This window comes from Anomalospiza imberbis, chromosome 5, assembly GCF_031753505.1.
Source record: "Anomalospiza imberbis isolate Cuckoo-Finch-1a 21T00152 chromosome 5, ASM3175350v1, whole genome shotgun sequence".
In the NCBI taxonomy this organism is placed as follows: domain Eukaryota; kingdom Metazoa; phylum Chordata; class Aves; order Passeriformes; family Viduidae; genus Anomalospiza; species Anomalospiza imberbis.
Window position 1 is genome coordinate 61242769 of NC_089685.1, and position 106033 is coordinate 61348801.

The window sequence follows — 106033 nt, forward strand, 5'->3', positions numbered from 1 at the left end:
TAAAGAGGAGGCTAAGAAGAGACCTCATTGCTCTGTACAACACATGACAAGAGGTTGTAGTGAGGTCGGGGCTGGTGTCCTACTGTGCCTGCAGTGAGAGAACTAGAGGAAATGGCCTTAAGCTGAGACGGGAGATGTTTTCCCCCGTTAGGGAGGTCAGGCTCTGGAACAGGCTGCTCACGGAGGTGATGGGGGCGTTCCCAGCCCTGGGGGTGTTCAAGCAGCATCTAGATTTGGCGCTGGGTGATGTGGCTTAGGGCTTACAGCGGCAGTGTTGGGTGGACATTTGGACTGGACGATCTCAGACGTCTCTTCCAACCCTGATGATCCCATGATTATACGAAGCTCACAACCCTGCCCCTCTTTCCTCCTCCTCCACACACACATGCTGCCAGCGGCGGCCAACAGGTGCTTCTTTCTCACACACTCTTAGGCCATAGGTAAGAAATGGAGACGCCGGCACGCCGCCCAGACCAGAAGGAAGGTGTAACGGCAGGCACACCTCCAAGCGCTCCAGCCCCGCGGCTCTCCCCCGGGCCCTGCCCGGCGCCGCCCCACGCGGGGGCGGGCCCCGAGCGGGCCCGAGCTGTGGCGGCGGAGGGCGGGCGGGAGGCGGCCGCTCCCGCTCCAAGATGGCGGCGCAGAGGAGGAGTCTGCTGCAGAGTGTGAGTGGCATCTTCCCCCCCTCCGTGCACACGCGCCCCCCAGGTGGGTGCGAGGGAGTCCCCGGGCCTCCTCCTCACCGCTCCCCGCGCTGCCGTGTGGGGAGGGGGCGGTCCCCCCGCCGTGGGGCGGTGGGTTGCTGCTCTTCCGCCCCCTGTGCCGCCTCAGGGCAGGGGGTCCCGGAGTGCGGGGGTCCCTGCGTGGTCAGCGACCCGCACGCTGCGCTGACCGGCCGCTCTGCAGCGCACGGTGGGCGACAGGTGGCTGGGGGGGCCGTGCCAGTGCTGCGGGCTCCGGGAGTGCCCCGCTGTGTGAGGGGGCAGCTGGCTCTGCAGGCCTGGCTGGAGATGGCGGCCCCAGGGATGTCTCTCTGATTGCCGGCTGCAGCGTCAGGCCCCGGTCCCTTGTCCTGGTTGAGTAGTCCTGGGAGAATCCAGAGCTTTCCCTGCACTCCCGTGCCAGGAGTGCGGGAGGATCTGATTCACCATAGGAATATCTAAGCTAGCGCTGTGCTGTGCTCTATGGAGTGCAAAAGTTGCGTGCAAATTTCGCATCTGGTTTCTTGTTAACAAGAGCCAGAGTACAGCCAGAGCTCAGCTTCAGAGGGAAGGGATGTGGTAAGTGATGCTGTTCTGCAGCAGGGAAATGTGGAGTTGTTGGCTGTGCAATTAGTTTGCAAAGGGAGAAGGGTTGAGAAGAGGGTGTGAGTAGACTGGTGACCTGTACTGGACCACGATCTTCACTTCAGCCTGCTTGGGGTTTACACGGTCTCTTTCCTCTTCCTGCCAGGAACAGCAGCCCAGTTGGACAGATGACTTACCATCCTGCCATCTCTCTGGGGTGGGCTCAGCTCCAAACCGTTCCTACAGTGCAGATGGCAAGGGGACAGAGGGTCACCCCTTGGAAGATAACTGGTTAAAATTCAGGTAAGTGGGTTGCACCTGGGACACTGACTCCTGCTGGCACAAGTGCAAGTAGAAGAGGTATTTAATTTGTCGCACAGGACATGGAAGAAGAGGGTGGGGCCTGAGCATGCAAAAGGTGTCTGGGGAAACTTGCTGCTTGTATCTGTGTCTTACAGAGATCTGTGACCTCTTTGCTTCTGCCCTCTTGGCAGGAGTGAGAACAACTGCTACCTCTATGGTGTCTTCAATGGTTATGATGGCAACCGAGTCACCAACTTCGTGGGTCAGAGGCTCTCTGCAGAACTTCTGCTGGGCCAGCTCCATGCAGATCACAGTGATGCTGACGTGCGTCGAGTTCTGCTGCAGGTAAAGACGCTTTGAGTGGGAGCAGCTCCTGCTTCTTGCATTACCCTCCTCCTCTTTGCCATCAGGGGAGCAGCATCTGGTTTCTGTGGGGGTTGGAAACATCTGGTGGTTGCAGTTGCACTCATCCTGAGCATCTGTAGTGCTTTGTTTCGTTCCTGCCTCATCCCATCTGTCCCCTGGCTCTGTTAGCACAGTGCTGAGAGCTCTCCAGGAAGCTGCAGCCAGTCTTCCCTGGACGTGTAGGAACAAGTCAGCCTGTGAAGATGACAGTGAGTGAAGGGGAGAAGTTAATGTGTGGGGAGATGGATTTGTGAGTGCACTTTCTTTAGTGACAGGATCAACACACAAGATCAGATAGGTCTCTGACATTGCTGTGAATGTAATTTTTATGGTGTTGTCTTCTGTTTTGAGTTGTTGCAGATTGTTTTTACAAGTTGTTAACTAGTTGTGCTGAAACAATTGTGTTTCAATGTGCTGTAGTGGTCCTTGAAAGTCTGTATGTAAAATGATCATCCACTTTTATGAGCTGGTCTTAGAGAAGTGAGGAGGAGTAGCCACAAAGTCTGTAGGCATCGGATAAGTGCTTTGTTTCTCTTTATGGCCTTTTTTAGGCTTTTGATGTGGTGGAAAGAAGTTTCCTGGAGTCCATTGATGATGCCTTAGCAGAGAAGGCCAGCCTGCAGTCTCAGCTACCAGAGGTAATGTAACCTTAAGAACAGAGCTTGCTGGAAGTCCCACCTTCCAGCTTGCTGGATGAGGTTTGGGCATATTAGTCAGTTTGATCCAAGGGAAGCTGTAAATGAAAGTTACTTCTCTGTGGTTCTCTTCTGGAAGCTTGCATGAAGTGAAGCCAGTGCCTTGGTTCATTTCCCAAGCTCCCACTGCTTGTACTGGCACTGCTTAGACCGACATTGGTTATCTGAGTAAGGAACTGAGTGTATCGCAGAGAGGAGTTCGGCCTGTACATGTGGCTCTTCCAGGACAAAGCCATGCAGATGAGAGGAAAGGCCTCAAATTTGCATGGTGTCTGGGCAAGTATGCGCTCTGTTCTTCAAGTGTACTGGACTGTCCTCTCCAGAATTATGTCAAAGCTGTGTCATTCACTAGGATTGATCAGAAAATGTTATGTCTTGTACAGGCATGACACAAGGCTAAGGCATATCAAGATGAGTAGCCTCCCTGCAGAATTTTTATTCCTGCTGTGATTTCTGTGTTGTGGACTGTGTGTTTAAGCTTCCCCCTAATTTTGGCTTCCAGGGTGTCCCTCACCACCAGCTCCCTTCTCAGTACCAGAAGATTGTGGAGAGATTGAAGGTTGTAGAGCAGGAGATCTCTGGAGGAGCCATGGCTATTGTGGCTGTCGTTCTCAACAACAAACTCTACATTGCCAATGTGGGTGAGTTGGTTTTTGTCAGTGGCTCAGTCTCAGCATTCCTGAGGGTGGCAGGGGTTCTAGGAAGTAAAAGACATTTGAATGTGGAGGACAGTTTCTTTGGTCTGTGGCCAAGCAGCAATATGCTTGCTGCTTACACAAGCACTTGAAATCAGCCTGGCTCTTCATCTCTGCAGATGCTGGCTGGTGTGGTGTGGATGGCCAAAGAACGGAGGGAACACAAGTTGAGAGGAGTAGTGCAGGTTCACTGTGAAATAGAGAACCTTCTTGGGAGGTAGCGGCTCAGGTCTGGATGGAGAGCTGCCTAGCAGGCCGGTACTATGCTGCTAGCAAGGCTGCTTTTTGGAGATCATGATGAGACAGTACATGAGCCTTTCTCTTCTTTTCTGTCTCTGTTCCCATCTCTGTTCCTTTTCCCATTGGATATGTTCTCCGTGTTAACGGCAGAGCTATCTGGTGCCTCATCTTGCTGCTTCCACTGCAGGTACCAATCGGGCACTGCTATGCAAGTCCACAGTGGATGGGCTGCAGGTGACTCAGCTCAACGTGGACCACACGACAGAGAATGAAGATGAACTTTTTCGCTTCTCTCAGCTGGGTGAGTATTTGGGTTTCATGTTCTTAGCCGAGAATATCGCATGACTGTTTATCTGGGGCACCAAGAGTGACTCAAGCCACAGGAAGAATAAATAACTACAAAAGAAGCTTACTATGTTTTCAGATGACAAGTTCAGTGCCTTCTTTTTGTGCCTTTCTAGCCATTCTGGGGTTACAGGGTGAGTAAGCTCATCTCACTGACCCAGCAGAAAACTACGCTTTTGTTTCAAGTTTTGAGTGTTAGTTTTGTGTCCAGCTGCCAAAGTGGCATTGATTTGCCCTCCAGCTGTTGCTGTAGTCTATAGGAAGGCAGAAGTGGAAACACAGAGCCAGAGGCTAGAAGTGAAGCAGACAATGTATGATGACTCCTGTGGAGGCAAACAACAGTTATGCTGCTTTAAGTTCTGTATTATGCCTCACCCTCAGGATGGTACATTTCAATTTGCCTTTGTACAAGCTGCTGCTGGAAAAAAGCAGCTTCACTTCAGACAGAGCCAGGCCAAGCACTGGCATTTACTTTCTCTCACATCAGTAACTACAGAGCTCTTAATGCTGACATTTTGCTTTAGGCAATTTCTCTTTTCCTTTACAGTGTTTGACATGTTTGCTTTCTTGGTCTAGAGCTAACCCAGACCACTTGTGTGATTGCCAGTACCAAATTCTTCTTATTGAGATACTTGGCTCCTATACTTTTTATTTAGGTAGATCTAAGGTGACATTCTTCATTAGATTCACCTGGCAGATATATGCTTATTGGGTGAGGCTGTTGATGTGGTAATTTCTGCTACTAGGTCTTGTTTTATTCTATTTCTTTTTCATTCCCACTTCTACTCCTGCTGTGAAACAGAACACTGAATACAAGAATCCAGGGAAAGAGACTTTTTGAGTGTTTTTACTACCAAAAATGCAGAATTTAGCTGCAGTCCATAGGAGAACAGGGATCTGTTAGATGTACCAACCTTACCTTGGCGCAGCACTGGTGCTCCTGTCTACAGTCCCAGCAGAAGGAAGATCCTGTGGAACAAGACAGTGTGCACAGGCTGTTTTGGGGGCCCAAGGGAGGTTGTTTTAGGCTAGGTTGAAGCACAGTGATAAGATGTAGTGGGGATAATATTTGTCATGATGGTGCCTGTGCCACCCCTGCCTTGGGGGAGAAGTCTTGTGATTTTGTGGTTCTTCAGCTGGCACATCACAGCTTGTTCAGTACCCTGGGAGAGTTGCTGTGGTTTAGACATGACTTCTGTTGGCGTCCTGTGAGCCTCCCTGTGTTTGTGTCTGTCAGTGGCGTGTACCTCCCTGCCAGGAGCTGGCAAATGAGCCAGGCCATGTTGATGAGTCAGCTGTGGTCTGCAGCAGATGGAGGACTTGTGTCCTACTGCTGGGGTAGGTGTGGAGCCATCTGTGCAGCAAGGCTTAGCTTGACTCAAAGGAAGAATTTCAGCTGGACCCCTGCCTTCACCTTGTACTGAGGACTGTCATCCCTAGATAAAATCTTAATGTTTTCCAGCTGATAGCTCTAGGTATAATGAGGAAAGGGAGGTTGCCAGAACAGACCAGGTAAGTGGATCATCTGCTCCAAGTCCTGCCTCAAACAGTAGCAGCACTCAGATGGTCCCTGTTAGAACCTTCTTCCAGATGCAATTACTTCCTAGGCCCTATATCACCATATTTATTTAAATAAATAAATACTTGCTTGATCATTGTTCTTATTTTAGGAGTAGCCCACATCAATTTGAGCACTTGAGCAAAATCAGTGCCTCTTGTAGACAGTTCTCCTTTTCTCAGAGTCACAGCATGGGTAAGGTTGGGAAGGACCACAGTGGATCATCTGGTCCAAGCTCCTGCTCAAGGAGGGTCATCCCTGAGCATATTGTACAGATTCTTGAATATCTTCAGTGAGGGAGACTCCACAGCCTCTCTCTGCAGTCTTCTGTATTTGTGAAATTGCCATGTGGCGCTTAGGAGCAGGGGTCAGTTACAGGTGGAAGAAAAAGCAGAATCCTTCACATATGTTTTCCTCATTCCTGCTTTCTCCTCCCGTCATGCAGTCCAGAGCTGGCAGGCGCAGATGTTCCCCCGCCTTTTTGGCAAATGCCTGTGCAGCCAGGCCAGCTGTGCTGGTGGCTTTGGACCAGGATGTGGACTCTGTCTCAGGGCCAGCTGTTGCAGAGTATGCCTCTTGGGCTGTGTGGGTCTCCCTTCTCCTCTCTCCTTCCCAGCTTGGAACTAATGAAAAGGTGTCCCTTCAAACACAGATATTCCTTTTCTCCCTGTTTAGCTCCTGATCATTCTTCAGTGTCTCATTTTGTCTTACAGTTCTGTGTAACTGTGGATATTTCTTTTCTCAGAGGAAGTTCTGCAAGTTTCACAAAGTTAATGAAGCATTTTTGGTTTTCAATCTGACAGGCTTGGATGCAGGGAAAATAAAACAAGTGGGAACTATTCGTGGGCAGGAAAGCACTCGGCGCATTGGAGATTACAAAGTCAAGTACGGCTATACTGATATTGAACTGCTCAGGTCAGAAAAACTCAGCTGTGGGCTTTCAAGCCCTCCTTTTCTTCTTGATCACTCCATTCTCACCTACTCTGTCACCATTAAATGCTAAATTACTGTCTCTTTCCAGTGCTGCTAAATCTAAGCCCATCATAGCAGAGCCTGAAATCCACGGGGGGCACTCGCTGGATGGCGTGACGGGCTTCTTGGTGCTCATGTCCGAAGGGCTCTACAAAGCGCTGGAGGCAGCTCATGGGCCTGGGCAGGCCAACCAGGTGAGCCTGCTTACAAAGGAAACATTCCCATGGGTATTGACTCACTCCAGCGGTGTCAGCTGCTCTCATACAGGCTGTCCTCCTCAACTGTGCTGTCACTGCTGGCCGGGCTGAATGCCTGTGCCACCTCATTCCAGTCTAATAATAAGGGAGTTGCTTTGCCAAGCCAGTTCTTCTGGGCAGCTGCCTGTCCCTTAGGAGTAGCCCATTAAAGGGAGTGAGATGACTCAAGGCACAAAGGCATGTTATCAGCAGGTAAGTATCACAGTCAGAAGAGTTGCCGTAAAAACTCATAAAAACTTAGATCAGATGGCAGGAAAACATTTCCTCCAAAATCTCCTAGAAATGTTTCCTCTGGTGATTTTTTTTTCCCCTTCTCTGCTCAGGAAATTGCAGCCATGATAGCCACAGAGTTTGCCAAGCAGACGTCTCTGGATGCTGTGGCACAAGCAGTGGTGGACCGGGTTAAGCGCATTCACTGTGACACTTTTGCCAGTGGTGGGGAGCGGTCCAAGTTCTGTCCCCGTCACGAAGACATGACACTGCTTGTGAGGAATTTTGGGTACCCCCTGGGTGAGATGAGCCAGCCCACGCTGACACCAACGCAAGGTGTGTTGGGGAGAGAATGAAACAAAATGGGGTGATGAAGATAAGATCTCTTGATTGATCCAGCACTCACACTGGGAGAGAAGGTAGTTGGTGTAGAAGGAGTTTTCTTATTAAACAAGATTATTAGCTTTTGAGATGTGGAATCTGTGACAATTTGACAGGATACAGTACAGCATCAAGGGCACTTTGATACAAATTCTTGGGGTATTTTGCTACTGTGCTGCACCCCCAGTTGCTCACGTCTGAACTGCATTTTATAACTTCTGTTTTCTCCCTTCTCAGGAGGCCGTGTTTACCCAGTCTCTGTGCCATATTCCAGCTCCCAAAGCACAAGCAAGACAAGTGTCACGCTGTCTCTTGTCATGCCTTCTCAAGGCCAGATGGTCAATGGTGCCCACAGCAGCTCAACTCTGGATGAAGCCACTCCCACCCTCACTAAGTAAAGTCCTGCTCTCTTGCTACCCAGAGTTTTCCCTGCACCTCACGCTGTATAAAGTGGTTGAAGAGCAGAGACAGCTGTCAATTACCTGTCAGTCAATCCCTTATCTGGAGTGTGCTCCCCCCCACTTACAGTATTGACAGCCAGCATAATGTGTTAGCTGGAAAGCGATTGTGTGAGGAGTGGGAATGAGTGAAGCAACAGCTCTGAAGCCAGCTCTGGCAACATGCCTTGGGAGCAGCATCTGCTGCTGTTTGTGGAGGGCATTCTGGCAGTGAGCAGCCCTTCTCTTTGGACCTTGTGTCCCAAGTGTGTTGGGTGCTGCACAGAGGGAGTGTGGGTGCCCTTCATTGCAGCAAGGAAGAGGGATTATGCAGGTCACCTGTAAGGCTCTTGTAGAGGCTGCACTGCTGAAGTTGATTTGCTTACAGGCACAGCCAAGGGGGAAAAAAGTGGATAAAGGTTAGAATTGGGTCCTCTTTGGATCCACTCTGCAGGGTCGTACTAGTTAGTAGCTGTGGTTTAGGTTGAGCCCTGGGCACAGCATGGTGTGTACACGCTGCACAGTGAAGAAGCGCTGTGGGTATTGTGCTCTGTAGCTCCAGAAACAATGAGGCTGACGCACTAGAGCTGCTTTGGCTGCAGCACAGGTCATGCAAGAATAGCTTTCCTCGCTGCCAGACTCTTCCCGTAAAGCTCATACTGTTCTGGGTATGGGGAGGCCAACAGAGTGCATGCCTGTTTTTTTCTGCTTCCTCTCTGTTCCTCAGATGCCTGGTTGTACTTGAGGCCTTCCAGTTAATGTGAATCAGATACCTTTGGTGTCTGTCAACGCCAATCATTTCTCAACACTTTGAGTGCTCTCATAGAGCAAGTGACTGCAACTTTTTACCTGTCTGCTAGGACAGCCTGATCTGTGGAGAAACTGGTGCTTGTTCTGGTGCTTTTCTTGTCCAGTGCATCAGGTGGAGTAGAATAAAGATGTTTATGTTCTCTCTTTTTCCCTCCTTAGCCAAAGCCCAACTGTGACGCTGCAGTCGACCAATACTCACACGCAGAGCAGCAGCTCGAGTTCAGATGGAGGTCTCTTCCGCTCCCGACCCACCCACTCGCTCCAGCCAGATGAGGATGGGCGTGTGGAGCCCTACGTGGATTTTGCAGAGTTTTACCGGCTTTGGAACATGGACCATGGCGAGCAGGGAGCACTGACTGTGTCCTAACTTGTGTCTGCCTCCTGCGGACACCTTGTGCTCGTCTGTGTGAGCAAAGACTGAGGCAAGGGTGAGAGTGTTCCACTGAGGGCTGCGTTCTGCCCAGAGCTAACTCCTATCCAGGATGTGCTGCGCACTGAGCAGGGGATCCTGTGCACTACACACTTGCTGCCTGTGCCATGCTCCCAATCCTGCCCAGCCCTGGGAAGCCCTGTGAATAGGGGAAGGGGTCTTGAATGCAGCCCTCACTGCAGGTTTCTGCAAATAAAGGTGCGGAGCGGGCTCCTTGTGGATCCTGCAGGAGTCGGGCCCGTACGAAGGCTGCGTGTGTGCGCGTGTGTAGGTGTACACGTGTGTGCCTGCGAGTGTGTGTGTGTGCTGTCATAATGTTTCCACAACTCAGTTCATAATGCTGTGATTCCAGTGTTCAACTCCATAGAAGATACCTCTATTTTGCAGAATAAATAACTTATAGCTACAGTCATTGGCACCCGTGTGGCTTGCTCTCTTCCTTATAATGTCGTGTGTGGGTGTGACAGCTCCTCCTGGTGAAACCTTCTGTTCCTCCTGAACAGAAGCTTGCACCTTGCAGGAGGAAAGCTGTTGAAAAAGTGGCCTGAAGCTTTGCAGGTGACTTAAAAGCATAAGCTCTTTGTTTACTTACTTGCTGAGCTTTGGCACTGAATTGTGGCTTAGAGTCAAACCATAAATACACGTTATTGTTTTTTGTAGATAAAATACACGTTTTTTCCTTTAACGTAGGCCATCTGAAAAGGTGTAGAGGGCAGGTGGAGTTTGTAATGAAGTTTCCCTGTACAGGCACCTGGTAGTGCACAGCTGGAAGTCGCAGCTCTCGTGGTGCCTTGAAGATGCAGATGGGCACCCTCGTGTCAGAGCGGGGAGCTGTGCAGTGACGAGAGGAGGGGTCCTGCTGGCTGCACACCGGCGTGGGCGCACGCCTGGACCTGCTGGCCGAGGCGTCGGGATCACCGCAATCCTCCTCTTCAGTTCAGATTTCTGACGGCAGGCGGCAAGCGAGGCTCTTCCCTCCCGGCTCCAGCCGTCCCCTCAAGCCTCCCTCGCTCCCTGCGAGCCTTTCCCCAGCAAACACGGGAGGCCTCGGGGGTGACCCGCAGCGCCTGGTGCCTCTGGGGCGTTGCGATGAGGCACCAGGCAAAGCCAGGAGAGGGCTGGAGGGGATCAGAGGAGAAGGGGCAAGAGGCAGAACTGCCCGGGGTTCTTTCCTGCGTTTATATTTGCATCCAGGCTTCTCACTTTAGGAAGAAGGAGAATGAGAGGGGATTAGGACGATGCAGCACGGGGTGCTGTAATTAAGGCCAGTGTGTAGCCAAGCCCTGATGTATGGTGTGCGGGTTTGAGGCACTTGTGGCATGCCAGCCTGGAAAGTAGGAGAGGAGGATTTATCCCTTTGGCTAAATTAAGTAGCACTGAGTGCTCAGAGGCAAGACCTGAGTTCACTGAGATATATGTGGGCAGGATCAGAGTGGTGAGAAATGCCGATTTTCTCGGAAGGCACAGCAGGGATCCCTTGCGTGGGTGGGTGGGTGGCTCTCCGCCTGTGCCTCCTCCGGGTCCTCTGGCACGGCTTTGCCCTGCAGGGTTCCGTGTGCTGCCGGACTACCTGCAGAAGCTTGTGTTTCCCTGCCTCCTCGTAGTTCCCAGGAAGAATGGGTGTGCTGAACGTGCCAGCACAGGCACCTCCCGTTGAGACTCTTCCAGCCCTGCCAGGGAGGTGACGTTCAGTGGCGTGGAGGCAAAGGCAGCAGAATTGCGGGAGGTTTGGTGACTTGTCCCCAGTGCTGAACATCACAGGGGCTGGCAGTCCCTCAACCCTGTCCCCTGCTCCTGCCTCTGCCCTGCAAGGAGCAGAGAGTTCAGATATCTGAGCCCAGCCTGGCCTTGCTGTCCAGGGCTGCTCCAAAATGTCATTTGACCTGGGGGTCCCATCCTCCAGATGGTTGTGTGGCTATTTAACAGGATAGTGTGATCCTGGATTAAAATGCAGTTGAAAAGGTTTTGTCCTATTCTAAGTTCCCTAACCTGGCACAGATCTCAATAGCTGTATAAACAAGTTTTTCTTGCTTATTCCCCCATCCCATTATCTCTGGTATTTGTGAACTTATACCGAGAACTGTTCCAATGGGAAATATTCCAACAAGTGCATGCTCCAGATAAAAGTTTAAGAATTGCCAACACACTTATATAAAGCAGATCATGCAAAACAAATGGATCCTTAGGCATCATTACCAGTTTAGGAAGTACAAAAAAGTAAAGTGGGTAGGAGCGGATGGATCACACTAAGCTGTGCCTGAACAGCCACTGGGAAAAAGATGAGGAAGGTAGGTTTTCTGTGCATGCTCTGTAAGCCATGGCTTAGGAGTCCAGGTCAAAGGAACAGACTGGACATTGTGTACACGGGCAAGAGGCTCATGAGCCAATATCAGTATGTAATATTGTCCCCAGGGAACGAGGGGAAGGTGCAGGTTGTAACAACAGTAGAAAAACCTCCTCTCCCCTGTCCCTTTAAAATGAAGGAGTGGCTGGAAGAGGACAGACCCAGATCGACCTCTAGAAACAAGAGCAGGGGCCTTTTTGCATTGCAGTGAAATTCAAAACCACTAGAAATGTAAAGACCTAGACAGAGAAAAACAGTGCAGCTATGCTTCACAGGACTGCTGGAGAGAAGCTAGCAAATTAAGATCTGAATAAGCAGGATAAGTGTGTCTTAAAGGCAGCTAATATTATTTTTAAAAGCTATCCCCCTGCAGGACAAGGGTCAAAATGAGAAGTTCTATCCCTAGAATGGGAGTAGCAGGAATGCTTTGCATGTCCCTGAGCTCTGGTCACTGGCTGAGGGTCATTGGAGGTGCTCAGGCCAGTGAGACAAGCCTTTGGATGCCACCTAAAACTGAGGTTCTCAACATCTCCGTGGCTAAAGGATCACCAGGGAGTTATTTATTTTAAGCTCTCCATTAGCTGAACAGCACACCCATTTATAACAAAATCTTTAAATAGCAGAGAATTGCTAGGAAGGGTCATGGCCAGCAGTTAATGCTCAGCTCCATTACATGGCCTGTGGGTAAATCACACAAGGCTTGGGTTTTCTTCAGCAGCCAAGGCATCAGCGGAAGCAAAGACAGGCTGGTTTTTTCCCATTCACTTTGTTGCTTTTGTCACACCTGAACTTTCCAATAAAGAAGAGGCATATGGTGAACGAGTGCCACTTGATACCACCAATGCTCCCTGGATCACTCAAGGGTAATGCAGCATCCTCAACCAGAGTCCCTGCTCCCTCAGCCACCATGCTCAGAAGAGGAAGGAATGTGTTCCTCTCCCCTCTCCTCTTTTTTTCCCCCCACCAAATTAAGACTTTTAGTGGTAGGAGATCTAAGAGTTTGTGGCACCACTGAAAAAATGCCACAATTGGCCTGGCGTCTTCTCAGGGTGGAGATGGCCATAGCTGAAGGGTGAATCTGCCTAAAAGACATAAATATCATTTAATTTGATAGATAATAGATAGTTGTTTATACAAAATAATCTGATTTTTCCTTCTTCAGAATGTCTGAGGAAGTGCTTTAGAGTAAACCTGTGCAGTTCATTACTCAAGTGACTCACCTTTCTCCAGTGAAGAGCATCACTGGCACCCTAAAACGTCCATGCCCTTAATGTGAGTTGTAAACCACCAGGGACAGGTTAGGTATTTTAAATCCTATAGCTTTTTCTGTAAGCATAGGAATGCTATTTAGAGCATTCTGGCAAAAATTCAGCATGAGTACTTATATTCTGCCAACTCCAATCCCCTCCTGGAGTTTCAAATGGATACGATATTTATCTTCACTTTCCATCTTAACTATTGTGTGTTGTCACTGTAGGTTGCTAAACAACTGCTGCCTCATCGGTGGCTGTATTTTGCTGGCAAATAAAGTGAGCCCCATGTGCGTATGAACCATAAAGCTATTTGGAGCCCTTGCATAAGAACCCCAAGATACGTGTAAGCTGTTAATATTTATTATGTGGAGCTGAGAACATCACTGAAGATGGAGGGATTACAGTAACTGAGTTCAGACTGTTGAACAGCCAGACAGAATGAAAGAGAAAACAGATGCCCTGAAGGAATAAGAGCAAAATGCATGAGGAATTTTCTGCATGCAGGATTAGACTCCAGTGGAGCATGGAAAAAAAAAGGCTGGAAATGCTCCAGAGAGCCAGGGCAGATAGGAGAGAGGCAGCACTACAGCTTCTTGCTTGAGGTGAATCTTCCGCTCTATGTTTCCCCCAAGCAGACATCAGTTCACCCATGGGCTCGCTGGGGTGCAGACGGCAGGAGCCCTGTGAGAAGGGACAAGGTGTTTCCAAGGCACCTGAAAGAGGATTCAGTCTTCTGGGATGTGCAATGCTTGGCCATTGGCCCTCTCGCTGCTAGGTGTTTCAAGAGTCTTCTAAGCTGCTTTTTCTTTTTGTCTCATCTCTCAAAAACAGCATGACCTAGAAACTCTGCATTTCTTCTGCTAGTTTTGCCTGAGCTGGGCAAAGACTTTTTCTCTTCCTTACGAAAAACAATTGATGGTGGAGAACAACACCAGGCCCTTTCTGCAGAGCAAGGTCCTTAGTGAATCAGCTGCTTTGATGTCCAAAGGATTGGTAACAAGGAAAGTCAAGACTCAGAGAGCGAGAGGTTCTGGAAGGGCAGACAACCCCACACCTCCCACTTCAGAATTTACAGAAATGCTTCTGCACAAAACCCTTGTGGTTACTACAGCACTAAGGTGGCCATCAGCCACCAAAATATCTTGGGAAGTCACTGTGGTTTGTTTCCAAAAGCAGCCACAAGCCCAGCCATCCAAAACTGAGGCTCCTTGAGGTAGCTGGGCATTTCCAGACACACAGCTCAGAGAGTTCCCAACCAAAGTGAAAATGGGCAAAGGCGGCAACCTCCAACCTCTGATGAGAGTTGGTTGCTTTTGGTGAGAGCTGGTTGGAAACTTCAGGACTCCTTTTAGAGTAGTGGGATCAAAACTGAGCTATTAGTGGTTTCATGCCTCACAGATTTGGAAAGTCCCTCACTCCAGCGGCTCCAGCTGGCATGGAAGCACAACAGGTAACTGCTCTTGTTCACCTGTGCGCTCCAGGCTCCGACTGCCCGTGTTGGAGCCGGAGCCCCTTGACGCCTGTCTTGGCTGCAAACCTGCTCAGCAAAATGGCCAAAGCCCCGGTGCACCCTTGGCCTCTGAGGCAGCCAGGCAGGGTTGTACAGCTAGGGAGAGGTTTATCCCATGCACACGGGGAATGTACAAGGGGAGGGGAGAGCCCCAGGGCCTTGTCTCCATCCAATACCCAGACCTGCTGTGTGAGAGCCACTGTGCCAGGAAAGGGATACCTCTGTGCCTAGTTTTACGCAAAGTAGAGCAGACTGTCTGGGTCACCCAGTGTAGCCTTGGCTAAAGGTGTGGCATGGGTGCTGCTGCAGGGTGGGTGTGAGGGCAGAAACAGAAACTCATCTTTGAATGGACTTGCCAGGCGCTGCTTGTTGGTTCAGCGTGGAGAATGGCCCCTGTCCTGCAGACATTTCTTTTGTAAGAGAGGGCTCATCCCTCTCTTTGAACCAAGAAACATACAGAGAACCAGCTTCAGAGCTCTTCTCTAAAACACTTACAGCTCTTAAATGCAAATGAGAGTCAGGCACTAAGGCAAAATAGGTTTTGATATGAATTCTTTATCCAGGTAGTTCAATAATTTACTGAACTCCCCACCCGTTAATCCCAATGCATTCTGGAGGCAAGTCTGCTTTTTCTTATTGTTCCTGTCATTAGCTCTTCCAGGATTTCTCAGCTGCTGCATTAAGGAATAACCAAAATAGCTCCACAAGGGACTTCTTGGAGATCTGAAAGCTTGAAATAACAACAACAAAATAACAACAACAACAACAAAACAAAAAAAAAAAAAAAAAGAAAAAGAAAGAAAGGAAAAAAAAAGGCTAGAAAAGGTAAGGAGACAAAACCAACATGCAGTCCATAAAAGCTTTCAGAGAAGAGATAAGAGCAACAAAACATAGAATGGCTTATTGCTTGCTAAAGGTGTGATGGGAATATGAAAAGCACTTTTGCAAATGTCTGGAGGGGGAAAGAAATTAGAGAAGTGTAACCATTAGTAAATGAGTATGTGAGTGTATTATTCATGGTTGCAAATATCTGAACTGCAAAAGTGTGACATTTTTGTTTCTGTCTGCCTTTAGTGGCAAATTTAAAAATTTTGGATAGCAAGGATGTAATTAAGACCTAATAAAGCAGCTTGTGCCTGCTGCAGCAAGCAAGGAACGTGGCAGCCTCCCTCCCAAACTCCAAAGGGCTGTTCACCTGCATGAAGTGACTCTGTGTTTGCAGAACTGCAGGTCAATTTAGCATGAAAAAATCCCAAAGAGATACAGCACTTAGGCAGAAATAAGGTACAATATTCAATGATTTAGCTGAGGCACATATTAGTTGGTGCTCTTCACCATGGGACTTCATTTTTGGTAAGTCACCGAGGTCCTGCAGCTGTTTGGCTCCGAGGGGCCCTTGCTGTGATCTCCTTGACCGCCGGCAGTGTCTCTTGGAGGGGTGCAAGAGGACTATGCCATGCCTGGAAGCAAGGTGGGTGGCTGAACGTGCCTGCAGTTTGGAGCTGCCATTGCCAACCCCACCACGAAGCTGCTGTTAATTGTTATGCTTGGCACCTCCAGACAGCCTGGCTACATCTGGTCGGCCGCCTGCCAAGCATGCGAGCGGACGCGTCGTTCAGGGGAGACACGTTGTCGTGCTAATGGTCTTATGTGGAGTTTTAAGTGGGCTGGGGACCTGAGGCTCTCCAAGCAAGAGAAGCGTTTCACTCTTCTCTAATTAGACCAATTTCTTGAGCTGGAGCATTGGAGCAGGGCTGTGATTCCTGGAGAAATAGATGGCCCCGTGGGCTGTTTGCCAAACTGGCTGCGGACTTAGTAGGATGCTCCATTCAGGGAAGCTGGGAGTCACGTTGGTGCTCTGAGCCTTTTGCTCCAGCCTCTCCCACTCTTCACTACCAGATGGACACATGCTGGTTTTGTTGTCCTCAGGGCAGTCAAACCCCATGACACAAATCAAAACATGTGGCGAACATGGCAGTGCTGGGGTTGATGGTTGGACTCGATCTTGGAGGTATTTTCCAGCCTAAACGATTATATGACTCTGTGACAGGGGAAACGCGTGAGGTCCAAGGGTTAGTAAGGTTCGGCATCCACTGGGAAAGCCAATTTGGTGCCCAGTCGCACAGAAATGAGGGTGGTTTCCAGAAGTAGAGCAGCCACAGCTAGTGGAGATCAAGGCATGAGTGAAGATTATGTTGTGACAAACTTTGCTTGAGAGGTGGCTGGTGCTTATTGAACCACAGGTGGGTGGCAGCTTTGACAGGAAATTTCAGCAGAGGATATCAGTTCTTCTGTTTCTGAAAAAGAGAATGAAAATTGACAAGGCTATAAATACAGCTATGCGAAAGCGCACTGCCTGGAGGACCTGGGCTGCAATGATAAATGACTGCTGAGTGCTATTTAGGGCGCAGAGGCCTAAGGAAGTGCCAGCAAACTAAATATCCAGTCAAGCCTTGGCATCTTCACTAATGAGTTCAAAGGAGGATGGCAAAGGGCTCCAGGCTCCCAACTTATCCAGTGCTGATGAAGTCCCTGTGGTGGAAAATAGCTCTGAGAGGCATGAACTGCAGCCGTGTTGCTGCAGAAACACTCCCAGGCAGCAGTGCTGGGGTTGTGACGGCCTCATTAGAAGGCATGTTCACCAAACCATGTTAAGCAGATCATCTGGCATGGGCACGTGGCAGGGAGGTAGCACAAAAGGGGGCTCTGGCACATGGACTCGGTGGGGACAACCTACTGACACATTTGGAAAATATAATGGGCATCAAAACCAAAAGGGTTTGGTGCAACACACCATGTCAAACAACCTCCAGAGAGAAAGCCCCGTGGAGCTGGGATGGCCAAGCATCCTGATCTGCTGATTTCTCCATGCCCACTTCAGTGCCTCCATTTATTTTTGCTATCATGATCAAAAAAACCAAATCACAAGAGAGTTTTCAAATTGGAATAATTCCCTGGCTGAACACCAATAAAATTCTGACTTTTTATTCCTGCCTGGTATGTAAACACATTTCAAAGGGCTTCAGCAGCAGAGGAGGAGGAATCTCTAATCTGAGCCAGCTCCTGTGAGCTGGGAGCAGTGGCCATGCTCCCTGTGCACCAGCTATTCTGTGGGAAGGCGTCACCCCTGATCTCTGGGGAAGAAGGGAAGGAAGTAGCTCCAGAGTTTGGTGTTTGAACTTGCGTTGGACTGCTGACATTGCAGCTCTGTCACTGGTGGGCTGAACTCTGCAGTGCCCCATCCTCCAGCCTACCCCAGGCTGCCCTTTGGCTCTTTTGGAGAAGCCAGAGGAAACCAGGTCGAGGAGCTCATCTGGATTAAAAAATAACCCAGGGGAAAAAAGAAATTAAAAAAAAAAAAAAAAAAAAAAAGATTTTTTCAGCCAGACCAGTTCCCCAGCTGGGCTTGGCGAGTGGACTCACGTGCAGCTGAGCTGCTAGCGGCACTGGGTTTTGGAGTCATTCCCACCGTGGGGGTTGTGCTGTGGATGGCAACTGCAGAAGTGCAGGGGCCTGGGAAACATCAGCAAGATGCAGCAAACCCTGCTCAGCCTTGCTGAGCTGGTACCTCGCAGGGACCACGCACATGAGGGGGCAGAGAGAGATACACATCTCTGAGCACTGGGGAAACTGGAGAGGAGCCAGCACAGGTAGTGGCAAGGTGATGATGTGGGCAAAACTAGGTTTTGCTACCCTGAGGGTAGGAAAGGGCTGAAGAGTGGGTAGAGAGGGATAGTGCTGGCACAGAAAGCTGAGGAAGGACTGAGTGTCTGTGCTGTGCTGCTTGTCCTGGTCCTGGCCACTTGTAGTGTTGGCCAAGGTGCCCTGAGCTTCCTCCCATCAAACAGCTCCCAGAGCTGGCTCTCACCAACACACAGGGAGGGCTGCAACGTGCTAACACAGACTTGGGAGGCTGAGGACTACAAAATGGATTTAGTCCCCTTGCAATGGCTGAGATCTGAGAAAAGATTTGCAAACCTTTCCATCAGTGGCAGAAACCCCAGTTTCCACAGAGCTAAGGACAGGGCTCCCCAGTCTTCTGAACTCAGTTCCCATGTGCTGGTGGTGTCTGTTTGCAGAGATGTACAGCAGTGTCTTGCTCATCCCCAGCTCCCTCGCTCTCCTCTCGAATCCCCAAATACCTCTAGTTTATCACTCCAGCAGCAGTGGCATTCCCACAGGGGAGCAGGAGCCATCGTTGGCTAACCGAGGCATGTCAGAGAGACACTCCTGCTCCCCCTTGTTCCGGTTACACTGAGCACACAGGCTGGTTGGAAATGAGAGAAACCAGGGGAGATCAGCCCCCTGAGGAGTGTATCCTCCCCACAGCTCCCAGGGAGGATCCCCAACAGGGATAGAGTCAATTCTCCATTATCTGCAGCACAGGGAAGGCAGCTGGGGCTCATGAAGAGCTGGCAGGAAGATGGAGGAGCTGAAGGGATACAGCAGAGTTTGCACTGTGTTTACTCAACGTGTCTAAAACACAAGGCCAAACAATTTCATTATGACCTGTCTGATGTGCAGCATTTAGACCACGGTGACTGCTGCTAGAGGGAGACCAGACACCCCCAGAAAGGCACCAGGACAAACCCCCTGCACTTTCTCCTACACCGGTGCAAAAGGCCAGACAGCCTTGCAGGAGCAGCACTGCCGCGCACAAAAGCATGGTGCAAAAGCACGAGGACGCAAGTGTCAGCAAAAGGAAACTGTGCTTGGAGCAGAGCTGCTCTCGGCTGCTTTGCAGGAGCCTGAGCCTTCGTGTGTGTCCTGCCCTGAAACTCCACAGCTTGTTCCGAAACACCTGTGATGTGCCATGCCTGGCCACTGCACTGAGCAGATTACCTGAAGGCAGGAGAGGGTGATCAGCCTGAGGGGGTATGTGGGTGGCATGAAGTCGTCGAAAAACATCGCCATGACCGACAACAGTGACACAGATCTTGCTAACTTAACTAAGCCCCTACATTAATTCATTGATCCATCATGCCTTGATTAGAGATTGGCTAGAAGATGTTTGTTTTAGATTATACACGGAAACTCCTGTGCTTCTGAGGAAGCTCTGCTCTGTATCATGCCCAGGTGTACAAACACATGAATTATACACGGAAACTCCTGTGCTTCTGAGGAAGCTCTGCTCTGTATCATGCCCAGGTGTTCAAACACATGAATTAGATTACTTAATATTCTTGTGTTTGGAGAAAATAATACCAGCTTCTTTCCATTTGTGTTCTGTTCTTCCAACCTCTGAGGTGCCTCAGGTAGCCTATCCAAGTGGTTCTTCGCAACTCCTAGGGCACAGAGCTCCCAGAAAAGCAAAAGGGGCTCAGCAGAGGTGATACAGCCAACAGACATCATCTCCTCACCCTTCTCTCCACCTCATCAGCTTTCCCCATCCCACTGACACTAAATGCAATTTCACCAGGCCTGAGCTTGTTCTGTCCTCAAGGCATCTGTGGTATTTTGGACACATACATGTTCTTCCTGCCCTCCAGCTCCCGAGACCCATCTAAAGGGCTGAGGAGGGGGCTGCAGCTGCCACCAAGCAGCAGCTCCCACAGCTGCTACTTGGCCCCGGGTGGGCAAGAGCTTCCCCTCAGCACCAGCACATCTACTCAGCCTCGGCTGTGAGCAATGAGCTTCCTGCACACAGTCTGGCAGCCCTGGGGAACTCAAACTGAAACTGAACCACAGAACATCATTCTGCATCCCCACCAATTGCAAGGGCTGGGGAAGACCTTTTTAAATAGAGTCCACCGATCCCTCTTCTAGTCTGGAGGAAAGCTCCAGCAACATCTAAAAGCTGCCTGCTTTCACGTGCAAGGATTGTTCACTACAGGAAAAACAGGTTTAAATAAGTAAAAAGAAAAATAAAAGAGCACTTGAAAGGGAAATAGTTCTGCAAATTGAGACCCAAAGAATCCCGGAGGTATTTGATGCTTGAACAGCTGAATGAGATGCCATTCTGCAAGGCAAAGCATTCAGACCCATTTATTTATTTAAATTGGCATGGAGATGCTGCTCAAATTTGCTGCCTGCAGCCATCCATCAGCCAGGATCCAGCAGGCAGACAAAAGCACCTCAGGCACAGGGGGATACAGAGCCCCCCTCACCCACTGCCTTCCTCAGAAGGGATTTCTTCCGTGAGGTGGGCATGGCAGCGAGGGTGGGTGAAGCAGGGGGCAGCTTATCCTCCAGACCCCAGGAATGCACCACCCTCCATTCCAGCCATGGTTTTACAAGTCAGATGCAATTGCATGGGTGGTTCTTTGGAGACCCATGGGGATGGGACCATCCTTCGCTCCCCCCAGGCTGTGACACTTCTCATATCTCATCAGATGCTGTAGAAACAGCCCAGCAGGAAGGAAAGCAATAATTCCCAGAGTAGTTTGGCCCTTGGCCAACAGTGTGTAAACACAGCAGGAAAACCCAGCTCTGGGGCACCTGTGAGATGGGGCAGCCTGTGGCAAGATTCCCCAAATGAATTTGGGAGTGGGAGTTAGCAAAAGGCAGGAGCAGCCTGTCAAACCAGTCCTCAGAGGTGTTACAGTGCCGGTAACACCTGCACCTGCCTGGACAAGTCAGCAGGCTCCGGGGTGGGATGCAGACCCCATGCTGCGATCTGAAACTCAGGCTGATGGTCCAAACACATTGCTGTCTACTTAGAGGGAGGGCCCACAACTTGTATTTCTGCTTTTTCCACCCTGTGGTAAGCAGGGACAGAGAAGTTTTAGCCCTGGCATGGGAGAAGAGCCGAGGGAAGAAGTCACTAACTCTTCTGAGTGTTGTCATTGCTCAAGCACAAGGCCCCTCGCAAGGCAGGAGGGCTCCCAACACCAACCCACAGATGGAAAAGGTGCTGGTTTTGAGGGGTGGGTCCTCCAAACACAGGACCCACTTTGGAGGTACCTTCTAGCCCCTCTCCTGCTGCATGGCCCAAACAGAACTGCTGCAGCTGTTGAGGACAAGTGGCTGTCAGGGCAGGAAGCAGCAGGAAATGGGAATTCATTGCATGAGGTTTGAAAAGTCCACATAGGACCACACCAGACCATTTTTGGCCACCAGCCTCTTCCTGGCCCCTCATGGCTCAGGATATATAAAACACTCCATGGGTTACTGCAGCCTGTCAGGAATAACTCTCAAAAAATCAGGCAGCTGGGAAAAGGGGAATTTTGTTTCCCATTACCAGCAGGGCCTGAGCTCAGCTGCAGTCAGAGAAGAGGTGTGTTGGTTGAAGCTGGAATAAAGGTGAGCTAAACCAAATCCAGGCTTTGTTTAACTGTGTTATATTCCTCTCTTCAGGGCTCTGCTGACATTATACATTGTTTTCCAGACTAGTTCCAGACATCTTCTGTGGGGACGTTCCGTATGGTTTTCCAGATGAAGAGTTGTGATAAAAACCGGACCTATTATGTTGCAGGGTGCTTCCTCTTCACCCTCACATGTTCCAGGAATGGGATTTATTTGGGATATTTACAGCTGTGAAGGAATGGCACCTGGGTAAACATCTCATGAATAAAAAAAGGAACCCTCCACAATTAAAATGCAGCTAAAGAAAACATGTGAAACCCAAGATATAGAACAAATCCCAGCTTGAATCATCTGGTTCCAAGACCTGCGAGGAGCCCATTGAGCTTGAGCTAATATCTATTCACAACATGCAAGAAGCAAAGACAAATAGGGGTGGCCTGGAGCTAAAGTTACACGGGCACTGCATCCGGAGATGGCACCAGCCCCCTGTTCTGCTCTGACAGCGGTCAAGGCACCGACCCTGCTCTCCCTGTATGTGCCTCTCTGGTGCTGGCACCATGCTGTCCTCACACCTCAAAGCCCTTCTCCAGGCATGACAGGAACACCACAAATGGGAGCACACAGCCCTCTGCAAACTCAGGAGCTTTTTGGCAACAAGACCTCGCGCTTGGAAAACTCCTCGGTGTACTCCAGGCCCTGTGGCAGCCCGGCAGTGCCGGTGTGTGATGCACCCAGAGGGCAAGAGGTTGGGTGAAGTACCTTCTGTCATCCTGACCCCCAGCTCATCCCCACCAGGAGCTGTCTGCTGACATGACAGCTCCTGGCCAGGTATTTGTCCCACAGGAACTTGTCTGAGAGGTACATGTAGCAGCCTCCTTCGCGTGCCTCCCATGGAGGTGCCCCAAGCACAGCAATTGATTGTGACACCACACCCAGGAGGCGAGATGAAGCCAGCCCTGTGTAGCACTTTGGAGCATGCAAACCTACCAAAGCCTCCTTTGCAGCCCTAAGTGACCCACAGGGATCAGCTGGCAGCTGCACCCTGACATAAACCACTGCTTCCTCTGTCTCCCCTGGCTGGGACAGCGCTGATGCTGGCCAACCCCCCCACGTGAAGCTCTGCTTGCACTGGCACAGGCAGCATGAGCTGGGCAAGCGAAGGCTGGCCATGAAACAGCTGTGGTTAACCTGAGCCATTTTGGCAAAACAGGTCATTGGCTGACCCAGTAATTTTGAAAGTGCCCAGGAGGAAGCCAAGCCTGCTCGTGAGGAGGCTGGTGGTGACAGCAAGTCGGGCTCAGTTACCTTTTAACCCTGCTCAGCTGCAGGCAGCTCAGATGCAATCAGATCTGTCAGTGTCATTTCCTTTCCAGGTCTCGTTTTGCTTTCCGAATTTTGTGTTTCTGGGCAGTTGGGAATCTGCCCTGACTTGGAAGATGAGCAAGTCTCCATTGAGGGCTCTGTGGGGTCACAAGCCCCCGTGCAGGCAGGCACTGTGGGTCTCTGAGAGCGTGCCAGGCCAGGCAGAGTGTGCAGCTCGCGGCAGCACAGCCACATTAGCCCTGCAATAAACCATCACCCCGAGCAGGGTTTAATGGTTCAGCCAGATTAATGAGCCTGGGAGAGCTGAGCCGGTTCACGCCTCACACGTGTGGTTCACTCAGCGCAGCCCAGGAGAACACTATGATTAAGCCAATGCAGCCAAAATTTGCCAGCTAAGAGACTGCAGGGTCAGAGTAGTCCTGCTGGTGGTGGCTCCGTTGGCTTTCCTGCCTGTGCCTGCCACCCCTCCCAAGACAGTTTAAACAGTTTTCTCTGGGATGCTTTGAAGAAGCCTCTGTATCTCACAAGTAATTCAGGAAAGAGCAATAAAATGAGATGTAGATAGGACAGGCACACAACGGGGTGAGCAAATGGCCCATGTGTTGTAGTTGCCAGTTCCAGACACAGACAACAGTCCCCTCCTTGGGGGTCCCCTTTGAAAGGAAAAGCAACTATCGGATTTCCAGGATGTCACTCTGCTCTGTGTCCCCATCTTCTCCAAGGGTGGATGAGCTGTGGGTCGATATGACCGAGGTGCAAGCAGGGGTGAGGCAAGCAGCCTGCCAGCACAGTGTGGGGCAGGCTGAGGTCTCCCTCATGCCCGGATTGTTGCCCCCCACGGGGCTGCCCTGGCTGCTCACTACTTGTGAGGGATGTCTTATGAGTCTTAAGGGATGTCTTATGGGTGCTGTAAGCACCTTCTGGTAGCTGCGTCTATCTCCCCTGTACCCATGGTGAAGGAGCAATACCTTTGAGACAGCCCCGCCTAACCCTGATAACTCCTCTCCACAATGTTATCAAAGGCCTTATCAATGCATGCAGCTGGCACTGGTTGCAATAAAATTGGTTTTGAGCCTGTTTTCTTTACAGTTACCCATCTGGATATGCTTGAATCAGCCACAGGGGCTGGGAAAATCAATCTGGCCCCAGTCAAAAACCCATTCAGCCAGCAGCAGTTTACTGGTTGCATTTGGCTGCAAGTCCCATGGTGCCTTTGCCTGTGCTGGAGGTTGGAAGGGGGAAGGTGAGGGGAGCTGTTGTGCTCCCAGGGGAGGTTGGCTGCAATGTGAGCCAGCCTTACCCGGCATGGGGCTTATCAGAGACTGCAGGACTTCTGGCCCTACCCTCACCTCCTTCCCAAATCCACTTGCCATGTCTCTGCAGGTCTGGGTGGCTTAAAGTCCAGCCTGTGACTTTTTGATAAATGTGATCACAACAAGACATGAAAAGATGCTGGAAAAGATGCCAAATCTAGTAAGCCTCAGAACAACATCAAGGCCTAAGAGGGGAGGGCAAGGAAAAGAAGAAGGGATGCCTGGACTGGCGCCTCGCCTGAGATCTTCAAGGCAAAGATGTGCTTTCAGGAAGGCAGTGGTGGAAACCACACCATGGGGAATGTTTCAAAGCTATCTCAGAAAACATTGTCTCAGGAGCAATTCTGCAAGTGTATGGGGATGGCTATGGCTTAATGTGTTTCTCCTGTCTCTGATTTATGGGAAGAAAAGTCACAATTCAGAGGTGTTGGGGCCATCCCCAAGCAACAGGCAGACAGAGAAAATCCACGGGTTGAGGGGAGCCCATCTGGTCCTGGCCAACTCCCATAGAAAAGGCCCAGCGAGCGTCCCCTCCTGGGTGCCCCAAGATAAATCTCTCCTGCTGCTGCTGGTGAACACTTTAGGTCCCCACAGCATGCACAGAAGAGTTAACTGCTGCTTCACCATGCCACAGGGAGCTTCCTGCGGTTTCTCTCACTGTTTTCCATCCATGTCTTCACCACTATCTCACTCGTGCTGCCCAGGCAGCCCTTGGCACCCCTCTGGCTGCAAGCTGAGCACAACTGCTCGCTCAGCCAGCGGCTGTGCAGCCAAACGGCTGAGCTGCAGGTACAGGTGAGAGTTCCGCTATGGCTTGGACTTCACGTCACGGAGAGGATGTGGGCTCTGGGATGTGCCCATGTCCAGTCTGACAGAACCTTCCCCCATTTTCCCAAGTTTCCTCCTTCAGCCCAGAAGGTACTGACTGCATTAATCACTGAGATCATCACCAGGCTCTGGGTCAGAGGCACATGCCACTACAGTGCTGTGGCACTGGGGCTTTTCCTTCTCTGTGGGCGTTGGATATGGGCAGCATCAGACACACTGGGGGGCACCCCAGAAGCTGATGGAGGTGAAGATTTGTCTGGAATGAATGCAAACAGCAAAGTAAAACTCCTCTAGATTACAGCCACCAGATGAAAAACACCCCAGCATGCCCTTTTCCTTCCCGCCCTTGCTGGTAAAGTGACACTGACACACATCTCAGTATGCCCAAGCCCATGGCTGGTGCTGCACTGGATGGGCCTTTGAAAGAAAGCATTTATCGACAAATCCCTGTCTTGGCTGTGGTTACTGCCTGGGACAATGCTGGGAGGGAACATGCGTAGAGATACTGTGACCTGTGAGTAACTTGACATGTAGGTGCTGGAATTCAGGTCTGGAAGAGGCACTGCAGTGAGGATTAAGGATAGCAAGGCTGGAGAGAGCATGCAATGGTCTTGTCTTCCCTCTTGGCACCTCCATGGGGCCAGGACTTCCTTTTCTGATGGCACAGCTCCATTTTAGAGGATTTGGAAACTATACCCAAGTGGCAAATGGGAAAACTCCCTTTGCCTCTGCATTCCCCATGGTACTTTTCAGCTCTCCTTTGGGAGCTCCCAGCAGACCAGAACTGCACCAAGGGGGGATAAGAAGAGCACGTGAGATGGGGAGGCAGCAGGCCTAGGGAAGCACAGAGGTGGGTCAGTTCAACCTGAGCCTGGTTTAGTGAGGAGGAACACAGAGTGAATGTCTGCAAAATTGCGAACTGGGGACTGGAGAAGGGTGACAGGTGATGGCTGTGGGTGCTGTGTGTGGAGAGAGAAGTGCAGTTCACTTTTCTCCAGTTTTTTTTTTTTTTTCCCTCATGTTGTGATAATTATGTTTGTAAAAGCAAATTAACAATCAAGTGTGAAGAGCAAAACTCAGCCTTGGGAAGGAGGGAAGGAGCAAACTGCCTCCCTCCAAGAGGGCATCTGCCTCTCCTTGAATGCAGTGACAGCTCCCTGTATCCCCATGGCTCCCAGCCATTCCTTTGGGGTACACATGGCTTCCAACATGTTCACAGAATCCTTCCACACCCTGTTGTTGCATCATTCACAGAGATGTGTTCCTTTTGACTTCACCTTCACCTTTGCTTTGTCCTGCACACTGGAGGAAAAAAAAAATCCTCTAGCTTATCTGGTTTCGAGAGCCAAATAGTGATTACCTGTTGGCTCATGTGTCCATCACTGGGAGAGCTGGCAGTTACTGACCCCCTGTACTTCAGAGGGTGCAGGCTAACCCAAGCTCAAGCAGTAAAAAGAGCTTGAGAATTGACAGTGGACAACATTATCCTTTTCTGTTTGCTGTTGCTCCTGAGGGGAAGACACCAGAAAACACCCAGCCAGGCAGAATTTCTTCCACAAGAAGGGTTTGCTGTCATACTCAGAGCAGGTGATTCAGAACAGGAGCATGCAGTGACATTAGGATTCTCAGTGCCCTGAGCTGCTTATATTTGATTGCTGTTAAAAACCTCCTCTGCCTTGCCCTTGCTGCAGAGATGCCTCTGAAGCCACTTTCTTCTTCTGTTTTTCACGGTGAAGCTTTTTATCAAACTCATGTTGAAACATATTCAGTTGCTGCCAAACCAAATTTTTGCTTCACCTTTCCGACAAGCCACCACTGACTTGGTGTTACTTGGATTTCCGTTGTTGTTAGAGGCAGTGGGGGAAGCTCTGATACATCAAGCGATCTGAAACTCTACCACAAAATACGGCTCCATGCTAAGGATTTTGCAGGCAGGAGAGGCATTAGCAGGTACATGTGGTGTGAACTGGGCCTATCAGGATGCCAGTTGCAGCAAACACTCTGTCTCCATGCCCACTGCCCTCCTTTGCCCTCCCAGCTGCAGAAAGACTGGATTTTTCATGCTGCCCAGAATTGTTCTGTAGTAGGAGATGAGGATGAAACGCAATCTCTTTGCCTTTAAGATTGCAAACTGAAAAATAGCCCCATGCTATTTGCATTTCAGCAAATAATCAAAGGAGCAAGGCTGCCAGAAACCCCTAAATGAGAGCAAACAGTCCTTATCTGGCAAAGTTTTATGTTACTTAACAACAGTGCAAGTTTAAGGGCATTTGTTTGTTTCTGTTGCACACAAGGCATCTTTTCTGGGTGGATCCTGCTCTTAGGGTTCGTCCCTGAGTATTTGTACCAGCACTTGTTCAACTTCACTCTTGCTCAACTACAGCCTGATTGCTAGAAACGGTGGTTGCCAGTGACTGTAATTTTCTTCGGATACAAGGCCTCAGAGTACTCAAGGAGGAGATAAATATCATTGTCTCAGGCCGTTTGCATTGTGACTGATAGAAATGTCACTTTGTTGTTTCCCTCCCTGCCACCAGCAGTGCAAAGTGAACAAGGGCATCGGATTTCAAGTCTGGCTGGCTCAAAGGAGAACTTTGTTTGCAGAGTCTAGCTCCAAAGGGCATTAAAAGGACTCTAATTCCAAAGGGGAGGGGGGGAAAGACGTGACCTTTTGGTGATCTTCTGGAGAAAGGGCGACAGTGAAAGTTTGGCTCTGCCACCATTAACTCTGCTCTGTAACTCAGTGCGAAGGAGTTAACCAAATGTCAGTGACTTGCACACAGAGACCAAGAATCACTTATCAGCATTAACCACAGGGTGAAGAAAAGTTGCCTAATAGCAACTGAGTACATTCCCTTGGGTGCAAACCAGGTTCACCCAGAAAAGATGGAGAAGGGCCTGCAAAAGGCAGGGGATGGAAACATCCCCTGCCTTTGGCTGGCAGGTTGGAGCTACCAGCTCCGCTGGGTTTGTAAAGCCCAGCATATGCCTGACACCCTGCCTAGAGGGTCTTGCCCACACCAGCCACTTTTGGCACTACCCAAGAGGAAGAAAATAGGGCATCTCACAGATCATGGCCACCAAAATATAACTATGGCCACCATATAGAACAATATTTTTCTTCAAAGCCTTGTACCTGGCAAGGCAGAAGCATGGAGTGGGGAGGCGCAAATCGTCACAGGAGTGAGAGCACCACCTTGGCTTCAGCTGCAAACACAAAAGTCTCAGTTAGTAAACAGGCTCAGCTGTGGCTGGGTGGTGTTCTATCTTGCTGCTTCCATCAGAATTCATTTGCATGAAGACGTTGGGATTTTTAGACCATTTAAGGTTAACTCATTGCAATATTTTAATCGGCTGCTTTCCCCGGAGGAGCAGCCGGCGGGGATTAGGGAGCGTGGAGAGCAGAAGTCGCTCTGCCAGTGGCAGGATGATCATCTCTGCTACATTCGTGCCTGGGGTTGCTGCATGCCCAGGACATCCCTGCAGTGTGCTCAGCTGCTTCCCGGCCTTACCAGCCCCACACATCAACCTGAGTTCAATCCCTCTTTTTTGCTCTGGAGAAGGGCTGGAAGCATCACATGCCATGCCAGAAATGGTGTTTGGATGCCGTGCAGCCTACAGGCACACATGAGCATTCTCTTCCTTCCTCTCTTCCCTCCTCTCTTTTGGCTCATCATGGAGCTCATCTGAATTGTTTTGCTGTAAAATTCCTTCCTTGCTGCTGGTGCTGGGTTGGGTTGAAATTGGCCAGTGGATTCAAACCGTATTGTGGGCGGCTGATAGACAGGCAGATAGACAACATGATTGTGAGAGCTTCATTTCTGTAAGGAATCGGGCTAAAAATGACTCCTTATCCCAAGGGAGCTTGTCCAGCATGTCTCAAACCGAAGTACGCAAAACAGGGAGAAAACGCTCCACAGACAGCAATGGTTACAGTGCTAATTCAAGATCCACAGTCAGTTTTCTACCCTACCACAACCTCTCTGTTTGGCCTCCAGCAAATCACGTAACTTTTCTAATCCTCTGTTTCTTTTATGTAAAACAGTGCCAAAGGATTGGGGTTTTACCTTTAGGAGAAGGGATGATGACTGAGTAAATTAGAAATCATGAGGTGCTTGGATACTACCTCTAAGACTACAGCCTCACCCTGGTGCCATCAAAGCTGATAATACCGTTAGTAAAAATATATAAAACCCCCAGCTTCTGTGTCTGGACCTGCAAACCCAGAACCACACATTCTGGCTTTGGAAACCAGGTCCCCCTTTAGAGGAGGTACAGATGCAGTTGCACTGGTGTGGAGGAGATACCAGCATGCTGCTGCATCTGGCAGTGTAGTGGCACATGCTGAAACAACAGCCTTCTGCATCAGTCTGCTCTGGGGTTAGCTCAGGAAAGAAGAGCAAAATCTTGTCTTTCCTCACACAAAGATTCAGAGGCGAAGCTAAAATCCCACATTCCCCTTCACATTGTTGCATAGTGTAGCAGAGGGGCAGACACCTCAGGGAGGCTGCAGGAGCCTGTCTCTCTAGTTAGGAGTACTGAGCATGGCAAACGCTGTCACAAGACCGAGGAGCTGTGGTACTGCAGGTGCCTCTCTGTGCACAGGATGTTATTCTACCTCTAGGTTTGTGGTCTGATGCTCTTGAACATTTGCAATCTCTGGGTCAGCCCATAAGCCTTCAGTTTTATCACATTAACATGGAAAAGTGTTAGCTGTCTTCACATCACCCCAGGGGTAATATCTGCAGCAAGGGGATAATGTTTTATGAGGAAAGGAGGTCTGAAATAGTGATGTTTTCTTCCCTTTAGTGCCAACCATCCCTTCTGTGATGGGTGTTCACTGGCTGGGGGAAATGAATTGGTGATGGCTGCCCATCCCTAACAGGATTTATATTCCCAGAGCTGAAATCACCCACACATGCAAGGCTAATGCTGTCACTTGCCAGCCATCTCAAAAAAACCAAAACCAAACAAAAAAAACAAAACAAAAAAAAAACCAAACCAAAACAAAACAAAAAAAAAGCAGTCATGGACTCAATGCAATGAATCATGGCTGTCAAATTCTTCCTAGGGATGTAGAAGCTCAGGACTCCCTTCAAGCCCACTTCTCTGCTAAGGACCCATGACTGTCTTGAAGAACATAGTCTTGTCAGAGAGCAACTTCATCCTGGACTCACAGAGATGGGGGTGCTGTTGTCTTCCCAGTGTGTTCCCACTAATATGATATTACTGTCATCGAGGTGGAGCCTTTCAGTGTTCTCAAGGACTTGTGCTGGTGCGGTGTTGTGTCTGCCACAAAATGACCTCTCTCATGTCATGAGAACTTCCCTTGCTGTATCGTTGTCTTCCTCCTATGTCCTCATTCCTTTCCCTCAATACTTCTACAAGACTCTAGAGGCACTTCCTGAATCCAGCTGACCTCGGGCTGTCTTTACTCATCCTTCTAGCTGAGTTTGCATCAGGGAAAATTCCCCTTCAGTTATGCTTTCTCTTTGCCTGAGACAGTTCTCTATCTTAGCCTTAAAACTCAAAATTAGGGTGACCCTTTCCCATGGAAACCCTCTCTGGTGCTGGCCAGGCAGCAGATCAGAGCCTAGGGCACTCTTGTGCCACAAGTGCTCAGAAGAGGCGGTGGCAATTTGACAGGGCCACTTCTCACCTTCTCCCCAGCGAGCTGCCCAGTGTGCCCATACGATAAATAGCAAGCTGGAGAGGTGGTGGCACCGAGGCTTTGTTTGTAATGTGCTGCTTTTCCAAATTCCCATGAAATGTCGAGGAAGGGTGTACTCTAATTCTGCTTCCTTTGACCTTTTGCTCGCTCTTGGCCGCAAGGAGTGAGGTCCCATGGTTGTGTTTCAGCATGTTTGTAGCGGTGCTGTTCAGTCAGGGGAGAGGGGGTGGTGATATTACGGTTTGGCTTGGCTTTGTTTTCCTTTCCGAAGATGAGCCCAACGTGCAAGAAGACAGGGAAAAGTTGAATTGAGAAAAGATAGCTTTTGCGGTTAGGGTGCACGACCGGGAGTCAGCAGATGCAGCTTCTATTTCTGGCACCGCAGCAAAACTTCCTGATGTCGCTGGGCAAGGCAGCTCACGCATCCCCACCTCGCCTCCCTCCCTCCCGCCAAGCAGCGAGTGCTCCCGCCCTCGCCGGCCCCCCGGGGCGCGGGGAGAGATGCTGAGGGGGCGGCTCTGCCGCGGGGCTGCGGGCGGCACGGCGGCTCTGCCTCGGCCCCGCGGCATCCTCGGGGGCACCGCCTGGCCCGGCACTCGCTACCGCAGCCCGCTCGAGAACGCGGCCCCGGCCCTGCGCGCCCCGCCGGCCCCCGTCCGCGGGGCTCCTTTGTGCGGGGGGCGGGGGCGGCCGCGCCGTGCCCCGGGGGGCGGGCGGCCCGCGGCGGCGGCCCGGGGGGGCGGGCGGGCGCGCCGGGGGAGGAGACAGGCGGTGAGGGCGGCACAAAAGGGGCTGCTGCAGCCCTGCCCGCTGCTGCCGGCGGGGCTCGGCTCGCCGCGGCTCTGCAGCGCAGCGCATCCTTTCCCGCGGCCGGGAGGAGGTGCCGGGCCGTTCCGCGGCGGAGAAGGAGAAGGCGGAGGAAGGCGGCGGGGGGCTGCGGGCTCCGGGCTCGCCTCTCGCCTCGCCGCGGCCGGCGCCGAGCCATGCCGGGGGGCGGCGGGCGGGCTGGGGGCGAGCGGCAGCCTCGCCCCGCCGGGGGCCCGGCGGGCACCGACACTGCGCCGGCCGGGGGTGAGTGAGCGAGCGGGCAGCGGGGCTGGGGCGGCGGGCAGAGCACGCCCCGGGGCTGCAGGCAGCGGCGGCGGGACCCCCATCGGTCCGCCCCCCCGCCGCTGTCGCCACCTGCAAGTTGTGCCTCGGCCCGGGGGTGCGGCGTCATCCCCTGCGAACGCTGCCGGAGAGGCTTCCCCCACCGAGCCCCCACCTTCGCGCTCCTTATTTATTAATGCTATATTTTTATTCTCTTCTCTTCCCCCCCCCCCCCCCCCCCCCCATAATCCCGGCATCCCCTGCTAGGGAGCATTGGCTGTGGGGAGGAGGGAGGTGATGCTGCCAGCCCCCTGCCCGCAGCGGAGGGCTCGCCGGGGATGGAGGCACCCTCCCTCCGGCCGGGGCACTGCAGCGGAGGCCCATCTGCTGCCCGGGCTCGGCTTGCGAAGAGGGCACGGGCTGGGGATGCGTGCCAAGCCTGCAGCAAGCGAGAAGGAGTAACAGGAGTGCGTGCGTGGGAGGGAAAACATCCATACAAATAAATGTGTATCGTCAAACGTCCCCTGTGCCCTGCCCTGTGTCCGTGTCAGATGGCTGCAGTTCCCCTTTTCGGGGCTGGCCGCAGTGGGACGCGGGCACCCAAGTTCTCCCCGCTCGTGCGAGGCTCGGGTTGTTTGTGGGCTGGATTAGCTGTATGTCCTGCCGGAGTGACACAGGCTGGTGAACCTCAGTCCTTGCGAGAGTTTTGCTCCCTGGGCGAGCGTGACAGGGTTGGTGGGGAGCACAGCATCTGCTGCAGCTCTAGAGTCCCTCAGGCAGCTCAGTAAGGGTGGGAGCGTGGCGCGGGATGGAGAGAGGCTTCTCTCAGTGCCTCAGCTCGTGGTTTTCCTTCGGGGATTTCCACATGCTCTGTTTCCTCGAGCCGCGCCTGGGTCGCACGGGAGCCCTGCCTATTTCCCAGAAATTATGCTGGGGTCTTGCATTTCTCCTTTGCACCCTAGGGCAGAGCTAGGGTGGAGCTGGGGTCAGGAGCGTGCCTGCCCTGTCTCCAGAACATCGTGTGGGTGCTGAGCGCCTCTCCTCCTATAGAATAGCCCTCCAGTTAATTCTAAATCTCTCTTCTTGAGTGGGAAGTTCAAGCCTGTGAAAACATTCGGTGGCACCCCTGCTAACAAATATGACTTGAGTCACCAGGAACCCCCAAGCCTGTGCAAACTGAATTTCAAATTCCTGTATGCTCTTGCACCTGTTACTCACCTTGGCAGGCTGTGAGTCAGCAGGAACTCTTCAAGTTCCTTCCCCAAAGGGTGTCTCTTGTGCTCTGTGGGTCCCTCGTGCAGCAGTGGTATTTAAGTCCAGCTGGCACCTGTGATTTAGGAAGCACTTGCAAGTTCCTGTTGCTGCAGCCTGGCTGCTGCCAGCTTCTCAGAGAAGGGCAGAAATCAAGCAGGATCTACTGTTCACTGCTTGACCCTCAGGCAATGGAGAGACATGTCTGAGGGGAGGAAGAACTATGGGTGCCCCTACATTCCAGCAAACCTCCAGTTTCTAAAGCCCTCCTAAACACAGCTGTAGCACCTGTGCTTGTTTCAGCCCCAGTAGCAGTGCTGGGATCGCGTCCTCCAAGCTAGAGTGGGAGAGGAGCAGTCCTTTGAGCTATTCTGAGGAGGGAGTCTCCAGCTTGCCTGTAGCACTATAAAACAAGCATTGAATGAAAACCATTGCAAACTGCAGGAGAGGAGGGAAGCTGTGGCTCTTCTACTGCATGTCATAAAAGTCCCTCAAAGATTTATAGCTCCTCTGTACTCTCAGGTGATTTTGCAGTAGGGGCAAGAAATCCTCTGCAAGGTATAGCATTCCTCCCTTTGAGGACTCAGTCTACCTGCATAGCTTGTTTATTAATGCCCTGGATATGGCAATTATATCCTTAAGAGAGGGGATGGATTCTGGCTAGCTGCAGGTGTGTTTTCTTGCCCATTTACTAATTTGGTGGCCCAACTGCTCCTTTTTGTCTAGTATACTTTTGGTCCTAGGTGCTGCTGTAGCTCACCTCCATTGGAGGTGTCCTCCACACTCTTGTTTCCAAAGTGGTTTTGGTGGCTGAGTTGCCTGCCTGCTTTCCTTCCTCCCTGAAAATGCTGGTAGGATTGGAAAAAAGTTGCCTGTGTGGCACGCAGGGATTGTCTTAGCAAGGAGGTCAAAAAGAGTGGGTGGAAAATAGTGTACTTGCAGGAATGCTAGCTTCAGTGGATGCTCACAACTATGAACTTACCTGGAGCACTTGTGCCCAACATGAGACAGAGATACCCGGTCTGGAGGCTTGCTGGGGCTGCATGGTGAGCACAGAGCCCACTGAGCCTCAGCCAGGCACATGGCAGGCACAGACACACTCGGTGTGTTTGCCTGAGGAGCGTACCTGTGAGGTTTGTGTACTTGTGGGCTTCCTGTGTGCCTTGTGTTTACCTTTCTCCTCCTTCTCCCACGCACATCTGGCTAAGTGCAATGTGACACTGGGCCCTGCCAACGCGCATCTGGCTAAGTGCAGTGTGACACTGGGCCCTGCCAGATTGGTGTAACATGCTTACTGCATGCCTTTGAGGGATGCTTGTGTGACAAACGTGGGTGGCTGTTTGCTGGGTGTGTGTAGCAATGCACACGGGTCCTGCTGGATGCACTTAATGTGGAACACAGGCACTTGTGCTGATTTTTATGGTTGCAATAAATGTAGAGCATGTAAGCAGTCATGGGTATGGCAGTTGTTAAGGGAAGTGCACATAGATGTTGTTGTGCATATTCAGTATGTGAAGGGCACCTTAGGCTAGACAAGTTTCTCTTTGTCCCTCCCTTGCTTTGACCCGTCAGCAAGCAGAGATAAACTCAGTCCCGTGGAAGAGTTTACAGCTGAGTTTTCAGTTTGCTGTGTCTAAGCTTCCTCTTCTCTTGAGAACGGCATCTTTAAGGTGCACCTGTTATCTCAAATTGACACCCCTACACCCCCCAGCCTCTGTGCTGGATCATAAAGGTGGAGGAAGGAAGTGTGGGAGTTTGGTGATGGATAGATGGGGCAAGCTGGGCCAGCATTCCTTCCTAACGGCTGATTAGGTTTTCGGTGGGGTTAGTTGCTCTAAAATGAGCCCTTTGTACATTGTTGCAGTCTGTGACCCAATCAGTGGGATGTAGCTGGAGGAGGTGGTGCTAACGAAGACTGGTACAGCTGTCAGTAACTCTGGCAGAGAGGAGGGCGTACTGACTGGCACAAGAGATGTCTGCATGACTTTAGGTCAGTGGAGGTGCCTCAAAGGGCTGGTTCATGTTACCAACCCTGGCTACAGAAGCAGAAAAGTGTGGGTAGTTGTACCCACGTGTTTTCTGCTACTGTCACCCATCTGTTCTGCACATAGGGTCAGGCCGCACTTACTAGCACAAAATGCCATCAGGACACTACAATGAAACATTACAGTGGGATCTGAGATTTGGGGAAGGTAGGCACGTGGGGCAGTGCAATCTAGGGGGATGTGGGGAGAGTCTTAGGAGTGCCTGCTGTTCCCAATCCTGGCTGTTCTTGGAAAGGTGGTGACATATCTGCAGTGCACACGTGAACCGTGCTGTCGAGTCAGTGATGCAGGCTGGCCTTGAGGAGCCATGACAGAGCTGTCTGGAGGGGCCAAGCCTGGCAGTTCTGGGTCGGGTTTGGGGTGCTTTGATAGCATTAGGTGAGTGTCTTGCAAGGACTGGGCTGTGCCACAGCAGCAGTGCTGGGTGGGGTGCCAGGACCAGCTGCTTGTGCCAGGGCAGAGTTGCTGTCACAGAGCTGGTGAGGTCCCCCTTCTCCAGGGAAAGGTGAAGAGAAATGCTGTGTGCTGGAGCAGTGGTGTAGGATTTACAAAAGCACTCTATGCCTGCATCCCTATGGAATAAACTCTGGCTGCATATCTGAGGAAGGCAGAAACATGATTTGTTCACCTATTTTTTCTGACTTCTTTGTGTTCTTTGGCATGCAGACCCTTTGCTTCCCAAAGTTGTTCCTGAAGTACAACAGGTACCTCCTGCTCTTCAGACCTCTGAACACCTGTAGCAGGGTGGGTGTATTTTTGTGCTCAAAAACTTGCTCAGTAGAGCCGATAGGTGAAAGGGAGTGCAGCACTGCGCTTTGAGGTTTCAACAGGCAGGCTGAGGGAAGAAGTAGCATGAAGGGAGCTGGCTGCCTTACTAACGGCAAGGGTTTGTTCTAGAGTTGTGATTTTGGAAGTGATTATTACCTGTTTTAGGACAGCAAGAGTTATGTGAGCTGCTCGCTGTTGAGGCCTTGGCCTTTTGTACGGAGATAACCCCCTGTCTGAATAGGCAGCTTGATGACCTCAGCTAAGGTTCCTTGTTTCCCCACCAAGGGGAGTGCCCAGGTCTGTATCTAAATAGGCTTTTTTCAAAACATCAGTTGTGGCTGTGTGGTATGGCCACACTGAGCATTGCCAGAAGTCTTCTTCAGCCTGTAATGCACACATTGCAAGAGGAGAGGTGGATGTGGCTGACCAGAAGAGAGAAAAGCAAAAGGGACTTCTACTCTTTCTGAGGATCATCTCTGTCTTGCATTTTGACAGAATTTCTCTCCAAGGACCTTGAAGCAACCTATTAAGCTTCTTTTAATTAGGTAAGCCCTTACCCAGAGTAGAAAAGTCTCTCACACTTCCAGCGCGGTGAAACTGAGGCATGGAGCAAGGCTGTGCTGTGCCCAGTGGCAAACGCAGGGGCTTGTCAGGAGAGCAGCAACCAAAGCGCCGCGCTTCCTGTACTTTCTTTGCTGCTGGCTGTCTTGGAAATCCTGGAGAACAGCTGGGAGTAGGTGCTTAGCCAGAGGTTATTGATAACTTTCTAGTCACTGCTTGGGTTCTGCAGCCCTTTTCACCATAGATATTGCCTCCTTCTGTAATCCCAGCTCCCTGTTGCCTTTCCCTCAGGGAGTCGTTCTCCCCTCGGTGTGTAAATCTATACAGGTTGGGCTAGGGTTAGCGGGCAGACTCAAACTGGGGTAATTTTTATCTTGGGATATTGCTGCATGTCTCTTGCAGGAGGGCAAAGCTGCAGCAGGCAGGCTTGGAGCACAGCTGAGAGACCGATGCAGATCAGCCCCGCTGCATGGCAGCTCGCAGGTGACACCTGTGAACTAAGCGTGGGTATCCCTGGCTTGGTGTGCAGATACGGAGCTGGACAGAAAGCCAGGGAGACAGCATGGCAAAGAGTCCTGAAAGGGAGTCTCTCTCCTAGATGCTGAGCCCTTTAAGCAGGGGAAGGTGGGCTAGAGCCCTGAGATTTTAAGCTGGTTGTGCTGAGGCTGAAGAAAGGGCTGCAGTAGTGCTTTCAGTTCTTTCTTCCTCTAAAACAGACACTTCTAGCTGGGCAGTCGGGAGAAGGAGGAGGATGGAGGCCTGTGCAGGCTGAGCACATTGGGCACAGATCTTGGAGGCTGTAGCAGCTAGGAAAGGTAGGGTTTTGGAAGAAGGATTTGGCTGTAGGGGCTGAGAGTGCATGGTGCTCACTGTGTGTGAGGAAGTTGTGTTTTTCTGGAGCTTGTGGTGTGAGGGCTGGCTCTGAGGCAGAGCAAAGGGCAGGGTAAATGAGGAGAGCAGTGCCCTGGAGTGATCAGCGTGATCTGCACTTTGCTGCTTAATGACCCCATTTCCAAGGGAAACTTTGGAAGCCCTGATATTCAGGGAAGCAGGATCTCCCGAAGGCAGAAGACTGGGGCAGCAGAACTGACTGTATTTCTCTCTGCTTTCAGCTCAGCCTTCCTTATTATTTGTGTTAGCAAAACTCTTCTTTCTTTACCACTCCAGAGCTTTTTTTTTTTTTTGTTCCTTTTTCTCCTTCCCACCTGCCCCAGCAGTTCTTTTGTCCCTGCCTCACTGTGCCAATGCTGTCCAGCTGCAGCTTTTGCCAGCTAATCCGATCCATGGAGGCAAGACCTACTGAGCAGCCTTGCTTGAAGGGGACACGATTTTCTACATTTGCTCCTGGGGCATGTGAGGTCTCTGGAGAAGAGGTGGATTAAAGGAGCTGCTGTTTCCCCATCAGCCCTGTGTCCCCAAATACCTCCTCTCCTGCTGTTGCTTGGTGCAGGCCTGGCTGTGAGCAAGTGGCCAACGTGCTATTGGCACAAAGCCTCTGTGGCCCCAGAATCCCTATCCAGCAGCAACTTCTGGAGGAAGGGTTGACCACACCTGCATTCAGCTTGGCCGGGGGTACGATGGGATTGCTTTTGCATAATTTAGCAGTCTCTTGAATTATTTATAGTGCACTTGTGCTCTGCAACAAAGTCTTCTCGCTTCCCATGAGCACTGGGGGGGAGGGAAGGGGAGTTTGTCAGGCATCCAGAGTCTACCACTTAGTGATGAGGAAGTGCTGTGGGCTTCCTTTCTGCCTGTGTTTGTTTGCATATGGCTCTGTGCAGCTGAACTGCCCTGAAAATGCAGTTTTGGCTTCTGTATCACTCAAGTGTGTGATACTGCTGAGCATCTCTGTGGCTTGAGATTGAGCAAGAGGTTCTCTAGTTCAGAGCCTTGTCTTTGCAGTAAAGAGACTCTGTCAAGCTGGAGACAATGAATCCAGTGCTTGAATTTGGTCCCTCACTCAACTACAGTGCTGGAATCTTCTGGACTGTTATCTAAAATATTTAGATCCTTGAAAGCATTTTTCTTCTTTCAAAGGCCCTTCTTGTCTTGCCAAAGTGTTTTTTAGATTTGTCATGACACAGTCCATTGGACTTTGCACAAGATCATCGGGACCTGAGCACTAGGTAGACCAGGTGGTTGAGTAGCAAACCGTGCAGCTGAAATTCCCATCACTTTTCAGTGATTACACCCTGAAGAGAAGCTGACTGGGGCAGTTTGTTGCAGTCTCTTGCAGCAGTGGAACATCATGAAGATGAGCTGGGTAGCCCAGCTATGTATGAGCTTAATGCCCTTTGTGCCTCTGCCTCACTGTGGCAGGTTGCTGCACCACACAGGTGGGCTGTACTGCTTCTGCCCTGCTTGTCCTGTTGACCTCAACATGACCACAGCTCCCCTCCTGCACTGCATGTCCTGCTTGCTCATAACCAATTTTCATAATGTGTTTACACAAAAATTCTGTCTTTCTCCTTTCCTTCCTTTTTTGACCTGTTTGTGGCAGCTGACTTCTCAGAAACACAGTTCCATACAAATGTTTGTGTTACTGAAGACCTGAAAGGAGAGGAAGAGGGCTGAGGGTGGAGAAAGAAAGAAACTTGGCCTGTAATCAAGTGATTGTGGTAGTAAACTGCTGTCTGTTGTGCAGTTGAGCAGAAATGCTCAGCTTCCCTGTTTTTATTTGCATGGTGTTCACTTGTGGCTTTTGTGTTTGGGGCAAAGTTGCACAGGTCATCGCTGTATGTTCCCTGGACAAACTGTGCTGTCCCGTCTTGCCCTGCCCTGGTTCTCGGTCTCATCAGCCTGAAAAGAACCCATTCTTTCATCAGATGGTTTTACCCCTTGTCAGGGGCATCACCATCTGGCTAAATACAAAATTCTTTCTCATCCTTCTCAAGAACTAAGGCAACCTAAAGGAAGAATGTGAAGACAAATGATCCCCAAATCTGTGTGATGTCCAAAATCCTTGGCATTTAATCTTGCTGATGAGGACAAACTTTCTCCTTCTTTCCCCATAGACCTGCTTCTAGTTCTTTCTGCTTGGATTAATCTGGAGATCAGGGTACTGCTTTGCTTCGTGAAAGGGAATGTTTGTGCAGAAGTAGTAAACATATTGTTGAGACCCAGGCCTGCTGCAATGCCTGTAAACAAGGTCCAGTTGTCTGTGGGAGGCAGAAGAGAGATTTATGTGACCCTGAGTTAAGTGCATTAGGAAGCTTTTGATTTCATTCTAGGAAACTGCCCCTTTTCGTGGTACCATATGCCAGTTATCGGCATAGAGCTGTGACTGCAGAATTGATTCGTGGGGATTTAATCCAAGGGGCTGCAATGCTGCAGTCGGAAGGATAATATTAGCAGGAGGTTGTCTCTGCAAGCCAGAGCCCCTGAGCTATGCCCTTTGTCCACCCCAGAGGTGGGAGTCTGGGCTGACTTATTCCTGCCTCGGGGCAAGGCACTGAAGAGCTCTCTGCCTATCAGCCCTTTCTTTCCGAAAATAATAACAAAGTGGAGTGGCAGCGGGGGATCCCGGCAGCACTGTGTCGAGGTCTTGCCTGAGTCTTGAAAGAGGAAATGAAGAACAAAGGCAGAAGAGACAAATAAATAAGGGTCTGTTCGTGGTCCAAGAAAAATTCCCATGGGCTTGTGTAACATTCTCGGGAAGATGTGACACTCCCTGGGCTGGAGTTAGTTTTTGAGAAATGAAAGGAAAGAGGGGGGAAAGGCGAGAGAGTAAGCAGCGGGGGTTGGGGAAGGGGAGGAGAGAAGGAGGGAGAGACATCCTAGAGAAACCTTTCTGCATGGAGTCAGGTTTCTCCGTTTGTTCCTGGTGAAGAGGGGTTAATGCTCTTTGCATGGGATTGGCTGGTCACCAGACATTCAGAGTAGAGGGGGATCCGGGGGCTGCCAAGCAGGACCCCTGTGGCCTGAAAAGGAGGGGAGGAGGGGAAGGAAGAGGCTCTTCCAAACAGTAATAGATCGGCTACTGTGGGAAAGTGAGCACCCTGCCAAACCCCAAGTAGTTGGTGACGGATGGGGGAGGAAAGAGGGTGGGGATGGAGGGCCAGCTCTTCTCCTGGCCACTAAGATCTTGCTGCTATTCCATGGCCTCTCTTTATTTATTGTCTTCCTGGGGTTTAATTATTCTGTTCCTTGATCCATCTTGGAGAGCTTTTATCCTGGGGATGCACAAACAACTGCCACCCGCTTCAAAAATAGCTGGAGTTAACGTGGTTTCTCTGTGGTTTCTCCTGCCTGCGTGGATCTGTGCGCTTCACCCATCACCATGGCATCAAGTGTTTCTTGCCTTTTCCCTCTTCTAAGTGCCTTGCTCTGGGCTCACAGGGCAGACACTTCACCTTCCTCTGGGCTCTTCAACCTTCATCTCCCTGTTGCTTGGGCTGTCACACAGTCCCTGCTTTCCTTTGCACAAGGTTTGCGTGCCCAATTTGGCGTGTCTGCCACGTGCTCTTCACCCATGGACCTGCAGGTCTGAGGATAATCTGGACTGTTCATCTTGGAGCTGTTCTCAGGATCTGTGGCTTGTACTCCACTTGCTTGACCTGCATGGAGTGCCTGCCAGGATCTGCATTGAAAGCAGTTGCCTGCTGCTGCTGATTCTTCCACTTCCTTCCTTGAGATGTGCTCCTTCTCTGATGCTGCTGGGAAGAATTAGTGAGCTCATGGTGGTTGAATGGGGGCCTTGTTGGAGATTTGGTAAGATGAACAGCACCTACAGTTCTGTAATTTTGAGAGTCTGAGGATGTATCTACATCTGTGTTTTGATCAGAAGTGAACTGGTGAAATAATTTAGAAAGTTTCTGCTGGTCATCTGCTTGTTCCCATGCCTAGATGTTTCCTTCAAGTTTATTTTTAACCCAGTTAGATCTGCTGCTGATATGGCTGTAAAAGCAGACTTTCATCTGATTGACAACTTGCATTCATACAACTGACAACTGAGGGATGGGTAAGCTGTGATGGTGGTGAGTGAGGGGGGAGAACCTCTGACACAACAGCCTGTGTTATCACATGCCTCACTTGAAGTCTCTGAAAGCATGATTTGGCTTTGGCCTGTCCCTCTTTGCAAGGCACCAAAACTAGCAGGGAGACCTTGCATACTTGTTTGATTACCCCATGGTCTGTCTGAAGACATAAATTGCTTTTTTTGCATAGTGTTGTCCCTTTTCCCTTTCCTGTTCTTTGTGATGGAGTATTCCTTCCCTGTAAGACACCAGAAGACCTAACCAGCTCTGTTTTGCAGTGAGTGACTGCTGTGCAGTTGGAGCAGTGAGCAGCAGCAGTCCTGTGTTTGTCTGGGAGAAGGGCCTCGCATCCTGGGTGAGTGCAGTGAGCAGTGCCTCGCTCGCCCTCTGATGTGTGGAGAGGCCCAGCCTTGGAGCCAAGGGTGACGCAAGCTCCAAGGCCATCACAGCAGACTTTGTGGAACCAGATGTTTTGAGGAGGCAATAAGCAGGGTTGAGGAAGAGTCCTTCCAGGATATCAGGCATAAGTGAGAGAAAGAGATGCTGCTTCTCCTATAGTGGAAAGAGCACTCAGACTAGTGATGCTAAGAAATTGAAGGTACAACTTCTGAGAGCCTCTGAAGGATTAGAGTGTGCAGAAGCATTTCTGAAGCAGTGGAAATTCCTATGGTGAGACTGGATTTAGCTGGAGAGAGATTAGCTACAAGGGAGCCCAGCATATCTGAAGGATACCGAGAAGAATATTTGATTGATTGCAGCAGAGTTGGAAATCCAGCTTAGTTTCCTTTAACATGCAGTACTGCACCCTTGTGACGTCCAAGTATTTCTTGGATAAAACTGAATTGGTGTCTTGTAGGCCATTACTGGATTTCACTAGAGTTTTCTAGTCTCTTTCTGAGGTCTTCTTTTAAACCAGGGGTTGGAGAGTTACATAATTATGCTGCTGTTAGTAATATGGTAGCTACAGTAAGAACAGTCTGTTTTAGTGGAGGGTGTTATAATGGACTCTGAAGGTGTTCAGATGTTGGTCTGTGATGCTAACTTCTGGAAGATCAGTCTTGAGACAAAATCCTGTCAACAAACACCGCTTTATCTCCAGGTCCTATGTGTTCTGTGTGGAGGGTTAAGAGCTGCTTTGTCCCACAGTGTGCGGCTGTCTTGCTGCGATTGGAGGTGTAGCATCTGAAATAACCAAGGCTTAGTGCACTGATGAGCAGGACAAGACACTTGAGAGAACAGCGGAAACAATGAAAGTCCATGGGAAGAGTCGATTCTGAAGATACTGTGCTTGCAGAGGTGAAGAGGTGAGCAGCCACAGCACTTAAAAAGCTGGAGGCTTTGTGCTGCATCCATCTTAGTTTCTGTGTGCAGCACATAGAAGCTGCTGGTGTGGAGCACTTGGGTCTCCTAGAGGAATGCATAAAAGAGATACTTGGTTTGTTTGTTTTTTGACTGTAGATGCTGCAGGTCTGTTGAGACTTAGCAAGGTCTTGTACACAATCTGGAGGCTTGTGGTTGATATGTACATACATCATGTGCCTTTCTTCCCTGGGAAGGGGAAGGCAATGCCTTTCTTTGTGCTGTGCTGTCACCCTTCCCTGGCCAACCTCAAACCTTAGTTTTGTGTAGATTCACCGTTAGCTATCTTTTTTCCTCAGTCTGGTTTTCTTTCTGACTTGGTGAGACCTATTACTGGTGCGTGGATGGCAGCTCTGGGAGGCAAGTGGGAATCATGGTGGCACGCTGTTGAGTGGTTACCTTACCACTCTTCTTACCTGTCTGCAGAAATGGAGGGAAGGTGCTTAGGATAGAGCCTTGCTGTCCCTTAGCCTGACCTTGCCTGGAGAGAGACCGTGCTGGATGGCTCCATCCAGCTGTTTGGGCTGGCACCAAGTCAGTGGCACCTTGTGGTCAGTTGCCTCAAGGCTGCAAAGGAAACGCGGAGTGTGAGGTATTGCTGTTTTGCATTTGTGCTGTGGGCAGCAGATCTTGATGAAGGACACAGAAGACTGTTATATTCTGTCCTTGGAACTTGCAGGGAAGCTGATACGGACCTGCTTACATGGAAACCACCTTGTGCTGTGACTGCCACAGCTTCTCACTGGCGTCCTTGTAGCTTGCAGTCCCTGAAAACACCGTGGCATCTTTCATGTGAGAGATGCTGAGCCCTAGTTACCTTCTGGTACATCCTGCTACTCTCAGATTTTCCTGCAGTGTAGGATAATCTCCTTTTCCTACCCTTAAGCAAAGTGCAGTCCTGCTATCCCTGAGCTTGTTTTAGTTGTTGACAAATACTAAGTTTTATGGTTTCTCCTTCTGTGGATGTTGGCAGGACAAAAGTAACTTGAGATGTTTAGAGGTATTGTGGCTCTGATGCCTGCTTGGTTCCTGTACTTGAGGATGGCATGTAGACCTAGTACTCCAGAAATGTGGAGCCTGTTCTATTTGTCTCTAACTGGAGCAGAGAGAGTTGGGCCCTCTGTGTGGAGTGGGGGGGTGGAAGTCATACTGGGTTTTTAATCTGCCATGTGAAAGTGACTCTAATTTGAATTGCTGCTTTGTGTTGAAGTGTCTGAGTGATCTGCAAATATGTTACTGCATGGGTGTTATGGGATAACTTTAGGCAGAGGAGATGAGCATTTTGGTATCAGGGGAAAACCAGAAGCTTCTGCTCTGACTTGTTCTCCACAGTTATATTTTCCCTGTAACCATAGGAGAGGTCTAATGAGTCTTGAGTCCCATGCCCTAACAAGATGGGGTAACAAGCCTGTATCCTGTTGTGTGGCCTCTTGCCAGTATTCTCCAGAAGAGAACATTGGGGCTGGTGAACTGCCAGCTCTTATCGGTGCATATCTTTCTCTCTGGATTCTTGAAAAATAAGTATATTATTTCAGGATGGTATAAATCAGCTGGTCACTAAAATGGTAACAGGTGCCTGGGGATAACTCATGTGCATAACACTTCTAGCTTTTCTCCTTTTCTGAAAGCACTTCCCCTGCATGGTAGAGACAGAACTTCAAGCAAGGAAATATCAAAGGAATCCCTTGCAAAAAGAAGCTTTCAGCTTGTCTCTCCAGGACTGTGTATTGTGAAGCGGTCTATAACTGTGCACTTCCTAAAGAGCTTTGTCTTAATGGAGCTGACTGTCCATACTACTTCAGGCTTTTTCTTCTACTTGAACATTAAAGCTTTTCTTGCTGCTGACAGCAACTTGATCACTCTCCCAGAGATCAAGTTTACTTTTCTCCCCCTTCCTCAGTCAAAATTTTCAGAAGGGAACTACCTCTTCTTGCTGTTTTCTGTGTTCCTGGTCACTGATGGTTGCTTTGTGTTGGAGCAGCTGGGCTCTTCTGTGACAAACTGAGATATCTCCCTGACTGGTACCTCCTTTCTCATTTCCACCACATGTAAATGTTTTGGATGGGGAGGATGGAGAATCCTCCCTTGCTGGCCTTTATCTCCAGCTTGTCTCTCTAGCTGCCACCAGACATGTCTTTCACTGCAGGGCTGATCAGAGGATATGGGAAGGGATACATGACTTATAGTGTCTTGGCTCACCCAAGGGTGCATGAGTGTTCTCCACTCCCTGGTAGAAGAATCCCTGGCATGTGAGAATGAAGGTGGTTCCCTGGGAAGAGATTTTGAAAAGGACACACCTTGCTTCTTTGCTTCCCCTCTTCCAGGAGGGGTTAGGAAGTGGGTTTGTGTTCCCACTCCCTAACAAAACCAACCGAGCAGTGAAAATTGCCTCCTGGGCCGTGTCAGCAGCGGAACAGCAGAGGGTACTGCAGGGCCAGCTGGCTTGGCAGAGCAGCTGGGGAGGGCTGTGCACACCAGCCCGGCGCAGGAACCGAGGCAGCGCAGCCCTGCCCAGGGCTCGTTGTGCCCGTGGCTGAAGAGCTGCTGAGCCTGACAGATACTGATGTATGATAATGTCAAGTGAGGAAAATATGCTTTGCTTCCTAAAACCATGCGTCCTGCTATGTTGACACGGCGGCGTGCTACATCTCAGAAAGCAGAGCAGTTTGTTGAATGCCAAGAGTTAAGGCTTTTTGTCTGGGAATTTACTGCGGCATGCAGAGCATCACAGCCATCTGAGAAGATGATGTGCCTTGTGTTCCTTCAGCACTTGCCTTCAGCCCTGGGCTGGCTCAGAGGAAGCTGGCTGCCCTGCATTTGTGTGTCCTGTAGGAACTGGAGTGAAACCAGCATTACCTGGCACTCATTGGGATTGCTGTATTGGAGCAGGTCAGCTGTTCATCTTGCCCTGGTTTCAGCATCTGAAAGAGCAGCCTGATGTCTGGAAGTAATGCCTCAGAGAAGTCACAGGACACCTGACTGGAGAAAGCTGTACTCAATTACCAGTGAGGGACACTTTTCTACTGACCCCCAGTCACTCAGCTAATTTAGTGGGGGTTTGGCTTCCTTGTGCTCTTCTCTTCCCTACACTTCAAGACAGACTAAAAACTGGTGATGTGCAAAGAAAAGGCACTGAATATTCCTCTGTTTTACAAGTGATCTTGCTGCTTCTGCAAGACATTAACAGAGCCTCAAGAAAGCAAGCATGGATAGAAAGAGATGCTCATGGCATTTTCTGCAGCCCCTTGTTTTGCCCTTGTGAAGAAAGCTTGACAGCAAGCCCCAAGATGATGTTTTATGACTTTTAACAGAAGAATATCAGCCTCTTAATGTCTGGGCCACTACAAACGTGATGTCCAGAGCCAGCACCCTGCCGCTGACTTGTGTTGTGGCAAAGTATATTAAAACCCCTACTAAACATTAACAAATAGAAATGAGCTCTCTTTCTTTTTTCCTTGTTTATTTTTCTTTCAATTTTTTCCCCTTCCATGGCCATGCTGTAACTTTTCCACCAGCTTCAGGCTTGTAGTCCTTCAGTCAGAGCTTAATCCAGGACTCCTTGCCCTGCCACTTGAGCACTGGGGACAATGTCAGTGGATGGTGACTTCCTCCACTAAAAATGTGACTGCCAAGTGTCCAGAAATGCTGTTGCTGAGCTGTAAGGTACAACTGTGGACAGCCGTTCTACCAAAGTCCATGCCAGAGCCATCTGTGGAAAACCAGATATGTTTTCCTTTGGGCAGTTGCCATCTGTCTAAATGCTTTTCACTTTACTATTAAATTCTCCTCAAGTTAATCAGTAAACACACTTTGCTGTATTTTACCTAATACCCTCTGAAGTGGCAGGCGCTGGTTGGGTTCTTCTTCCACACCTGCCCACGTGTCAGGGTGGTGGTGTGGAGCAGCTTCGCCATGACCCCCAGGAGCAGGGACTGTCTCCAGTGAAGGTATTGCTGGCACCACTATGTGACAGGTGGAACCTTTATAAGTGATGGTGCCTCTCAGGAACTTTGGCCCTGGAAGGGAGACTGCGCCAGGGAGAGAACTGCCAGAATGGAGCATGTGGAGGGGGCAAAGTGGTATGTGTCACATGCGTGGGGATCTCTGCCTCTTTGTCTGTCACTGCAGGAAGGGTGTCATGCTCCAGGACAGCCTCTGCCTTGAAAACTGCTTTTGGATGACCTTTCTCCCATGCCCACTTCTGCCTCAACTTGCCTTTCCCTAAACAGCAGGTGGTGAACACCTTTTCTACTTTTCCTTGGTGAAGCACTGTGTGAGATGAGTTTTTTCTTGTATTTTTTTTCTTTTTATTTTGGTCCTTTTTCTGAATTGTAGTCTTCAATAACTTCTCTGCCTGACAGCAGCTCTATGTTCCCTGCCTGGGCTGGAGGAGGGGAGGTGGTGGATAGGAGGATGAAGGCAATGTTTCATGTTGTTTGGAGGGAAGGGCTCTGCACCACTGGCTTCTTCCTGGCCTGACGTGGATCCATCATGATGGCACAGTATTACCGGCAGAGACAGCTAGGCATTTATTTTTGTCACCTTGATCCAGATGCAGAAAAACCTCAGCATCTGGTACACAGAAAGTGAAAACAAACGGCAACATATGGAGATACAGTGGACTTGAGAATCACAGGTAGGAGAAGAGTAAATGTGACAGGATCTTAATTTTATTTTTGTTTCCCTGTCCTCCTTGTGAACTTGGGTAGTATTTCCTAAGAACAAGGGTGTTTTTTTAGGGTGTGTGTTGTACAAACACTGTAAAGATCTGGAGAGCGTAGGCTGCCACTGGCAGTCTGACTAATGATCTTGGTCCTTTAAAACTGCCTCTCTTGCAGTGGTCATGTTTCAACCATGCTCCCCCCACCAAGTCTCTCACCCTTCCTGCTCTTTTCATTTTCTCCCAACCCTCTGGTGATGCACCTCTGGGGAGGCTTACATTCATTTAATTTCCATCGGTGAACAGGGGCAAATCTGCCAAGTGCAGTGAGTTCACTAGATCATGAATTCCTGTTATTCTGGATTTCCTGTCTTTCTTTCCCATTGCCAGTGCCTTTCTTACTTTTGTGGATTTGTAAGACTGATCTAGCAGAGGTTCAGCTTGATGTAACCCAGCTGAAGCAAAAGGCCCACTGAAGACGGCAGGGGGTGGGGGTGTAGTTCTTGGAGTCAAGTCTCTAAAGATGCATGCTGAGTTTGGACCAGCATTCCTGCCTTCCCCAACCTGTTTTTCTATCAGTGCACCTCAGTACTATTGAATGTGACTTTCCTTTTCGTGGCTCTTCCACAGGATGAAGATGAGACGCCATAAACTCTTTCTGACTCTCTGCATGGCTGGTCTCTGCCTCATCTCCTTCTTGCACTTCCTCAAGGCCCTTTCCTATGTCACCTTCCCCAGGGAGCTGGCTTCGCTTAGTCCCAACCTCGTCTCCAGCTTCTTCTGGAACAATGCCCCCGTCACGCCTCAGGTCAGCCCTGAGCCAGGGGGTGCGGAGTTCCTCCGCACACCCCTGTACTCCCACTCCCCCTTGCTCCAGCCCCTGTCTCCCAGCAGAGCCAGCGAAGAGCTGCACAAGGTTGAGTTCGTGCTGCCAGAAGACTCAACGGAATACTTTGTCCGTACCAAAGCCGGTGGCATTTGCTTTAAACCAGGCACCAAGGTGTTGGAGAAGCCACTCATGGGAGGTCGGCAGGAGGAGCGAGCGGATGGCGCAGCCTCGGGGCGGCCGGCTCGGAAGCCACTGAGCGCCAGCGGAACCAAGCGGCGCAAGTGGGTGGAATGCGTGTGTCTGCCGGGCTGGCATGGCCCCAGCTGTGGGGTCCCCACCGTGGTCCAGTACTCCAACCTGCCCACCAAAGACCGCCTCGTGCCACGGGAGATCCCCCGGCGGGTAATCAATGCCATCAACGTCAACCACGAGTTTGACCTGCTGGATGTCCGCTTCCATGAGCTGGGAGACGTGGTGGATGCTTTCGTGGTGTGCGAGTCCAACTTCACAGCCTATGGAGAGCCGCGGCCACTCAAGTTCCGCGAGATGCTCCTCAACGGCTCCTTTGACTACATCCGCCACAAGGTGCTCTACGTTTTCCTGGACCACTTCCCCCCTGGTGGCCGCCAGGACGGCTGGATTGCTGATGATTACCTGCGTACCTTCCTCACCCGGGATGGCATCTCTCGCCTCCGCAACCTGCGCCCGGACGACGTCTTCATCATTGACGATGCTGATGAGATCCCGGCCCGTGATGGCGTGCTCTTCCTCAAGCTCTACGACGGCTGGACGGAGCCCTTCGCCTTTCACATGCGCAAGTCGCTCTATGGCTTCTTCTGGAAGCAACCGGGCACCTTGGAGGTGGTCTCGGGCTGCACCATGGGGATGCTCCAGGCTGTCTATGCTACCGACGGGATACGTTTGCGACGCCGTGAGTACTACACCATGCCTGGGTTTCGGCAGTATGAGAACAGCACAGGACACATCCTGGTGCAGTGGTCATTGGGCAGCCCACTCCACTTTGCTGGCTGGCACTGCTCCTGGTGTTTCACCCCAGAGGGGATCTACTTCAAACTGGTGTCAGCCCAGAATGGGGACTTTCCCCGCTGGGGTGACTACGAGGATAAACGAGACCTCAATTATATCCGGGAGCTGATTCGGACTGGGGGCTGGTTTGATGGTACTATGCAGGAGTATCCCCCTGCTGACCCCAAGGAGCAGATGTACGCTCCCAAGTACCTGCTCAAGAACTACCAGCGGTTCCGCTACTTGTTGGAGAACCCCTACCGAAAGGCGGAGGGTGCTGGATGAGGCCGCCGAGGCTCAGGCTCGGGTGGGAAAGAAATCAGAACTTCACAACAAAGGGAAAGAGTCGGGTGTTTTTGTCTGTTCCTTTTCTTCTATTGTTTCCTTTGTTTATGGGCAGGGTGTGCTGTTTTTCTGGGGTCTCTGCCCTCCCTCACTTCCTGTTCTTCTTCCCTTCATCGCAGGGTGATGCTTGGGAACCCAAATTCCTCAGTCACATGAAGGGAGACATGGACAGGAGGAAGAAAGATGTTGAGGACCTGCTCTGTAGTAGCATAAAGGCTTCATGGCATCTTCTGAGCCTCTCCTGCTGGCTGGAGAGAATCTCTGCAGCCAGCTGGCAGATTTTCCTCTGGGGGAGGCTGAGAGGGTCCCATGGGGAGGGAGGGCAGCTGTTCCCATCCACCCTCATCCTTTGTGGATTGGAGCAAGCATAGATGCAAGCCTGGGCTATTCAGTGAGCGTGTGAGTCAGCAGGCACAAACTCTTGTGAGTGGTTGTGTGTGCAGATGTGTGTCACTGGCATTTTTTGGATGAGTGAATGTGCAAAAGCATCTCGGTATGCTTTTTTTTTTTTTGTACTGTATATTCAAAGGGTATTTTGGGGAAGGGAAATTCTTTGCTTCCAAGGTGTCCTTCTCAATATGCAGTCCCTTGCACAGGCTTTAATGCATTCTGTCCTGGGCTGGATCTTGCCCCAGTACCCTACCAATCCTGGAGCAGATAGGAAGCAGACGGGAAAGCTGGGTTTGAGGGGGTTTTTTTCTGCTGATTTTTACTCCTGCTCCCACAACACTGCATGGACTTGACCTACAGAAGTACATGCTTCTGTTGGAGATGGGATAAGCTGCAGGGGACTCAGTCAGATGGTGGGAGTGTATGTTTGCAAGTGCATGGTTGCCTGTGTGCATGAGTGCTCACATGCATGGGTTTGGTGTGCACTTGGGTGTTTATTACCAGTATTGATGGGGGGAGGAGGACATAGTGGGGCTTGGCTGTTTGTGCTTGCAGAAAGTGGTGGGATCCAGAAGCTGTGATCTCAGTGTTGGCATGGATTACTTCTTGGGCAATTCATAGGAGAGGACCAGGGGTAGCATCGGCTCTGCATAGCAGTGCTACACTTGCGGGACTGTTGCAAGCCTCTCTGGCTGCCTCTAGAGCCCTGCAGGCTGTGCCTGTAGTAGGGCTGCTGCTTACATGTGCTGGCTACTCCTTCTTACCATGGGGTAATAAAAGGGAGAAGAGGAAGGGCAAAATTCTGATTGTTGTGGGCAAACAAAGCCTGTCAATGCACAGAATCCATCTGTCTGACCTTAGGGTGTAAGGGGCTCATGAAGAAACAAGCAATGGGCAGATTCTTCCTGGGGCCAAGAGACTGTTTGGGGACCACAGTACAGTCCACAATGTGTGCAGCCTACATCCGCAGCCTGGGCCATGCAGACAAGACCATGGAGAGGAGAAGGGATTTAGGAGTCTGCTAGCTTCAGCTGGTTGGGCTGATGTCTGCTCAGGCACGGGCAGTGAGGATCTGGCCTGCTGTTGTATTGGATTGTTCAGCTCACTGAGGAGGCAGATTGTTGTCTCCACCCTTACCACCACCCTTCCTTAGCAGATGGCTTGACAGGGTGCCCAGAGCCTGGGTCGTAGTGGGCAGAGGGTGAAAATCATAATGAACTTGCTCTCTTAGCCTTGCAGTGGAAAGACTGACTCATGTTCCAAGCAGAAATCATGGAGGAGGATAAAGAGGAAGGCGTTGGCACAAAGAAGTGCGGCCCTTCTGGCCAGCTGTTCTAAAGCAGGAGGGCTTTCATTGCCCTTAACTCCATCAGGGTTCCATGGTCCTGTGTTGCCCAGCACATGCCACCCTTGCGCTTAATTCCCACCTATGCCTCTCTCTTTTTTTCCTTCCTAGTCCCCTTTCTAGAGAAGAGAAAATTGTCAACAAAAATAACTTGCTTGCCTAATAAGGCAGAGACTGGAATAAAAAGAAGATTAATGTCTTTATCTAATCAAATGGAGATACAGTTCACCTTAGCTGCTTCCACATGTTGTATGCCATAATGCCTGCTCAGAAGAACTGAAGGGAACCAATTTTTTGTTATTATTTTTGATTTCTTTAACATCACCATTCTGAGTTCTGTTATGTCTTCCCCACAGTTAGAGAAGCATCTTTGGGAACTGGGTGGACAGACAAACTTTGCTAGGCAGAATGCTCTTCCGAAGACCCAAAGGGAAGTTGTGGCTTTTTTAAGTCCAGACTTATTGATGTAGCAGAAGGAACTCCTGTCACAGCCATGGGCTGAGCTACTGTGTGGAGGCCTTAGGTGTAGAGAGATGATAGAGAAACGGGGTCCCAGCTGAGAAAGGAGGAGCCTGTATCGAGCAAGATGAAAGCCATAGCACTGAGGATGCAGCACGGGGAGAAAATGCTTTCCCCAGGAACAGGTGTGCAGGAGGAGAGCAGGTGTGTTAGCTTGTGCAATGCAGCAGCAGCACAGCATGGGAGGAAGAAGCCATTTCTCATTTTTACTCTGAGGAAGGAGCCTAAGGTCTGCTCTTGGACTTTTGGGCTTTGCTTTGTCTCAGTGATGATAACACAAGGTCAGTGCCAGGCTTTGCTGGAGGCAGAGGAGAGAAAGACAAGCCAGTCTTTTGCTTTGGCAGCACCAGAGCCCCAGTTCATCAGGAGCTGAAGTTCATGTGTGCTAGGGTTGTACCTCCTTATCTCCCACAGTGGGAGCAGCCTTTCCTCTGATATCAGCCCTTCCCATGCATGGCCATCCTTGGGGATTTTTAGTGCACAGCAGTCACATTTTCAGTGTTGAGGTGTGGCCCTTGTCTCTTGGGAGTTTGACAGACCCACAGCTGCAGTATCTGCTTCTCCCATTCCTGAACTACAACCTGTTGCCTTCTCTCCTCCATTATTTGCTCCACCATTCTCCTCTTTTTCCTCTGATTTGTCTCTCCCTTCTGCTCCCTTGGGCTGGCGAAGAAGGTGTTGCTGGAAAAGGAATGCTGTGGCTCTTCTGCAGAACTCCTGCCCTGCCTGCCTCCTGGACTTACTTCCTTATTTTTAAGAAATTAAATTGAAACCAGACTTCTGTTGTACTTGGAGGAAGGGGCTTTACAGATGAAATGCATTCTTTATTGTTTCTCTTTCTCAAGAATTGTTTAAGCGTTTTTTGATTTAAGGCCAAACCAGTCAATGTTTGTCTAATTTGTCTGGCTACCCCTGTGTTTATTATCCTTAGGGAGCTAGAGTGCTTGTCATTAAAAATCTTCCTTCTTGTCCCTGGAGGGAACAGACACTACTAAGCTGGCTTTCACGCAGTGATTTTCCAAGGTGGTGGCTTACCCTCTGCTCAGCCTTGCCTGTGCTGCCTGCTGGGACCTCTGCAGCCAGCTGCAGGTGGGACAGCCACCCCTCCAGGCAGCTGCCACAAGAGGGAAGTCAAAAGTATGTGCGTGTGTGAGGTGGTGAGAGAGGCAAAGCAGGAGGCAGGTTTGTGTCAGATCCTTGTTTCCCAGTGCTGGACTCTGAGGTGAGCACTGAAGCTCCTTCATCTTACCTGAACCAGGCTCTGAGATTTGAGAAGGGAAAGACCAAGAACCTTGTCCTGGAACTGGGATCAGACTATAAGAGCCTGATGTCTGTGGGTTGTTGCAGCCCATGGGGGCTGTGGGCAGTGAATCCTGCTGTCTCTCTTGGACCAAACTGTCCAGTGGGCGGAGAGAATACATCACCGGCCTTTTCCTGCAGCCCTCTTCAGCCTTGTGCTTTCTCATTCCCAAAACCTTTTTTGCCTTCAAATTGTCAAAAAGTGGGGCCAGGATATAGGCGACGCAGTGTGTGGCACACCCAAGCCTTGCACTTCTTTCTGTCTGTCTTTGTGCTTCCCACCTAGAAAGAGATTGTGTGCCTATGCATGGCTTTGGACTGGAGAATGCCTCTTTTGCCCCAAGTGAAAGGAAGGACTTGGGCTTTGGTGCACCTGCAGCAGGTGAGCTTGCTAAAGCAGAGGGAATAGGGCAAGTTAGAAGTATTTGCCCATCTGGGGCTAATGCCACAGCCAAGTGACAGAAAAGACACGGTGACTTTGTGCCTGTGGTTGATATGGAGGGTGACATGCTCAAGCCCACTGTTGCTGTTGCTTTCTCTGATCTCCGTGTCCTGCTGAGGTGTTGTGGTTGTGCTGCCCAGGCCGACCTACTCTGTGTCTCTGTGACAGCTGAACAAGGAAACAGAGCTGGCATGGAGGGAGAGTGTCAGAGCAGAATGCGTGCTCATTCCCCTCTGCCTGCCTTGCTGTTTGCTTGTGGGATGGTGTCTCTTCCCCTCCTCAGTATCCCTGGGGCTGTGTCCCTGTGTCCCAGCTCCTGCTGGCGATCTCTGTGGCTGCTATGCCTCTGCACTGTGAAGACACGTGTCCAGGGTCGCTCCTGGTTCCGTTAGTGAACACTGGTGATGAAGAGGGAAGGGACGGCTCGTCCTGGCTTCACTGACCTCTAACCTTGGTGAGAAAGGAGGGAAGTGAGTGGGAGAATGGCTCCTGTATCCCTCCATCATTGTGTTCTCCCTACCCTCCCTAATCCCCTCCTTTCTGATTTCTGAGACATTGGACAAACTCACTCCTGTTATGGAAAGGGAAGGGGAGGTGGAGGGTAATGGAGTGGCAGGAGGGGCTCAGATCCAGCATTGAGAAAGAAGAACTGTTTCTAATGCAATACACTGACATTTTAAAGCTTTGGGCACTACAGGTAATGGATGAAGAAGGGATCTGAAATACTCTAAGAATTCAAACCACTGTTTTTTCCTGCCTGTGTGGATGATGATGCAGAATCATCCTGGAGGTGGTCCAGCAGCACTTCTGAGCCTGGGGTCCACCTGGACCTACTGGTAGTGTTGCTCCTGGAAGGGCTCCAGGACACCCTGCTTTGGAAAAAGAATGTGTGGACTTGCCAAAAAATAAAAAGGAAAGAAAAAATAAGAGCATCTGCAAAGCTCCTTTCAACTCTGTAATTTATAAACAGCAAGTAATAATGAACTTTTTGTAAGGATAAATCAAATGTACATTCTGAAATCATTTTCTCTGTAAATGGTTGGATTTCATTTCACCCTTAAAGGGATGCTTAAAAGGAGGAGATAATAATAAAAATTTAAAAAAATTTACAAAGTATGAAAGGAAACCAAGATGTGTGTGACAGCTTTTATTTCTGATTGCCTGGCCAAGGGGGCTGCTGGAAAATGGAGTGAGGGAGCTTCTTATTTTGTCAGAACACTGTTCCCAAGAAGGAAGATGGAAGGGGAGCCTAGCTGGTCTGGGGACTGATTCCTGATTTTGTAGGCCCCTGTCAGACCTAATCTGCATGTTAGGTGAGTATGAACATGTAAAGGCACATGAGTGGGGAATGATGGCTGCTACGTGCTCCCAGAAGAGCTGGTGGACATGGGAACCAGCATCATCTCATAAAATGGTCCCTTGACACCATCTTTGCTCCTTTGGATGCATCCATTTTTCCAAGTAAAGCCCTGGAAACCCCGGAGCCCTAAATTAAACCTGCCCACTGCAGAAATGCCTCTCTGGTAGCTGACTTCTGGCACAGTGCATGAGAGAACATGACCTCCTTGTTTTGGTTTATTTTTAAACCTGTCTGTTGTAGTTTTGGCTGTTCCCATTACTTGGTATCAAAGCCTGGTCCTGCTCTGAACCCTCCTAACCATCTGGCCTCTGCAGTGCTTTTGGCAAGGGCCTTTTGCAAGCTCATGTGCCACCTACAGCTACTTAATTTTTTTACCTTTTAAAGTGTCTTAATGCTTCAGGTTCATTCCTGACTCCATTTAGAGATAGTAACTGTAAGCATCATAGGTTATTTTCCTCATAATTATTAGCTCCAGTGAATTCCCTCATCTTTCTTTCATCCATACTAGTCTAATGTTCTCAATTCTCCTTTTGTGGAAGGGTCTCATCAAACGAGAGGCTTGTGCTGTGCATTGCTGAATGCAATTCTGCTGTTTCCGTCTCTGGAACAAAGGGCATGAAAGAAACCTGCCACTCAAAATTAGCAATTAAAATTTTCTATTTGGAATTTTTAGCATTCTTAGTGATCACTGTATTTTTGTGCTTGAACAGGGGATAATCTAAAAATAGTTGATGACCAGCATGCTTGAAATTTCAATTTTTCAAGAGGTGAAGTATAAGTCTGTAAGCACAGACCAATGGCAACTTAGTGAGACAGTTTAAGAAATGAGAGTTGACTAGGTCAAAGGTTTTCCCACGTTATTTTTCTTGCCTCTAACACAAAATCCCTACTGACATTTATATTATTTTAAAAAGTAACATAAATGGCATTTCTTTTTGTTTCTTGTGAGGTTTTAAAAGACCTTTTTCCCTGGAAAGCATGAGCTTCTGCTGCAGGAGCGTCAAGTGCCTCTGTGAGCAAGAGGGGTTGACTCTTGGACCAAACCGGTCTGGGGTGGAGATTGTCATTTGCAGGAGCAGTGGGGAGCATGTGGCCTCACCACAAGCCCCATTTACCATGTCAGAGGGTCCCTCAACACACCAATGCAGCATGCATCCTGGGTATGGGTACAGAGCCTTAAGCACTATATGGAATCAGGAGCCTGCAAGGCATCTGATGCCAAGCAATCCTGCGTGTTTTGCAGCATTTCAGTACCCCAGCAGGTGTTAGATGGGGTGATGCATCCTGGAGGAGCTCTGGCGTGACCTGCCGGGAAGTCGGTGGTTTCTCCCAAGCTCTTGCTCTTTGTCATGGATGTCTGGTGCTCATCCTGGGTACTGTGCAACACTGCTCAGTGGGGAGGCTGCGAGCGACCCTCTGGCTCACAGAGGGGCTGGCTCCAGCTGATTCCTTATTGATGCATATCAGGCTAGCTGATAAAGGGATTGATATGCTGTTTCCAAACACCAGGCTGCTTGGAAACAAAGTGACTTCATTATAAACTTAAGATGCCTTTCAGAAAGCTGGAAGGGGGATACCAGACCCCATTTTCCCAGCTGTTTGTTTGTGTTGCTGGGATACATGTGTTCCCTGTGTAAGGACGTGTTTTAATGTGCTGCTTAGCAGGGACAGTTAATTTTTAAGTATTAATCCAATTTTATATTATGCTCTAAATCTTGCCGCTTTAGCGGCTCAGCTGGGGAAACAGAGGTCTCAGCTGGCTGGCAGGCAGCCCGTGGAGCAGCCAGGGAGAGTCACCCCAGCCCCAGAGAACGTCACCAACAAATGGCTTCATGCTCACGTGCCCACAGCTGCAGGCACTGGCTGCCCTGCTTTCCAGAGCACTGCCACGGAGAGGATTTGGCCATGGCGGAAGGGAGGCATGTTCTGCTTCCTGGCAGTGGTGTGCGTTCCTGAGGCTCCTGGGCGCGCCAAAGGCAAACCTTCACCTGGGAGTGAGCAGGGCTTTGAGCTGTCACTGCAAAACTGTCCCATCTAGAGAAGGGGCTCCAGATCACTGAAGTGAGAAGCTGACATAAGGAATATAATCCATGGATGCTTGGTTGAGGAGCCTGGCTTGGGGCCAGGCTGCTGCAAGCTCTGCCTTTGAAGCTGCAGCAGGGACAGGCATATCAGCAAAAAGGTAAAGGAGCAGCCCTCTTCAGCTATTGTTTGGGACTTTACTGTAAGCATCTCTGAGATCCCCAGACATGAACCTTTACATGGAACTAAGGAGCATCTGGCAATCCCAACATTTTCAGCATTTCTGTGTGTGCTTATTTTTTTAAGCAAAATGAGAAGTGAAAATACTCCTTACTGTCTTTTAAAATATGTTTCAGCCATATACGAATACAAATCTTTCAAGGCCATATCTCTCCTCACTCTGCCAAATGAAACACAATATAAAACTCCATTGTTTTACTCTTGTGTTTCCTGTGCCTTATGGCTTGAACCATGGATCCTCTTGGCTGAAGTCCATCTCAGTAACGATTTAATTTGGGAACACACTTCACCTTTCTAAAAATAAGGAAAACTGAGAAGAAGAGCAAATAAGCTGTGCTGAATGAAGATCTAAAATTACTTCTTCAGGATCTGAAATTAAAGAAAATATGTTATCCAAGGAATGCATAAAATAAAATAACATAAGCCTGCCTCTATGCAGCAAACTCTTTCCTGGCATTTTAGCCCTGTTCTACAGTCTGGACTTCTTCCAAAGAGAGAGCAACAAATCATCAGGTTTTCCCCCTCAGACACTTACTAAGAACCAGGCATACACACAAAAATAAAAGAATGTAGAAAACATCTACCCACTTCTTTTTGCTTCACAGTGTTTTTAAAGCATTTGTCTCAAACTGTTACCCAGAAGTGAATGTCAGACCATGGCAAAACCAAAACTAGGTAAATGGGACAAAAATAAATCTAAGGGCCTGTGACTTAAGGGGAAAGGTGTGCAATTGGTGCCTTTGCTTGGAAAAAGAAGAGAAGCAGCAGAATACAGCAGAATACAGCAGCCATGCCCTTCTCAGGTGGTCTATACATACATGGGACCAAACCATACCTGATGCTGGAGTCCAGGATACCCTTACACAAACCAAAATCCCATGTTCACGCCGAGAGGGCCTCATCCCAGCACACAGCAGGCAAAGGAGCACAAGAAAGCCTGAGGTCAGCATGTGCAGCTCAGCTCAGGCAGGTGGTACCATCAGCTGCAAGCCCTCTGCTCTCTGCCGACACTTCCCCTGCAGAAAACAGGCTGTCGTAGGGATGCAAGATTGCAAGGACAACAGCACTCACAAAAGCAGGGTCTCCGAATGGCTCTGTAAAGCTCCTGCAGCATGCAGCTGATGCAAAGTGAAAAATGGGGTGAGGGAGGCTGGGGGATGGAATCTTACCAGTCGGGGAATAATGCGAAAAGTCTTCAACAAACCCCAGCCATGGAGAAATTTGTTTGAAGAAACATGAGTTATGCTGGGAATGAAGGTGGGCACAGACCAATTGTAAAAGTACTACAGAAGAAATTTCAATGTGTTAGGTAATAAAGCTGAGCCTCCTCAGTGACTGTCAGTGCAGCCCCTCACAGGGACAGCAGCTCTGCTTCACACAGGAGAGCACTCGCTGCTGGTGGTATTTGCAGCCCCCTGCACTGCAGGGATGGAAGTCCAGCGGTCTGAAAAGCCCCACTTCAGCTGCAGCGAGGCTGGGACCTTTCCCTTCTTCCCCCTGTCAAAAACATACCCTGAACGTGGCTTCCCAGATCAGATACTTACTGTCCCTACTAAAATGTGGGTCTCTGCTCTAAATCAGGAATGCTTCTTGAAAAGTGGCTGTGTACCAGTGGTCTCTCCTCCCTCGCCACCTGTCTTCCCACATGCACTCAACATCAAAGCTGCTGGGTGCTTCAGCACGTGTGCTACCCTTGGGCCTCCACCCCTCCTGGCTTGTCACAGCTGGAGACCAGGATCTCAAATGCCATTAATCCTTGTGACTGCTCAAGAAAAGTAAAGAAACAGAGCTGCAATTAAAGAGAGAGCTGTTGAACAGGGCTGAGACTACCAAAAGGCCTCCTATGAGGTCCATTTAGTAGAAGATACTAAAGATTTTAAGCTCAAGCTCAGATACCATTGGTGGGTCACTATCCATCATCCCCCTCACATTTTAGAACTGCTTTCTGGCTCCGCTAAGAGACCAGCCTTCTGCTTCCAAGCACAGTTTGTTTCCCATCCCTGCACAGCCCCTCCAAGATGCCATTTGTAGCTCTGAGGCTCACATTCACCTCCATGCTGCCCAGGGAGGGTTTGCTGGCTGGTGATGGGCAGCACAGGGATGTCTCCATGGCTGGGAATGGTTCTGCCCTTGCAGAATGGGTGGTGGGAAGCCCTGGGCATGGCCCGTGGCTCCCAGGAGCAGAGGCTGCAAGCCGGGCTCAGGGGCACCCATTTGCTGTTTTTAGCGACCACCAAAGCCTGTGGCAGTGGCTGCTTGCGTGGGAGGACTGGCTGCAAGCATGAGAAGACCAGCAGAGCAGTGGCGGCTCTGGAGACCCCCGAGGAGGCAGCGGACAGGAGGGGATGCCTTAGTCTTATTCCAGGTAACAGCACGGGTTACTGTGCCCTGTCACACATGCTGCCTTTGAAATTTCAAGCTCGCTCGGCCATTTCGAGAAACAAAGGTTGTTATTGTTCTCCTGGAGCACAGCAAAGGTCTGCTCCCTCCTCTCTGCCTGCACCTGGCCCTGTCAGGGCAAGTAAATTCCCTTTCATACAGGGATACAGGCTAGAATCACAGAGGAACCCCATTCCCAGTGAGTCCATGGGCAACAGGCTTCTGCAGGCAGCGGGGCCCATGGGGCCCTCAGGGCAGCACAAGTCTTTGGGGTGCTGCGTGCAGCGGGTCAGCAGAGTTTGGGAAACCCTGGAGACGAGGGATCACACTTCACTGTCTCAAGGCAGAGTTCAAATGTACAGCCCCCGGCATGGCACCAGGGGTGGGGCACTGGCAGGCAGCTGGAGTGGGTCAGTCATGTGCTGCTCGGCCCTGGCGCTCACCCTCCTCTTTGCAAGAGAGAAGGGGCAGGTTGAGGCCCCTGCCCACACAATGCAGGCGCGGGCAGCGCCGATGGGGCAGCGGGCACAGCGAGTGACGTCCCCGCAAGGGCTGGGGCACTTGGAGACGGTGCACAGTGTGGGTGGAGGAGCTCTCAACACGCACACGCAGCTGCTGGCGAGAGGCCCGGGAGCTGGCAGCCAGCCTGGGGGGGAAAGAACGGAGAGAAACACCAAAACAGGCACAACCCAAGGGGGCCGGGCTGGGGAGGGGGCGCTTATGGAGGTGGCAGTCCTTGGCTGCCGTGGCAGGAGGGCAGCAGGGAAGTCCATCGCTGCTCGGCCTGACCCGGCAGATCCCATTGACAGTGCTCCAGCGGTTTGCCACATGCGGCCGCTCAAGTTTTGGTCCAGACTTGGGAGTTTTGGGGACTGGGCTCATCAGCACACCTGCCCCAGGGGTGACAGAGCCCACTTGTGAGAAGGAAACTATTTCTGAGGATTAACAACCTAAGGAGGAGGCAGGAAGCCGGGAGGAAGGGTCAAAGATCGATTTTCATTCTGGCAGCAGGTAAAGAGTGGGAATGCTGCCTCCGAGGTCTTGGATAGCCCAGTATAGGAACTGATGATCTGGAAACAAAGATGAGCAATATACCAAACATTTTTAAAAGTCGACTCAAAGCTGTTGACTCTTGAGGAGATCAAAAAGGACTGAGTAAAATGCAAATGTGGCAAATGGGGAACACCACATATTTGCCAAGGATCAACTGGGTACGTGCAAGGTCAGAAGAGGGAAAACAAATTGCACATAAGAATTACAAAGCTCCAGATGTTCTCTAGCAACCCAAGAAATAATATGTATGTCACACAAAACCTGGCTCTGAGAGTAGCTGTAAGTTAAAAAAAAAGCATACACAAAATATTAGCATGCAGAAGGAAGAAGGAGGGAATAATATGGAAAATATGATAATGCTATTATGTAAATGACTAGCGCGGCCTCTCTGGGAATACTGTCTGCAGTTCAAGTAAGCCCTTCTCAGAAAGGGCTGATTAGGGGCATGGCAAATTCACTCACAGAGAGATCAAAACGATTGGGGTTGTTTATCTCAGAAAGGAAATGAGCAAGAGGAGATTGGCACAGAGTGAGCCAGTCCAGAGCTTCTGTTTTTCTTCCTGTTCAGCTCTATCACTGTCATATCTGGTGTCGCTGAGAATTGTGTGAAGTGATGTGGCTCTCCTCTGTTACACACCATTTGCTCTTTCTCTCACCCTCCCCTCCAGGGGAGGCACAGCACATTATGTTTTATATTTAGGTGGGACCTGGGGAGGAGGGGATGGCTAAGGAGAAATAGATATGTCCCAGAGACACCTCACAGTACAGCAGGTGAGAATGGAAAAGTGGGATTTACACCTGGACAGTGGAGCAAAAGGTTCTGGCTTTGGGAGTCTTCTTCCATCATCTCAGGCAGACCCCAGAGAGGCTGCCAGCTCCTGCCCTTCTCCTAGAGCCTTGAGGCTTCCAGACCAAGCACTGATCTCTGGGGGTTCCTTGGAGATAAAGATAAGGAGCTTGAATTTGATCAGTTAGTCTGTAAAAAGCACTGTAAGAAGTCAGAAGAACCTTGAGATGCAGCACTGATCCACTGCTCTCTTCCAGGGGAGGGTCAGGTTGGACATTAGGGGAAATTCCTTTGCAGAAAGGGCAATGAGACATTAGGGATGGGCTGCCGGGGGGGTGCTGGAGTCACCGTCCCCGGAGGTGTTTAAGGAAAGACTGGACGTGGCACTCAGTGCCATGATGTGGTTGACAAGGTGTTATTCAGTCAGAGCCTGGACTCCATGACCTCAGAGGTCTTCTCCAAATTAATGGAATCCGTGATTCCATGACCGTGGCGCACGGCAGACACGCTGCCTTTCGGGGCCGGCAGCCCAGCGCGCTGCGCTGCAGCACACGGAGCCGCACACGGAGCCCTGGGCTGTCGGGGGCCCTTCCCGGCCGGGAGCGTCCCGGGCTGCCGGGGGCCCTTCCCGGCCGGGAGCGTCCCGGGCTGCCGGGGGCCCTTCCCGGCCGGGAGCGTCCCGGGCTGCCGGGGGCCCTTCCCGGCCGGGAGCGTCCCGGGCTGCCGGGGGCCCTTCCCGGCCGGGAGCGTCCCGGGCTGCCGGGGGCCCTTCCCGGCCGGGAGCGTCCCGGGCTGCCGGGGTGGGACGGGCGCGGGCAGCTCCCCTCCCGGCCGCCAGGGGGCGGCAGCGCCGCGCCGCCGCCGCCTCAGGCCCGCGCGGCCGCTGCCATTGGCGGGCGCGGGCCGCGGCCCGGAAGCGGAAGCGCGGCGCTGCCGAGTGACCCCGGGAGCGGCTCCGGAGCGGCCCCGCGCGCAGCCCGGTGAGAGCGGGGCGGCCGCGCTCCTCCCGCGGGGCTGCAGCGGCCCCCGCGCCCCGGCCCGGCCCGGCCGTTACCCCGCGCCGTTGGACAGGCGGACACGGCACCGAGCGGGGCCCGCCGCGGAGCGGCAGGCGGCGGCCGGCGGGTCTCTCGGGAAGGGAGAAGCTGACCCGGATCCCGCCCTCGGTCACTCCTCTGCAGGTCGCTCGCCCGCGCCCCACACCTGTCCCCCATGGCCCCGTGGTCCCGGGAGGCGGTGCTGACTCTGTACCGGGCTCTGCTGCGCCGCGGCCGCGGCCTGCGCTACACCGACCGGGATTTCTACCTCGCCTCCATCCGCCGCGAGTTCCGCCGGAACCAGCGGCTGCAGCGGCTGGAGGACAAGGAGAGGCAGCTGGAGAAGGGACAGGCTTTCCTGCAGAGCAGGCTCGGGGGCCTGGTTTAGAGATTCCCTGTAGCTCCCACCGGTCTCACGTACCTCCCTCCTCTTTCCAAAACCCCCTCGCCAGCCTGAAGAGATGATTAACACTCACTACCCACCACTTCCTTGAAGAAGTCCTGAAGGTGCTTCCACAGGCACACCAAGAGGGCTCTCCTGTTCTCTCCAGAAATGCATTAGGTCACAGGTAGGTCATTTACAATGATAAAACTGCGTTCTTCATGCTGCTGTTACAGTGAGCTTTGCGAGAGTGCAGGGTTTTTTCTGCTTGGGGATGACAAATGAATGCATTCTTGGTTCATCCAGGCAGGAACATTCCCGCTGGCTTGGCTTTAGAAAAAACAAATGGCAGTTTTAAACCACCCCAATCAGGCAGGCAGGCTCACAGCCTTGGACACTGCTTCAGAAAACAGATTTAATGTCACAGTGCGGGAGTTTCTTGGTGTTCTCATACAGGTTCACTGGGGATCCCCCTGTGGCTACAGTGATGGCAAAGTGTGTTTTTCAGGATCATAGAATCATTCAGGTTGGAAAAGGCCTCTGAGATCACTGAGTCCTATCTTTGACTGATGACCACCTCGTAACTAGAACATGGCACTGCCTGTCACGTCCAAGTTAAACACCCCCAGGGATGGTGACTCCATCCCCTCTCTGGGCAGCCCATTCCAATGTCTAATCACTCATTCTGTGAGGAAATTCCTCCTGCTGTCCAGCCTGAGCCTTTGCTGGCACAGCTTGAGGCCATGTAGGCCTGAGAGACTCTTTAAATTTAAATCTCAAGGTCAGGTTAAATGGAAATTTGAGGACACGAAAGTATATATGTAAGACAATATTCATGTCAGTGTTTTACATTATTTGTCTGCGAGTCAAACCCACCAGCCTCGAGGGCAGGAATAAACATCAAATGAAGGCAAGGGAGCCGTTCCTTTTATGCTGTGTTGCAGTCTCTGCTGTTGATTCTTGGGTGTCTTTGAAGTATCTGGGATTGGACACTGGTCAGAAATTAATCTGTGAATGGAAACTCTGAGACTGCCTGTCAGTTCTTGGGGAAGATTCCACTTTGTGCCAGACAGTTGACCAACCCTGTATTGCCTTGCCTGTGAGCAAAATCACACTTGTTACATTAGAAATTACAAAATAAATTGGATGTGCTTTGCTTGAGAAGCACAAATTATAAGAAAAATACCTGAATAGTTAGAGGGTTTTCCTTAATACGCAGGATTTTATTGCAAAATACTGCAGAAGTAAATTCTATTTCCTGTCGTTAAACCTATTCAATTATTAGAAACCTCACATCAAATTTGGATGTGTTCCCTCAGGCACTGGGTGTTTCTTGGTCAGTACTGTCCTGGCACTGCTGGGAACAAGCAGCTCTTTGAGGGAACATAATTAGAGAGGGTGCAGGGTTGGGTGGTCCCTTCCTGTGGTAAAACCCGGGAGCAGCAGCGGGTGTGAGGCGTGGGAGAAGGGGGTGAACCGTCAGGGCCGCGCGTTTTGTCCCACTGTGTAACGCTCCCGCTGCTTGCAGGTGAGATGGCAGGCGCTGGGCAGCGCAAAGGGAAGAAGGATGACAACGGCATCGGCACCGCCATCGACTTTGTGCTGGCCAACGCGCGGCTGGTGCTGGGCGTGGGGGGCGCCGCCATGCTGGGCATCGCCACGCTGGCCGTCAAGCGGGTGAGTGACTGAGTGACTGAGTGCCACGGCTGGCACCGCGCACGGCTCCGGAGCGGGGTGCTGGCAGTGGCCGGGGTAAAACGCAAGCGTTGGGCCCTCGGTGACACGAACTCTTCCCGGCTTAGATGTACGACCGGGCAATCAGTGCTCCCAGCAGCCCCACTCGCTTGAGCCAGTCGGGAAAGAGAAGCTGGGAAGAGCCAAACTGGCTGGGCTCCTCCTCACGCCTGCTGACCCAGGACACGAAGACCAGCCTCAGCCGCTCCCTGCAGACCCTTCCCACTGATCCTTCAGCTGCAGACACTGGTAAGAGGCATGGTCATCCTCCTGCATCAGAGAGTCATCCAGGTCTATAAACCCTGTATTCATTTAAAGGAATGCAGGGGAAGGAAATACCCTGTCTGGCCTGGGATTTTTATGTTTTTCTTTTAAGCAGGTCCACTGGTAACTTAAGAATCAGAGCTGACATTGGGAACTAGTCAGTAATGGTCATCTATCTGCACTCTTCATTCCTCTCATGATTTCATGGTGTTAAGCTTTATTCTCCCTCATTTTTGCTCTTTCAATCTGAATATCTAATTTTTCCTGCTAGAAAGCTATTCCATTCATTTCAAGCACTCTGCTGCCTTTCTTTGGGTCATTCCAGTTTGCTTGCATCTTTATAAGGGGGAAGTACTCGAGCTGGGAATGAGTAGCAAGTTATAACAGTATTTCCTGTATTATTGCTACCATTTTCCAAATAATTTCTGGATCGACGTTTCCCTGTTTAGTACTGCTTATCACTGTGTTTGTCTTCAGTAGTCTATAGAAAATGTCCTATAGTTTTCTTTCTGGTGGGATATTCAGTAATTTAGAATCCAGCCTTGTTTTGTTACGTGTGGTTGGTTCTTTGTTCTCAACGGTTTTACTTTCTATTCCTGGTCACTAGGAGATTTACACTTGGAGATTTAATCTAAAAATCAGAATCAAGCTATTAACTTGATTTCCAGATTATTTTAAAGGAAGTTATCTTTGGGATGGCCATAGGTTTTCTGCTGAGAAAACAGTAAAAACTAGACAGCTGTGTTAAATGAGGTTTAGATAATTTGGTTGGTGTCCCCAAGCATATGGGCTGAGTAATAAAAACAATGATGATGGTGTCTTAAATTCTTCAATTAGAAGTAAATTAAAACTCAGTAAAGAAAAATAATTTTTTTCATAAATAGGCAATGAAATCCAGTTCCCTATGGTTTAGTGCATTATTTCCTTTATACAAAAAAAGCTCAAATCTGTCCAAAAGAACCCAGTGGGACAAGAGACAGCAGCTGCTGAGGCTGGGATAGATGGCTTTGTGGACAGCTTGGTCATTCATTCCTCCTGTGCTGTGTGGCCACATCATCAAACAAATCTGCAACAGCCAATTGCTTTAATGGGGCCACTGACTTTGGGATTTCTCCTGCACCTCGTAGGTATCACAGCCCTTCCAAACTTCTCTTAGATCTGTAATTCCCCTTTAATTCTCATTGTTAACTTCTGAAACTCTTCGTCCGCGTTCAGAGAAATCTGAAACGGACAGGAAGCATTGATTTATTTCTTTGGGAAACCAGTCAGGAAAAAAGGGACTCAGAGAATCTCTGCAGGTCAGACATTGTTTAGTAAGGCAGATAGCAATGTAAACCTTGTGTTGTTGCATTGTGCCTCTGAGTGGGCTCTCTGGTCTTTTTCCAATGAAGATTTCAGAGGGGTATTGCTGGAGCTATGATGGCCTGAGCTGGGATGGCCCCAGGATCTGTCAGCTCATCATCCTAATTACTGTACTGATCAGACTCCCAACAACTATTTCATTTCCAGGTGGCACAGTCTTCTCTGATCTCATATGCTAGTCAGGACTGGGTTTTGCTGGCAATTTTTAATAATCTGTTTCAATGTTAAAAACTCAAAGAGATCATGGTGGTTGTTCAAAAGTGCTTTATTCACTGATCTGGCATCACACGGAAAGCTTTTGAACTGGTAACAGCACTGAATTTTTGATGAAATTGAGCTGAGATACTGCCCACGTAGCCATTAAAATTACATCCTTCTACACAATATTAGTCTGGTCAAATTTCAATTCTAGTAACTTGTTTACATCTGTTTTGATGCTCTTAGTAGTACATTTTGAAGTTCCTCGGCACGCCCCTTTGGTGTGGTAGCTGCGTAAAGCCTGCAAAATGTCTGCCAAGGGCTTTTTGAGAGCTGGGAGACCGCAGTTCCGCGCTGCAGATTCTGTTCTGCGGAACGCTTCACAGCAAAATCAGCTGCAACCTCAACAGTTTTCCTTCTGTCTTGCAGACTTCTTCCGACCCACAAAGCCCAAGCCGTCTGCCAAGAGGAGTCAGGTGGAGTTGAAGAAGTCCCGCCTTCGCCTGTCCCTGCAGGAGAAGCTGTTCGCCTACTACCGGCGGCGGGTGGCGATCCCGGCGGACGAGCAGGCGCGGGCCAAGCAGGCGGCCGTGGATATCTGCGCGGAGCTGCGCAGCTTCCTGCGCGCCAAGCTGCCGGACATGCCCCTGAGGGACATGTACCTCAGCGGCAGCCTCTACGATGACCTGCAGGTAACTCCTGGGACCATCACGGCTCCTTGTTCAGGAGGCTGACCACGCAGGGCCGTTTCAGGCTTCCCTGATGGTGCTGCTAGCGCAGCACAGCATTCCTCAGTAATAAGGCCCCTGGTGTTGCCTTTCCCACTGTGGAGCCAGGCGTTGGTTTCCACAGTGCTGTTGGAACAGGCATGACCAGGCTGCTCTGTCATTCTCTGCAAAACCTTTGCTTTTTGCTGGTTAATTTCTCCAAAATATCTCAGTCCTTCTTTGTTTCCCCTCTGTCTCTTCTTTTAGTTGTGTTTTTCTTGCTGTTTCTCTGTTACAAGTCTCTTTCCTCTCCATCCCTCTGTAACCATCCAAATACATTCCCTTAGAACTCCCATGTATTCATGTAGGTCTTTCCTACCCTTTATTTATTTTTTTTTTTAATGCATGACAGACCTGGATTGGACAGCAGTCCCTGCTGCAATATCTCCCTGATGGCAAGATGCCCATGGCTATAGTGAGTGATTCAGAGGCACACTTCTTTGTTTGAGTCAGAGCTCTGGAATGGAGCATGGAATGTCCAGTGAAACTTAGACCTGGGGTCTTAATCACATTGATGAAAAGGGATCTTTAACGACCTTTTTCCAAACAATGTGGCAGACCAGGTGAGGGCAGTGTACCTAGCTGTAGCATTGGATTATTAAACCATGGCAACGGAAGCTTGTCAAGAAACTTAATACTCTGCCTCCTGTTTAAATTGTCATGTGGTGTTGCTGTGCCCTAGGCCAGCTGCAGCTCACAACCAAGGAGCAGACTTAAAGCAACATGAGGCAGAATGATTCATCTATATGCAGTCCACGTCAGGTCTCTAAATAGTACATACCACGTAAGCACTATGGCTATACCTTGGAATTATCCCACTGATGGCTGGAAATAGTCCTTCAGAATGCCTTTTAACAAAGGGAGGCTGGGAATCCCACACAGAGAGGAGAGCAAGACAGCTGAATCCTTATTCCAGGTTCCTTTGGACAGAAGGCTACCTAAAGGTGGTGAATGAAATTAATGTGGAGAGAGAAAGCTTATTCTTACTGACTTTTCTCTCTTGTGAAAGGTAGTGACAGCTGACCACATCCAGCTCATTGTACCTCTCATGCTGGAGCAGAACCTGTGGTCGTGTATCCCCGGGGAGGACACTATCATGAACATTCCTGGCTTCTACTTGGTGCGTCGAGAAAACCCAGAGTACTTTCCTCGTGGGAGCAGCTACTGGGACCGCTGTGTGGTGGGAGGTTACCTTTCCCCCAAAACTGTAGCAGACACCTTTGAAAAGGTTGTAGCTGGGTCCATCAACTGGCCAGCAATTGGGAGTCTCTTGGACTATGTGATCCGTCCCGCGGCTCCCCCAGCAGATTTGACACTGGAAGTCCAGTATGATGCAGATCGGCATCTTTTTATTGACTTTCTACCATCCCTGACACTGGGGGACATCGTCCTCGTTGCCAAACCTCACCGACTGGCCCAGAACGACAACTTGTGGCGATTGAGCCTGCGGCCAGCGGAAACGGCTCGCCTCCGCGCCCTGGACCAGGGGGATTCTGGCTGCCGCTGCTTGTGCCTCAAGATCTTCAAAGCAGTGTGCAAGTTAAACCCGGCTCTGGGACACCTCACTGCCAGCCAGCTCACCAATGTCATCCTGCACCTCTCCCAGGAGGAGTCCGACTGGTCCCAGGACGTGCTGGCTGATCGCTTCTTGCAGGCGCTGAAGGGGCTGATCCGCTACTTGGAGGCAGGTGTCCTCCCTAGTGCCCTGAACCCCAAGGTGAACTTGTTTTCAGAGCTCACCCCTGAAGAAGTGGATGAGTTGGGCTACACCCTCTACAGCTCTCTGTCGGAGCCAGAGGTCTTGCTGCAGACATAATGGGGCCTTACCTAGGGAAGTGTTGATAGGGTTTAGCCAATGCAGACTTTGATTACTGCAAGTTATGTCTCCTCCACTTCTCCCCATCTCCCCCTCCCTTTTTCTCTCTTCACCCCTCCCCCTTTTGGTTCATTAGTAATTCCTGCTGTGGAGTTGGTGCTTCCACTGAATTTCTTGGTGCTACTGGTCCATTTCCACCATCTCTGCCCCAACAGGTACCCATTGGCTAGGGAAGAGAGGCTAAAACTGCAGCTCTGAGATCTTCACATAAATTCTGCTGAGTTTTAAGTGTCTACCAAAAAATAAATTAAACTATGCACTTCTTTCTTCTGTAGTACACTTACTGCAGCAAACCCTTTTTGGTCTGAAGAAGGTGGAACTGGGCTGGTAAATCCAGTGATGATTTTAGCAGACTTGCACAGAGGTGGTTTAATTTCCTCCAGTGTTTCTTTTTCTCTGCTGTCCTACACTGTCTCACTTTCCTTTCTTTTTGTCCTTTTGGCCCAGTCATGCGGGGCAGACTGAGTGAGATATTTTGCATAGGGTTCTTTTTGTATTTCTGAGTGGATAATGATTACACTGGCAATATTTAGGGCTGTAGAGCTTGAAATTGGAGAATTCCCACAGCTCCTGCTCCCATGGAGCCTTCTCATCCTTTGTAAGCTGGGTTCAGGATTAAGGGCCAAAATCTGTCCAGTCTGCTGCAACACAATGTCCTGTACAGGCAATTCTTGTTAAAGCTATCACAGGGGAGGAAGGTACCTTTGTGGTCTGGCTGTGTGATGAGCAGAGCTCGCTGTTCCTGCCTAGCCAGATCTGCTGGGAATGGCCTTGGGAGTGGAAAACAAGGCAGCTCTTCAGTTGTCTCTGGCCTAGAGGAAGAGAGGGTGATTAGAGGGGAAGGGTGGGAGACACACATGGGAATGGGGATTTTTTTTTTCATCTTTCCCCCGAGAGCTTATGGCTGTTTTGGTTTGCTGGAGGTGGAAACAAGACTGCATGCCTCAAAGGGCTTTGGAATAAGCACACACAAGCCAGATTCTCACCAGCTCTAAAGGCTGTGAAGGTGGCAGGACTGAACTGGCAAGTCATCAGCAAGGTTCTGTCCCATACGCTGGTATTAGGGTACATATACAAAGCTGGCATTTAGGGATATATTAGCTTTGCCATCTGCTCTGTGTGTTTTAGTCTCCTCCCCACAACTGAGGCTGTCCATCCCCTTCCTCATTCCTATGTGTTGACTTTCCAGTGCTCCCATTTTACAAATACTCTTAGAAAGCTGGTGAGGGCACACCTTCCCATTGTGTCTGTTTGGACCTGTTGGCAGTGCAGTTCTGCTCACTCCTGTCTATGGCTGCTCTCAGGCTGTAGACTCTTTATACTCTGCATTAAGCCACCTGCTGTCTTCAAAAAGTGGGAGAGAAGGTGTCCCCCGGGTCTGGAGCTCTGTTTGTATCTCAGAGGACCAGCGTAACTATTGTTTCAGAAACATATTTGCCTTTTCCCTGCTTTAGGAGCTTTTTTCCCCCTTGCTGTCCAGCCTCCTTAGCCAGTGGAGAGGAGTACTGTAGCAGCAGAGTTTGGAGGGAGCAGGAATCCTTTTTTCCTTTTCTCCTCCCTTCCTCTCAGGACTTCCCCCATTTTTGACAGAGAAGTTTCAAGGTGAATTTCAGGAGTGGAACCACGGAGGGAAGTCTTTCACCCTGGGTTTTTTTTAGAGGCAGTGCTGGTGAGGCGAGGGAGGGAGCATCTTTCTCGGACAATCCGTCCCATTTTAGCCAGTGTGTCAGATAGCATTCTGTATACAGTGATAACACAACATGGCATTGCAAATTATTTAATCCTTAGGGTACTGGTATTTTCTAGACTGCCAGATGTGTACTTTGGAGTTTGTGTGTGTATATAAAGTCCATAGTCTATCAAGGGTTAACAGGACTCCCATTTGTATGACTTTGTGTTTTGTAAGTTTTGCAGCAGTCAGTGTTGTTCAACTGTTGATTGCTCTTCACTCCGGTTCCCAGATTTTTTCCCCTCTTCCTTCCCTTGCCCCCCACTGCCTTTCTGATGTCAGCCTTCCTACCCTAAAAGCAGGCAGATGAGACTTGGAGCCTATAGGCTATTGGGGGAATTTCCCTTGTTTTTAATTACTTGAAGGTCAAAAAAAATATTAAAATATCTGGGTTGTCAGGAGTTCCCCCAAAGCTCATTTCTTCAGTGTGATCTCACCTGACTTGGTGCTGACTCCATTCATGGAGTTGTGTGGTCTTTGCATTTTAACAGCAGTGTGGTTGGAAATTATTAAAACTCTAGATACAAAAAAAAGAAAAAAAAGCAAGATATGACTTGAGAACAGTTGTCACATGCATATCTGTATATATCATTTTTTACATGAATGCTTTCACTTCTTCCTGACAACCTAATGAATTAATATTTTATGGCCATTTTTTGCTGCTATCGAGCTCAATTTGTGTATCAAATGGAGACTGAAGCTGCCTTTTTGCCTTTTTTGTAGACTCTGCTCCACTTCACTTGCATAAACCACCTCCATCGTTTCTTCCCTTCAGTTTTGCCCTCCTCTGAGCTGGCCATGAGCCTGTTCTCAGGAGGCAAATTATCACTTCCTACAGGCAGCCACCACAGCAGGCAATGGCTGCCCTGGCAGTGGCAGTCTTGACAAAGGCCAAAGATGTGATGGGTCACAGGGACACTGCAACTAGGAATATTTTAAGAGCAGGGTCAGGTATAAGAGGCAACAGAAGCAGGGAAGAAAGTGTAGAGTAAGTATGCAGGAAATTTCCAGTAATGCTGTGCCCAGCCTGTGGGTCAAACAGAATGTTGCAGAGTCTTTCAAACTGGCACCTTTCAGTATTAAATGCGGTACATGTGTTGATGTACAGCCTGGAGGGCTGGCTTACCTACAGGTAGGCTACTTCCTGGTCAAATCTGTAGCACAGAGCAGAAGAACCTAAAGCTGAATGTGAAAAGGGCAGCTCCTGGCCACCTTCCTGGCAGAGCAGCTCAGACAGATTGATTGTAAGAGGCCCAGGGCATGCGTTGGGCTGGTGGCTGCCTCAGCTCCAAGAATGTTTCCATGTGTTCTGCTGTAGCTTAGCTCACACAAGCTTCCCATGAGGTTGTCATCTTATTCCCTGTAACCACAGGGTGAGGACCAACTTGCTCAGCTGTGGGTTTCACTGCTGCTGAGCTCCACTGCTAATCTTTCAAGTCAGATAGATTTCTTTTCCCGTGTTTAAAAGCAATTATGGAAACAAGAGGCTGCTTTCTGCCCCCTGGCAAGCTGCCATCAGGGCCCTCATTCTTAGCATGTGGGCACACAGTGAGAAGTGAAGAGATGATGCCTCATCTCTCCCAGGCCTGGAGGCTGTGGATTTGCAAAGGGGAAAGTCCAAGTGCATGATCTGTGACAAAGTGTGTGGAATTCTGAAATAAAATTACTTTCCACAGTAACCTGGTTGTCTCTGGCATGTTTATAAACAAAGGAACACCTCTCTATGCTTTCATCTCGGTGCATCACCTTCATGCTGATATAATTCTGCACCACACCAGTGCTTGGGGACTGACTTGCCCCTTGCTGATTCACTTGCTTTCCCTTTGCAGCTCTGGGCACTCAGCACTTTGCAGCTTGTCTCGAGGGAGCAATCAGCTCCAGCGTCCTGGCTCCTGGCAGCTTGCACGCCAGTCACAAGATGATGTGTAATTGTGGCGCTGAGCCTCTCATCCTCTCTCCGACAGTCTGCGTGCCCGGACGGGCACCTGCTTTTCATGTGGCTCCCCAGACTTCAGAGGCTTCCGTGCCTCTGGAATATTAAACTTTCCTGTGTGGGCTCTCCCACCCTTGTTCAGTCACACCTTGTTTTTTGTGTGCTGGGCCTCTCCCCTCCCATGTACACTCCTCTCTTATCCAGGCATCAGCCTTGAGGCAGCAAGGAAGCTGCTTTGCCAGGGGCCTGTGTCTGCTGTGGTGAAGTTCTTTACAGTAAGACCCAGTTTTATGTGCCTGCTTGGGAAGGTGAAGGGGAAATGTTGGATGTCAAATAACGTGTGAAGTCATGCTGCTTTTGATGGGTCCCAGGCTTCTCAATTCTTGGAAGACATACTACAGTGGCAACATTGTCCTGTAAGACTTGTCTTAATGAGGACTCTGTAATTAACTATTTTAGAGGGTATTTTATGATACAAAGGAAGTCTACATCTCCAACTTTTTTTTTCTATTATCCCTTGACTGCGTTGCTCTGTTTTTTTTTTCCTTTAATCCGTTCTGTGGTTGAAACAGATCAGATGAGATCAAACACATTTCATGCCATACAGTCTTACAGGAGCAGCTAAAATAAGCTGCTCTGTGAAATCTGTGACAGGTATTACCCCCTCAAGTTAAAGCCCCTGGAATGCCTAGAGCCTGCAATACATGGTTAATAGATGCAGCAGTTTGCACCTTTACATAAAAGCTGTCCTGGCATGAATAGGGAGGAAAGATCAAAAGATAAGTGTCTGTTTAATGTAAAGAAGAAATAATTGAGGGGAGTGATGATAATTATTGCAAGTATGGAAAAAGTTGCTATAAAGAAGAAAAGCACAAGTAGTTCTCCAGGCTGCAAAGACTTAGAATCTCTTTCGTTCTTAGCCTAAGGAACAAACAGATTAGGAGGAAAGTGAATTTTGGAATAAGCAAAATATTTTTGCCTACTTTGTTATATAACCACAGCCCTGTCCTGGATATTAATGTAGCTGAGTTTACATTTTACTTGTTTATTTTTGCATCTCTTAATTTTAAAAATAAATACATAAATTCTAGCCTATTTTGTATCTAAAACTGGGGAAGAAAGGATGACTGAACCCCAAGTTTGAGATTATCATGCTAAACTGTTGAACTGCATTAATAATGTTTCTTTTCTTGTTCCCAAATACTTAGTTGCTTCCATGGTTTTTTAAGGTTTATTTTAATAATCTAAACTTTAGAAAAGCTGCAGACAGCTGCTGCTTTTTAAATTTAGTCTCAGAAAAAAAAAAAAAGAAGCAACTCTTCCAACTTTTCGTTTCACAGAAAAAAGGAGAAGCCTCTTCCAAATGAGGAATTTTTCTTCCAGGTAAGATATGTTTGCTCACTAGCTGCACTATTCAATGGCTCCAGCATGGCTCACTGAATCTGGGACTGGATCTTGAAATGTGGGGCTTTGCCCACAGATGCAGCAAGGAAGAAATGGGAGATTCTATGTACTACCAGTGAAACCCAGTATTGGCTTCCGGCCCTGGGAGAACTGGTGCCGTCCAGACAATCAGGGAAGTGTTTGAGATATCTGGATTTTATCTTCTTTATCCTTGTCAGGCTGAGTTTACTACCTGAGTTTATGATCTAAAGGATTCAAGAAATATCCTTCCCCTCCCTTTTATTATTTTTTTTCTCTCTCTCTTTTTTTTTTTTTTTTGATAAGATTCAACACCTTCTTAGAATAGATTTCATGTCCCTTACACAATTAAGGATAAAATTTTTACTAGCATACTTTGAGAAGAGCAGCATTACTCACAAGTCAAGGACCCAGCAATGTGCTGGTGAACAGGCTATTATTCCTTTCTTTACAGTATGTGATCCTGTGGAATAATCCTGCAAGCAATAAGGCAAAAAAGGGTGGTAGGACCAATGGGTAAGGCAGGGAAGATCTGAAATCATTCTGTAGATAGGAAACGTTCTTGTTGTTTTACAAAAAGCAAAGAGAGTGGGACACCGAGTTTGGCTCAAGGAACTCAACCTTCTCATGATCTTAAGCTTTCCTAAGTACTCGTGCAGAAATCAGTTCTGAACCAAATCACATTAAACACACTAAAAGTCAGATTGATTTTTATTTTGCTGCCCTGGTTCAATTTCCCTGGCTCCTGTAGCTAAGTAGCTCTTTGATCTGTCTATTAACACTCAGTGTTAAGCTTCTCAGGGGAAATATATATATATATAAATTCTAACCACATTCTTCATGAAAAGCCTTCTCCATACAAATAAAGGACAAAAGTTGCTCACTTGTGTTACTTGTTTTGTTTAGGATTTTCTTTTGTTAGGCAACAATTCCCTGGCTTCAGTGCAATTCCACCTTTCCCCTTCCTCTCTCTGCGGTGGAATTGTCACTGTTCTACAGAAGCACAGGAGTGATTCTGTCCCATAAGAAATCCCACTACAATGATCCCAGTCCTACAACCCTCTTGTCTCATTGTGCTCAGTATTGCAAAGGACAGGCCTCAGAGGCAACCGACACGAGGGCACAGATGGCAAATGTTGGACTGTGTTGGCTCTTTACCTCGCCCACAATGGGCATTACTTGAAAACTCATAGGGCCCTGGTGGGCTCCTTACCTCCCTTGAAAGGCAAGAAGCAATTGTTCCTGGAAACAGTATGGCAGAATGACATTTTTGCCTTCAGATTCTTGAATTTATTTAGCACAGGGGACCTTGGAGACAGTAAGTAGCAGCACTTATATGGATAATAAGATGTGAATCATATTTAGCTGCTGCTTGTTTGCAGTGCTGTCAGAGGTGCGCTGGAGCCAAGGCAGTACAAGGCACAGCAGTCCCAGAGGCTGCAGAGCTGCAGCTCCCACGGTGCTTGTTAGAGAGCACGCTGGCAGGGGCCCAGCTCCCTGGCACTCACAGGGAGGCTGCTTTCTGCTGAGGCAAGGACGTGAACCAAGGCACAAACCTTCTCTTTTCCAAATCACTGCTTGTGGTTGTGAGAAAGACAGCAGAAAGCACTTAGTCCTGGTGCCTTTTCTTGAACAAGGAGCAGTGAGCTTATGTTTTGGACTAGGAATCTTTCTCCTCTCTTTTTTTTCCCCCCTATGTAAAACAAGATAATGAATGAAGAATGATGCTTCTTCAGTCCATCACTTTGCACTGCCAAGGAGGATGTTTGGTGTCACCAGCAGACTGGTGACTCCCAAGCTTTGTGCCCTGGGACTGACTTACCCTTTTGTGAGTCTCCCCTGCCTAGGCGAGACCTGTATTTCTGATAAGTGCTCAGCATCCAAATGTGTCTTACTGAGACTGCATGACTGAGGTGAATGGCTCAAATGTTACCTTCCTGAATAGCACCAGCATTGCCTCAAACCCAGAGCTGTCTCCTCTTGAAGCCAGAACACGGCCCCAAGAGTCTCACCCTCTGAGTGCCAGAAGAGCAGGCCAGCTGTTCCTCCCCAACAGAGCTGGGCTGCTCTGGCTGGCTCCTGACAGACCTGGGTTTAGTCTCAAACCAGTTCTCTCAGCAGTCAAGCACAGAAACCTCCTCCCAATAAGAGAACTGCAAACCTCCCTCACCAGGCACCACAGCAATGGCAGTAAGAGGGCAGGTGGGTTGAGAAGCCACAGCACCTACTCAATACAGTACTTTGGCTCCAAAGTCTTCTTTGGGGACTATTATCCAGCCTGCCTATGGCCAGTCCACCTGTAACACACCTGAGGAAGCTCTACTGAGGACACCCGTCTGTCCAAGTACAAGTTCAGGGAGCAGAATAGACTCAAAGTCTTCTGAAAGAATCTTTCTGACATAATTTGACAAATCCTCTAACACAGAGACCTTAGAAGGGAAAATTACATTCCTTCAGGAAAAGCTATAAACTCAATGGTATCACAATTGTGTCAACATCCGCCAGGATTTTTTCTGTCCTCCTTTGTAAACAAATATCTACTAAAACAGTACAAAGTCTGCTGGTAAATCACTGAGAAGCTGCTGCCTATGGAGAGTGGAAAATTATTACTGAATAATGGCTGCAGCGTTCCTCCCCAGGGACCTGGGCAGCTCAACAGCCTCAACAGTGACTTATCCTCAAATGAGTTTCCGAGCTTCATCTGAGCACTCGTTGTGTCAGTGTTCTTGCTGAAGCTGCCTGCCAGCACCACAGTCAGAGATCTCACACACCCCCAGAAGATCCCTAGAACCTTTTCACCTGCTTCAGCCAAAGCTGCCGGTTTTGGCACCAGGTTCAGGAGCGCAGTGTAACTGCTGCTGGGCTGGTACAGCAAGGAACCCTCATGCTGACCGTCCTGAGGGGCACTGGGACACTGAAAGAGAGCTCCACTGCAGTTAACTCACTCATTGGACTCTGGGCAGAGATGCTGCGGTCTCATAATCCCTACCCGCTTGTCAGGCCTCAGCTCTTGCTAACTTCACACTGGCAGAAAATAAGCAATGTGCATTGTCACTGTCCTCTTCACCTCGCACAGAAGGGCACAAGACACCTGGCATGTGTGACTCCGGCAGATGCTGATAACCTACAGGTACACGCATTTTGATAGACACTGAGCACACAGTCTGCAGGGGGGTCACATCAACTACAGGCCCATGGAGAACAATAGTTGACATGAAATGTGCTTCTGTTTTTCATTGCTTTGATAACTGGAAGGCTTTTGTTTGTGTGCTAAACTGAGCCCACATGTGCTAAGGCACAGGAAGGATTATTCTTGACCCCCAAGGCCTTTCATCATAATGAAACAAGGCTGGACAGTGAGACAACTAAAAATATCCCCCAATGGTCTGACCAATAGTCAGCACCCCCTCCTCTCCCTCCTTCATGCATATTTTTTGCTAAACATAATTTTCGGCCAGTTGTAGCTTTGCTTAGGAAACTCATGCTTGGGCAAGTTACAACTCACCTCCCTCTTGCCAGATTTGCACAATGTTTTCACTTGTGGCAGCTGGCCACAGCCTGGCTGATTCTGAGTAACTAAGCCTCTGGAGATACATATTTTGTGAGCTATCAGCATGTGCTTGGCATGCCCAAGTTTGTTCAGTAAGAAAAATGTAGGTGGACAACCAGGGTTGTTTCCATAATTGTGTGAAATAATTGAACTGTAAGTTGCAAATGTAAATTGCAGATTTAATCCTCTTTTTTATTAGTCTCATTTCTAATGTCAGGGATATTTACATAGCAGGATGGAAACAGAAGACAGTGAGGGAGTGGGTAAGCAGTGAATGATTTATTAGAGATTCCATTCGGTGTACTAGTCCAAAACAAACGAGGCAGAGCATATGGATAACTTATTTCATATGTAATAAAAGATGGATGTAATACCTCCCAGCCTGATCTTTAATCATATATATTTGCTTTTTGATCTATTTTAAAAATGGAACATCTATAAAGCAATCCCTAAAGAGCTTACAATGAGAATCTGGCAGAAAAGATTTTTCAGATATCTGTACCACATAAGGAAAGAAACGAGCACTGTGAATTAGTTTGTGCCATAGAGGTTGTAGGTAATTCTCCCTCAAAATTGCTCAAAATGTCTCTCTCTCTGCTTTTCCTCATTCTTCCCTTGTGTTTTCCTCAGCACTCTGTCTCCAGGAAAAATTCCTGCTAGTCTCTGGAAATGCTTTGTTCACTGAAGTGTGGGATAAGGCTTCCTGTCCCTCCTGAAGGTTCAAAGGACTCAAGTTATCCCTCACAAGAATCCCCTGGGGCTTGTCCTCACATTCACCCTTCTGCAAAGCAGGCAGTGCCCCCTCCTCCCCAGCCACCCCAGCAGAGCCCAGGGCCAGCAGAAAGCCCATCTGCTCCTTCTCTGGGGCACTGAGGCTCACTGGGGGCCCAAAGCTGCCTGCACAGTGCCACCACGGCCATCATGCACCCTCCCAAAGCAGAGTCAGCCCACCTTCCCCCTGCTGCAGCTTTCCCAGCACTCCGGAGAAGAGCAGACATCTCTGTCGCTGTTACTTTGGCTGGTTCCCTCCTGGCCCCAGCCATTCCCACTCCTCCCACCACCCTTGCTCCCCTGCCAGAGAGGCCCACCAGCTTCCCTGCCACTGACAGTCCCTGAGAGCATCCTATGCAGCCGGTCCAGACTGTGTGAGGGGATGTTACTATGGAAACATTAACATCCTCAGTCTTTGGTGTGCTTACCAACAGCATTCAGCATGTTTGTCTCCTGTACTCTTGCTGGTGGAAGAAGAAAACATCTTTTACATTGCAATGTTTACTTAAAAAAAAAAACAAAAACCACAACAAAAAAAAACCCCAAAAAACAAAGAGATTATTAAAGCCCATATATTGACCTTCCACCCAAAGGAAGGAGGAGGGTGAATGAGGAGTATTAGTTTTCCACCTCCTGGTGAAGCTGTTTGGCTGGAGGTGGCTCTCTGCAGTGCTGGATTTTTCAGGGCACTTCATTGCTTCCCAGCCAGGCCCTTGGCCTCTCTCCTGCAGCGAGCTCTGGAAGAGCAGCTTCTTTCTCCTGCAGCTGGCCCCTCGTTTCTGTGTCAGGATGGATCTTGCTTATCCGAGGAGTTCCCTTTGCTGAGGTCCCCAGGGCAGGAAAATAACATCCATGGTGATAAAGCTGGTAACATGACAGCAGGACTTCACTTACCATACACACAAATTGGTGTTCCCTCAGAAGCCACCTTTTTGTGCTAAAATTCAATTTTCTTCAGAGCTGCTCAGTCTCTGAGCAACAAATATGTAATATTGGAAAGAAATTCCTTTTTAGACACTATTGAGTTAGTAAAGAGTAGCTAGTAGTCCTGTGCTTAGAAAATACTTATAATTTCTTTTGTACAAAAATTCCCAAAAATTGTTATTTGTGCTTAAAAAAACAGTGTCTTCTACCTTGGTTAAAAAAATCTAGACACAGTAGAGATATCTCTGACATAATATCTGTAAAAGAAGAAAGATAATTTATGAAGGAATTGGGGTTGTAGGTCATGAAATGATTTAACAACAGTTATTCTGCAGTCCTGCAGCAAACAGGGAAAAAGATGCTTTTCTCTAAACGGCTGGCTTCTGGTTACTTGATTGGAGATTGTTACAGAAAATCTGTCTGGAACTCATAATACAGATGAATTTCCACCTCAGTTCACACACAAAAGGGAAAGCAGGCAGCTAGGAAACAGGCAGATCTGGGTTAAGTTCCTCCTTGCATACTCCATTTTTGCTTACGTGATTCTTGCGCACACATTCCCAGAGTCCTTTCAGAGAAATCTGTAATTATCTTTTCATGATGAAGGACTGGGTGTATAAATATTGGGTGCATTTCTGTTTGTTTAGCTGCTATTATGGTCATACAATCGCCCTTTTCACTCAAAGGAGGGGAAGGCAGGCACGGCAGTGGATGTGAGAGCTCTCCCTTAGCCAGTGCGGACATGGAAGCGCTGTCCAGCCATCCACACAGCCAATCACCCACCCAGCGTCTTTAAAAGCGGCCACATCCTCTCCATTTTCCTTTGAGGCAAGATCTGCCTCCTCCCTAGTGTATTTATCAGAACAGTTATCTCAGACTGCTCAACTGCTACAGTGGTGGTTTTTGGCACTGGAGGACATTTTTCTCTGCCTCCTCTATTTTAATGAGTTATTTCAAATTCTGTGCTTAGAAAGGAAGAAAGGAAAGAAAGGAAGAAAGGGAAGAAAGGAAGAAAGGAAAGAAAGGAAGAAAGGGAAGAAAGGAAGAAAAGAAAGAAAGAATCAAAACCAAACAACCAAAGTAAAATAGCAACAAACCAACATGTAGGGAAATTTGCCCTTTTTAGTTCAGCAGCCAGTGTTCACATTACAAATGTGGAGTGACATACTCTGCTTTGTAGCGACAGTGCTAAGACCAGACTGCTAAAAGTAAAAACTGGGTCACACTCCATCCTTGCAAATCATCAGCCAGTTTTTTAAGACATTCCAGGCAGTTAGACCTGAGCAAATAAAGAGAAGGCTATGGCTTTGCCCAAATACTACTGAGGCTTTAACTGGAAAATAGTGGAGCCTTTTGCAGAAGTAGTTGAGAGCAAGTTGAGCTGCAGGATGATGTTTGAACAAGCAAAGTCCCACCGCAGCTCTCAGAGCTGATGGTGCTATGAGGCTGGCAAAGTGGAAAATCAACCTTTTGAAGCTGGATAACTGTGACACAGTGAGGAATGACACAGTATTGAAACTCCCAGCTCACCAGAGCTGTCCAGTGCTCATGTGAGCCGACTGAAAGGGTGATGAAGGAACTGAAGCCAGTGGCAAACTGTTGACCCCTGTGAGTTTCCTGCTGTGAGCTGTCTCAGTGGGGGCCAGGCGAGCTGGTGGAAATGTTTAGTTTAGCAGGAACTGGGTGGGGGAAGAGGACTGACTTCTTTCCTAGAAGCAAGTTGATTTGGATCTGATAAAATGCAAAACCGCACTTTGAAAGTTACCAAGGTGACAGTGTCCTCTGTAGCCGCGAGGCTCTGTAGGTGATCCATTAGCAGACACCCTCCTGCACGCACGCAAACAAACAGCCCCGGAGCGCCCGTAATCTACGCGCTCCGTGTGTGGGCCGGGCAGCGAGGGAAGGCAGCGCGTTATCTACGGGAGCAGGAAGCCACGGCGGGCTGCGGCCGCCTCACGGGCGCCATGACAGCGCCTCAGCCTCGGCCGCAGCCGTCAGCTGCCGCCTGACCTCAGCGGGGCTGTGTGTGGGGAACAAAAAGAGCCGCTGGAAATCGAAGTGAGGAGCACACACTGCTTCGAGAGGGGCACGTCAGGGGAAACGCAGGGCTGCCGTGGGCGGGCGCCATTGCCCTGCCCGGGTGCTCGTTCTCGACCCGCTCCCAGCATCATCCTTATTTCCCAACCCCGTGCGGCCGCCATGTCCCCTCCCCGTCCCGCTGCTCCTTCTCCCCCGCGTCCCCTCCGCTGTGGTCTCCTCCGAGCCCTGGCCAATGACAGCTCACGGAGCACGGAAACGACTGGCCCCTAGCCAATGAGCGCCGCCCTTCCCACGTGGTGAGCTGCGTGACGTCTTCCGCGCGAGCTCCGCGTCTTTGTTGGCGGGTAAAATTCCCCCCAAAGCTCCCCGCGGCGGGGGGGGGGGGGGAGCGTCCTCAGCCGCTCCGGTCACGTGGTACAGCCGCACCCGAGGGGGGGTGTCATGCGCGCATGTATACATCATATAGTCCCTTCTTGATTGTCCCGTCGTGGAGCTGTGGCGTCTTGTCGGCGGCTCCTGTGTTTAACTCGTAGCAAAACGGCAGGAGAGAAGCCCAGAAAGACAGGCCACAAGCCCCTAGCTGCTGGTGACAGTCCGGTGACGCCTGGCGGAAGGATACCTCACCGCTGCAGCTCGCCTGGGAAGGCGCCTCATATATAAGAGCGGAGCGGCGCCGCTGCCACCTCATTGTTTCCTGTGGCCGTGAGCGGAGGTTGAGTGCGTGACTGTATCAGTGTGCGCAGCACCTCCCGCGCGGCGCGGATACGAGCAGCCCCCCGTCCCCTGGCCGCCATGGCTCTTTAAGGCGGCAGGGCCAGCGGCGGCATCGGCCAGTGCAGCAGGCGCAGCAGCAGCGGCGGCGGCCTCAGCACATCCCCGGCATCTGCAACCATGGCGTGAGTATCGTGTGTGAGGGACGGCTGCTCCGTCTTTTGTGTGTTGATAGGCGCCTTCTTACCCTCTAGAAGTGGGCTTTTGGGGTGGGTTTATTGCGCGTGAGGTGATGGTTGGTATCTCACGGGGAGCGGGTAGAAATATCTAGGTATACTGAATTAATAGAAGAAGTCTCTAGTTACGCCTAAATGGGTGCAAGGTGGGGAGATTCTTGTAGAGCTCAGTATCCCCGGGTGCTGCCAGTGTCAGAAAGAGCAGGAAATGCCATTTCGAAAGAATTTTCGAGAGATGACAACGTTTCCTATCGTTCAAGAAACCTTGCTTTCGAAAAAAAATCTGGCATTTTATTACGTAATATTTATTTTTTGGGATGTTTGTGGGAGTACAGGGACTTTCCCAGGGAGGATTTCTTTGCTCTCGCGAGGGAAAGTTGCTGCTGTGTGTGGGGAAAGACGGGGCATTAGAGGTTGTAGGGTTTTGAGTCTAAGGACCGCGTGCTATAATCGCAGCTAGATGAACGGGGGTTGTTACTCATGTGGCGCCCGTGAAATGTTAAATACTGTACTAGTGCGGCGAGAAGTCTGCCCTGGCCATCGTGCGCGCAGGGCCAGCCCTGTGCGGTGCTGGAAACGTGGCAGGACACAAAATGGCGGCGGGACCGCGAAATGGCGGCGGGAGGGCGGGGCGGCCCCTGAGGGAGGCGGGGGACGTGCAGCAGCCCAGCAATAAAGAAGTGAGATAATCTCTGAAGTTCCGCCATACTTCTGAGCTGGCCCTGGTAGGAAAGGTTACTATGTTGGTCAAACCGAATACTGATGGGTGCAAGTTCTGTTCGCAGGTTTTTCACCGCACCGCACAGCAGCATTGCTGTAGTCGACGAAAAAACCTTCTACTTGTCTACATCCTTCGACGTCAAAGCATTAAAAGCTGACGAAAATGAGCTTCTTGAACAACGAGATGCTGTTGGGGGATTCAATATCCCCCTTCAGCCAGCCGTGTTCGGTGGCTGAGGAAAGTCTGGGACTCCTAGATGACTACCTGGAGGTGGCCGAGCCCCTCGGTTCGCATGGGTTCTCCAGCGGCAAGGCTAAGGCAGTCTCCTCCAATTGGCTTGCTGTGGACAGTTTAGGCAACACCATAGATAGCAGTCAGGGTAAGGTATTGCTTATTTTCATAAAGGGCATCAATTACATAGTATCACAACATTCCGGTTGAAAATAAATTGCTAGGTTTTCTTAAATCTGAAGGCAATCTCACGTGTGTTACCTGGGCTTGAAAAGAGTGTATGCTACACGGCTTACTCTACACACGGTTGCTGGTTATGGTGAAGTGCCTCTTGTGTTGGCCTTGAAATAACACACCAGCTGTCAGTGGTACTGTTTCTTGGCAGAGGTAACAATAAGAAAGCATGGTTGTATGTTGCACATGTCCCTGAATTCTTCTGGTATTTAAATAAGAGGGTTGGAATGTCACAAAAGCTGGTTATGTTGTACCCTGCAGTTTTTAGGAGCTTAATGAAAGAGTTTTTTTCCTAATGGTTTACTCTTTATGCTATAATACATGAGAGAGGAAGGATGCAAGATGATAACCTGATAGATTGTTTTCATAAGCTTGAGCTGCACTGTGTGATGGCTTACTGAAGTGGTAATTTACTTTCTGTATTGTGCAGAGGATGCCTTCTCTGGCATGGAGTGGATGGTGGAGAAGATGGATCTGAAGGAATTTGATTTTGATGCCCTGTTAGGTATGGAACATCTGGAAGCCACCGTCTCACCAGACGAGCTGATGGCCACGTTGGAAGACACGTGTGATCTATTTAATGCTACCATCCAGGAATTTCACAACAAAGAACTTCCACTGATGAATAATGTAATCACCCATCTCCCCGAATCCCCCATTGGAGCAGATCCAATGGCCCCGTTGACTTCCCTTTGGTCTTTTCCCCTCTCCCCAGGGTCTCTGACTTCCACTCCAGACCACTCATTTAGTTTAGAACTAGGTAGTGAAGTGGATGTTCTGGAAGGAGAAAGAAAGCGGGAGTACCCCACTGTAGTGGTGGTGATCACCAAGTCTGAGAAAGAGGACGAGAACCACTCTGATGATAGTGGAATATGCATGAGCCCAGACTCCTACCTGGGAACCCCCCAACACAGCCCCACCACTTCAGTTGGATCCCCCAATGGCAGCCACTTCCCTGCAGATGCCCCTTGTGGCTCTGTGAGGTCCAAACCATATGATCATCCTGAAGAGAAGGTAGTGTCAGCAAAGGTGAAAGGAGAAAAGAAAATAGATAAGAAACTGAAAAAGATGGAGCAGAATAAGACTGCTGCCACACGTTACCGGCAGAAAAAGAGGGCGGAACAGGAGGCACTGTCTGGGGAGTGCAGAGAGTTGGAGCAGAAGAACCAGGCCCTGAAGGAGAAAGCAGATTCCCTTAGTAAGGAAATTCAGTACTTAAAAGATCTGATAGAAGAGGTCCGCAAGGCCAAGGGCAAAAGAGCTAGAGTCGCCGAGTAGGGTAGTCAGCAGTGTTGTGTGCATGTATATAAGCTTCCTGCTAAAGCTGTGTATTGCTGTCTAATAAATGATTTTGTAGTAAATGTGCAATGATGGTGTGTGATGAGTGGTACCTGTAAAACCAGCATGACTTGAACCACACCTAGGTGTAAACACAAGCACAATAAGCTGGTGTGTGCGGTGAGTGCAGCGTGTCACTTGTGCTGCTTGTTCTGGGTGGTGGGTACAGTGCAAGTGCGCAGAGTGCTTGGCACTGGAGTGTGTGTAATGTTCCAGTTGACCTGTGCCCTCCCTAATTTGCATGTATTCTGAACAAGGGCCTCACACTGAGGTGCCTCAGGGTTTTCAGCAAATTTGTAAGACCATTGAAACAAGTGAGATTGGAGAGTCGATGGAAGACGAAAGGTCAGTAATAGCATGTGGTGGGAGGTGCTTATTTTCAGACTTGGATATTTCTGCGAAGGGAGGGAAAGGGTCCAGGGACAAAGCTGTGAACACCGGTTTAAGAAAGCTTGCTAGGGGACAAGGCCAGAGCAAGCACCGGTGTTCACTGCCCTTGCATTGCAGGTAATCCATGTGCCTGTGGATCTCCCAAGTGCCCAAACCATGAGCAGGAGCTGTCGCCTGGCCCTGTCAAACTGATGTGAACTGGGCCGGGTGGATGGGGTTACTGAAGTGTTCTTACTGATGGGTCACATTCCTGTACCAGTGTGAAAGTGGTGCTTCAGCCAGCCACTGATGACTCAAATTTTAAACTAAAGATAAATTTGCCTTAACCAAGGCTATAGCTGAGTTGGTCCATAAAACTAGTTCATCTCTAGTCCTGAGTCCTGCCTCAGCTGTGCAGGGGAAGGTACTGGTGTGCTGGAGCAGCGCCTCTGTTTGTGTGGGGGGTGTTGGGTGTTAAGGATCTGGGATGTACCATTTTTAACTACTTCATGTGTGCTCTTTTTTTTTTTCCTTTTTTTTTCCTTTTTTTTTTTTTTTTTTTTGGCTGCTGATACTCCCATTTAACACTGCTTAATCTCTTTGGCATGTGGACATGCCACTAGTGCGGCTTCCTGAGCTGCTGGGCTCAGGTGCTGGACATCTGAGCCTGGCTGGCACATATGTGCAGTGCAGTGACATCAGGGCTCCAGTCAGTGCTGGAGTGGGGAGGGAAAAGGTCCTTAAGGAAACTTCGGAGAATGGTTTCTCCATTTGCAGCCTGCTGGGGTTGGAGGTCTCTGACATTCGAGCTCCTTGCCCAAGCCATTAGGTGAGGTGGGATAACAGATGTGTGCTGGGGGCCCTGGTGTGCGAAGGCTACTCCAGCTGATGGATGGTGCTGCTGGCAGCAGGAGCTGGCTGCTGCCGTGGAGGGCTGAGTGGGCCAGGCCCTCAGTGGCACCTGTCTGTGCTTACAGCTGTGCCTGGGTGCTATTTAAATTACAAGAAGGCTGCCCATCAGGAGTTAGGGCTCATGCCACACTGTAGAGGCAGTGGATAATTAAGACCTTCCCCTTGGTATCATGAGACAATTTGAGCAGTCTCAAACCTTCTGGGTAAGGGCACTGGTGACCATGTCCTGTATGAATGGGATGCACTGCAAACTAGAGACTGCAAGCAGGGACAAGGGACTCTGCTGTGGTTTAGGAAGTAGACTAATGTAATAGGTTTCCTTCAAATCAGCTGCATCAGCCAGGTTGAGGATGGGGATAATTAGAGGCAGAAAGCCCCAAGGTTTTGGTCAAATTTGCACCTGAAGTGACATTGCGCTTGGTCTCAGTTGAGCCACAGAAAAGTGGCTATGAATCTATCAGCTGGTGGCTTCCCTGTGCAGGGGAAAACCCCCCTCTCCTACCACAGGGCAACCACCTCCTCTTCCCTTAGAGCCACAGCAACTTCTGCTTACACCTGGCAGCAGCCAGGGCTGAGGGAACATCTCCTGTGTTCTGCTGCCTTCACTCAGTTCTCCTAAAGCCTGGAAAAATTGGCAGCACATTTATCCCTTCCCCACCCCGTGGCAGGGCTGTCTGTGAGCCACTTGTGGCTAAAACAAATTTTAGCCACAGTGTCTGAGTGTTTAGCTGCAGTGTCTGAGCTGGCCAGTAAGTACATGATTCTGGTTTCTACAGCCCTGCAGAGGGTATGCAGGTCCAATTTACCAAATTACACTCACCCCAGGGAAAGCAGATCAGAGCTGGAACAGGTGAGAGGGAATGCATGATGCATCCATGCTGCCTTGCTCTCTGCAGCTGTTAGTGTGCTTTACAGAACTCCTTGCAGGGGAGTCAGAAACCTGCCCTTAAAGAGCAGTCAGCACTGTCAGTGCTTGCTGAGGCTCTGAGCTTGTGGCTTTGCAGAGGCAGCCCATATGGCAATCTCCTGCAATGCCTGCTGAAATGACGCTGTTTCCATACTTAGTAACTTAGTTAAGATTTTACAGGGGCTGGAGATCAGGGCTGATTCTTCATCTGCATTTTTTATCCAGACTTTTCCTCCAGGCTTCAGTTAGGCACAGCAAGCATCACGCTGCTTGGCTCTGCAGCCCAGCAGCTTGTCCAGCCTGCAGCAGGAGTCAAGGAGCACCCAGGACACTGTCACAAACTCCAGCCCACAAGGGTAAAAAGTCTGATAGCTTCCTGCCTATTAATTGCCTTTATATTTTTCAAACTGCAGGACCTCTCCTTTTTCTCACAGCCTCACAGAACAAATGTGCTTCAACTGATGCCTTGCAGCTTGCCTAAAGCATGATAGATACTGTGTCCAGAATTAGATTGTAGTGCATGAAATGTGGGCTTTACTACCCCTGGAGGAGCCTAGTTCTTCTGCATCCTTGGAAACAGCAGCATTCCCCCAGTCTGCATTATATAAAAGCTGTTTGAATCTGAAGCTGGCATAGCTGATGGCATTCTTCTCAGTTATTTTTTCTCTGAATTAAGGGCAGTGAAGTAGACTTCACATGTACAGCGTGTATGACCCTCAGGCTCCAATCCCTCAGCCAATTTTGTGCTTCATGGTAAACAGGAGTCCAATATTCCCCCACATAACCAAACAACCTCTTACAGTTCACTGCTCGCAAAGCCCCTTCCCTCAAGCTTGTTTCTGCTGCTATAATATCTATAACTACCTTCCTCTTCACCCTGCCTTTAGGGAGATCCAGGTGCATGCCCTTCTCTTTCAAAAGGCAAAGAGGAGACCATCACTGCAGACAACTTCTTCACATACGTGTGTGGAGAATCAGATGCACCTTTGCAGCAAGCTTACAAAAATAAATCCACAGCTGCAGTGTTGGGGAATGAAGAAAGAATGATGATAAAATCTTTCAAATAGCTTTTGCCCTGGCAGAAAGCCCAGAAATAGCTGCAAGGACAGGCTGTCCTTTGGGAGATTAATGCTCCTCCAGTGCTCCCAAGCTGGACTATAGGAAGAAAATGTGGCTTATTCTGATGCAGTTTCACACAGTGGTAGTCCATTCATAGCCTGTTTTGGGGGGTGGGAAATCTATACATTTTTGGCTAGAAGAATGCCAGTTTTCTTTATCTTCCCATAGAGTTAGGCCTTAGGAAAAAAAAAAAACAAAACAAAACAAAAAAAACCCCAAAAAAAAAAAAAAAAAACCCCAGAAAGGGTCTCTATTGTTCTTCCTGTAGGCATAATTTCCATTTTTTTGCATACTAATTTTTTTTCAGTATGGTCCAAGTAGCTTCTGGGGATATCCTACCTTCCTCTGTCCTGCTGTATTCACAGCCTTGCCATGCAGTGCTGCACATAAACTCTTGTTATACTTCATTTCCAGCGCAAAGGCCATCTTGGGATCTTACCATGAGCATCCTTTGCTGGGCCAGAATTGCTCACCTTTGCTGACTTTCTCATTGAAATGCTTCAGGCCCTGTGAATTAACAGAAAATTCAGTCCCCTGACCGAGGCAATACTATTTTGGCTGCTCAGGTGTCCCAGGTATGCAGCCTTTGCATTATTTTCAGTGCACTCATGCATTGTCAGAAGTGAATGAAGTCACCAAATGCAGGAAGCTGGCTGCACCCACAAGCTCCAGTTTCCCTATTACAGAGGTGCATGCTCTCCAAGTGAGCACTTCTCATTTCTCCTTCAGCTACTCTCTTCCTCTCTTTTGCACGCACACACCCTTTTAAGGAATGGCAGGAGCGAGTTCCAGGCACAGCAGATGTGTCAGCTGAATTTATATAGGGCAGAGAATCTCCTAGTCCTGAAACTCCTCTGCATCTCCATTGCAGTGTGCAGGCAGGTAGAAAAAGAGTCCTGGTCTTTGCCTCCCATTAAAGGAGATAAATGATCTTGCTGGCATGCAAACACTGCAGCTCAGGACAGACCAGCTTGGCTATGTTACTGCTTAGCCCTGCCAACAGCTTATTTCTTCAGAAAAATGTGTGTGTAACCCTCTAGACAGCTGCAGAGCAACCTTCATGCTTTTTGTGTCCCCCACCCCCACCAGTTAGTGGTTGGCTCTGTTAATCCTATTTAACATAACTACAGAGAGACATGCAAACCTTTAATCCCTCTCCAACCTACCACCCTTCAGTCTGCCTTGGCTGGAGTTCCACATTTTGAGCTGTAAGCAGACAGTAGGCAGTCTGCCTTCTTTCACACTCCTCATTTTGACTTGAATTGGTGGGTCTTCAGGTCTCAAAATAAGGAACTTCCTTTCACTCTAACTTTTCTGAGTTATTCACGGCCCTGCTGCTGTGCACCCTTTTTACAATCACCAGTCCCCTTCCTGAGGCATTCAGGAGCCTGTAAGTGCTGTAGGTGCTGATGCTGTGTTGATCATCAACAAGACTGAAATGTAAGGCAGTCATGGAAAAAAACCCCAGAGCATAAGATTGGCTAAGGTTTTTAGGACCCTTCCCCTACCCCTTGATTTTCCCCTACAGCTTTTTCGGTGTTTTCAATCTCATTTGCCTGAGCAAGTTCACTGGCAGCCAGGTTTGTTACTGCTATGTCATTTCAGAGGCAAGAAGTTGGTGTCCTGAACAAATGTGTTTTCTTGGTTTATATTTGCAGTCCTCTCCTCTCTGACACACACATAGTGCTGGTAGTTGTTGTTGCTTTCTGTGGCAAGGAAGTGGAGACTTGCTGATACAGCAGAGGCTGTATGGGCTTACATTAGTTTGTACCCACTGGAACAAATTTCCTTTTTTTGCTTTCCATTCACATAACAAGGGAGCAATAGGCCATTAAGAGGCTTGATGAATCTTATTCACAGTAAGCTAGCTCAAGGCTGAGCATCTGGGAACTATTCTAAACAGTTTCCCTGGAAAGGTTCTACACTAATAACACTCCAGCGCTTTTATTGCGTTCGTATTAAAGCTGCTGCTACTGCTGCCCATTCTGCCTCCCTGCTGCGTGTGGGTGCAGATGCCCTGTAAGACGGCACCCTCACCATTCCTTAGCTCAGCTACCTCTATTTTCTGCTGCAGGATGCTCAGCTGGTGTCGCAGAGCTGGGAAGGGAGCCAGCAGCCCGATGAGCTCAGCGAGCACATGGCGTTGGCCTGGCAGCAGTGGGACGCGTCCCTGCGCCGCCGCTCACAGATGTGCGGGAAAGAAATGCTGTCCAGCAGGTCCAAAGGTTGCTGTGGCCTGCAGCCCGTCAACTTCCAGCATGGGAAACAGGTTGGAGACCAACTAGGAAAAGCAGCTATGGCAGCTGCTGCTTCTCTAACCCCTTCTTGTCTCTCCCATCGGGCAGAGAAGTCTGGCTGCAAAGAGCCAAGATTACAGAATCACAGAATGTTTTGGGTTGGAAGGGACCTTTGAGAACATCCCATTCAACCCCCCTGCCAGGGACACCTTCCTTCGAAGGTTGCTCGAAGCCCCATCCTGCCAGGCCTCACTTACAGGGATAGGGCGGTTGCTTCAAGATAGCCACCTCCTGGGGTCCCAGCACATCCTCTGGGCGTGGCTAGACAGACAGCTGGAGTATGAGAAGGTGCCTGGCTTCAGCTTAACACTAGGCACATGCAACAGGCTGGTACCCGTTCTTCCCTCTCCTTTGAAGACATTCCCCTCATGGGGCACCACCGGACCTTACCTACCCAGTATTCAGGTGGCACTGCTCTTCTTTCCTAGGAGCTCACACCCTGCCAGAGAGGGGGAAAGTCAAGGTTGCTGCTGTTAGATCTTCGCCCTTGCAGATAGTATCTCTAGAGCCACCATTCACTTCTGCTTCTTTTTCTTCCTCCCACAAAATAAAGTTTAATTTATTTAAGGATACTATTGACTCTACAATCAAGTTTAGTTTCAAATGGCAAAATTCAGTCTGTCAGGTAGCTTTACTCTCCTTGACAACATAATGCTTCAAGAAGTATGTTGATTACTTGTGTTGGCCCCAATAGTCTTTCCAGCCAGTAATAAGAGCTGCCACCCAATTTTGAAACTCCCCTGATCTGGGTGTTATTATCCCCATGGAGAACTGCTCTGGGCCTCACTTTAAAGTTCCTCATTAACTTTGAAAGAAGAGCTTTCCTGTTGCTTACGTTTGCAAACAAACAGGCTCGGTTTTGCACAGAGAGTGAACTGCATTACCCTCTTGCCCTTTTCTGGAGCAAGGAGGATGGTTTTGCTTCCTTCAGCCTGTGGGAGGAGGGCCCAGAAGCTGAACAACCACAGAAACAAGGATGTGTAGGAGGAATGGGTAGAGGAGGAGCAGGAAAGACATGAAGGACTTCTGTAGGGTCATAGGAAATGCCAAATACTGAAGAAGAAGGCTTAAAACAAAATAACACCCTAGAAATCTACCTTCTTCACTCAAGTTGTGGCACAGCCAGCTTTTTCACACAGTTTATTATCCTCATGACAGCTCCACACAGAGCTGCTTGTGTTAGGCCAGCTCACATGCATTGCAGCAGGCACACAGTGCAGAAGTTTTAGGGAGACATGTGCTGAATACACATTTTGCTCAACTATTTTTTCAAACAATAGTGCTTCCATTCTTTTAAGAAGCTTTTTTTTACATTTTTTTAATTTTTGGAAGTAAGAACAAACTAAAAAAAAAGGTAATTGTTCTTTGAACTGTTCTATACTTACCACTTTTGGCTGCAGATAGTTGAACCTGATCCTATTACAAGAAATCCCCTTCCACGTGCTATTACTCAATTCCAGTACACACACTTCAGTATGTTCACTATTTATTTCCCCCCTCTGGATCTCATATATCCAAGTGACCTTTCCTCCTATGCAGACAACAGGAAAAGAACTCATCAAAGGAGGCACAGAGTTAAAAGGACAGCACCAGGAACTATAATCAGAGGGTAGGGAAAAGATAAGTGAATTCCTGCCTGTGCTGGCATCATGCAGCTGCTGCAGACAGGCTCCTTGTAATCAACTCCTGAGCTTAACCAAAGCTTGGCATTAGTCTTTCTCCTTACCTGTTTTTTTTTTTTTTCCTCCAAAGGAAAAAAAGGGAACACATTTTCCATCTTTTTAGGTAAGGGGCAGGATAAGGCAGTAGCAGAACCACCCAAGGAGCACATTTAGAGTGGTTTAGTGAGGAAGTTTCTGGAACAACACTCCCACCTGCAGGGCCTTCTGTTTGTTACAGCTGGCAACTTAGTGGTAGTCAGACAGAAAACAACTTCCCTTCAACCCAGCACCACAAGCTCATGCTCAGATTTTAATTTGATGCCAAGACTAACATCTGGGTCACAAGCCCTCCTGGCTACAGGACCTGGTAACACTCAGCAGTGGTGCCCTGGTGGCATGGATAAATCTCGGTGGGATACTCAGCTATAAATATTCAAAGGACAACTTTCTCTGTGTGAGAGCTCTTCCTTGGAGAAAGGGAAGATTGTGAGTAGCCAAAATGGAGGAGTCATCTCCATTCAACCTGCACTCTTTGAATGCCTAAGCATGTCAGAGAGATGGTTTAATATTTGTGTTAACGTGAATTGGAGAGGCCATTCACATAACTGAGTCATCCTAAAGAGAGGAATGCCTGGATCATAGCAGTTACATGGTTCATCTTCATCACCTGTCATAATAATCACTACTACAAAGGCAAAGAGAGACAGTGTCTGCAACTACTATTTAATCAAACTACATATAAAACGTTTTTGCAATGACTGACAGACATGACAGGGGCTGTAATCAGAACCCAAACTCCAGGGTTATTCAAGTTTAACAGTTTTTCAAACCATCCTTCCCTTCTTAATGCTGGTCCAAAACATTTCTCCATTCAGATACAGTACTTTCAATGCTCCCTGCCAAATAACACAGGTAGCAGGAGCCTTACATCCTGAGGAAGGGGAAAAGATTTTTATTTGGCTTGGTCCACCCTTCTACATCAAGAATGCAAGACATGCTGTCTGCAGGAGGATAATTAGAAGGACAACACACCTCAGAGCCAAGAGCACCTCTGTGACTTTAGCTGGCCAGTAACAAGCTCTGCCCAGAAGCAGAGCTGCTCTGCAAGTCTGACACAGAGGCACTCGCTGGCAGAGGCACATCCCCCATGTGCCATTTCAAACACGCCAAGGAAATGCCCAGGCCTGAGAGCTAGATTGGAGAAGCTGCAGAAAGGCTGGAGCCGCAAGAATCCCTGTCACGATTTTATGGGATTCCAAAGTATTCCCTCTCAAATTTACGGAAATCTTCCTCAGTAAACACAGTGCCTTCGGGCTTCTTCTTTTCTGTCTTCTCTGGAGGCTGATCTTTGGACTTCCTGCCTCTGTTCTGAGCAAGAACCTTCAGACAATATAGAAATGGAAAAAACAACAGTCATTGTTATCCAGACCAAATCACAAAACAATGATTTTCAAGCTCACCTGCAGCATCCCTGCTGTTCTACAAGAACCCTACTATTTTCCAATGTGCCTCCAAAGAAAAGTGAGAGGCAAACTACTGATGTTAACCAAAGCAGGTCACTGGGACAACAGCAGATACAAACTTGTTATTTGGAGTCAAATATGAAAACTATTTTCTAGTAATTGTCAGAGACAAGAACATGTATTTCAATTCAGAACTTTCTGAAACTATGACCTTCTTTTTTATCCCCTCACTCCGTGACACAAACTGAAAACCCAACAAGCTGGTGGAATTCCCTCAGCATTTTCTTGTACACTGTCACCTCCTGTCACAATCTCTAGCCTGAGAAACACTGGTCTAAACCACTTTTTATGTAAGTTAACTGCCTATAGCTCATAAAAACAGCCCAAGATTCTAGCACTGTAAGCTATTCTTCTCTTCAAATCCTGGCATGAGACTAGCTTTTGGGGAAGACCATTCAAGAAATTCTCAAGTTATGAGAAACACCATTTAGGAAGCTGAGTAATTCCTATTAGATGAGCCAGCAGCACATCTGCTTCCTCGTTAATCAGCCTCCAGGTACAGAGAAGGCCAGTTTGATGAACAGTAACGAGAAGATCTGAACCAGGACATCTTTGCCAGCTGAAACTATGAAATATTTTTGGTAATTAAGAAAAGCCAACAGCTGTCAGGCTGTTTTGAGGAACCTGATGTAGTGGCAGAGTGGATGATGAACTGCATGACATTTTAAGGTCCCTTTCCACCCAAACTGTTCTACGATTCTATGATTTTGACTAGTATCAGAGAACATCACAGGGGACAACATATCAACAACAGTTTAAAGCGTACTAAGTTATTTTGCCAGGGCACACAGAAATTCCTCAAGGCCATCTGTAGACAAAAACTTAACTTGACTCTCTTGTGCAAGGTATAAATCTGGAAAATCCAGGGATGATTCCCATTCACCTGTGTTCCTCAGTGGAAACAGACCCCCCCATCCCAAACAGAAATTACAGTCTTACTTGTTCTGTGACAGCCTTGTCTGCAACAAGCCGTCCCTTTAACATGTACTTCAGGTTTTCTCTCAAGTGATTCACAGGCTTCTTTTTATGGTACTCCTCTGGGGCAAAGCAGAAAGTGACAAAACGCATCAGCTTCTCACCCAGGCAGCTCACAAGGAGAGACAGAGAAGGATCAGCAGAGCCCCGGGAGAAAGACACCGCTAGAACTCAGGGGTAGGGGTGCGCCCACAAATGAGGCCGTGTTTAAAGTGAGCGACACCAAGAGGGCATGCAGGAGAATGGGACGGGATGGGGATGGGATTGGGCTGGACTGAATGGATACAGCAACCGGCAGCGTGGCTACGGGACACCACAAGGGTCCCCGGTACGAGGGCTGTGGAGGTGTCAGGACTCACCTATCGCCGACTTCACGACTCTGCCCTTGACCGTGGCCTTGTTCCTGCTGGGCTCCGGGGCCCTCTTCCTCCGCCTCGCCGCGCCCGCCGCCCCGGGGCCGGCCCGGCCTCGCTGGAGTCCCGGCGGCGCCTTCGCCCGGCCTGCAACAGGAAGAGGGACGGAGTCACTGCAGCCGTACCGGGGAGCCGCCCTCCGCCCGCCCGCACGGCCCCGGCCCCGCGGGCTCACCCGGCGGCTCCAGCAGCTCCAGGCCGCGGCGCAGCAGCGATGCCGACATGGCCGCGCCGCGCCGCGCTCCCGCCCGGCCCCACAGCGCCCCGCGCGGCCCGGCGGGAGCGCGCACCCCGCCTGTGAGGGGCGGCGGCGCCGGCGAACCAGGGCCGGCAGCAGGGGGACAGGAGCCTGGCGGCGTCGCCTGGCCGCAGGACACGCAGCAGGGGCCACCAGCTGAAACACAGGAACTTTCACCTCAAAACGAGGCAGAACCTCTCCGCGGTTAGGGCGGCAGAGCGCCGGAACAGGCTGCACGGGGAGGTCGTGGAGGCTCCGTCTCTGGAGACATTCAAAATCATCTGGATATGGTCCTGTGCCATCTGCTCTAGGTGACCCTGACTTGGCAGGGACTGGGGCTAGATTGTGTGAATATCAAGATTATCTTAAGTCAGGATGTTCTTTGATGCAAGATCTTTGAATACTTTCAATGCTAATCAGCAAGAAAAAAAAGACTTAATCTGTGTAACAGGCAGCAGCCAGCATCCCTTAGTCAAGGACATGCAGGAACTAACAAAGGATGTAGTAAGTCAGGATGTTCTGTATCAGAACAGATAGCAGTTAGTATCCCTTACTCAAGGATATCCTGGAACTAACAACCTTTAAGGATGTAATAAATCAAGATGGTGATGTATGTCTATGTATATATTGCTAACTTGGCAAAATACTCAAGGTCAATCCATGTTCTCTATAATACTAAAAGTCATGCTGAAATGTCAAAAAGACCCCTGGCCAGGTGAAAGTCCTTCCCCTGAGCCTGCACAGAAATTAACTGGGGTTGTGTAATTACTCCTTCTAACTCATCACAGCACAGGGGCTGTAATTGGAAAGTTACAAACCCTGAACACCGTGTAATGAATCTGATTTTGTGGACAATACAAGAGGTCCTGCCATCACAGGCCAGGAGGAAAGGGCATGGTGTCATGTTTTGTCTCAGCAAGGCCCCAAAATCCAGATTTAACTGTGCTAGACTCATCAGGCTGAGAAGTTGACTCTGCCATAAATTACATATATAATTCAGAGTTACTTTAGTCTATTTGTTTAAAGCTTTCTTCTCCAGTTTTCACCCCTCTAGAGACTTCATGCTAATATCTGCTAAATTTAGCTATCATTTGAGTAAAGCTTATTCAATTATAACTAGTGCTGCCAGTGACAAGCTGACACTGGAGGAGGAAAGAGGTTTCTTCTCCTCAGACAAGTCCTGCAGGGAGAAAGGGATACAAATGGCTCTCATTGTTTCTCATGGTACTGATCTGTAACAGGGACCAATAACAGTTAAACCTCTTTGTATTAAAAGACAGTGGTTCTCTGGAAATTGTTCTCCAGCCTCTGCAGATGTCACCTCAATGCCTGTGTTTTATTATTCCTTCTCTTCTGAATCCCTCCCTGGATGGATATCAGCATCCTGTGTCAGTTTCTGCTAGTGCTGCTAATACATTTTTCTGGACAGGACTTACATGGTGCCTATTCCTGGCTTCAGAGCTGGGGAACGTTAACCATTTACTGCTTGTTCAGCATGCCACTTCTCAATCCTAATTTTCCCTTTAAGGAGCTATTTTTTAAAATTGATTTGGAGGGACAGTCACTGGATATATGATGCAGAACACTTCTCCATTTACTTGTTTTCTGTTAGTAGCTGGTGGAAAATTGAACCTGCTCAGCTCTGCCAGATTTGTCCTTCCAGTTGTGTGAAAGCTCAGAAAGTTACAAAGAGGTTATTGTAGCTTTGTGAAGAAGCTGAACAAGCCATGAGTTAATAGCCTATTGCTGAAATTGAAGAAAACAAGAAAGAATATTATAGTCAGCAGAAAAGTTGTTACTGCTTGTATATGCATATTATCTTCATCTTGGTCAGAGTGAGATAAATGATAACTGCCAATGCCATGGGGAAAGTATTTTCAAAATACTTCATCAGTCAAACACTCTCTTTTAGCCCCTAAAATACAACTTACAGGTTCTGTGTAAACTGTTCATGGTTTCATATAACACAGTATATTCAAGACAGCTTATTCTACTGATTAAACATAATTTATTAGGAACACCTAACACATTGTTACACATGCTTTGTGTTAGAATGGTGCAACCTCGTAAATGCCTTATGCAGGCATCTGATGGAAAAACATTTTTTTTGCCAACACTGCAAAACATGTTTAATGAATTAGTGTGATAGAAGCTGCACTGATCTGCTCATGGAACACATATCCCCTTTTCTACCTCAAAAGTAAACCATTACCATCTCATTTCCATTTCTGTTGTGCCAATTAATAACATTCTCAGTTATGTAGGTGTCTCAGAACACCTGAGTCCCTTCTTATTAAATACCTTTAGTAGTAAGGACCCGTAATGCAGGCAACTCCTCCTTTGACCAGCAAGGCTGGGTGCAGACTTGCTGTGATTTTAGTCAGCAATTATCTGCAGAATAAAATTTAATGAGCACACAGGGATCACTTTGCTGAAGAGGAAGGCAAGGCACTTTCTTTAACTGCATTCACGGTCTCCTGCCTCAGAGTCTGGTCAGGCTCTTGAAACTGGTTAGTTCACCAAGAGGTTAAATGGATGCACACTTTGTGGTTTGACATATTCCCCAGGCTTGGATCTGTTGCCAAAGATCACGGTCTAACATAGGCTGTGGGTTTTTAACACTTGGTGAAATCACGTATCTATTATTAAGACATTATATTTCTTCATCTCCTGTTAACAGGATCTGGCAGCTTTTTTCTGGGCATGATTGTTGCTGTTTCTCCTGACTGCATTCTGGAGGCAGCTGTGTTTGGTCTTACGAGACATAGTGATTTCAGCATCTGTCCTGTTCCTGCTGGGTGGCTCTGGTACAACCAACGCCTGCCATACTCATGCATACTGAGGTGCCGAGTCTTCCTTTGCTCTTTGACCTTAACAGAGAATTATGCTTATATTCCCTGCACTGCAAAACAAGATAAATTCGTTGGCTTATATTAGGAATGCAAAATCATCTCTTAATATGAGCTGGGTTTTGCCTGTGTAGTATATGTTACTTCTACTATAGCTGTAGAATGTAGGCATTTGGGTCACACAATGTCTTCTCCATGTTTCAAACTGCAAAATATCCTCTGCTGACCTTAGATTAAGTCAACTACCTGTTTCTGATAAATCTGCTTTATGCTGAGCACAGCATATGAAATGCTGTATTTCTCTTTACAGGAGCTTCCATGACTTTATCAGTCTCTCAGTGATGATATGCTCCTTGTGTCATCATAATATATACTTTTAGCTATGCCTTTCTTTTACTCAGTCACTGTTGAAAGTAGCTGAGCAGACCCTACAAATAGCTTTCTCTAGACTAGTATGTACTATTAAAAACTTAATGTTATGAGACTTTATCTATGTCAGTACAAAAAAAAAAAATCAGTATTTCATTATACTGTTTTAAGGCCTCTATTCAAATTAAAATTTCATCCAAGATGAATAAAATTAAAATTTCATTGCTTTGCCATCCCTCAAAAATCAGTTCAGTTAGCTCTTTGAAGCACTTCGGGGACAGAATGAATGCCAAATGGTTTTCATTGAAATGTATAACATCCAAATAAATCACTATCTTAGAGCCTGAATAATCTGAGTTTAGATGGCAAAACCCACAGGTGCTGCATTTCAGATTGGGAATGCCTTTCTTTCTGAGATTTAAGATGACTTTGAAAACTTCCTGACACTAATGTTCATGTTTTATAGCTTTCTTTAAATCTCATGCCTCAGTGGGTAGCTGGCTTTTCAAGTACTAAATAACCCAGTCTACAGATCAGTTGGAGTTTTAAGTAACTTCCATATGTGAATATTATCAGTTCACTTTCTGCTTGCTTTCTTATGGCATTGAAAAATGGTAATTTTTCCTGCTTGAATATGCAGATAAAGTTCCTGGTTCATCTTTGAACAACTATTATTTCCCTATTATTCTGGGCTTTGGAAGACATCTGATTTAGCTTGTTCCACCTTATTATTCTGTATTACATGCTAATAAAGTCATACTTGATATTCATGTCTAATCATACTGCTGTCTGTAGCAGTTCATAATAGCTGTCTGTTTGCTCTTACTTTATGTTCCAGCTTCTGGATTCAGGGGGTTATGTAGAAGTCTCAGTCTGAAGGAATGTTGTGAAGGATGTGAGAAGACAGAAGCTAAGGGCAGCATTAGAAGGAAAATATAACAAACACAAGCATTTATTTAGTTTAGGGCTTTTTAAAAAAACCACAGTTTTATGATTTTGGGAAATGGGATCCTGATGTCTGAACACTTGGTACAGTCCACACTGACACATATATCTCTATTGTCTTTTCCAAATGAATCAGACTGATTTTCAAGCTGATTCATAGCAGATTTTCACCTCAGCATGTTTCTTCATATGTGGATTATGGAATGTGCTTTACTTTTAGCAGCTATCCAGCTTTACCACTTCCCATATTCTGTGTTTTCTCTTGAACAGCAATACCCAATGCTGCTGTCATTAATATTTAGCTGTGTTTGCCAACTTGAAGCAGTTTGTGCTGTGGTCACTGTTCCTACAAAGAGCCATGGATCACTGTACCTCAAGTGCACAGGAACCTTTGTCCTTTACCAGTGTGACATGCCTTTGAAAAGCAATTTAACTTTCCAGCCTACTGAATTTGAACAAGGGCTGGGTAACACTTTCATTCATACATGGATAAGTATCTAGTTATTTTAGACTGACAGAAAGTCTTTTATTATTATTATTTTTTTTTAATCCAGTGCAGACATCTACCTCTTCCATTCACTTTTCAGTGACCTGTTCCAGTTCACCAAGAATCTGGCTCTGCCTTGCACAGGTATTGTGGATAATGTTGGAGCAGGTTAAGATTAAATCAGCTTCCCACTATACAAGATGCTGTAGCAAGAAATTAACTCTCCCCCTGAAAGAGACATCCTATACAGAAGAGATAAGGAAGCACAAAGATTAAGCAACTCTCAACATCCTTGTCCTTTACCTGTTGTTTTCTTTTGCTCCAAATGGAAAGAGAACAAGCATCTGTAGTAGCTCTGCTGGTACTGTAAGAGCCCACTTTGTAGATAGAGGAAATATTTTTAACTACATAAAATATTGTATTTGAAAACAAACAAACAAACAAACAGACAAACAAACAAGCCCTTCTTCAGGGCTTAGAATATCAGAAGAAAGCACTTTGCTAATAATAATTTACATAAAGTACAGAGTTCATGTCACAAGGTTTTTGTGGCCAGAAAAATGGGTTTTGGCATCCAGACTCACAAAAATGCCTGAAAGTCTGCTGCCCTCATAGTTTCTATTTTTCCCTGAAGGGAAAATTCTCTTCAGAAGAGCATCTGCTGGTCTCGCAAACCTCCTAGAGTGGAGCAGGCAAAACAGTTCTGCAGCTGGAGGGGAGCAGTTTCTCTCTCTGTTTCGCACTGCTATCCTTAAATGTCAAAAGGATGGAGGAGTAGAAGGATCCCAGGTCTCAGAGTGACTGACTTTTCCCTGTTCCTTCTGTGGGCCGTGGACATGGTTTCTGGGTCTCCCTCCTACCCTCCCCACCTTCTTCATTCCTGCAGCATTGGCTCTGGGAGAAAAGGGCAGACTCACTGCCACTGTTTCCCTCAGTTTGAAAGACCTAAACCTATCCTGCTGTAGCTTTTCTTTTTCCCTAAGAACCTAGGAGAAGATGCTAAAGATCCTTTGGAGCAGAGATGGGCCTGAGTGAAAAAAAAATATACAGGAACTGTGGAACTGCTGAATGCTGGAGAACAGGTGTAACAGATGGCAGACATAGGAAGGGGCAAAGGCAGGGCTTGGAGACAGTACAAGTTTGCTTTGTAGATTTTCAGGCTGAATGAAAAGCATTGTAGAAAAGTGAATAAATTGTGGACAACACTTACTGTCCCATATACACATTAGGAACTACTGAAAACTTTAGAGATTTAGGCCCCTATCTTGCTTATTGGCAATCTGACTTGTTAATTTTTGTGTTTTTGTGTCACTGGTACTGCTGGATAAGAAATTTAGAGCTGTTTCATGGAAGTCTTTGCAGACTCTTCCAGGGTGTCTTCCCTTTTTGAAACTTACAGTTAGTGTGGATTTGATGAGACTTACATCATCTGAGCCTCCAAGTTTACCAGTGTAGGCACACAGTTTGTGGTAATTGGGAGTGGGGCTGTGGCTGAGCCTCGTCCCTAATGGGCTACAGCTGTGAAAAGCAGGTGAGCAGCACCGAAAGCAATGAGACTTGGGGTGCCCAGGTACTGACCAATCACCAAAGGGAACAGAGGGCTCACAGGTGCAATGCATGAGCATGAGGGGTATAAAAGGTTGGGCTAAAGAACAAGAAGGGCAGATGCTTGCAGCCTTTTGGAGTGAGGTGATGTTACTATGTAGGGGTAGGTCCCTGAAGCCTTCTGATGTGGTGTGTGTTGCTCTGTGTGGGCAAATGGGTTGAAGCTTTCTCAAGTTGTTTGGTGCTACTCTGTGTATCATGGCTATCCCAACTGTGGTGTATGCTGAGACATACCAGGATCTTTGTTTTCCTTTAAAATCAGCTTCAAGCCACTGGACTGTTACCTGCTGATTTAGTTTTTTGCTTTCTTGCCTCTGGACTTTAGCCTATCATTTTTTTTCCCATTTGTTCTTCTAGAATTGATCTTTCCTTCTTAAATTGCAGACTGACCTCCCTGGTTAACACCTGGCCTTTTTTTGTTTTGCTTTTGGCTTTCCATTTGCTTTTTATTCCTTCCTTACCATGTGTGTTTCCTGCTTTGTGGCTTTCTTTTGTGTTTTAGTCAGAAATATATGTCTTCTGTGCCAGAATCTGAAAAATTCACCCCAAGAAAGTTCCCTACTGAATACAAAGCAAATGGACAGAAACTGAAATGAGGATTTTGGGGCAATGGTCAGTGTATAACACTCTTTAACTAGAGGACTTGTAAAAAGGCAGTAGTTGTTCTCTGGAAGTACTGTGGCCTTAGATGAAATAACATCTTATTTCTTCCAGGAAGGATGTATTTCATCCAGGGTACAGTGGAATTAATGATTTCTCATGTAAAAAGCTTGGAAATAAACAGAGAAAATGTTGCATTAGAGCTGAAAGCTTATGTGTCCTCATGCTGTGTAGATGTGAAATTGGGAATGTCAGTGGCTGCTGAACATGGCTGCTTTTAAAACAGTGACAAGGCAGTGGAAGGCTCTGTGTTTTATTCCCAGCCTCTCTGCCCCTTAAAATGTTTACAAGCCCCAGAGCTGGCTCAGAATGCAGCAAAGTTTATCTAGCTATGCTTGTCATCAATTATTAAGGTTTTGGAGACAGACAGGAGGTGGGCTGGGGCCATCATGGGTTTTGCTGCCTTAGGCAGGCCTTGTTAGAGGATGTCTGTGCTGCTTGGTGCATAGCAGAGCCAGGGGAGCTGGGGCAGCATTGCCTGCTGCTGCTGCAGCTCCTGCCTGCTCTGTCCTCTGCTGGCACAGCCCAATCTTCCCGTGGCTGCAGCTACGTCAGCATGTGTGTCTCTGCTTCAGTTGCTAAAGGTGAAACATCTCCCCTGCTGTTCCCCCCTCCCTTCAGATTTGAAGGGCTGGATGTTTATAGCTGCAACACACACTGTGGTTTCCGAATTTATGGGAATTCTTTCAGAATTGCTCAGAACTGCACAGAATAACTTGTGAGGTTTCTCAGATCAAGGGAAGATAATCTGTCCCATGGCTGGCATGCTGCATTCATCAGTATAGTGCCAGGCCACTCTCTCTATACTCTGCTTTTGTAATTTTTTCTCTCCCCTTTTTTCCTTTGTGCTCTCTCTAATAGCTATATTTTGTCTTTCCCTGTCTTATTCCCTGCTTCCTTGACTGCTGTCTCTTTTTACTGCTTTTGCGTCTGCAAACAGGATCCGCAATTTCTGAGGCCGTGGGAGGGTGACAGTTCAACCTGACTTTTTACTATTTATTCTCATCTCCCAGCAGTTATGTCTCTCTAAATGATATGTTTGTGTCTCTCCTCTCCTCCCCTCTTTCCTTTTCACCCATCTCTCCTCAGCACAGTTTAGGAAGCACTAGGGCTTTAAATGCAAGCACTAAAGCAGGTACTTGGGGTGCTCTCACTCTCTTGGGGTGCAGGGGCAGCCCTGGAGGTGCTGGGTACCAGACACCCCTACGCTGCGATGTGAGACCCCCGCGGGCCAGGCTGCCTTTTCCAGGGCCACATCTGCTCTGCCTCTGTCCCCTGAAGTCCGGGGAACAAATGCCAGCGGGAGATGAGGCTGCTGCCATTCCTTGCAAGGGTGCATGGTGCCACGAGGGCTCTCCTCACTAGATGTCACTGTGAGGCTGAGTTTTTGCCTGCCACGAGCACTGCAGCCAGGAGAGATGTCTTAGGAGGGCCCTGCCAGAAGCAGGGCAAAGGCATGGAAGAGATTTTGAGGACAAACGTGGAGTTGCTGTAGGTTTAATGCATCCCTGACAAGTTTTGGGAACAGAACCAGCAAGATACACAGGGGCTTTGGGGTGCAAATCCATACCACTGCTATGGAGACACATCCTGGGTGACAGTTATCGGGGCATTAGGGTGACTTCGGTCTGAGTCATGCTCATCTCCTGTTGGTGACCATACCAGTTGGGCAGCAAGTCTCTTGCTAATTAGTGCTCAGCCCTGGATTGCTGTTTACTGTCCTATCTGCCAGCACCCATGTGTAGCCCTGGCCCCAGCACAGCTTTGTACTCTGAGTGGCCATGGTGCTGCCTCTCTGACAGGGCTGCTGTGGAGAGGATCCCTGGAAAAGCACTGTTGTAGCCTCCAAAGACAGCGGGGGTGAGTGGTGGAGGGAGGTTTGCTAGGGCTGGTCTTTCTTCTTGCTAAGGAAACTAAGTGGCTGGAGGCAAGCCATGGGTCCCTGTTGCTGAAGATATGGGTCGTGAGTGCAAGGTGGGTCTTTTATCTCTTGATCTTGACTCCCAGCACTTGAATTCCTCTAAATCAAAAGACCATCTATTTCCTTTCTTGTGTTCATTACTCTGCTTTTTGTTCCTTAAACTTTGTAAACTGGACCCTAGGATCATGTCTGCAGTGTTTGAGAAGTCCCTACTGAGCAGAATTTGTAAACTGTGTCCTAAGGGAGAGTAGCTAACTAATAAACATCACATGAACCACTTTATCAGTGGCACAGATGGTGTTTAGGAGAGTTAGTTTGTTTTATTTTTAAATTAATCAACTGCAGTTCGAACAAGGGTTATGTGGAAAGCCATCACCTCCAGGGAAGCATTTTGGTCTGGTTGTGTGTAGCTGTACAGCTTCTTGTCTCACTGGGTACACCATGATTTATTTTGGGATGAGAGCACACCCCATACATGTTAGCATCCATGTGGGTTTCTACCTGGGTGTACTTGCACAAACAGAGACAGTGGCATGGCAGGCACAGCGTGCGAGCTCCTCAGCTGGTGTCGTATGGCCAGATCACTGCGTACGGTTCTGATGGCTGTAGGTAACTCTGTGTGTTTGTGTGCAGCCTGGCTATGTGCTTTTACACAGGTGTCAGTGCTAGACAGGACGGGAAAGCAACTGGATGCAAGCCATCAGGACCTGCGGCCTTTGTGGCTGGCCAAGTTGGTGGGGAGCCCCAGAGACTTCTCACTGGGCTCACCTTGTCCTGCTCTTCTAGCTGTGTGCTGCACTGGAGGCTGAATCCAGCTCCACTTGTTCATGGGCCAAGGCACATTAACAGCCACTTTATCACAGTGCAGCCCAATTAATATTTGATTCTGGTGAATGAAGGAGGGCAGAGAGATTAAATGAGGTTGCTAGCTGGGGTGGTGGGAGTGGTGAGAGGCAGACATGCCCTTTTTTGTGCAGCCCAGAGGAGTAGGGCTAAAAAGACTTTCTAGGACGAGGAATGAGGATTCCACCAGGCTGAATATTGTGTGGGATGATGGAGGAGGAGCAGTGAGCTGCTTGAACCCTCTGGGCCCTAATTGTACAGATCTAATAGAGGGGACATGGCTAGTTTGCCAGTGCTGATAGAAGGTGCAGGACTTGAAGCAGACCCCTTGGAAAGCTCTCTGCAGGAAGAAATGGGCAGATCCAGGCCACAGATTCTGAGGCGCAACTTCTGTGTCATTTACTTGATGCATTGGTAGATAGCAACTCAGCGTCAGTGTGCACAGTCAGTGCTGCTCAGCAGGATGTGTGGCTTGGCTTTCAGAGCCCAGGCAGGTGAGATGAGGCAGATGGACTCCGCCTCGTGGCAGAGGTGACTCCTGTACCATCCCCTTGTTTGCAGAGCTCCCTCAAGTCCCCTGAAGGCTGGGTGGCCCAGCGGGTTTCAGATGGGTCAGGAGAAGCTGGTCTGGGCTGCTGCTACTTGAAGACTCTCCCAGGTGTGATTGTCCCTACCCAAGTATGCATCCCATGCATCATTTCACTTCCCAATTGAAAAGCCAAATGAACTTTCCAGACAGTTTGCAGGTTTTCTGATTCACTTGTTTGCTTTTCTTCTGTTCTTTCCTTTTTTTTTTTTCTTTCTCTCTTCTGTCTGTATTCACTTCTGGCAGCTTGGAATTTAATTTGTTTCAAGGGCAGGAGAAATTAATTTTCTTATTTCACATTTGGTGCAGAATAGCTTCTCCCTCTCCTCCATTCCCTTTCTCTGCCTTTTGCTGAAGTAAAGAAAGACATCTTGGCAACATTTCCTTTTTAAAATCTCCTTCTGCTCTCTTGTAGCTATTTGGCCTCTTGACTGACAGTGTGGGACAGTGTGGCTGACAATGTGCTCCTTTCCTGATCCTAGAGCTGGAGAATATACTCTTGGGCACATTGCAGAAAACCAAGTGAGCACATCTCATGACAAATTTAGCTAAAAACAAAAGGAAAATAAATATTAGGGCAGTCAGAGAGGGAGAAGTTTTTCATAATCCCTGGGATATTATCTCAGGAATCTCTCAGG

General features: G+C 48.9%; 6 protein-coding genes and 5 long non-coding RNA genes across 16 annotated transcripts; 7 read left to right on the top strand and 4 right to left on the bottom strand.

Annotated features, from left to right (window-relative positions):
* The first annotated feature begins 581 nt into the window (after nucleotides 1-581).
* TAB1 (TGF-beta activated kinase 1 (MAP3K7) binding protein 1) lies at nucleotides 582-9436 on the top strand. The gene is made up of 11 exons (XM_068191254.1): nucleotides 582-665; nucleotides 1453-1589; nucleotides 1781-1934; nucleotides 2546-2632; nucleotides 3192-3330; nucleotides 3812-3925; nucleotides 6331-6442; nucleotides 6549-6693; nucleotides 7080-7302; nucleotides 7585-7741; nucleotides 8754-9436. Exons 1-11 carry the CDS (start codon nucleotides 633-635, stop codon nucleotides 8959-8961), a joined length of 1509 nt encoding a protein of 502 aa, XP_068047355.1. The 5' UTR covers nucleotides 582-632; the 3' UTR covers nucleotides 8962-9436.
* Nucleotides 9437-16337: 6901 nt separating this feature from the next.
* LOC137474581 (uncharacterized) lies at nucleotides 16338-22422 on the bottom strand. The gene is made up of 2 exons (XR_010999413.1): nucleotides 22136-22422; nucleotides 16338-16428 (listed from the first exon to the last, which is right to left on the bottom strand). It is a non-coding gene; the product is annotated as an uncharacterized lncRNA (long non-coding RNA).
* LOC137474582 (uncharacterized) lies at nucleotides 17103-17639 on the bottom strand. Its single transcript, XR_010999414.1, has 2 exons — nucleotides 17555-17639; nucleotides 17103-17444 (listed from the first exon to the last, which is right to left on the bottom strand). It is a non-coding gene; the product is annotated as an uncharacterized lncRNA (long non-coding RNA).
* Nucleotides 22423-31302: 8880 nt separating the features above from the next.
* Nucleotides 31303-54541, top strand: MGAT3 (beta-1,4-mannosyl-glycoprotein 4-beta-N-acetylglucosaminyltransferase). 5 transcript variants are annotated; one of them, XM_068191273.1, is made up of 2 exons: nucleotides 31303-31582; nucleotides 47851-54541. In XM_068191273.1, the coding sequence occupies exon 2, from the start codon at nucleotides 47852-47854 to the stop codon at nucleotides 49358-49360; it is 1509 nt and encodes a 502-aa protein (XP_068047374.1). In that variant the 5' UTR covers nucleotides 31303-31582; nucleotide 47851; the 3' UTR covers nucleotides 49361-54541. The 5 variants fall into 5 exon arrangements, with proteins under 5 accessions (XP_068047374.1, XP_068047371.1, XP_068047373.1 ...); XM_068191270.1 differs by lacking the exon at nucleotides 31303-31582 and adding an exon at nucleotides 35785-36209; XM_068191272.1 differs by lacking the exon at nucleotides 31303-31582 and adding an exon at nucleotides 37774-37797.
* On the bottom strand, nucleotides 42498-46443 carry LOC137474597 (uncharacterized). The gene is made up of 4 exons (XR_010999415.1): nucleotides 46385-46443; nucleotides 45417-45539; nucleotides 43037-43127; nucleotides 42498-42608 (listed from the first exon to the last, which is right to left on the bottom strand). It is a non-coding gene; the product is annotated as an uncharacterized lncRNA (long non-coding RNA).
* A 7676-nt stretch (nucleotides 54542-62217) lies between the features above and the next one.
* MIURF (mitochondrial elongation factor 1 upstream open reading frame) lies at nucleotides 62218-62681 on the top strand. Its single transcript, XM_068191313.1, has one exon. The coding sequence runs from the start codon at nucleotides 62469-62471 to the stop codon at nucleotides 62679-62681; it is 213 nt and encodes a 70-aa protein (XP_068047414.1). The 5' UTR covers nucleotides 62218-62468.
* A 44-nt stretch (nucleotides 62682-62725) lies between these two features.
* MIEF1 (mitochondrial elongation factor 1) lies at nucleotides 62726-72284 on the top strand. 2 transcript variants are annotated; one of them, XM_068191309.1, is made up of 6 exons: nucleotides 62726-62862; nucleotides 64204-64352; nucleotides 64478-64658; nucleotides 66663-66925; nucleotides 67353-67415; nucleotides 68010-72284. In XM_068191309.1, the coding sequence occupies exons 2-6, from the start codon at nucleotides 64209-64211 to the stop codon at nucleotides 68814-68816; spliced, it is 1458 nt and encodes a 485-aa protein (XP_068047410.1). In that variant the 5' UTR covers nucleotides 62726-62862; nucleotides 64204-64208; the 3' UTR covers nucleotides 68817-72284. The 2 variants fall into 2 exon arrangements, with proteins under 2 accessions (XP_068047410.1, XP_068047411.1); XM_068191310.1 differs by lacking the exon at nucleotides 67353-67415.
* Nucleotides 72285-81729: 9445 nt separating this feature from the next.
* ATF4 (activating transcription factor 4) lies at nucleotides 81730-84746 on the top strand. Its single transcript, XM_068191311.1, has 3 exons — nucleotides 81730-82141; nucleotides 82978-83292; nucleotides 83809-84746. The coding sequence occupies exons 2-3, from the start codon at nucleotides 83076-83078 to the stop codon at nucleotides 84654-84656; spliced, it is 1065 nt and encodes a 354-aa protein (XP_068047412.1). The 5' UTR covers nucleotides 81730-82141; nucleotides 82978-83075; the 3' UTR covers nucleotides 84657-84746.
* A 5248-nt stretch (nucleotides 84747-89994) lies between these two features.
* Nucleotides 89995-92913, top strand: LOC137474609 (uncharacterized). The gene is made up of 2 exons (XR_010999420.1): nucleotides 89995-90292; nucleotides 90749-92913. It is a non-coding gene; the product is annotated as an uncharacterized lncRNA (long non-coding RNA).
* On the bottom strand, nucleotides 92691-95177 carry RPS19BP1 (ribosomal protein S19 binding protein 1). Its single transcript, XM_068191312.1, has 4 exons — nucleotides 95068-95177; nucleotides 94839-94979; nucleotides 94444-94541; nucleotides 92691-93361 (listed from the first exon to the last, which is right to left on the bottom strand). Exons 1-4 carry the CDS (start codon nucleotides 95114-95116, stop codon nucleotides 93227-93229), a joined length of 423 nt encoding a protein of 140 aa, XP_068047413.1. The 5' UTR covers nucleotides 95117-95177; the 3' UTR covers nucleotides 92691-93226.
* Nucleotides 95178-100577: 5400 nt separating this feature from the next.
* Nucleotides 100578-102275, top strand: LOC137474606 (uncharacterized). Its single transcript, XR_010999418.1, has 2 exons — nucleotides 100578-101464; nucleotides 101892-102275. It is a non-coding gene; the product is annotated as an uncharacterized lncRNA (long non-coding RNA).
* The last annotated feature ends 3758 nt before the right edge of the window (nucleotides 102276-106033 follow it).

What these genes read in the sequence shown, in the direction of transcription:
- MIEF1 (XM_068191309.1), top strand. Translation starts at nt 64,209, where the DNA reads ATGGCAGGCGCTGGGCAGCGCAAAGGGAAGAAGGATGACAACGGCATC. An exon ending in GCCTCTACGATGACCTGCAG is followed by an intron (nt 66,926 to 67,352) that starts GTAACTCCTGGG and finishes AATGCATGACAG; the next exon opens with ACCTGGATTGGACAGCAGTC. An exon ending in GCAAGATGCCCATGGCTATA is followed by an intron (nt 67,416 to 68,009) that starts GTGAGTGATTCA and finishes CTCTTGTGAAAG; the next exon opens with GTAGTGACAGCTGACCACAT.
- MIURF (XM_068191313.1), top strand. Translation starts at nt 62,469, where the DNA reads ATGGCCCCGTGGTCCCGGGAGGCGGTGCTGACTCTGTACCGGGCTCTG.
- MGAT3 (XM_068191269.1), top strand. Translation starts at nt 46,614, where the DNA reads ATGGAGCATGTGGAGGGGGCAAAGTG. An exon ending in CATGTGGAGGGGGCAAAGTG is followed by an intron (nt 46,640 to 47,850) that starts GTATGTGTCACA and finishes GCTCTTCCACAG; the next exon opens with GATGAAGATGAGACGCCATA.
- ATF4 (XM_068191311.1), top strand. Translation starts at nt 83,076, where the DNA reads ATGAGCTTCTTGAACAACGAGATGCTGTTGGGGGATTCAATATCCCCC. An exon ending in CACCATAGATAGCAGTCAGG is followed by an intron (nt 83,293 to 83,808) that starts GTAAGGTATTGC and finishes TGTATTGTGCAG; the next exon opens with AGGATGCCTTCTCTGGCATG.
- TAB1 (XM_068191254.1), top strand. Translation starts at nt 633, where the DNA reads ATGGCGGCGCAGAGGAGGAGTCTGCTGCAGAGT. An exon ending in GATAACTGGTTAAAATTCAG is followed by an intron (nt 1,590 to 1,780) that starts GTAAGTGGGTTG and finishes CCCTCTTGGCAG; the next exon opens with GAGTGAGAACAACTGCTACC. An exon ending in TGCAGTCTCAGCTACCAGAG is followed by an intron (nt 2,633 to 3,191) that starts GTAATGTAACCT and finishes TTTGGCTTCCAG; the next exon opens with GGTGTCCCTCACCACCAGCT.
- RPS19BP1 (XM_068191312.1), bottom strand. Translation starts at nt 95,116, where the DNA reads ATGTCGGCATCGCTGCTGCGCCGCGGCCTGGAGCTGCTGGAGCCGCCG. An exon ending in AGTCGTGAAGTCGGCGATAG is followed by an intron (nt 94,542 to 94,838) that starts GTGAGTCCTGAC and finishes GCTTTGCCCCAG; the next exon opens with AGGAGTACCATAAAAAGAAG. An exon ending in ACAAGGCTGTCACAGAACAA is followed by an intron (nt 93,362 to 94,443) that starts GTAAGACTGTAA and finishes TATTGTCTGAAG; the next exon opens with GTTCTTGCTCAGAACAGAGG.